A 144179-nucleotide genomic window follows, 5' to 3' on the forward strand; every position below is an offset into this window, starting at 1 on the left:
TAAGTTTTCATGCTTTCAGTTGAGAAACATATTTGTTACAGGTTGTCTAAACGTTTAGTGTTCTTGGAGGTCTTTCAGTCTCTGGAAAGCATAGCTCAAGAGCATATGAGTTTAAATTGTAGGGGGTGAAAAAATCAGGAAAAGCACCTTAGTAAACAGCAGGGTTTTACCCACATACCAAGCATGTTAGAAATACAGAGTTTGTGAGGTTGAAATCCCCCACCAATAAGGTTTATATCCTCTTTTGTTCTTCAGTGAAAGCAGAAGAGCCTTCTTTTCACAGGTGATGTTATGACTTGCCACAGTAGGAAATGAAAAATTAATTACTGATGGCTGAATTGCACATTGGTGCTTCCGTTTCATGCCTGTTCAGGTATTTTGGATGCTGACTCATTGTCAACCTGCCATGGCTCATTGTGTAGACCGCTGAATTGGATGGAGACGTTTATGAGTAACACCTGAAGTCCAAGTGTCAGGAGAAACACCTAACATACAACATCTGACTTTAATAGGCAGAGGTAATAAACTGAACAGAGGAAAACAAAAATCTGTAGGCTACATGCATGTTAAACTGGATGCAGCAACTAACAATATAGTGTCAACAGCTGAAATGCACCGCAATTAAATGCAGTTTGGTATAAGGTCACACAAAGTTAAGACTCTGAAATATTAACTCTGAACGTAAGTGGCATTACATTTTGACACTTGGCAGCAGTTGAACTCGCAAATACATAACATTTCAAATAAAAATGTTTAGCCTACATATGTGTGTGTCTGCACTTCCATTTTGTGACTGAATCGCAGTGTGTCCACAAACGGGACACACAGTTGGAAGTGTTCTGGTGTGGGGTATGGTGTTTCTTGCATCAGTCCCCTGGGGTCCTTCCTTTACCGGGACGGCCGAGCACCATTGTTGTGTGTCCTCTGTTGCCGTGGAGACAAGGTGGTTCCCTCATGGGCTTATGCTCAGGTTCACCTGTTAAGACTCTCACATTACCATGCAGGATTTCTGCCTTTAGAAGACTTATCCAGCGTGGACATGGTTTTGTATCTCCCCGGAGTATAGGGCTTTTTGTGAGACCTCATACATAACAGATCCACAGGGGATCCACAGAGCTCAGTCACAGCACCAGGGAAGCAAAGGGAAAGAGTCTGTAATCAAAATCCAAAAACAGCTGTGCAAACATTTATTCTTTATCACAACTTTGTTTTGTGAGAGATTATATGCTTTCAGGACCCTGCCGGTATACACACTTTCTCTGACACTAAAGCTATTTCTTTTCAAATCTGTAAATAACACTCAAAATCAGCACAAATGCACTCAACATTTTGAATGGTTTTGATCCGATGCAAAGTTATGAGTCTCTTATGACCGGAGCAAAGCCAAAACAATACCATCTGTTCCCATCATGTCCCTCACAGTCTGCCAATTAATTATTCAAATGTCAGCTGAGCTCCTCTTTCCATAAACACATAAATTGCTATGGAATTATCTAGGTTATGAAAACAACATAAAAATGTGACTCACCTGCAGAGTGTCATTGGCTTTCCCACACTCAGATTCTCAGGTTTGCTTTACCTGCAAAGTGGTTGGCATTCAGTCAGATTGGTGGTGTTTATCTTTGGTGACAGAACAGGCAGCATAATGCGAGTGGCTCATGCACATCAGTCCCTCTGAAGCAGAATTATAAAAGTTGCATGGAGCACAACTTAACATTCACCTCAAGCAGTGCTGTCAGACCTATGACAGAATTATGATTATTTTTCACTCATTTTCTCTTACCGTAATTACAGTTTTTATTTTTATTTCACTCGACTGCACAGGCTGCTGGTTACACAAGAGGTGAAAAGTGGTCTGTGTTCCTCAAAAAAAAAAAAACAACAACAAAAAAAACCTAGCCAATGACGTGTTATTCTTATAAAAAAAAAAGGCAAGCATCCCTATTTGTGGTGGTTCATTTGTTGTTGTTGTTGGGGATTTTATTTTTCCATGTTTCAAATGATCTAATGTTTAGATTTTGCATTTGGACTAAAAATAAATAAATAAATGAATAAAATGCTGTGACCTATTATAACAGCTATGTGATCCTGCTTACTCACAGATTCAACAGTCACCTTTGTACAAATTTATATTTTGTCTTGCCAAGTAGGCTATATGACAATGGCTTTTGTATTGATGTCCGTATGAATCATAGTCTGACACACGTCTTTATTTGAACAACTGAGTGTCAATAATAAATTAGTGATAATAACTATATTGGGTAACTGGGTCATGACCATGACAGGCATAAGACCAGTAGATGACAAACTGTCGTGTTGAGCACTGAGCTTTATAGAGACTGTGTCCACTCCTAGTGCATGTCTTGTATAGTTGCTCAGAAAAACATCCATATGTTTGTATTGACTGAGCCTTTGTAATCTGTTCAAAAGTCAGAGTAGGAGGACTGTTTGACAGATCAACACGATGAGTTCACAAAGTATGAGGATGTGGTATTTCTCAGAATCAGATTCATAATCAGAAAAGTTTTTATTGCCAAGAGAAGTAAATTTAGGTCACTTTACAGGAACTTGACTTGGTGTCGGGTGCCAAAAGTTACAAAAAATAGTAAAAAGTAGCGATAAAATAAAAATAAAATAATATAAGATAAAATAGAATTAATTAATTAATAATTCTAGTGCAAACAATTTAAGATTTATATACAATAGAATAAATAAAATAGAATGGAATAAACAGGGCTCCAGACTAACTTTATTTACTATTAACACAGTGGCAAGCAGAAAATGTAGGGTCGCACACTGTAAATTGACTTACAAAGCAAATATTCACATTTCCTTTTCATTCATGATCCTCACACACCCTGGCCTGTCACCTGTAATGACAGACTCCATGTTTCACCAGTGTGAAAAAAAGGGCACATTTACCGTGCAAGTAGATGAAAAATGTACTTGCAATCTCAAATTTTAGGGGGCAAAACCAGTCTGGAGCCCTGATAAAGATAGATACAGAAAAGTTATTGTGCAAAGTTATTGTGCGTTAGTACTGAGTAATTTTTTTAAACTAATAATGTAATACATATATCCATGTATACCCACTCCCTGCATTTAATCGTCTACTACACAGGACAGATTGGTGCACTTCTTTCAAAATCTGATGAAGCTGCTGACCAATCACCGACTGATGCGCAGCTCCTCCCTTCCCACAAACCTTTGCAGGAGCTCAGCGGTGCTAGCTGCTGCTAGGCTAGCTGCTTGGTAATCTGTCAGACCGAAGCTAAAAGCACACACACACACAAACACGCACACACACCGCTGGACACTGCACTCTCCCGGATTACTCTTCCTTTGATGGGTAACGTCCGTGTTTTCATTTTTTTGTTCCTCATCGACACAGACCCACAAGGTCGCGCTTGAACGTTCAGTCGAGGTTTAGACGTTACGTGAAATATTTTAGCCAGGAATATGAGCCACGTATTGTCCTTAATGTTATCAAGCCAATACTTGCTATCGTCAGTCAGTCAGCCAGTCAGTAAACGTTGGACATAGATAGATGAGCCGAGCAGCTCGGGCTTTCCACAGCCACAGCCACAGCCACAGACGTGACTGCCATTCATCCACGTTCACCAGCAAGTAAACCAACCGTCCACTAACTGACATATGGTTCTAGAATGTAGCCATAGAATGTAGCTCACTAACGTTAAACCGGTCGGGTTGTCGTGGTGATCTGGAATCTGTTAGCTATAAGGGCTAGCTGGTTTAGCAGCATAGTTGTCATATACAGTTCCCGTTATTACACCTGAGGCAGTCCCACGCCGTATATTACCCTTGATTGATGAATTGAGGGAATAAGCAGTCAGACGTGTTTACTAGCTGTCGTGTACCTGAGGTTATATGCGGGTATTTAAGTGGTCTCAACTTGGCAGCAGCGCAGTGTTGTTGCCTGGCTAACTGCCCAGCCTCAGCAACTAACTTAAAAGTCATTCAAGTTAAACCTTAACAGAGGTGCCACACACCAGGTAGTAACTCTGAGAGCATTGGCCGTGACTTTGATAGATTGCCTAAGTTATAATCGATATGTAGGAATGTCTCCCTTGATGCTAACATGTCAAAAAAAAAGGAAAAAAAAAAAAAAAGCTATAGGCTGGCTCTTTATTCTGTCACATGAGTGTAGTCGTTGTTGGTTATCTCTGTCAGCCACCCCCAAACTGACAAAGGCTGTCCAGCCGGAAATATTAGTCATCTGACCGAGAGTAAAGTTAGTCGTAGTTCCTGTTGACACTGAAGCTGTGTTTATTTTTTTATTTTTAGTCGGTCAAAGCAAACGTAAGTGCCATTGAGTCAGATTATTATCCCAACTCTCTGTGGTAATGCTCAGGGATAGTCCAGTCCCAGCCTGAGAAGAGAGCGGATTATGATTGTGTTGGATTTGCACACAGAGGGAAACAAGAACACCTTATTAGCTCTGTGAGGAAACACACAGGCTACTCTGCTCAGCTTGGCTCCCCACGCTGTTGATTTGACTTGTCAGATCAAAGAAAAAGTATTTCTCACTCTCCAGCAAAGCCCCTGTCACTTGTGCTTCTTGTCAGTGACAGTCCTGGTCCTGAAATTGCAGGGTGAATATGCATTTTGGGTTTTTTTTTTCTGGATGCTCCATTTAATCTTTTTTATTTTTTATTTTTTGTCCAACAGCTGAAGAAGACCCTCTGATGTGATTTCAACTTTGGCGCTTGTGATCGAGGACAGACGCTCGCCCATGCTGCTTCAGTAGATATGCAGTTACTACACTGCTGAGAGAAGAATGACATTTGTCTCATTTTAATTCCTGGAGCTGCTTCGGGGGCAGAGTTGAGACTTGACTGAAAAGCTACAGCTTCGAGCCAAGTTGGTCTTTTTGTCAGCCTATTTATTTGCACCGCCACAAGCGTGGTGTGCAAACTGTTATGGCACTGGAGGCCAACTGAGCAAAAAAAAAAAGGGGACTCCGGCTGCACTGCAGGATTAGAGTCTGCTGTGGGAGTGGGGACTGGACCAGGAGAGCAGGCCCACAGCGACGCACATCATGCTGCAGGGACACTAGACTCACTGTCTAAAGCCCCTTCTGTGTGGCACTTTTTTTTTTCTTTTCCTGCAATCTCATCGGTTTGGATGGTTGAGCACAAGGGCTACTTTGAAGGAGCCCACCGGTGGCTGTGGTTTGGCCAGAGCTGACAGACTTTGCCAGCTATTGCTGATCACTTCTGTAGCCCCCCCCCCTTCACTGTGGTCTTCAGTATGGTGAGCGGAGGCTGGAGGCATCGCAGGAGTGGAACTGAACCATTGACGCTGGTGTAGTTGGTTACTTTCCCTTTTTTATTTTCGCACTGTGACAGATTGCATTCCGCTTTTCAAGGACTTTTTCCTCTGCGCTGGAAAAAAAACCACCTCAACTCAGTCAAGGTCATTTTTCTAATTCAAACCCCGGAAAGAAGACTGCTCCAGAGGAGGATGAAGCTGAGGAAACAGGTGACAGTGTGTGGAGGGGCCATATTCTGTGTGGCTGTATTCTCACTCTATCTGATGTTGGATAGAGTCCAGCATGACCCTGCAAGGCGACAGAATGGCGGGAACTTTCCCCGGGTGAGAATAATTGCTCTAGTGGAATTGGAAATATGTATATTGCATGAAAACATCTTTCTGCTGTTATGTTTGAACTTCTTTTTGCATATCATGTTGTTGACTGTTCAGATCTTAATAGTCATGTCACAAAATGCACTTATATTGCACTGTAGAAATCTTGCCATTTGTTACCTCAGTTAAATCTTTTATAAGAGATTGTCTGCTTCAAAGTCTTTAAAACTGAAGTTTGTTCTGCGTAACAGGGGAGAGGAATGTGGGTTTGATCCGCAGATGTTTTATGATGCTGCGCAGCTGTGTGATTTATTATTTTTTGTGTGGGATTTTTTAGAGCCAAATCTCAGTTCTACAGAACCGGATAGAGCAGCTGGAGCAGCTCCTGGAGGAAAACCACCAAATCATCAGTCACATAAAGGACTCTGTGATGGAGCTCACAGACACAGGAGCTGTGTCTCCCAGCGGCCACCTGCCATTCAGAAGTGCCAATGGTTCCTGGGTCCTACCGTTCGACGGTCGCCCCACTTTCCTCGCCGTCAAACCCCAGGATTGCCAGTTCTCTGTAGGCAGCCATGGTCAACCGGACGTTCAGGTGTGCTAACAATGTCTCTACAAAAAGGACCAACATGTGTTATGTTGTTGTTGCTTTTACATGGGAGGTGTTAATTCTTATGTTTTGGTTGTTTGTGTTTTCAATGTAGATGCTGGATGTTTACTCTCTTCTGAAATTTGACAACCCTGATGGTGGCGTGTGGAAACAAGGCTTTGACATTACTTATGAACCCGATGAGTGGGACAATGAGCCGCTCCAAGTGTTTGTGGTCCCTCACTCCCACAACGACCCAGGTGAGTTGCAAGGGCATCACGCATCTACAGTACGCACACACACCGCGAAAGTTAAGCTGAATCTTAAACATGTCTCAGTGCTGACTTTAAATTCTTTTGATCAAACGGTTCCTCAGGACTCAGCCTGAAGTGTGTCTGAACCCAAGGGATTAAAAATAGCATCTTATTTGTAAAGAAAGAAACACAGCAGGTACAGTCAGACCTTTCCTGAGCCGGAGGTTGGTAGTGAGGGCATAGAAATCATTCAAAATTAGATTCATTCATTCTCATTTTTATTATTAGCATAATGGTGGCATGATTGACGGCTTAGTCACAAACAATGGAATTAGAAAGATATTGGCATCGGAAAACTGTAGCTATTTATACGTAGGATTGACTCAGATTTTATTTTAGACTGACATTTCCATTAAACTTGTTTACCAACCTGCCACGTGTCTACTCACGTGACAGTTAATGATATGCTGACAGGCTGCAAGTACAGTAAGAATAGACTTAATTTAAAGCTAAATTTGATTGAAGACGTTTCTTTTTTAATGCAGCAATGTCTAAGGTTTATAGACCGTGGTGAGCTTTCGTAGCCAGATGTCATCATAATATCAACTCACACTAAAGAAACATGAAAGCAGGTTTTCTGCCAATGGGCTAATTTTGGCTCAATGCAAAGAAAAGATTTTCAGGATTTTAGTCAAATCCTGGTAAGCAGGTCAAACAAATGAACAATGCAATGTTAAAAAGACATGTTAAATAGACATTTGTAGCTGTAGTTCACTTTACTATCATCTGACAGTATCTATGATACTGCACAGGTCCAGAATGATGTGCAGCTCCTTTCTTTGTAAAAATGTATTATCCTATAATATTTGAAATAAGTATTTCATAAGGTATTTATAGGCTGAGGTACTCGACATTGTTGCAAGCTAAAAATGCATAGAAGGTGCTTTTTAGTCACTTCTTTTGAAACCACTCTGCTAAATAGCTTTCTGAGGGGAACACTTCTACTTGAATAAAATATGAGTTTTATTTTTGATCTGTTGCAGCACTTTTTTCACAGTGCTGACTCTCTTTGCCTGCCCTGTCTTCCTCTCTTTGTGTCGGCCCACCAGATGAAGGGAGGGGAAGGGTTGAGGGGGTGGGGGGGCAGAAGTGTGTTCTGGGTCAGGCCGTTCAGTTTTTTTTACTGGACCGTCTGTTTGCCAAATGTTGCGTGGATATTGTTTTTAGATCCGATCTCGTCTTGTCAGGTTGGATCAAGACTTTCGACAAATACTTCACCGACCAGACGCAGCACATTCTGAACAACATGGTGGCCAAGTTGCCTGAGGATCCTCGCAGAAAGTTCATCTGGTCGGAGATTTCATTCTTCTCCAAGTGGTGGGAGACTGCAGACGTACACAAACAGGAGGCCGTGCGCAAGTGAGTCACACCACACAGATTCCCCCATTTATTGCCCTTGCAATCTGAGAATTAATTGAGATTTCTTCACTGCCTTCTGGCCGTTAAGTACAGTCTTCTCATTGTATCTGCTGGCAAGCCTGTGGATTCTCTAAAAATAGCTGCTCGTTATCTGGTTAATGTGACTCTGCCTCTTTAGGGCAGGATTATCCTTACCTTGCTTTCTTAATCCTCTCTCTTCAACAGACTGATCCTTGGAGGGCAGCTAGAGATTGTGACGGGAGGATGGGTGATGACGGATGAAGCCAATGTTCACTACTTTGCCATGATAGACCAGCTCATCGAAGGCCATCAGTGGCTGGAGAGAAATCTGGGTACACAATCCATTTTAAATTCTTCTTCTTCATTGACATTTAGTGGAGCGATGCTAAAATATTTAAGAAGCTTTTTTCTGTCTGAAATGTTTTGCCTTAGCCCCAACTCTTTTCACATTAAAATCTAAGTTAAAGTGCCCCCACCCCTCCTCTCCCTTTATAGTGCTTCATAGTGAAATCTGAGCTTGTTATCCTGCACGGAGCAGGTGTAGCCTCTCACACAGTGGGAGATAAAATACTTTGTGTGACTTTCACTGCTTCCTGCTGAGGAGGAGGATTTCCTGAAAGATGTGTTGCTTCTTTTTATCTGAATTTAGAAAAGAAAAAAAAAACTGAAGTACTTGCTTCTCTCTCACTGTCATAGGTATAACTCCTCACAGTGGGTGGGCAGTGGACCCTTTTGGTCACAGTGCCACCATGCCCTTTCTGCTAAAGAGGGCTAACCTGACCAGCATGCTCATACAGAGGGTTCACTACTCCATCAAAAAGCACTTTGCCTCCACACGCAGCCTGGAGTTTATGTGGAGGCAGGCCTGGGGTGAGTGGACCAGCGCCATCAATGTCATCTGATTCATGTGCTCATCTTTGTTAAATTCATTGCAGGATGAGTCATATAACTTGTCATGGCCTTTTAGAAAGAGAGGGGAAATTTTGGAAGGACAACCAGTACGTAATGGCTTCAGATGAGATATCTCCATTATTATTTCTCAATGAACAGGATGTCTGCTGAAGATGTAATACCCTTTTGTCCTTAATGGAAAAACCTTCAAATACATCAGTTAGATATTATTGATTAATGTCTTTTTTAGTATGTCATTTACTTTCAGCTGTCCTATCCAGAATTACGTTTGAGAGCCCCCAGATAATACTGTAGGAATCTGAATTGCCACTATGTTTATGAGCACTGATGCATCTACTATTGTAAATGGCTCTCTTACACGTAGCAGAGCCCTCTGCATCACTGCATTTTTATTTGGTGTTTTTGAGGTTACTGTCTCTTTGAAGCCATTTTTTTTCCACTTTACTGCTTTAACAGATGCCGGATCAAGCACAGACATGTTTTGCCACATGATGCCGTTCTACAGCTACGATGTGCCTCACACTTGTGGGCCAGATCCCAAAATCTGCTGCCAGTTTGACTTCAAAAGGTTACCAGGTGGTCGGATAAACTGTCCGTGGAAAGTGCCACCGAAAACGGTGGTGGAAGCCAACGTAGCAGAAAGGTGAGGCATGTGGGGGTTAGTTATGTTAACTGGAAGTTACTACTATAACTGTAACTGTAATAGATTTAAGGATGTCTGTTTGAGCAAGAGCAGTCAATCACCTGCCACAGTGTTCTTTTTGAATTTTATTTTTGGTGTATACTAGAGCTGCAACAATTAGTCAGTTTACCGTGAAGTTGATGTGAGAAATTTAAATGTCACCTACTCTGATGGTTAATTATTTGCTTAAGGCACCAAAAAACATGCCAAGTATTCTCTTGTTCCTGCCTCTTAAAGATAATGAATGGTTCCTTTTTTTGTTATATTTGGTAGAAGGATGGCATTTGAAAATGTCAGGTTGGGCTTAAGGAAACAATAATTGTGTTTTTTCCCCCTTTTTGTCTTTTGGTTTTGTTGTTACAGACCAAAGAATTTGGGAAAATAATCAGCTAGAAAACTGATTATTGAATATAATCCTCAACCCCCCCCCCAGTTTGTTTTTGTTTGTTACATGTTGACATGTTGAAATCTGGCCGCAGCTGCTCACACATGCGTCCACAGCAGATTGGTCCCTGCTGTTGCAACTTTCAGTGTTTTCTGTGCTGCTCTTCTCCAAATAAACTAAACTTGAACTTGCGCCAGCCGGGGAGCGTGGATGAACGGAGGGACACAGACTGCAGATAGTCTTGCAGTCACATTACGCAGCTTTTAAAGGACCTTAAGAACTTTCCAGAGTACATTTTAGTGGCTGATGGAAAAACACCCCAGGGCTAATGGGATCCTCCCTTTTCCAAGGTCATAGTGATTTCCTACAAAACTGGCATTTGCAAAGCAGGACAGTTTGGATGCCAAAAGATATGTCAACTTTTTTTCTTCTTCAATAACTCGCTTCTCTTTGTCAATCAGGGCAAACACGCTCTTGGATCAGTACCGTAAGAAGTCCAAACTCTTCCGCAGCAAGGTGCTTCTTGTCCCTCTGGGAGATGACTTCCGCTATGACAAGGCCCTCGAGTGGGATCAGCAGTACGTCAACTACCAGAAGCTCTTTGATTACATGAATTCTCACCCAGAGATGCATGTACAGGTGAGATAATAATTTGTCGACTGTCATCAATCGTGTTGCCAAATATATATACGTTTTGTTTTCCAGCGTCTCGCTGTGTCGCGTCTCAACTGTATCGCAACCTTTTCTTGTGATAATAAATCATGCAGCGGTGTTTTATCTTGCTGACAGAACAAAGAATCTATCACAATGTTTGGTTCGGAGGATGTGATCTAAGATGAAAGGATCATACATAATAATGAAGGCTTTTTATATCTCCTGTTGTGTTTGAGTAAAGTTTTTTATATATAGTGTATATATATAATTTTTTTCCAACATGTCATCTGTCTCCAGGCTCAGTTTGGGACTTTAACAGATTACTTCAATGCTGTATACAAAGCAAATGGAGTGGTCCCGGGATCCAGACCTGCAGATTTCCCCGTGCTAAGTGGAGATTTCTTTGCCTACGCAGACCGTGAAGACCACTACTGGACCGGATATTTCACCTCTCGGCCCTTTTACAAGAGCCTAGACCGTGTGATCGAGTCGCACCTCAGGTGGGGGCAGATTATTGTGGATTGTTTTTAATAATACTGTTGCTGTTTATGCAAGTGAGTCCCGAAAAGGACGACTTAATCTGCATTGCAAACAAGGTGTAGGTGTCACATCCAAGGTTAAGGCAAATATTTGCACTTGGAGGATCCTGTATGCAAACTAAAGGCACCCAGATGTACTGACTTTGAATTCACTAACCCACACCTCAGCCCATGTTGATATTTTTATCTACCGTAATGCTGTTTGAGGCTTTTTTGAAAAACTCTTCCTGAATCGCAGATGTGGAAAAAAATACAGATAAACAGGCAAATATAACAAAGCACCTGATCAGACTATCTGAACAAGATACTTGTATTTTCTTATACCGTATTCAATGTGTCAAACCTTTCAATTAGGTGTATGAATACACCTTTAGTTCATATTGACACAAAAATAGTGAGTACAAATTTAAATGTACAAAGGAAAAAGAGTCAGCAGTCATCCTAAAACGGTACACTAATGCAACACATTTTTTTTAGCTGACTAAATAAAGCTACCTGATGTTAGGTTAAAGGACTTGTCAGTGATGATTGTCGGTTTCCTTTAGGGGGGCAGAGATCCTCTACAGCCTGGCGGTTGCAAATGCTCGACACGCGGGCATGGAGGGACGCTACCCGGTCTCAGACTACGCCCTGCTGGTGGACGCCAGGCGGTCCGTTGCCCTCTTCCAGCATCACGACGCCATCACCGGAACCGCGAAGGAGAACGTTGTCATCGACTACGGCACCAGGTGAGGATGCGGGGGTTAGAGCGGAATGACGGTATGGATTGGATAGGTTAAACTCTTTCATTTGTATGGCACAGGAAACTCTGCTTCCTCCCTCTGTAATCCCCCTCCCATTCAATACCTTGAAGCAAAAGTATTGAAAAGCCATCTGGTGTGACTGCTGCAGTAAGCCATTGATTCCTCCTCCTCCTCCTCCCTAGATTACTGCGTTCGCTCATCGGTCTGAAGAGAGTAATCATCAATGCTGCTCATTTCCTGGTGATGAAGAACAAAGAGTTTTATCGCTTTTACCAGACGGAGCCCTTCCTGGAGACGGTAAGAGGAAGCATGGAGTGACACTTCTGCCACCGTGTAATAAACTTTTCAAAACCCCTCATATTTGTGCCTTATTGAGTAGACACTTGGTTTCCTATGTTATATTTTTCCTCTGTAGGATGATAGGCGTGCTACTCAAGACTCTCTGCCTCAGCGCACTCTAATAGAGCTGGACCCAGCAGGACCGAGGTATGGCCTTCATCCCCTTGCATCTTTCATCTCCACTGCCTTTTCCCTCTGCCACTCCTCCACCAACCTGTGCTTATGATTGCTTTTTCTTCCTCCCCCCTCCCCGCCTCACCCCCTCCCACCAGGTACATGGTCCTGTTCAACCCCATCGAGCAGGAGCGGCTGTGTGTCGTGACCGTGTTGGTCAACACCGTCAGGGTGCGGGTGCTCACCGAGGACGGACAGACCCTCCCCGTGCAGCTGAGCGCTCAGTGGAGCTCTGCCAGTCAGATGAGTGCAGAGGTATTTGAGGTAAGAAACTAAATTCATTTCGGTGGAACTGCTGCGTTGGACGTAGTGGAATTGACACATCACTTGATTAGCAGCGGTGCTCAGCCACCAGCGCCGCTGTGTTCTCAACAGCATCGTGACAGCGCTCAAATTCAAACACAAAGTCATTATAGTTATGTGCTAATGCTGGAGAGAGAGTGTAGACTTGAAGCCTATAAAGTCTCTTCATGTTGCATTTATGAGGGCTGCTTCACTAGTACTTTGCATAACGGTTGAAGTCTGTGTGTGTGTGTGTGAGAGAGAGGCAGTGAAGGAATTTGTCATGGCCAGTGCACACAGGTCTTTGGGAGCATTACACCATATGTTAAAGTTGTATAATGCCTTTTCTGGCACAGGAGGGAGCTGTGGGAAATCTAATTACGTGATGTCTCTTGAGTCAGCATCGTTTCGGGCTGGAAGCTGCTAAGGGAAAAAAATGTGGCGCTGTGGAGTCACAAGTGAGCTTATCAGGTCTGTTTAGTCTGCTGAACGTAACTTCATAATGTCATAATGTCATAATGTCACAAAAATGAGAGCTGGCAGCTGCGCAAGACTGAATCACTGACCAAACTGTTTGCAGTTGAGGTGCATTGTGGGTATTGTAGGCACCAAATCTTGACAAGGAAGAAGAATGTATGCAATGGAAAAGACAATATCTGTGTTTTCCTTGGTTTTTATTAAACAGTCAGTCCTGAGTCTCACTATGTTACACGAGTGTCATGTTGAACTGGTGGTGCAGTCTTTTTTTATCTCTATATGCCTTGATGTCTTGATGCCTAATGAATTAATCTTTACTATGCAATATTTGTGTGTTGTTCAGAGCATGTAGCCATCATTTTAAATTCCTACTTTCAGCAAATCTTAACCTTCAGGACTCAACATTTTGACTGTTAGGAGGGTGGCTGTAGCTCAGGTGGTGGATTTGAGTGGTGGGAGGTTTGGCCCCCTCTGGCTCCAAATGTCAAAATGTCCTTAAGCCAAACAATAAGAGCCAGATTGTTTACTGTGTGTGTGTGTCTGTCAACTGAGGATAGAACAGGACAGGAAAAAAAGAGTGTGCAGTGTCTTCTCTTCTCTTTGTTTTGATGTCTGCCTGCAAGCCAGCACTTTGTTGTCAAAAATAAAAAAACAGCCACCAAAATAACCCCACGCCCACTGAATCGACTCAAATCATATATTGAATCTACAGAAGTAAAAATATCCAGTTCGCTTCGCTGCAGCTCTGCAGACAAATTTATTTTGCACAAATGAAGTTCTCTCCGCCCTCTGAAAGTCCTGAATTTGAATATTGGAGAAATACAAACAGTCTCATCTCTCTTCATATTTTAATTACAGCGCACCGTCGCTTATGTTTAAATGCTTTTAATTTTTAATGAATGCCTTCTGGTCAACGCTTCTGTTATGATTAAAAACGAAAATGAATTTTAATGAGTTGCAAAATGCCAGAAATATAGTTTATTTTGCATTACTGCTGTCATTTATACTTATCCAACCGTTCCTCCACCCTTGTGTCCAGGCTACCTTCATGGTTCGACTGCCGCCTCTGGGCCTGGCTGTTTTCCATCTGTACGACTCTCCGGACTCGCCCATGACGATCCGCTCCGACACCCTGCTCAGGCTGTCTGGACGGGGAGCCACTGCCCGAGCCGGAGACCCCCTCCCTGTCCGCTCTCAGCAGTCTGACCCGCAGACCTTCTACATCAGCAGCCAGTCTCTCACACTTGGCTTCTCTGGAACAACCGGCCTCCTGGAGGTTTGTGTTTCTGCTATTTTTGAGGTCATCGTTGATCCGAATCGAGTGTTTAACTTTGATTTTTCTGAGGTAAAAACCATGAGCTTGATTTCTCCCCCATAGCACTTTCTGTTGCCTCTTAAACTTCTCATCTAATTTGCTTTCTTTATCCTTCACTCTCTCCTCCTCTGAATGTCTTCGTCATCTGCAGAGTATCAAACGCAAGGATGATCCTCAGGAAGTGAAGGTTCAGATGCAGTTCATGGTTTACGGCACTCGCCCTTCTAAAGACAAAAGTGGGGCTTACCTCTTCCTCCCTGATGGCAAAGCAAAGGTATTCTTTCAGTTGTTTACTTATCTCTCAGAAGGCTTTGATAGAGTCTCCCTCGTGTGTTGTATCACGCTGGGAAGCTCGGGGCAGGAAGGCAGGGTTGCTTCATCTTTTCTTTTTCTTTTTAAAACAATACACAGGTGTGGAGGGGATTAGTTGCCTCTGAGTATATTATTACTTATTCCAATGGTAGATCCTCCCACTTCTCTCCATCCATCTACCGTTTTTAGCACTTTTTCTCCTCACGATCCCGCTCTCTCTCATCCTGCTTTCAGCCCTACAACCAGAAAGAGCCACCTGTGGTGCGCGTTGTGGAGGGCCCTCTGTTCTCCGAGGTGGTGGCTCACTACCAACATTTTCAGCAGACCATTCGGATCCACAACGTGCCAGGTAATAGACACGTGGAACTGCCAAAAAAATTTAATCAAATGGGTTTTTGCTGAGGCTCTTCATGTTTAGTTAAAAGCACCAGATGGTACAATTCAACCAGGCTCAATATGTTTAGCAAAATGACAGTCTATTATTCAATTAGGTTTTTTTTTTTTTGAGCTGATACTGTTGCTGCCTGTTTCTCTCACTCTGAGCTGCATGCTACTATTTTAAGCAGCAGTTGGCCCACATTTACAGTTCATCTCTCAGTTTACTTTCCTCTTGGGCCCATGTTTAGTTGTGAAGAGTTTTGTTTTGTATTTTTAGGGGTGGATGGTTTCTCTATTGACATCACCACCGTGGTGGACATCAGAGATCAGACCAACAAGGAGCTGGCCATGCGCCTGGTCACCGACATCCAGACTGGAGACGTCTTCTACACAGACCTAAATGGTTTCCAGGTCGGTTGCATGTCGAATAACTTTGATATTCTGACAGTATATAAAGAAAATATAAACAGTGTCATCAGTTTGACATGTTGTGTGGTTCTCCGTGTTTAGATGCAGCCTCGACGCCACTACATGAAGCTTCCCTTGCAGGCCAACTTCTATCCCATGCCCAGCCAGGCTTACATCCAGGACAGCCACCACCGCCTCACACTGCACACAGCTCAGTCTCTGGGTGTCAGCAGCCTGGAGAATGGTCTGTACCTTCTCAGTGTTTTACTTGATTTTGTGTGATTTTTTTCTGAATTTAAAAACAAAGGGTTATTTCTGAAATGTATTTTCTTTAGTTTACTGTCTCTACCGTTTTTATGGAACGGTATTGAATGTCTTATCTCTCCCTCAAGAGGTTTCCATGGAGCCAAGTGGTTCATATCCTCATGTTTGTGTGCTGAGCTAATCCTTTTGTCGTGGTTACGTGAACAATGGGGGCGTTTGTAAATGTCGGAGAGCTCAAAGTCTTTGTCGTCATCAATGTCTGATGTCTGAAAGTTCAGCACGGCCGCGTTGCTTCAGAGCTCTTGTCCCTCGCTTTGTCTCCTCCCTCAGGCCAGCTCGAGGTGATTATGGACCGGCGTTTGATGCAAGATGATAATCGCGGACTGGGCCAGGGTTTGAAGGACAACAAAAAGACGGCCAACCGCTTCCGACTGCTGCTGGAGAGGCGATCCACGGGCAACAAGGTCAGTAAGATGACAGCGGAGGCGGGTATTGAAGCTGGGTGAACACCCTTGAAAATCCTGCACATCACACCAGACCACGACGCTGAATTGCTCTTTGAACTGGCTTGTGAAACCTAACTGTGTTTTGTCCTTCATTTTGTGTTCATTAACACCTTTCTTTGTATCTTTTTTTTTTTTCAACGCTCATTACCGACCCATCTGTCTTTCTGTCATCCTCCCCACTCTCTAATTTTATTTCCATTCTCTTCTTTTTCCGTTCCATTGCCTTCAGTACGATGGCTTCTTTGCCAAACTGTCTTCCCTGTTTCGTTCTTTCCTCTCCAAATTCTTGACTGACGGAGTTCAAGAGGTAATGTTGCCTTGGCAACAGTGGGGATGCTTGCTAGCTCGACTCGTAGTCTACACTTGTAGCTCCAGTTCCTATTTTCTTGCCTCCCTCCATCTCATAGTCTTTGTCAAAGCTCTCCGTCTTCACGACAGCACAATTGAACGTAACAAATGATGTCATTCATCAAGTAAATGAATTCGCATTGGCAGAGGAAGGAAGGCATTGGTCGCAGTTTTATCATCCTGCTCTGATAAAACTGCTGATGGTACTTGGGATGAAGTTGTTCTTGCCTGGCGCAAACATCAAACATAATGTTTACAGCACTCTTAGTTTAAAATTTGACATCATATAGATTTTGCTGTAACAGACTCAATATAGATGGATTAGCACAGTGTCTTAGTATTAGAAATAAACCTTCTAGACTGATGAACTAAATCAAAAACCAGAGCAACTGAAGTCAGGTTTTAATCCATCTCTGCCTCCTCCAGATGACGGACAGTGCAACAAACAGCTTCCCGTCAATACTCAGTCACATGACCAACGCCATCCTGAACCACGAGGTCTTGGCGCTGCCCGTCCTGCCCAAAAGACGCGGCATCCCTCCTCTGCAAACCTTCGCCCCCCTCAAGTCCATCCTCCCCTGTGACTTCCACCTGCTGAACCTGCGCAGCATCCAGAGCCAGGTAATGAGACGCACTGATCAGAAACCAGTTTGACTTTCTCTCTTTCATGTGTTGACTTTGAAACTTGTGTGTGTGTGTGTGTGTGTGTGTGTGTGTGTGTGTGAGCAGCAGGACCCCCACTCTCCATCTCCATACACAGCTTTGATTCTTCACCGACTGGCGCTGGACTGTGGCCTGGAGGCTCAGAACCTGGGTTTCAACTGCACCACCACACAAGGACAGGTCAGGGTTAGACACACACACACTCACACACTTGCACAAAAGTCAGACTTAGATACTTGAACCTAAGTACAGTACTTTTCTTAACTACGTCTGTCTATTTTTCTTTTTACCCCCACTCCACTTTATTCAAGAGGGAACAATTGTACATTTTAGTCACCATATCTACCATTAACACAGCTTTTAGTTAGTTTTTATGTTAAGTTTTATGCACTTAACATTTTCAGTTAATTAAATATGGTGCTCTGTAACAGTTTTAACCTCTGGACTTAATATAAAGCAGTGCTGGTACCAGCAGAACTGGTACTGACTCAACCAGCTATAGCATGGAAATACATCTTAAATGTTAACACACCTTTAATAATTAATGATGTTATGGATATTTTTCTATTTTAACGTAAGTAAAACTTTAAATCCAGATGTTTTCTATCTAGTTAAGTACTTTTATTAAATTGTTTTACTATACTTTTACCTCCTAATGTTCTTGTCCCTCCTTTCTCCTTTGCCTCTGTAGCTGAGTGTATCGGGGCTGTTCAAGAACCTGGACCTGCAGCTGCTCCAGCCCATGTCCCTGACGCTGATGCACGCTGGCACGCCTCTGGCCAACGACTCCACCATCGCTCTCGATCCCATGGAGATCTCATCCTTCAAGCTCAAACTTCGCTAAGAGCCGTCCGGACCAAAACGAGGCAATTTAAAAAAAAAAAAACAAGAAAAAAGGAAAAAAAAAAAGAAAAAACCCAGAGAACTCCTTGGACCAAGACCGGGCCCACGCAGGGGTCCACATACTGGACACAGAGGGGACTGGGTCTCTCTGTTACGTCAAGCAGAACCACAGACAATGCAGCTCGGGAGAGGAAGGGTCCACTGTAACAGGACTGACTGCACAGCAGGGGGCAGGCGATAGCTGTTACCGTGGACGACATCTCTGAGAGCAGCGAAACCAGGGTGAACTCGCAGCAGCCGTTCGGAAAACAAACGGAGACTGCCAGAATCGTTCATCAGATACGACCCGAGTATCTGTGCATCTCTTTAATAGAAAACTGAAATCTCATTTAAGTTCTTCTTTGTAAGAACTTGTGTCTTTTTCTATCTTCGCTCCATCCTGGACTGAACTACTGAATGTAAATATCCCAATGACGAGGGGGAAGGGGTTGGGACTCGTGCCACATCAGAGTGCAATTTACAAAGCTTTATTTGGTGTATGGGTTTCCAATTTTCTTTCTTTTTTTTGTACGCAGTGAAGAAGTCGCACATCACAGCTGTTTGTTTTTGTATCTATAAATCTAATGTCGACCGCAGTTGAATATTTTTTTTTTTCGACAGACTCGAATGCAGCAAAGAGAATGTGTGGCCTCTGTCTCCATCTCAGACCCAAGCTGCGGCTCTTTTAAGCTTTTCGTACGTCTGAGTCCAAGAGTCTCGTGTCGGCCGCCACACGATAACAATGTGATCATTAATCATATGGGGATGACTGTTTACCTTCTGTCCGCTGCTCCTGCTTGTAGATAGTCTGAAGACCTTCTGCCCCTCGTTTAATTTCCTCCCCGAGCTTCCTCTCCGCCGATGGGAAACCTGTGGAAGGTCTGTGCTATACAACACCCCTGTCTGTCATTCCTGTGCTATACCTCATATATGCCACGCAGCCGATTTAGCAGTGTGTGTGGGTGTATGTGTGGGTGTGTGTGTCTGAGGATTATGTTAATGTTAATACTTTTAGGTTTTCCTTTTGTATTGGGAGGAGAGGGAATATCGAGGTTATGGTGTTCACTATCAGGGACCATTCATAGTACTGTTAAGTGTCAATGATGAGTTTGGTTGTCTGTGTCGAAGCAATAGGTCACATCTGGAATCAAAAAAGGACGCTTCCTGATGATGCATTTGACTTAAAGGGACAGTTCAATCAACTTTTAAAAATGATTTTTTCCTCCTTACGCAGAGTTTTTTGTTTGTCAGGGCCTCAATTATTTAATGCACTTTTCATTTGACAAAATGTCAGGAAAGTCAGTTTTAAATTGAAAATCATAGTAATGAATCATTTGACTTTGAATGAAATTGTTAATTAAATTCTCTCCCCCTTCTGTATAATGAAGGTTTCTGCAGCTCAGTGCATTGAAAGCTTTCATTTGGGAGAAAAATGTGACAGTCAAGACCTCACACTGGGTTTGGAGAGTATTGTGTCTTCATGCTGGAACAGTGACCAAATGAAGTATTCTCTAAAAACAAAAAAAACACTAGAGAAACCTTTGATTTTGAGTGTTTATGTTGACATGTCTGTTGTGTGATAATGAATCGCACAAATGCTTGGGTGGGTTAAAGAAAATGAAAAAGCTGCACAAATGAATAGTGGTGAAAATACTCTGGGAAGATGTCCAAAAACAAACCAGGAAAAAAAACACTTTTTTAGAGAAATAGATTTTACTTTGCTTTGTCAAGTAGCTGCTTGGTTGTCTTCGAGGGGACACGTTGGCTTCACCATCTCCAACTCCAACTGCTACAACAAAAGATCAGTATGACTAACAAGAAAGGATTAGGACAGTGATGGTCTGCAAGTTTGTGGAAAGAGACGATGCTGTTTCATGTTTTTTTCCTCTGATGTTCAAATTTCGGAGTCGGAAGATGGCCACATTCAACTAGAGTTGAGAAAGAAACTCTTGTATGTGCACACATACACACACACACACACACACACAGAAATCCTTAACACAGAACAAAGTTTAAAGTGTTTTCAACTTTCAGGTCTTCAGTGCTTCTTAACCCGAGGCTGTCTGCAGGCACTGGGCCTTCATTCCTGGTGCATCTCAGCTGTGTGTGTGTGTGTGTGTGTGTGGACGGTGCTGTCATGTGTCCAAAGCCGATCCGGGTCGGACGTTTTTTTTTTTTTTTCCCCCTCACAAACCCACCTGTGTATGGGCCGAGTGTGTCTCACTTTGTACCACGCTGCTATCTCGACCCGTGTCCCCCCACTGTGTCCCGTCTCTTTAACCTGCTCATCTCCTCCATTGTCCACAGGAGGTCTGCTGCTCCAGTGGCTCGCCTCCTCTCTATCTGGCCTGGTGTCTGGTCTGCCATGGTTAAATATATCCTGTCCCTTCATGCTCTCTCTCACTGCAGTGTAGAGTACAGACCACTCCCTCCCTTCCCTACACCCCCCACCCCACACACACACACAGCTGCAGTTAACATTTCTGACAGACCAGACTTCACTGCATCCTGCACTTTCTCCCGCTGTCTCATAACCTCGTCACAACCTTCTCTCCTGCTGTTTCTGTATGCGTCACAGTCTCTGTATAAATATCCTTTTCCCTTCTTTCATTTTTAATTTCTAAATGTGATACCTGTTGTAGCGCTGTTTTTTTTCTTTTCTTTTCTTTTTTTCCCCCCTGTTCGTTCAGAGGTAATATATGAAGGAAGTATCTTCTGTATTTGTTGGGGGGAGGTGGAAGAGAAGAGGTGGTGGGTGAATAAAAGTGATTAAAAATCAAAACACCATCTGAAGTGCTTCACTTGTTCTTCCACGACCTTTTTCAATCTCTGCCGTTTCCCTGCTTATTATCATTAAGGAGCTTGATTAACTCTCCATCAGTAGGGGGCAACATTGAGTCAGTGTGAGAGTGGTACAGTCCAGAATACAGATGCTTCCAGTCTGATAAATGATGAGAGATAGCAGCAGCAGCAGCAGCAGCCTCCTGTACTGTATAATGTGGATGTGTTTTTTTTCTTTTTTTTCAACACGTGAGGAGAGGATGTTTGAAGGAGTCAGTGACAGCACCAGAGAGGGAGTCGGACATGAAAAGACTAAAAAAAAAAAAAAAAGTGGGATCCCTGAGGTCTGAGTCAGAAGGAGGGAAGGATGCTGCTGCCTGTGGAGGCTCCCTGGGGACGCTCAGCCTCTGCATTTCACTTCTTAGTCCTGTTGTGCTGTGTCGCCTTTACTTTTTTTATATTATTATTTATTTATCCTCTAGACTCTAGAGCATCAAATCCGACACAAACAAACTCTGACCTGCTGGAATATGATAATGCACACAATCAGTAATAATGCACACAATCAGTGTCCAGCTGATCTGAATGTGAATCCTACTAATGTGTGTGATTTGTTGGTGGTGTATTAATTAATCTCGTTTAGCAGCAGACAGCACGATACAATACATGACAGCTAATTAATACAAGCTAAAGAGAAGACATGAAAACCAACACACAGAAACACAGAGTGAAGGCGTGACTGTGGAGATAAAAGGGTTTTACACGCTCGCCTATCCTCCTCCTCATCCTCCTCCTCCTCCTTTGGAGCCCATTCATTCAAACATGTACACACACTTTCACGCAGTATTTATAATGCAAAGCATGCTGCACCCGAGTGGCACAACTGTGCGGCGACTCTTGTCCCGGCAGATCTAATTATAGGGGCCACAGAATGAATGTACCTTCACCCGTGATCCGGTCACCGGCTTGTGTAGTAGAGGCGGCTAATGAACAAAAGCTGCTAACAGGAGATAGCAGGACTTCGTTTCGACGTGCATAACAACCGATTCCCTTTTATATTAATTTTAAACTTCAAGGGGGTTTGCTGGCCGTCATACTGGGAGCTGGAGAACAGAGTTTCTCGTTAGGGCTTTTTGGCAGCTGGATCCGGACGACCAGAAAGCTGCTGGCGCCTCCATAACACCACAACAACAATGATGATATACAGCAATGAAGAAGTGATGAACCATCTGCTCTCTTGGGTTGCGTTCAGAGTGTCAGGGTGTGTTGGTGAATTTCAGATGCGAAAATGCGTAAAAGTTTGAAGAAAAAAAAAAAAAAATCTGGCAGGCAGAGGAGAGACACAAGCAGCATGTCTATGCAACAGCATTTTTTTTTTTATTCCATCATGAAACTGATCTCCACAATATTAACATCCATTGTCAGTTAAATAAAAAAAGGATATAAAACAAACATAGAAAATGCAATACAAGATCTCTTTCATTTTTTTTATTTATTATTTTTTTTAAATAATCTCTGTCACCATCCCGGCCTCTAGCTGGAGCTTGATTCAGCTTGTGTGGCGGCAAATCTATAGTGTTATCGATGGGAAACAAAGCATGTGTTTGTCTTGAAATGTATGGCCTCCTCAAAAGAAAAAGAGGGGAAAAAAGCTTTACTCTGATGAGGATGTTCAGGGAGAGAAGCCCCCAAAATCAATATGCTCCAGGGGGAAAATGAAGACAGAATTTCTTAGCAGCAGTAACCACGTAGAAACAGGTTGTTAAGGTCGTTGAAGAAAGGTTTTTGATTTTACCTTGCTTCCAGTGTTGTTTTTTTTTGATAGATCTGATCATGTGTCTGTGCTTCTGTGGCAGTTTCCCACTGGGTCATGATTGAAAACAGAGTATCCTCCGCACTTGTCTGCTTATCAAACAGCCTGCAGGATGTTTTGTTTTGGTGTCCCAGACCCACTGCAAGGGGAAAAAAAAGTTTTCTTTCAGTTAATGAGAATCTCGTCCCAACCTCTGGCACCACATTCGATCGAAATGTGTGAAAAACCAATTTATTAGAACTGCGACAACCAAGTGTTTGCGTTGAGTGCAGATCAGATGCATATCTGATGAAGTGCAGGTTTAAAGAGCACTCCACTTGTTCTACACTTGAAATGTATTGTACTCCATGCAGAGATGAGTCCTGATGGTGATACTGCTGGAGTTTGTTTGTCTCGGGCTCTCAGGAATCAATGTCTTTCAGAAAGACTGCGATGCAAACCTGGAGCGTTGAGTTTGAAAGAAAATAGGATTTTACCAGACAGGAGGGATCTAACGAAAAACTCTATTGAGCTGCCTTATGGGAACTGTGGGAGTCTCTGTTTCTGGGGTTTTAACTCTACTTGAGACTGAGAATATCTCAGGATATTTGACCACTTTGTAATATCAATCCCCTGAAATCCCCTGCTTTGAAGTAATGGAAGTACAACACTGAAATGTTAAACAAATTGGGCAAAATACGGTAAAGTGCATCACTGAATCAAAAATAAAGTGAAATGACTACGGTAAATAACATCTTGAGTTTGTGACAAAAGAGTCAAATGATTAATAAATACACCTGACTTTGAAATATTAATCAACTGACATAAATAAATACATGAAAAACAAATGCTGGACTGTGATGCAGTTGGACGGGTGCTGATGGGACAGTAAGGCCTGCGTTTTGTTTTTCTCTGAGGCTGTGATTCTCCCTCACGTGGTCGGGTCAAAGTGCTGACGACACCCAGAATATCGTGGCGTCGGAAACCACGTCAGCAGATCCAGGCTCAGCTAGATGGAGCTCTGTGTCTTGATAAAAGCTGTCCTCTCGCCGCGACCGTCCGCGTCCTCGCCGTCTGATTCAGACTCGTAGGCGATCATGTCCTCGTCCCCCCACACAGTGGGGATCCCCTTGTAGCATATCCGCGTCTTCCTCCCCCGTCCTTGGCCGAAGCCAAACCCGAAGCCCACCCGCACCCCGCGCGTCTCTGAGTACACAGAGGGCAGTTTGGTCCTCCAGCCCAGAGCCGTCCCCCCCGAGCGCATCTGCAGCAGGAGGAAGACCCCGATGAAGGCGGCCAGGATGAAGGCACAGCTGAGCACGGCCAGGACGACGGGCAGCTGGGTGGACGGAGCCACGCTCAGCCCCGGGGGCTCCTCGCCCTCGCCGCTGGTGTCGTCCACCGCTGCTGTGACGTCTGGCTGGGCTGCGTCGTCCTGGAGTCCCGCGGCCAGAGGGGATTTCCTCTGGACCTGGTTCTGGTGCAGGCAGGAGGTGAGGACCAGGTGGCTGTGCGGCGGGCAGGACAGGCAGTCCGTAGGTCCGGTGCCGGAGCACGTGAGGCAGGCGGCGTTGCAGGGCAGGCAGGCCTGGACGGAGGACAAGTCCACCCAGTTCTCCAGGGAGAGGTTGAGGAGCTGCGGTCCCGAGGTGAAGCCCGGCGGACACAACTTCACACAACCCTGGAGGAAGAGGGAGAAGCCGGGGCTGCATTCTGGACGGAGAGATGAAAACACAACGGGAGGTCAAAGGTCAAACTATCAACAAACACATTCTGAATATCCACACTAATGAATTATATTAGGTTCTTTGGAAAAAAAAACTGCATATAATTAATGGTCACAAAAAATAAATGTCATCATCAATTAATATAATCAAGTAATTATTCAGCTATTGAAGGTCAGGGAATATACTTATTCTCTTTATATTCTGAATATATGAATCTGAGAATGTTTTGTACATAATTTATTCTAAACACATACAAACAAATAAACAACATAGGCAATAATGCACTAGTTGCTGTACATCAGCTGGGTAAAGCCTATAAGCATGTATGGATTTATAGAAACTGTTACACAGACACCAATGGAAATATTCACTTATTTGTAAAAGAGCTTACTTATTCTCTACATTTGTTGAATTGAAATTGAACTCAAAGTATCCACGACAGCCAATTTGTTAAAAGGTCACAACTAGTTAATGGAAGTTGTAGCAGACTGAACCTCGCGTCCTCTCCTCTATAGAACTAGCACCAAATTACAAAGTCCTTCCCAGGAACCTTGGGTGTGAAGGATCTTATTAGAAATGATGGGGCTGGTAAAATTGGGGGTTAGTGGTAATTACTGAAATAATAGGTTTGATTTGTGGAGGAAAGTGTCTGAATGCTTGGGAGCACAGAGAGGCCTTCCAACCTTATCTGCCTTTCAATGAGGGAGTCATCCCCTTCAGCAGCGTAGCACCTTTCACACTCATGCAATTTTTAATCTCCCCTGCTGCTCCTCCATACGTCCCACTCTCTGATTCCAACCAGTGTGACATATGGCAACGCACATATTCACAGCGCGTGTAAACAGATGCACAAGAGGCTTGTAAGTGGGCAATCTGTATTCACAACATTCGCTTTTTCACAAGTCGAAAACAGTCTGACCCAGAGCCTGTTTCGTAACAATGTCTGCGCGCCAGATCCAATACAAATGAGTCCATTCAACTCTAGCGGCTCGGCGTTCAAAGTTTGTGTGTTTATGGCGGAAGCTCCGGTGATCTCACCGATACAGATCTGCTGGGCGTCGAAGGTCTTGCAGCTGTTGTTGGACGGCCGAGGGAAATCAGACGCTGAGGGGTTAACGACGCTGGGTCCGGTGCCCCACAGGGTGAGGGTGAACTGACTCAACACGCCTGAAAGAGACGGAGAGACAGAGAGAGGGAGGGAGAGAGTGAGAAGGGAAGGGAGGTGAGTACTGTAAGGGGGAGTATTAAGATGAGGAAGAGAATATCAATTTAGCACAGCGCAGAGAGGGAACGGTGCGAAATGGCTGAGAAGATGAAATGCGAGTGGCGGGGGTGGGGGGGCTGTTGTCGGGAGTAAAGGAAACAAGAGATATGAGCGGACCAAACACAACACTGGAGGAGGATCAACAGCGGCAGAGGAAGAGATGCGCAGCTATCTCATTTTCCCTGCTGCTCTGAGTAAACAGAGCCAAAGGAAAGCTCTAGGACTTAACGAGTTAACCCTTCATGACAATATGCTGCCGTTTGCCTCTGAAAAAAAAAGAAAATGCAGAGCGACTGGTGGTAAAAAAAAAAAAAAATCTCCAGATACCGGAGTTTTGCTAATCAAAAGGTTGCCGACAACTTTCTTGCAGAAGGATCTCCTCTCTTGCCCAGCAGCTATTAAGTTTTAATCTGGATGGATTTTCGTAGAGCAGCTCCCTCTGGTACCGAAACTGGTACAAACTGCGTCATTAGAGAAGGAATGGGGCTGAGAAAAAGTGAAGAGGCTATTTAGAGAAGCATGAAAATATGCAAGACGGCTTGAGTTGATGAGGGGCAGTGGATGCTGTTGATGTGCCCAGACTCAACAATTAATGATGGTGAGTGGGGTTACCATAGTCACGTCCATTAGCGGCCACGTTTTCTATTTCCAGGGTCCACTCCCCTTGGGGATCCTCGTCCCACGAGTGAGTGGTCATGAAAGCCCAGTCGCTGAATCCCTCTGAGGAGAAGTCGTTAGGCCTGAGAGAACAGAGGAGAAGTGTCTGTGTTAGCGCTTCTGTGCTCCAACACAAAACATTTTTTTTCCCTGAGCGTATTTGTGCAGGTCGATTTGAGGTATATGCATATTGTGTTTGTCTGTGTGCGCGTTTGTGTGTGTGTGTATGTGAAAGAGATACAGAGAGATTTATAACAAGGCTTGGCTGCTGGTGTGTACAGAGGTGGGGTTTTATGGTGCACCTGGGGAAGAGCAGGGTGGAGCGGGTGCCCAGTGGGCTGATGAGATGAACGGCCAATTTTCCTCTCTGGCTGTGGGTGAGAGTGAGGCGAGCCTGAACGTGTTCCACAGAATTGACGTACTCGGGTCGTCCCCAGCAGGCGTCCACGCTCTTGCTGAACACCAGCTTGTTCCCGATGTCTCTGCAGGTTTGACAAGCGGAGGAGGGAGAGAGGCAGGGAGGGAGGGAGAGAGAGAGGGGGTTGGGGGGGGTTGGTGGTTAATGTTGTGTGGCTGCAGAAAAAGGACACAGACAACAGCTTGGTGCTACAAATTCACACAACTGTCCCCGCTCCGAGGAGAATGTGGTGGCATCTATCAGGCTGAGCGGCATGATGGAACACCGAGTGCTCATAATGAGACTAAAACTCACTGCTCTGTTCACACACTCACACACACACACACACACACACAGTCACACTTCTAACCTCGGCTCTGTGAGCATGGTGTGAACACACTGATGCTGTGGTCCCACTGTTGCCCAGTTCTGCGCCAAAGCCACCATGGCGCCCGCATCCAAGAGCCCGTAACCGTATGAGTGACTCACTGTGAAGAAAAATAGATGGAGGGATGAAGAGAACAGCAGGTTTGTGCCTGGTGGTGGCAGTCGGAGGGAGAGAGAGGGAGAGGGAGAGAGAGGGGGAGAAGTCGGCACCAAAAGTCGGCGCCAATCACGATTCACAGATGACCAATTTTTTCCAACTGGCTAAAATTGTGGCACACTGCAACACTCTGTCTGGTTGAGTGGAGGCTGTGCAAGCTAAGTATCCAAGGGTTTGGGAGCAACAACATTGCAGGGAGTCTGGGACTGTGAGTGAGAGCTTATTATTGTGTACTTATGTGCATCAAACCAAACAGGAAAATGAATTTACTCGGAGCAGAATGGATTTTTATTTGCTAAAAATGGAAAAACTGAACCGTTTCTCTACAAATATTATTCATGTGCATATAAACAATCTTTTTTTTTCAGAGCTCCGTCGAGAATGAAGCACAAACATAACACCACATGACACGCTTTCCAAACGGCTAGCCTCTACGAACCTCTGCGTCCCACTCCGTTGGTCTTCCAGTCTCCGGCGCTGAGGTGTCCCGGCTGGGACGTTCTCACCACCAGGTGCTGCATGTCCCTCCAGGTCAGATTCATACTGCACAGACACAGGGAGGAAAAGCAGAGCAAGTGTATTGACTTTCTGTCATGTAATAGCTGAAGATATGACTCTCTGCATTATGCCCCATTATGAGAGACGTCGGGTGTTGCCGACCTGAACTGTAGGACAATACAGCCGGGGGGAAATCCAAGGAGCAGAAGGGTCAGGGGCTCATAGAAACGCCTGGAAAATGATCCAGCTGAGCATGTATATAAAAAAGGGGAGAGCTATATATCGGTGAAATACTACACTGGGTTGCAGAGGAAGCCCAAGGGGGATGTGTCAGTTTACAGTGACAAGGGTACCGGCTCACATTACGGTTTTAACGCCAGTGTAAAAGAGCAGTGCTAAAGGTGCAACCATAACCTATTGTGCTGGGGGAACAGAGTAAAACAGTGGATACAATCCCACTGAGGGCTGTGTCTAGACTCTGTGTAATGATGGTTTCTAATGAGGTCTGGGACCGGGGTGTGGTGGTGGGGGTTTAGGGGGGGGCAGGGTCACCTTCCACACAGCAGAATCCCAATAAAAAAATATTTATTTATTTATTTTATTTTATTACTTTTTAAAATATAGATTTATCTGAAGGCATGGCAGGGAGAGTAAAAGTCTGAACAGCATTTAAGTCACCAGTGTAGTAAATGGTAAATGGTAAATGGACTTGCACTTATATAGCGCTTTTCTAGCTCGCAACAGGCTTTGGAAGATAATCAAATCATGATTCACTCTGCTTTACTGAGTGCAACACCGCTGCCGACAGAAATAGACACAGGATTTCACCGTGGCGCATCACCTCCGCCCGTCTCCACATCAGCATTCACATCTCACATTCTCTTATGGCTTATTAATGGACAAGACCCCCCCCCCCCAACACACATACATACACACACACACAGGCACAATTTACTCACTGTCACCTCAGCGATGAACGAATGGCAGAAAATAATAAAATAATAAAACACCAGAGAGTCAAAACACTCTGCCTATTAAATGATTCCATCTCTGTGGTCTCCAATGTGGTCCCAGTCTGATAAACTAGCTACCCTGTTATTACTACTGTCTGTCAGGGGGGGTGCTGATAGGCGTATGTGTGTGTGTGTGTGTTGCACGGTGGGGGGGGATTTGCTCGCTGACAAACACTGACTGTAGTTTACTGTTGAAAGTGACAGATAGTCTACATGGTGTAAATCTGAGCTCCGTCAGGTGAGTCACTGCCCTCCTCTTGTGATATTAGCCCTGACACCTGTCAGCTCATCACTGATGTGGAAACGAGGGGAGTTATGCAGAGCAGAGGGGCTGCGGGGAGATAAGAGGACCTCAGACACACCGGGTACGACCAGAATGGAGAACACACAATCGAGCTGCTGACAGAAAGTTGGATTGTGACACCTGGAGTCCTGAGCGAACGATAATGAGAGAGATTTTCACGTTTTAAAATCCTCACCAGCAGCCCTGCAGGTATTCAGGCGCAGGCAGGACTGTATGTGGGCTGCAGCTGCTGATTTGTCTTGCTAATTAACTGATTATCAAAAGCTTAATTTGCTGAGGAACGAATTTCCTGGACTGGGATTTATGCCAAAGCCAACTCCCAGACATGCGTGCACCAACATCCACACACAAACACCGGAGTAGTAATCAAGTTTACAACAAGATTACATTGAAAAGAATCTTTAATGTAAAAATAGCTATGGTGTTTGTCTGCGCTTGCTCTCACTCACTTGGCCTCCAGAGCCAAAGCGATGATCCCAGCAGCCAGCGGGGCCGAGGCGGACGTCCCTGTGTGAGAGTCCGTGCATTTCTGCCTCAGGTCTGTGGTCACCTTGGAGACGGGAGAAAGAGAGAGAGAAGTGCGCAGTGATACACAGGGTGAGAGGCGGTTAACATTACATGGTGAATTTTCCCCTGCATCATATGAGTGAGAATCGCAGCGAGAGGTGGTTGCGTGTTAAGACGGAGGATGACCGGGGACGACAGGAGCTCTGCCTGCAGCGGTCAGAGATGGAAAGAAGATGGAGTAGGAGGAGGTGAAGGAGGAGGAGGAGGAGAAGGAGGAGGAGGTCTCAGGTCTGTGGATCACTGCCAATGGGTCACAGCCGGGGCAGTGAATGTCAGCCAAATCGGCCCAGCCAGGTCGGGCGGTGGTGAGACAGAGTATGTTCGCACTCTGGGTATACCTCCGCCCTCCGTCTCTGCCAGTGCCAGCACATTAATGAGGCCTGTCTGGGTCATGGTGAGGACATGTCAGAAATGACAAAGAAGCCACAGGGCAAGGCGAGCTGTGAAGGTTAGGGACAGACTCTTGGTTTGCAACTTTTTGGCCCTGACAGATTGTGGCGCTAATGAGATGTCGAGGTGTCGGAGGAGTAAACAAAGGCGGGGCAGGTGTCCACGCTGGCCGACTGTTACATCTCAGAATTGGAGAAAATAACACTGAAACGCTGTCGTATTTCATTCATCGTTTTCATCGCACTCACTGTGAGTTTTGTTGCGAGTCAACAAAAAGGGGTTGTCAGCTCTTTAAATCTTAAAGTTATTGCGGCTTTTACAAGAAAAGGAATTCAAATATCTGATGCCTAGAGCTTGTCAAGTGTGAGGATATTCTAGGCTTTGTATTGCGAGTTAGAATAACAGATAGCTGGGGCCTGACAATGATTATATTTAGTTTTTACCTTTGCAAACACATTTGCCTAAGCAATTAGTTAAAGTTATTAACCGAGCATTTTCACAATAACAACCAGTCCTGTAATTGTGCAGCTTGATCTTCTAAAAATGCTGGATTTTCAGAGAAAACACAATATACACTAATTGAATTTCTGCTGTGCAGCAATAATAACACTAAATCAAGCAAAAATGCTGTGAGGGGCAATTTGGAAACTTTTGTATATTTTTTTCCTTTTTGCCACACTGCACATTGTGGTGCTTAGTATTTCAAACAGCTACACTGTCTTCCCTGTGGTTAACACCAGACAAGTTCAATTGCAACATTGAGTGCAGACAAGGCCATTAAGCCTGGTTGGAGCCACTTTTGTTTTTCTCTGGCTCTTACTGGCAAAATCTCTCACCTCCAGAGATGAAAACTGACCAAATTTGTCCTGCAAAATGAGCTGGTTGTTAGTTGATGTCAGACTTTGTTTAAAAGATTGGTCCGCCTGTGATTTGAGAGTCTAGACGAAGCAAATGTGGCACATACAAAAAGCTCACAGAGAGAGAAAGAAAGAAAGAAAGAAAGAAAGAAAGAAAGAAAGAAAGAAAGAAAGAAAGAAAGAAAGAAAGAAAGAGAAGCGGCATGAACCTGCAACAAATGACAGCCCTGACTGCTACAGCAACAACACAACACAAAGCCACTGCGGTGTGTCGGTATATTCGAAGATGACTTAAATTTTTACCCATTTGATGAGTTGTGTTTGTTCGCCTGAAGAATGCCTCTGGTGTGTTTTGGAGCGAGCGGCAGATTTGTGGTTGTTTAACGTTATTGTACGTCCCTGAGGCGACTCTTTCTTCGGCTGACAAGCAGCTTGAAGGAAGCGTGTGACATCGCTCAGAATTTGTCATCTTCCCTCACTGTATGTTACACATCACTCACTCTGATTTTGACAGTTTGATGCCCGTTTTTGATTTGAGAGAAACAAGACCAATGCTGACGTGCACTCCAAAATGTGACTGATAAAAAGGCAAAGTATAAAAATGCATGGTGATTTATTTTTTGCAGTGCTGATATTGATGATTTTAAATCTAAACACAAGCCTACACATCCAAGATGTTCAAAGTCTGTGTGCGCGTGTGTACACCTACTATCTGCTTCTCCCCCGGGTTTCCAGAGCTGAAGGTGGAAGCGAGGGTGGAGGAGCAGGGCTCGCTGTACCATGGCACGTTGCCGGACTGCGTGGTGCTGCTGATGGACAGGGTGTAAATGCTGTTGGTGTAGCCGTCGCAGTTACAGCTGTCCTGCTCCCGGCCGCCATTACCTGAAGCCCAGACGAAGATGGAGCCCAGCCCGCTGCGTCCCTGTGGTATAAAACAACAAACAGACACACACACAAAACATATATAGGTTTATTCAATTGGAATTCACACAGCGTACGTTACGAGATAAAGAAAGAGAGAGTAACACTCACAGGAGTTGGGCGAAGTGTGAAAAATTGGCTTTGACAGAGACGTTTTTCTTGCCGCTTAAACGCCTTGTCATTTATGTGCTTTCTTCCAGAAATACTGAACCGCTGAAGGCACAACTCTTATTAATACATCATAATATCAGCTGGCTTATTGCGGCAGAACATCAGATAACAAATAGAAGAAATGTAATTACAAAATCTGCTCCAGCTGAATATAATTTAGGGGCCTGATAAATGACAACATGGTATCTGGCACGAAGGCTGTGCGCTCCTAAAGTATACCAACTGCATCTGACATACATTTAGTCCAGTTAGGTGAGGACTGCCAGCAGGCGGTGGTTTATAACTCTGTGAAAACATTTTTAGCAAAGTTACAACGGGCTTCATTTGTCAGCTTCAGGAACGTTGTGAAGATTAGATTGTTCCCTTTGTTGCAAAACACACACAAACCCGTTTCCATGCATTTGTCTTTGGCTGATTAAATTACTGTAACTCTTTATTCACTGGAGAGCCTGCAGGAATTAATGGGAGCACTTTCAGCTCATACTAAACAGTTTGCAGATTTGTGCTCCTTTTTCTACCCAGGCCTCGCTGCACCAGTTACCCATGACCTCCGGGATCGATACTTAAGTTCTACTGTTTATTTTTAAGGTACGAGTCGGTCTGCCCCCTTCCTACTCTGTTGACTTTCCCTTTCTCACTACGCTGCAGATTGTAGCCTGAGGTCTGCTGGCCAGTTGATGCCGAGAGACAGAGGGCAGCAGGGCATCTACTGTCAGGCCTCCACGGCTCTGAAACAGCCTCTGGGTGGAGAAGGACTTCAGCCTTTCGTTAAAGTATTACAGTCTTATTTTTCCAAATTTGGCCTTTGTTAGTTTTCTGTCTGCCGTCATGTTTTATATTACTTTTCTTCATGCAAATAGTATATTTAGCAACATTTATTTCTTTGTTAGACTTGGAACTCTGACTATTTTATGAAAGTTGACAACTTAATAAAGGTTTTTTTCTGACATTTCATCAGAACCTGCTTTTCAACAATTAGTTTAACAATTAAAGTTGATTTTTTCATTACACCGTGAAAGTCGTGATGGAAATACTGATATGAATAGAACAAAAAGATAAAAACTTATTCTTTTTGTACCTTGTTTAAATCAGTGTGGGTGGATATTCATTCTAGAGAACAAAACAAGGAACCAAAAACTACATACGGTGAGATAAAAGAAAGTGGAGGGACCTCTCTCGCATCCCACATGCAGAGCGAGAACAATGAAACAGCTGATGGTGAGAACAAAATTAAAAAGGTAAGAGAAAGGAGACGTGTAATATTTCACCCACATGCATCATAAAAGAAAAGCTTGCTGTTCTCAGTCAGCGTGATATCAAAAGCGACACGACTGTTTTGCTTCCCCCCCTTTGTTAAAAAAATTGTGATTGTCTGTCCATTCTGCTTTCTCGTTGAATTCGGCCTGACTGAATCAAAAATAAAAGTCCTGTCAGTTCCAGTATTGGTGGTGTTTTGGCAAATACAAAGAGACTGGCATCTTAATTTTCTCATCACTGTTGTTGCTAAAACAGTTTTCTCTGGCATTCTCAGCTCCTGCGTGTACAAAGGGGACCTCAATTTGACCGCAGCCCACACTTTTAAGTGAGCTTGTTTTCTAAAGGATTATTCATTAAGCTTTTCTCCATCTCTCGAAATGACCTCTGGTCAGAAGTTGGAATAAATATGCCTCTACTGGAAACTCGTTGCTTTCTGCATCGCACTGTAGAGCCGTGAAGCTGTGGCTAATACTTCTCAACCTTCCAGCCCAATTTATGACCTGACGCAGCCTTTTCTGCAGGTTACAGAGGACAGACGATAACACTTCAGTGCCACGGGTTATCTGACTGCCAGGACTCACGCTGAATCAGAAAGGGCCCTGTTGTGCTGCTGTCAGGCAATTTTTCCTCACTAACGCAACTGTGATATGTGGAGCATTTCACATTTTGGGATGTGATATATGAATCATTCCTTTCAACCTAAAATTTGCAGTTTCGTTCATTTACACGCCGATTACAGTGGCCTTTGAATCTCGCTATTGTTCTGCATCAGTGACTGCGGCTTCTATTTTCTCCCATCTCACATTTATCATTTAGCTGTTCCGCTGGCGCATTTTGATGTAGCACTGCCTAACCATGAGATATGATGCCTTTAGCCCCAGATAATATGTCATGCTCTTTAATGCTTGACTAGTGAGAGGGCAATTAACAAAGTCACCTTGAATTCACTCTAGAGAAAATGCTCACAAAAGGCTCTTATTTAATGTTGCTGAACAACAAACTTTTGAAGAGTCAGACTTCACTTTGCTACATATGGAGCTGAAAGCAAAAGCACTGTTTTGCTTCCTCTCAGAAAATCAGATGAGAAGGTTGAACTCTCTTTTGTGCCTGTGCAGTAAATATAAAGTTGCCAGCAGCTAGCTTAGTTTTGTGACGTATGGAGAATGGAAACAACTTGCCTGGCTCTGTGCAAGTAAACCCATCTGAAGCTCAACAATGTAATTGTCATATTTTATTTGACAAATGAAAATTTCATGGCCTATCATTTGCCTATTTGACAATTTTCTTTTTCAATTTATTTTCTAATTCTCCTTTCTGGGGAGTCTGGCAAGTTATCTGATGTGTCAAAATCTGTCTTAGCCATCAATTTATGTTTCTCTCCTCTTTAACCTGAGCCTGAACTCATTCTGTTCCCTTCAGTATTGCAGAAATTACTGAAGGTATGAGACCTTCAGTAATTTCTGCAATACTGAACTATGGAGCAAATGTATAGCTTTATATATATATAGCTACACACATATATCCTGTATGTATATACATATAGAGAAAAGTAGAGTTAGTTTTAGCTTTACAGGGACTGGTGGGCGGACTTAGGGCAGCTGTTTCTGCCAGTTCCCACTTTCTATATAAGCCAAGCTAACTGGCTGCTGGCCGTGATTTAATCTTCTCATTTAACTCTCAGCAAGGAAGCAAATAGGTGCATTTCCCAAAGACTCTAAGTATTCCTTTAAAGAGCTGATGTGAATTTGATAGTGGTACTATAAATAACAAACAGAGAAGATATTACAAGATTAAAAGCTCAAACTCATGCTCTGACTGACTCACCTTTGTGATTCCCTGGAGGAAAGCCTCCTTCGCCAGCTTGGCAGGGCCGTCCAGGGACTTGCCATCATCTTCTGGGCCCCAGCTGGCACTGTAAATGTGAATGTGCTGAGGGTTGAGACTGAGGGAATGAGCCTCAACCATGTCCGTCACCTCCCCATCCAACATGCGAACTCCTGAGAGAAGAACACGTTTCACAGAGGAGATTTTGTTTAAAGACAAGAAAATGTGAGCGTAAAAGGTGGTGGAGAACGAGAGTGAGTGTGACAGCTGATAGAGAGGAGGAGGCAAGTGGATGAATTTTAGCTTCAGATGGGTGATAGGGGTCAAACCTGAGATGAGGAGAACATAAAGCTAGTCATATAAATGGAGTGGAAGAAAATTCATAAAGCAATTATCTGCAGCCACGAAAACAATAACAACAACAAAAAACCGAAGCAAAACATAGAAACGGGAGAAACACAAAGAAACTTCACAGGAGAAAACAACAACAAAGATCTCCAGAGAGATACAGTTTTAATGAGTACGTGTGCAAAAGCTTCACCCACAGATGTGACCTCACTACTTTACCTCCATGTAAACAAAAATCTGGTTGTTACACCAAGAAAAACCGTTTCCTGACTGACTGCACCAAAACACACAGAGAGGGGGACAAATCTAACTGACTGTAGTGTAGAAGATACACAAACACTCTTGCATGCACACACACACACTGATATAAATGAGCAGAGAATTTACGGTGCTTTCAACACACAGGCATGTCCACAGGGTAGCACCAAATGTCACCTTTCATCATACCTGAACGCACGCATCCCTTTGAAGTCAGCAGCCTCAGATCACTGCTCTGAACTAAATAATCTAAAATAAGGTCCATTACTGAGAGAGGAACCCCAGACCTCAGAGGCAACGCTGTGACTGGTGACGTCCACATTAAGACTTCAATCATCCATTCTAGTCAACCTGCCTGGCCCCTGCAGGCGCAGACACACGCACGCACGCACACACACCGGCAGGGATGCAGCCAAAGCAATAATTACTCTGAGCACGTGGGGGATTTACCGTAACACAAGTTTGAATACTGAGTAGCCCTGAATAAAAAAAAACAACCTAAACCTAAGTGGAGTAAGCATGCGACATAAAGCACAATGTTTGCTCTAGTGGTCATAATGCGCAGGCTGCATTGCAGCAGTAATGATGATCACTGTTGTAACAATTCTCATCAACTTCCTGCGGCTTGACGATTCTTTATTAAGACGCTGCTGTGCAAGTTTCCCCCTGCTGCTCCGGTAAGTCAGAGGTAGCAACTATAAGTGTGTGTGTGTATGTGTGTGTGTGTGTGTGTGTGTGTGTGTGTGTGTGTGAACAGGTACGGTAGGTGGAAGGGGAACACTAAGTAGGGTCAATTACAGGCTTTGAACACTAATCACAAGTCATTGCTCAGTGATGATACACACATCTAGGAGCGCCTGCAAACATTAGCTGCTTGTGCTCACACGTGCATTACACGCACACACACACACACACACACACACACACACACACACACACACACACACACACACTAACACAGCATGGGTATTTGGGAGCAAATCACAGCTGTTTATAAACAATCCGCTGACCCCATGAACACATTCACAGAGGAGTAATTTATGAGATCAGGGCCGATGCACGGCTCTGTCGGGAGACGAATGGTAATGAAGACAGAGAAGGAGAATTATGAGTAACATCTGTGAATGGGACTGCTCAGCGCTCCTGGGCTCTGCAGAGTCTTGTTGGCTGCCACCGTGTCATTGACAGATTGTTTGGTGACAAAAGTTACTAAAAGCCTCCTTGGAATACTTTATCAAGTGCACAAATTTAATGGCAAGAAAAAAATATTATTTTTCCTCCCACACATATCTTCTTTCTTAACGCATATCTGCACATACTGACAGCTTTATTACTGTTTAAAGAAGAGCCTGCTCTAACAGTCTTATTTTGACCATCTTCTCAAGGCAGATGATTTACACGGTGGTGTGAACAGATGTCCACTGGGTTGTGAAATGAAACTGGGTTTTTCTTTTGGCATCGCTACAATACTAAATTTAGGTTGTTTCCTTATCACTAAGGAGACAACAAAGCAACAACTTTAAAAACAGAACTTCTTCTTTATCTAAGTGGTGGAAGAAAGTGGAGGGGTTGAAGGCAGTGTGCCAAATAACGGTGGGATGAAATGTAACGTGCGTTGGTTAAATTAAGATGAGATTCTGTCAGGAACTTATATTTGAAATCTGCTCGTCTCTGCGACATAATCTCCACAAAGCCTTGAAGATGAGGCATTTAACATGTTTTCAGGCGTTCATATCTTTATGTCATGCAAGAAAAGACACTTTGTTTTTTCAGGCACGCACAGGCTTCGTCTTAACGAAGCCATGTCCCCCTCATTTCTTGTGAAAAGCCTGGCAGAAAATGATGTTTTCCTCTCCTTAGTTACAGATCAAGGACTTCTGAACAACAGAGTCAATGAGTCAGCAGTCAGTAACCCAGAATAAAAAAACTGAAAAACATAATGTGTATCACCGTTAAAATACATCACTGGGTCTTTAATAAAATGTGAAGACACTGCTGAATTTATGATTCTGATTCAAGTCCCATATTAAAGGGATCCTTGCTAAAAGAAATTTACTTCTAGGTTAATTAATTTGAATGTGACTATTACTGCGCATATTATTCCACATTTCCATAATCTTAAACTCATTTACATTAATAATATTTAAAATTAAATACTGTTCTCAATAAATAAATCCCCAAGGGTATGCTTCACTCACCTCCGATTTTCGCATTAAAGGCCACGCCCACTCCACAAACATCATTATTGGCTGCGGCAGCGACTTCTCCTGCACATCGAGTCCCATGTCTTGGAACAAAGAAGAAAAAGAAGAAAAATGAAGAATATGAAATAAAGTGGCGGCATGGTAATGATTCAACTAACTGTTGATTGTATAAAAGGAGTTCTTTTGAACCGTCTCAGGCTTTTAAACAATACTGTGAGCTGAAGTGCCGCTAAAAATACACTGCAGTCAGAAGAGAGGGATAAACTCAATGGCCCATTTTGTAACTGCGGACGACTTATTATATATGTTATAGCTGGAACAATAAGTGCCAGGAAGCTCAATGAATCAGTTTTTAAATATTTTTTCGAATCCAAGGCTGACTTACGAGAACACGGATGAACAGAGCACGGCGACCTTTGTGGTGAACATGATGTACAATAAGATCTATTGACAAGTATCAGCTTCTTTTCCACACAGCACAATAAGAATTCATTGAGGTGTTAAAACGCAGTGAGTTAGAAGGATCACGACATGTCTTCTTTCCTAGTTTAATAATATTTCACGACTGCCAAAGTTTTAACAGTTTGCCTCCCTCAAATGAGATATGTCCATAATTGTGCCGTTGTCTGTGTAGCATCTTTATATTGTGACAGTTGCAAACAGGTGATGTTTCTCACAGTTTTAGCACCAATGAGACTCTAGTGACATTTATATCACTATTTGATGGCAGTCGCTGGGTGGTTTGCATCTGCTGCCACAACTGCCAATCAAATCTGAGAAAAACAAGTCCACACAGTCTTGGTGAAGAAGCACATACTTTGAAGTTTTTATTGTTAAACGCTCATAAACCAGTTTTCAGGGGGAGAAAGGTAAGGTAATCGCCTTTCTGTCGGGTATTGTAGCTATACCAAATCACAGCATGTACACTGTTTGAGATCTACACACAGCAGATGCAAGACACAAAGAACATGGTGAACAGACAGTATCCAACATCCTGTTCTTTGAAAGACCTCTACTTCAGAGAGCTCCTCTTCAGACTCTCTTCTCCTGTTGCACAATCTCAGAGAATATAGACTCCTCCAATCAAAGATGACCTGTCTGAAACTAGCTTTACCTTGACAGTGACTGGCTAGAGGACATCCAAACCAGATATGAGATGTTATCGATGTCCATGAATTATTCACTAAATCCTCATGAATGCCTTCAAACCAGTCTAGGGTTTGAGAGAGCAGACATATTCCCTGTAGGGTTCTTTTTATATATCAAATACACTAAAACTCACAAATGAAAGCTGCTCCGACTCCAAAAAATTAGCTTTATCAGCCACAGATCCGAGACAATGAAAAGTCTAAATTGAAACCTTCAGAGCTTTGAATTCAGGCAAAAAGAGAAACGATTAGTGAAATGGATTTAATTTGTTGGACTGATTTCCGGGGCCGAGGCGGTGTGATCAGATCGGAGAATGGATGGCATGCAATGAGCATTTGGCATTTAACATAGGTCATTAAGATTGTCTCCTGATTACAGTGCAGATATCTGATTAGAGGTTCAGAGTTTCACACCTGTCTCGGAGACGTGCTGCGCGAATGTTATTGGAACAACGCTAATTAAACCCACACTGTTTTTGAAGTGCCTAAAATGTCTTCCTTTTTGATCTCCAAAGTTCCCTGATGATGAGTCAGAGGACAAAGTCATTTCACAGGGTCAGAGCATGGCTACGCCTCCAGCTGGGATCCTGATTAGACTCTGTGTAGCTCTGTGATACATTACCCACCCGCTAATTCTCAGCTTTGTTCCCTCTACAACATTTTACCATATGGCCTCACTGCTTTCTTTGTTTCTTTTTTCTTCCTTTCTTAATTACTTACCTAGTTCAGGATTCAAAATGTCAAAGAGCAAAACACAAAACAAAACTACTGTGTTGAGGTCGTATCCATTTGCAGACAAGTTACCTTGTAGGAAATATGGCCACAACCTGATCTACAGTGTTGAAAAGGTGTAATGTCAGGGAGGGTAGTGAACTCTATGTAAACTTCATTTTTGAGATTTTTCTAAAGTTAACTTGTGAAACTACAAAAGATTTTGGCCACAAAGGGAAAGGGAAATGTATCTTTATTTTACCATAGCTTCTCCTCTGTAATTGAACTCTCTTGATCAGCCCTGTCCCTGTTTTCTTTCATCCTGACCACTGTGAAGACATGCCCACGCCACCCCCCTGTGTTTGCAGAAGCCACGGCCAGGTCTTAATCAGCACTCAGAGAAATGTCATCATGGTTAAACCTCCTGAATCTCAGCCCGAGGAAGAATCAAGCAGTTCTTGCCCAGAAAACTGATGTCGACATCCCACTTTTTCAGGATTAGTGCAAAGTTTTTTGGGTTTTGTCATTACCTGGACAAGTAGGCATTTACTACAAACTGTTAATTACAATTACACGGTACTTTCGGTTTTCCCTAAATACACACTCCAACAACTGCAAAACGCTCTCATGGAGAAGTTGTGACCTGCACATCCACCACGCTATGAAATAATCATGTATAATTATATTACGTTACAACACATGAACCAAATACTCGGATCTACTTGCGTTTTTTAAATCACTCCGCCCAGCAGCCGTGTCTGGAATGTAGTTCCAGCTGCATTCGCCGTGAAAACAACTCTGTCAGGTAATGTTACATTATTATTTCATAACGTGGCGAATGTGCAGGTCACAACTTCTCAACGAGAGTGTTTTGGAGTAGTTGGAGTATGAATTTAGGGAAAACCTAAAGTACCGTGTGCCTCGGTACTTGGCAATGGGCGAATTAGCCAAAATGCCAAAAGATTTCTCCCTAGAGTAGCTTTTCTATAGCTCTCTTCTTCCAGTCATAGTGATAGTTTGAAAAGTTGAGACCAAAACCTCTGACTAACAAAATCAAATCAGTTCATCGTTGTCAAGTTGAACCTTTGTATCAAATTTGATTCCCTCATGTCGTTAACTTGAGTTACTGCATTCATGAGAATAGAATGAAAGGTCTGATGGCGCACGGGAAACTTGACAACATAATGCCTCCAGCCAAGGCTGTCACAGGGGCATAAAAAAGATGGTGTTTGGTAAAAAAAAAAAAAGTTAAGTTGCTTCCCAGCAAATCATTTATTACATGACCCGGGCTGTCAACTACAGCAAGCATTAAAGTGATTTTTAAGGAAGCTATCAACTGCCCTGACAGGGCTTATTTTTCACTGAGAGACATGCCCTTATACAAGGTCCTTGGCACAACATATGGCAGGGTGTAATACATCACAAGTGTAATTAAAATGTTATGATGGCCATCACGAGGTTAAACTACCTATGTTTACTGCTAACTAGCTCATTGTATAAATGGTGGCAGTGGATGGGGACTTGACAGCTCTAACATCTGCACTAAGGAGTTAAATAGGGATTCATTGTGTAGGGAAACCACCACGTAGCAGCGTTTGAAATGGGGCAGTAATTGAGCCGCAGCATTTTTTTTTGTGAACAAATGCAGCTTCTAACAAAGTAACGATCTAGTATGCATTAGAGATTCATTACAGTTCACAGGCACCAATTAGTTCATTTGTCTGATCATTTAAAAAACATCTAGTGTATGAAAAGGCTTCATAGATCACAGCTTGTGTCTGCATGTGAAGCGGCGAGCGGCTCTTTAAGGACCCACCCTCTCATTACATTATAGCTCACCACTACGTGTTTGACATATGTCTGAGTGAGTGCCTCTACAAGCTCGTCCATTCAAATCAATCATGTAGCTATGTGCTGAAACACTGCAGAGTGGGAGCTGAATGGTGCCTGTCAGTCATTTCGAGTCAGAAGAAAATACTGCTATAAGACCGTTAGCCATCCTCTGAGTGACTACACTTTTTTTCCGCACTTCAAAGATGTGAGTGAGAAGATTTCATGTGCGTGTGACTTAGAGAAAGCTGAGCATCAGCGCTAATCAGGAAAGACCTGCCACAGCTTAACTTGCTGTATTTTATATCTAAATGTACCTGATAACCTCAGACACACGTAGATGAAGACCTATAAGACACTAAGTGCTTCCTCTGTGACCTAATGCAGCAGTGGGTCACTGCCGCTGCACACAATTCTCTGCTTTTAATGCGAAAGGATCCGGTACAGGTTCCAAAATATGAGCTTTTCTTTCTTTGGAAACAGTGCTTTAAAATCCTAAATACCACTTTAGGCATGTAGTTGTTTATCTTAGTTAGAAATTTAGCTTCATATTAAAACAATTTACAAGCAACTGTGTGTTTTGCATCAACACATATGAAATACTAATTTCAAATGGTCAGAGAACCTGCTACGATCCACACTGGCCCATACGACACAGCCAGCTCTGTGGTCCATCCAGATAGTTTGGCCCAGAGTAGCTACTACAGACTCACAATATGTAGACAAATTGCAGCCAAATTACACTGCAAATATCAACTTCAATTGTCAACTGTCACAATTATTTTTGTTTAAAAACATAAAAAGCCTTTCACCGCAGTGTCTCTGCTTGTGAAAGAAAAATGCTTTGATATTTTAAGAATGTGTTGATCAGCTCTGTGGTTTCACTGGCCAGTCGCAGTAAATCCTGAATCAAAAAGGTGTGGTATTCTCAAGACACAAATCAATGGATATTTGCACTACAATAGTTTAATGTCGCTTAAAGTATCACAGTGCAAATATCCATTGATTTGTTACATTTACAGTATCATAAAAACAACTTTATGGTGCAAAAACACATTGTATATCCTCCAACCAAGGAGCTGTGGCCACATATGTGATGCCAGGCAGGGGAATCAGTCAGGACAGGCTGAGTGAACACACAGCCAGAGGCCTAGGAAGACATTTATAGAGGAGCTGCTGCACGCATCAAGATGCAGCTGTTTTGAATACTATCTGCAAGTGCACATGCAATGTGTGTGTGTGCGTGTGAATGACTTATTGGCCCGAATAAAATTCAGCTAAAACAGCCAGACAGCTTAATATATCCGGGGAGGTTCAGACACGTCAGAGCAGACACAAGGCTATATGGCAAAGCCACAATTTTATCTGTCAAATGTCCATGAAATTAAATGATTTCTGAGACACTTTTCTAAATGCCTCCATTCTATACCCATTTTAAATAGATTGAAAGAGGTCAGAGACTCGATAACTAGTGAGGGCAGGCGTTAAGTGCGGTTTGAAAAGAATGGAAAACAACTAATAGCGCATCCTCCTCTTGGAGAAAGACAACCAATGTGGAAAAAAATCATTAGTATGTGAGTTGGAGGATGGCAAAAGCTATAGCATGATTTGTCTGAAAGACAAGCTGTGGAGAAAAGACTCAACAAAGCTTCAACAAAGCTGTGATAAAAGGCTTCTGAACTAGAGCCACTCTATTCACTGAAGCCAATGTGACCTGCCTTATCTTATCACAAGAAGCAAAGGGGACAGGCTGAGGTAATGCTCTTATCTCGCCTCCTCCGGACAAGGCACCATATTTGGTCATGGCATTGTCCTGTCATTTACAGGAGAATGTGGGCACGTCACCCAACACAGTCTCTCTGGACATGATGCAATGTAGCCACAAACCATGTCAATACGCTGAACAGTCTCGTCTATTAATTCATGCGGGCACATCCTGCATTTCTGCTTCACTGTAATAATAACCTTATTGAAGGCATCATTTCATTGCAGTAAATAAATGATACCTTGGGTCTGGATGGTTGAGTAGTTATAATAGTTACATTCTGATATTACTCTTCCAAGCTTGTGGTGCAGTGGATCAAAAGCTGGCTATGCACTCGACAGAGGAGGTTAATGGAGTTCCACTGGAGGTACCCAAGGCGTGGGCGTTGGAATCCAGCAATGGATACTAGAAGGGTGTATTTGATCAGGGTGTATTATGCTTTAATTATATTCCCCATAATAACTGTTTTCATTCTGCGAGTCTGTGATATGAGTGACGGTGGGAAGGTTTTGCCATATCTCATTACTGAATATGAGACAATTTCCAAGCAGTAGTGGTATTAATGCTCGCTAGTTCACTGTGCCTCAGACCAGGGCCTGTGGGAGGCAGAAGGTCTTGTGTGAAAATGGCTTCACTAGATACGCATTTCTGAAAAACAGCAGATAGCATCTACAGTATATTGGAGTCTTTTTCTTTTTTCAAGGTTTTCATTTGGCTATTAAGCTCAACAGTCTCTACTGACTTTTGGAAAAATTGGCAGGGGAGTACAAACAACCCATGCTGACCAACCACAGTTTTTGCAGCCTCTACATATTACTTGAACAGCCACAGTATACTGTAGCCCCAGCATGTACTTACATCCTGCAGGAGGCTCGGGCCAGCTATGGCAAAGCCTCTGGTGTAGTTACAAGCACAAGCCCATAATGCAGAACTAGTAATCCATCTTCAAACGGTGCTCCACTGATTTATTATGCTTCTCCATAAAGTTGGGAGAGTCACAAGAGATAGATTCAAAAAAAAGTAATCAATAGTAAAAAATCAAATAGCAATAGAAGTGTCCAGGCTTCAAGACTCCAGCAGCTTCAGAAATATTGGCTCCTCCATTTCTCAGCTCCACACCTCGAGTTTTTATAATGTAGACTCTGTGATAAGTTTCAAACCAAAAACAAGTTGACCCTGGTTAGAGGCACACAAGAGATTACACCACTGTTTTAACAGGCTGAGCAGTACACTCCACGATGAGTAAACAACTTCATGTGTAAAATCGGCTCTTGATATTACCATTAGCCTTCAGCAAATGAGTAAGAAAAGCCCATTATTTCTCCATGCTGTCATGGTATTCTCTTTCATACAGTACTTGAAACAGAAAATGTGTATTGAACTGTGGAGAACTTGTGTTTTCAGGTTGAAGCATACAGTACATGGGTTGAGGGCAACCAGACACACACACACGCAGCATTCAAATATGCATGGCCAAATGTTACCGATGTCTAACCCATGCTTGGTTAAACTGTAGGATCTGACACTTGAAATTGCTTTGTTGGTTTCTATCTGTTTTTAGAGGGACTGAAAAGGGTCCGTTCATTGGAGCTGCCAAAAGGATTAGGCTATTTTCTGCTCAGTGCAGCTCAGCTCAGCTGTGGCCTCAGGCAGGTCTGTTCAAATGGTAACACTGGAGTGTGAAGTGGAGATCTCTTCATTCTGCGGCCCAACACAGCGGTGCTGCCTCCAGCCTTGTAAAGGAGATGATCAGACGTCTTTGTTTCAAAATCCAGATTTTAACATCTAAAATCCCCAAACACTGAATAAATCTGTTCTGCTTACTTAAATGTATTCTTATTTTGCCTCAACAGGAACGACTGCTTAATGTAGGAGACAATACAGGAGGCAGGGAAACAGGGCAAAGTTGTGAGTCCATCATCAGGCAAATAGACACAGTAGCTGTCATGAACATTCACACCTCCAGGCAGTGTGGAGTCTCCAGTCCATCAGACTCACAAGTGCTAATGTAGGAGGAAACTCATGTGGACAAGGAGGGGAAAAAATCTAACTCTACAAAGAAGGGGCCCAGAAATCGATGCCTTCTTTTTACTGTGAAGCAACACAGTAATAGCTGTGCTTCTCTCTAAATAAAATATATTATTACTCTGCTATATAAAGCACTATGGTAGGGAGAGGGAAATAATGTCTTTTTATATGGCTATTGTGCTTAAAGTGACCATTGCCAGTGATGAGGTATCTGAAAAGGACATTAAATGACAACAAGATGCACATTCATTTCACGTCTTGGGAGAAGTCAAAGTAAGCTAGTGTGACAAGAAACAAATGTCTCAACATCACTGAGCATGTCTAAAGTGGACTATCTCTCCACACCGCAGACAAAACTGCTTCAACATCCCATTTATCAGTATCCAGTCAGCTGACTAGGCTGATATTGAGTGATGGGTAATGTCTAGCAGAATGAGGTTTGTCTTAGGACTGCTGCTACAATCACCATGGGCTATACTGCATCAAAATGTTGGGAGAGAGAGAGAGAGAGGCAGCTCCCGATCACAGAGTCCCCTTCTTTGCCAAAAGTAATAGAAAGAAAACAGACAGAAAGCCAGAGGAGCCGGGTTTAAAAGCGAGGTCCTTGCCAACATCACCTCCGAAAAAGTCTGCTGGCTGTCTGGAAAACAAACAAGTAATCCCCGCTGGAATAAACAAGACAAGAGGGAGCAGAATTATATTACTCAGGTTTGACAAAAGATGGCTTTGTAAACAATAATTGATAAACTCGATGTAAACAGTGGAGGACATTTATCTCCAGCATGGGATGGCAAGGCAAAATATAGGGATTTTCTTTTTTTGTGTGTGTGCGCAGTTTTCCTACACTTTTCTTGTGTTCTCATTGTTCTCTTTCCACACACACTGCCAACAGTCAAGTGTCTGAGAAAACTTTTGTAAAACTGTCAAGTGTTGGGCTCAGAATGACAAATGAAGTCTCATAATAGGGCTTACATAAGCTTCGTATTCACTAAAGTTGGTCCAGTCTCTACCTTTTTGCTTAACTATATTTAACTGGGTTTTCTACATTTGCTTCTGGAAAGTATACAGACACTTTCTGCATTTTATCACAGGTTTTATTTATTTACTTCTTAATTGATAAAATAGCACTTTTACTCATCAATCAATACCCAATTATGTACAATGACCAAAACATGATTGTACGATTTTTGTGTACATTTTGAAAATTAATTCTGTACCTTGTAGCTGCCAGCGATCACAGCCTCCAGTTTTCTTTTGGAAGTCTCTACAATCCTTGTACGCCTGCATTTGAACAGTTTATCCCGTCTAGTGTGGGAAGTGTGTGTGAACTGCCATCTTCAGGTCTCTCAACACGTTCTGTAGGGTTTAAATCTCAGCTTGGGCTGGGCCACTCAAGGACAGTCGGAGATTTGTCCCTAAGCCAGAACCGTCTAGGCTGTGTGCTTTAAAATCATTGTCATGTGGAAAGGTGAACTGTCGCCTACAGTCTGACATTGTGTGCATTAGGGAGCAGTTTTTTTTCTCTAAAGACCTCTGTGTTTTGCTGCTTCACCCTTCACACAATTCTGACTGGTCTTGAGGCACCTAGGTGGCTCACCTAGTAGTTTCCTGCTTCTCTCCCACTGCAGTTATAATAAAGGCAAAAATGCCCAGTGTTTGCATTTTTGTCCCCATGGCAGAGAGTTTTTATACTTCCAGAGAGCTTCAAATGCTGTTTGGCAAAATTCACGGTAATTTATTTGTCGTATGTTTTTCACTCAAAGTGGCTTCAATCTAGCTGAACAATCATACAAGGACTGATTGAAGCAGTTCCCTTGATACAATCACTTTTGTAGCAGGTTCTCTCAGCTCTGCAGGAGACTTGTGAACATCTGTTACAGTGAATGGTTCTTGTCAGCTGGTTCTTGGCCATCTGCCTGACCACTGGTGTCCTGGTGGCTCCGTGGCCCTGGGAGACCACTGTGGGACTGAGATCACACAAAGCTGTGGATGTGTTTTTTAGCCTTTGCCCTGATTTATTCCTTGCCACAGTTTGCCAAACGTCATGATTTAGTAGTTATGGTCCTGACATCCAGAGTGAGTAGTAGAAACTTTGGTGTGAGCTTTTCTAAACTATATCCAATCAATTCAGCTTGCCATGGGTTGTCTCAGGTCAAGTTCTGGACACTTTAAGGCAAAGTTTTTTGATGTATAAATTGGCCGTCACTTCTAATAGAAAACTGTTATCATGTATATAAATGTACATATCACTTGACATTGATAATTGTTGATAATCTCTAATGACCTTCTTTTGATAAAGAGCAGGAGTAAAGTGGTGCACCTCTGTGGTTGTGGTGTCTTTTTGGCCTTTTGCACTAATTGGATGTTTTGTCACACATACATACAGTGTTGTCAGTTATTTTAAAGCCCAGGCCTAATTTCTACAAATGGTTTTACTTTGGCATAATGGATGACCAAATGTGAATGGTGGGAGAAAAATAAATTCATCAATTTAAAATTAAACCTACAACACAAAAAAGTTTATAAAATTGAAGGGATTTGAATACTCTCTGAAGTCAGTGTATAACACATGAAATGATACATTGAAAACCTATTTTTGCAATTCAGATGCTTAGCTGCTGCAGTGACTTAAATGCCTTTTTGAACCACTGAAGGGAAAATAACATTTTTTCACGTGAAAAAACATTGACACACTTGACATAAGAGCATCTATAGAGTTGCTTCAAAAATGCCAATTCCACACAATGCTGCACTCTAAAACATGTCAGTGGCAATGTCAATGCGGCACAGGTGTGACCGTATGTGTCAAACTCTCTAACAGAGGCGATACCACAGATAATGCAGGAGAAAGCTGTCTCCTTTGATTTGTGCCTTCCTCCGGTCTGATTTGTCCTGTATCACCCCCTTGACAACTTGGGTTTATTGCCTCCACAAAGACTTAGATATGCATGCGGTGGATGTACAGAAGGGGTGTGGATTTGCAGAGCCCAGGACAGGCGTTTTTCATTTGCATTCACGTACTCGAACTGGGTTCGTTTCAAGCTTCAGAAGCCACTTGTCTGGCAGCGTTTGGGCAAGGACACAGTGCCCGCAGATAGCATTTAACCCTGCTGCCATTTTTCCTTTTACTGATGTTGCTGCAGGAATTCAAATTGGTTGGGAGCTTCTTCTCTGTCATTAGGCACATAAAATACTCTGCAGTGACATGTTTGAAAATGTGTTTGAAAAATGGTTTGTGTTGACAGCGAAGCACAAAAACATTCCAACTCAGAGTCTGTGCCCTGTCACATTTTGATACAGTAGCAATAGGGCTAAACTAAGTAGAGTTAAAGTTGTGAATTAATGTCTAATCATCAAATGTAAAGATTTACATCTCTGTTTCTGTTCATAGAAGAATAACATTTCAGAAACAGATTACTGAGCACTGACAACCTGCTTATACCATATTTGTTAATTAATAAACAATAACAGTGATTATCACTGCAAACATTTCAAAAGGCAAAACATTACATGAGCACAACATTGGATTAGTAGTATGGTCCTTTGACTATTTCACCTCTTTAAAATTATATTTGCAGGACTTACCCCAGTTATCTAATGCAGGGAGTGCCTGCTCAACCTTGACTAATGACTTAAGAAATTTAGAATTTAATGAAATTAATCTTGCAAAAGGTGCATTTTCCATTTCAATGTGTCATCCAGTGTATTTCTGCTGAAAAAGCACTTTCATGGTCAGAGGAACAAATAGCCATGTGTCGCCAAGGACAAAGCAATTTCATGGGGTGGCAGAAGCACGCAGACATTTCTCTTGGTCTTTCTCAATGCCGTCATCCAGATGAGCCACCATACCTCTTCTTTCATCCTCCCATCCTTGGGTTTAAGTCACTTTGGCATTCAGGTGCTGATGGATTGGTTTGGACTGAAGGACACCAGAGGCTGCGAAGCTTGCCAGTCATTTTCTAATAAAGGCTGTCACTACGCAATCTTCCATTCAGGCATATGGATCTCAATTAATGGACCGCTGTGAAAGTTCTCAACAGGAGCTAATAGCTCTCCACCAGGAGGTTGGAGGGACTGGGACAGTGTGTGAGTGTCTGTGCAGTTTAATGGATTGGAGGAAGAGAGGGCAGTGAGCTTAAGAAGCTGGTTTTAACTCTTTACTTTGTCTTCATATATTTCTGAGCTTTATACATGTTACTATATAAACACCCACACCTCAGCTCTTAAACAAATTAAAAACCTACTCAGTAACATGGTGTTTTGATGTGTGATGAATTCGATCTGGCTTGAGTGTAGAAGCTGCTAAAGTGCCAACATAGCGAGATAATGATCCTCTCAACTGCTGTACCTCAGGAAGGTCTCTGGATAATTCAGTGGGAAATTGTGTTTTTGTGATGATTTGACACAAGTTCATCACTCTACAAATTCTGTTGACTAAATTATTGATTCTGACTGCACTGTAATTCAAAATGAACAAAATTGATTCAAGTTTTTGTTTAATGTATTCATTAAAAAGTTCGGTCTGAATTTTTCATATACATTAATATATCTGTGTTGTCATTATCATGATTAATAGCATCATAATACTGCCCTCATTTAGGTTTTGTAGAAATATACACTGCTATACTCTACTGACAGGCTGAGGGCAAGAGGTGAAATCAATCCTGCTATCTTCCCCTCCAAACCCAATACATCCATATCACACTGACATAATGGAGGAAGAGTGGACAAAAGTAGAGAAAAAAAAGACAAACACTGTCATGATGGAGCACAAATGGATTACCCACTTGGCCTGACTTCAACCAGCCTTCAACTTAGCCTGCACCCCCTTCAACGAAATCCGCCAGAACTGCCAACTGAAGAGTAAAGAGCATCTCGATGGAAAAAGCCCTCAGATGAAAATTTAAAAATCAGCCTGGCATGTCATCAGTGCAAATGAACTGGTTTTCATGGCGATGGGATACGCCTGCCTCCGACTCTCCTTTTCTTTTTGTTGTCCTATGAATATATTCATATAATCTCATTGTGAGGGGGTTGTGAGCATTACTCACTGTCGGCTCGTATTACTCTGTGGTGATTTACATAACTCATTGGATATAATTTGTCCACAGGTCACTCTAAACACCACAGCTCCGCGCTCAAGACACAACGGACACACCCTTGCTTTTTCATTCCATGCCCATAAATTGATCCAGGCCAAGATAATTGCTTTGGCAATTCCACTGACATGAGTAGTAGCGTGTGTTTTGAGTGTGAATCTGAGCACTCTTTGTTTTTATAATGTGTGTGTATGTGCGAGCGTGTATCTCGGGTGTAATGGTATGCTGCAGTTGGGGAGCTGAAGTGAACCAGAGGCTGGAGTAATCCCCTCCAGTAGTGCTTTGTTCCATCAGCGGGACAGAGTGGGATCTACTTTACACTGACAGAAAGGTCTGGGGTCGCTCTGCATGGCTGCTCCAGCTTTCGGCAAGGACAAGAAACACGGCATCTGCTGGAAAACCTGCTGACACTAACCCTCTTTCAGGATAAGTAAATACTGTAGATGAAATGATCGCATTTCAGATGAGGACTGGAAAACAAACAACGCTATGTACACGGCAGAAGCGGCTTAGAGAGATAAACATTGTGAAAGTTCAAATAAATACGATTGTGCAGAAAGGATTCTATTTTCATACAATAGTTTCAACTATCTCGCACAAAACTTGTTAAGCTTATTTAGCTTCTTTCTCTGACCAACTGTAAGTGGATGCTGCGCTTTGAAACCAAAATAAATAAGAGAAACAAACAACAAACAACTACAAAAAGACTTAGTGGCAGTCGTCCCAGAAAAGACAGAGATTTCAGACAAATCCTACTGTGCATTTCAGAGGCGGGATGCAGCTTCTCATCTGCTCCAGGGGGATTGGACTAAGGCAGAGGACCATAGTGTTTGGAGAAACAGGGAGAGGGGAGGGGATGAAGATTTAGGATTTGCCCTCGCTAGTGCTTTAGTCTTCCACCATTAAATTTGGGGCGAACATGTTTTAATGCGATCACCAAAGACTCGAAGGGAAGGGCATGAATCACTGACGGCAAGTAAACAAGTATTGTATTAGCAACAAATAAGAGCCAATGTAGCTGAGGGGCTGTACAGGCTGGACCTTGAAATGCAGCTACAGCAGCTTGGCTTGTGTGCTGAAGCAAGAAAGAAAACAAAAACCAAAAAAAAAAAATCTCTCAAGACGGAGCAGAATGACTGCACCGCTGCTTTCAAACTTTATATAATTGGTTTTTTAAATGTAAATTCTGCAGCCAAAAGCACCAGACCATAATCTGTAAAGACTTGGTGTTTTCTCGTCAGTGTCCATGCCCTGTCAACTGACATTTACGGGGAAGCTGTTCCTTGTGGGAAACAACAAAGAGCTGGACCAAGGTAAAAGAGAAAATACTGGTCCAAATTGTTTCTCATTGAATAGATATGCATTCCCACGCTCACGATGGCATGAATCATGTCTGCGCCTGTTTGCCAATTTGCCATAATGTTTGGAAGCTCATTCTGAGGCAGTTTAAATCGATTCCTAATCACAGCGTCGCCAGATTGTTGCTTTTACTGCCAAATTACCTGTTCTCATTTCGCTGCGTGTATCTTGGTTGGGGGTCGGCGTCTCCGTCATTAACGTCATAGCTGGCCTCAGGGTCCTAATAGACACGACAAGAAAAAAGGTTAGGAACCCAATCATTTCTCTTCACACTCTTCATTATCTCTGTGGTCATTTTTATTTGCTAATTTTCCGTAACTGTTAAAATAAAAAAGAAGCTATTTTCCGCTACCATGTGTCTTCGACTTACATAATTGCTGATGAGATCGGGATGGTCTTTCTCGATGCCATCGTCGAGGATAGTCACCACAACACCTTTTCCTGTGTAGCCTTGAGCCCAGGCTGCTTCGGTATTCAGGTCTTGATGTGTAGGGGAGGACTGGAAGAGACATAGGTCTTTTGTTCAGCTGTCAATCTACCGTGACTGACACTTCCCAGACCGACCAGCAGACAAAGGTCAGGGTGGGAACAGTCACTTTAATCACCAGCAAAGTCTTTTTAGCCATGGGAACACTACACATTAAAAATGAAACCAGAAAGGCTCGATTTAAATGCATCGCCTGACATGTCAACCTCTTTATGTTGACCTGTCAGTGTGCAGCACCATACTGTAGATACGCTGTCAGAAAAAAAGACAGACAGGTCAGGAATCTTGGTGGGATCATTTGCCGCTCTTACAGAAGAAATCACAGCATGCAAGCTTTCAGAGGAGGAGGAGGAGGAGGAGGAAAAGGATGATAAGAAGGAGGGAGACAAATAGGGGATATAGAGAGAGTAGTAAAGTGTGATTTGGATGAATAACAAAAAATATTCGGGCCGGGAGAAGTGTGAAGTGATGTGCGTGCCAGAGGTGAAAGAGATGATAAGAGATAAACACAGAGAGATGGAGGAATGGGGAGGCATCATATACAGTCTCCTCTGCCCTCTCTTCTGTTTCCTGCTGATTTCCTCCACAGGGCACAACCCCTGCACATGCAACTCTGTGTGTGGATGTCTGGCTGCTTCGATGATGAGCTCAAACTTTTAGATGCCGGCTTTCTACTCGAACCATTCCAAGGCTTAAGGCAACTCTTTACCACAGACTTATGCAGCTTCTTCTCTCTCCAAATAAACCAATTAAACAAAAGGACTTAATATACCACATACTGGTTGCAATACCAAGACAAAACCTCATCAGTCGGGTGGTGCATACCTTCAACTAACCCATCTTTGTTTGATTTTTTTTAAGCCAGAGCTATGTAAAGAACTTGAAAAGGGAGAAAAAAGGAGTATTAGTCCTCAGACGATTAGAGGTCTAATGCTGAATGGCAGAGGAGGTTTCACAGCCTCTATTCACTGGTGATTTATTTCTGGGATAGGCAATGCTGTCATTAATCCATTGAAGTCACGGAGGTTTTGTGCATATGAGAAAGCAAAAAAAAGCAAAAAAATAAAGAAAGATTAGGGTAAATTGAAGCATCTCTGAGAAAAGCTGCAAATAACAAAAGACGTAAAGCCAGGAAACGTTTGCTATCAACGTTTCACAGGTGATACAGTTCAGCAGTGCATCTGTCCTGACATTTAATTTTATATTCAGCCCAGCATCCTAACAAGCATTGCATTATACATTTGATGCCGGAAACCCTGTGTTGGTGGTAAGGCTGATGTAACTAAAGCCAACAGGATTGTTCCCAAAGACAATTTAGTTTCTATCTGACCTCTCGCGGTGGAAAATTAATATCACTGCGATAATGAAAACATCTTTAAAACCGGGTATCTGCTGTTGATTTTGCAGAGCTGAAAGTACTGAAAGTACTGATTGTGCTGTTTGGCCAAGGAAGCCTTCAAGGTTTAATCAGAAATAATTGCAGAGCAGAAGCTGAAAAAAAAAACGTCTGTGACAGCAGTTTGCAGTTGACAAATATGAATACAGAGAAGGACTTTCTCTCCAGCCTTGAAATTTAAAGTGGCATTTAGTTCTAATATACACATTCGGTGCAACTTAGACACATCATCAGTGATGTAACCTGGGTTCACTGGGTGTTTCGGGTCTCGCAACATCATACACCCTCGCCCAGGCGACCCAGCCGGGGTTGATCAAGCCCCAGCTTGTGTCTAAGTAGCATGTGTAGCCCACGGATCTCCCCGCTTGATCCACAGCCATCTCGACGCCTTTTCTGCCGCGTCCGTGATGTTCTTGATGGCTTTCCTCATTTGCAGTCCCTTCACTCCCAACATCTTGAGTGCCCTGATGAGAGACTGGCCGGCGAATCCTCTGCATCCGACCTCGATGGGGTTGCACCGGGTCCTCCATCCCCTGCTTCGACATTCTCCTGCCAGCTCCTCGTACTTGGCTCTCTTCCTCTCAAAGGCCTCCTCCATCCGGTCTTCCCAGGGAACAGTCAATTCCAGCAGGACCACTTGCCTTGTTGTTACTGACACCAGGACCATGTCTGGCCTAAGTGTGGTCACTGCGATGTTCTCTGGGAATTTCAGCTGTTTCCCTAGGTCGACTTCCAGCTGCCAGTCCCGAGCTGTTGCCAGCAGCCCCCCTGTTTGACTCCGGCACTGCTGTGGCTTCTCCCCAGCCCTAACAAAGGTGATGGACTGCTTTGCTGGTTGTTGGTGTTTGCTGGTGGAGATCCCTGTGCTGATGACCTCTGCGATGACCCGCAGCACTTGGTCATGTCGCCAGCGGTAGCGCCCATCTCCCAGCGCCCTGGGGCAACAGCTCAGGATGTGCTCCAGCGATCCACCTTTCTGGCAGAGAGGACACAGTGGAGTCTCAGCCAAGCCCCAGCGGAAAAGGTTGGATGGGCTCGGGAGGACATCGTACACCGACCGAACAAGGAACTTAATCCGGTGTGGCTCAGCTCTCCATAGCTCTGTCCATGATATCTTCCGTTCAGCTACCCCGTCCCATCGGGTCCACGCCCCCTGCTGCCGCATCCCCACTGTCCTACTGCAGCGGGCTTCCTCCACCCCTGCTCGGACTGCCTCCTGGATCAGCTGGCGTCTTTCCTTTCCCTGGGCCTTGTTATAGCGTGGTCTTGGGTTGCTCCCGAGGCCTGCCCGTCCGGATGCCACTGTTCCCACCAGCTCGCTGTGTCGCAACCGGGACACAGCTTGGTCGACTGCCTCGTGGGCCTTCCATTTCCTGCCTGTTCTTACTTCTATGCCAGCCGAGGAGACTTTGATGTCACTGGAGTCCCTGTACAGCAGCACCTCTCTTGCTCGGGTGACCATAAACTCCTCCGTCAGACTGCTAAATGGCAGTTTTAGCTTGTTGTTCCTCCCGTACAAGGCGATGCTGCTGAGGCTTCGCGGTAGGCCCAGCCACCTTCGCAGGAAACAGCTGACCTTCCTCTCGAAGCGCTCGGTGGTGGACATTGGCACATCATAGACCAGTAGCGGCCAGAGGAGACGTGGCAGGATGCCATGTTGGTAAATCCAAGCTTTAAACTTGCCTGGTAGGCCTGACTTATCCACTGCTGTCAGCCAGGTCCCCAACTCCTCAGATGTTGCTTGGAGCGCTCCGGTGTCCTTCAAGGTGCCGTCGTAGATCTTGCCCAGGCTCTTCACTGGCTTTTCACCCACAGATGGAATCTGGATGCCTCCTAGTGAGAAGCGAAACTGATCTGAAACCTTCCCCTTCTTCACCACCAGGGACCTGGACTTGGCTGGCTTGAAGTCCATCCGGGCCCAGTTGATGAGTCGCTCAAGGCCTTGGAGGATCCATCTACAGCCCGGGACTGATGTTGTCGTCACCGTCAGGTCATCCATAAATGCTCTGATGGGGGGCTGCCGCACACCTGAGTTGGTGAGTGGGCCTCTGCACTCCACCTCTGCTGACTTCACCAACATATTCATGGCCAAGGCAAACAATATCACGGAGATGGTACATCCAGTGATAATGCCCTTCTCTAGCCGATGAAATGTAGATGTTGATGTTCCGGCAGTGACTCTCAAACTGAAACAGCTGTAATAGTTCAGAATAAGGTCCTTGATCTTTCCTGGAACGTGGTGTCGGTCAAGCGAGGTTTCCACCAGCTTGTGTGGAATGGATCCGTAGGCATTGGCTAGATCTAGCCAAAGGACTGCCAGGTCTCCTTTGCCTGCACGTGCCTCCCGGATCAGCTGGGTGACGACTCCCGTATGCTCGATGCATCCTGGAACCTTTGGGACTCCCCCCTTCTGCACAGAGGTGTCAATGTAGTTGTTACTCAGAAGGAACTCCGTCATGCGCCGGGCAACTATACTAAAGAATATCTTGCCCTCAACACTGAGGAGTGAGATGACCCTGAACTGCTCCATGGTACTCGAGTTCTCCTCCTTCGGAATCCAGACTCCTTCTGCATGTCGCCACTGCTGTGCCACCTTCCCCCTCCTCCAGATGACTTTGAGGATCGTCCATAGTCGCTTCAAGAGTTTGGGGCATCTCTTGTAGACAACATATGGCACTCCGCTGGGTTAGAATGAATATCAAAATCTGAATTATATATTCACCTGGGTACATGGCTGAATTTCTTTGTTGGTGATGCTACACAGTTTTCATACAACAACATGCATGCACTACAGGTGGAATCAGGTATATCACTTCAGAACTAATAGACTAATAGGCATTGGGGACATTTAAGACATTTTGAAAGTGAAGAAATTTAAAAGAAAAAAAAAGAAAAAAACAACAACAACAAATGAACAAAAAAACTTGAATATGAGAAACTAATGAGGTGTAGGCTACAAAGACCAGAGACTATCACCCACCAGGTACCACTGCTTGGGAAAATCAGGGTCTGTTGGGTCTTCAAACACATCCCTCTTCTTCCTTTTTCTCACCACTTGCTGTTCTGTCCACAGGACCTGCGGTGCCATTAATACACACACACACACACACACACACACACACACACACACACACACACACACACACACACACACACACACACACACACACACACACACACACACACACACACACACACACACACACACACACACACACACACACACACACACACACACGGAGACAGGGAAAATTCACAGTTAACACAGTTATCTTCGGATGCTATTGTGTGATTACTAATGATAGAATTTCAAAAATTGTTGCAATGTCCCACAGATTGTAGACGTGGAAAAACAAGGCCTCAGCTGTGTTCAAAAAGTAATAACTAGGAAGAGAGGCACAGATGTAAAGCAAATCTAATTTATTTCATTCCTGAGATGCAGAGGAAAAGTGGCTTCTGTACACTGTGCCAGAGTGGGGGCCTTTGAAGTCCTGGAGGCTGCTGTGAGAAGCACGGGCTTGGTAGGGGTGGCTGACAGCAAATGCTAATATCACACTGAGGAAATGTCATTTTTAAACTTTTGTTTCTGAAGTTGCAAGGTTGCAGCTTTATAAAAAAAACAACAACAAAAGAAACAATTCCACACACTTGTGCCAAAAGCCACACAATAGCTAATCATTTAATATCTGTCAACTTGCCAGTTAAAATAACTAGACGACAAAGTGCCTTTCTGCTCACTTCTGTTTCACGCTTGTTTCTACCATATGTAGCCTGACAGGCATTTTGCTCAGTTTGCACGACTGACAGTATAGACTCCCTCAGGACTTGATATTTTTTATTAATGGTTAAATATTTAGAACACACATACATAATGGATGTTAAAAATGTGCCATGTCACACCACTACACCAAAGGTCCAGGTAGCAGTGTCTCTTTCAGGGGCTTACTGTTAAAAGCTTTGCAAAGAATTCATACTGAGACATGGTCTAGTACGCACACAGCTGCAGAGATGCCTACACAGCAAAAATTCAGATAGATCAATCCATGCACAATTTCTTTCGCACGCTCCAAATGATATGGAAATAATTGAGCACACGTGGAGGAATACCACACTCCTTCGTCTCTCTTGATTGAAACGATTAAACATTTTTACAGCAGTGTTTTGCTATTTGTACTTTCCACATAGGCACTGTTTACAATAGACACTCAGAAAGAATGAACCAATGTGCCGGATAAAAAGGTGAGACTCTCCAGATCTTTTCCCACAAATAAGTCTTCCTTTTTCTTACCACTTGCTGTTCTGTCCACAAGTCATGCATACAGTACACTATATACTTTCCCCACATATAAATTTGTCGACAAAATTGAAAAATGGTACATCTCTAGAGGAATATAAATGCTGTAAAGACAATAATATATTATGTAGTGTGTATATATTCCCTCATGGGAAGTTTTTATGTGACAGTGCTCCAAGTTACACATACAAATATGATAAAAAATATAATATATATGATCGTGAGTGTGAAAGATGGTGTGTGCCACGTTATTTGTGTGTAGGTGAGGCCCAGGATGTAGCAACCGTCAATGACAATATCCCAAAGCAGACACCTCGCCATTGACCAACCAATCTGTGGACAGTGTCCAAATATATATTTGGCACATTTCCCTATGTGTATTGATAACTAAGCATTTCATATCCAAGCAGTGAGACAAATGTTATCGGATTTGTCTGGATGGCATTTTTATAACCTTAAAAAGCAACAAATCTTGAGAATTGTGGTGAAAAAAGATGGAGAGGCACTGCATATCATGTTACGATCAGGACAAGCATATCAACAGTGCCTTAATACAATGATGTGTGATGTAAAGAATGAGAAGTAAACCCATGACAAAACAGAAAGGTGGATCTAATGTGAAGCATGTGTGTGTGTTTATTGTTTTAACAAAAACTGCATTTAATTCTAATTAAGAAATTGGAAATTCAGCTATTCTTCTTCCTTAGTCAAATTAAGCCATTCAATGCATTCAAAATTGTGTGAGAGCGAACTTGGAGTGAACCGAATACTGTAGCATTGGGAATTTGCATATTGAAAACACTTATCTTCTGCAGCTGTTTAAGCAATTGCTGCCATGCATTATTATTGTCAGTGACAAATGCATTCTTTGCTGGGGGTTTTTTTTGCTGAAGGTGAAAATGCTTATGCTGGTGCTCCTCTTGTATAAACCTTGTGTATGCCTAAACCTGTGACTTCCCCATACAAGGCCTGGCAGATTCTCGTGGTACATATTGTTATTCAAGTGTTTTAGTTGTTTCCATTAGTTTTTTTCCTGCTTGCTTGTTACTGTGAGGGTTGTTCCTGGCGTCTCTACTCACTTGATTTCATGCTCTTGAAAAGCGTGAGATCTGAATGGAAAACAAATGAGAGTGAAAATGTTCAGTGTAGCAACCGTCTGCAGTGATGGTCCAAGCCCTTTTTGAAAACCTAGCCGCAGAGAATGAAGTCATTAACTTTATACAAGTGACCAGAGACTAATTAACATTATCTCATTTCATTACATTTAAAATTGCACATGACTGACCTCGCTGCACTGCTGCCCACTGCCCGTCACATTATTATCAGAACAAAATGACAACTGATACACGGACAGAAAGATAATCTGTATGCGGCCATTTGCTGTTAGATACTTAGTGTTTCATTTATGTAGCCAATTAATGCAAATGATTAAACATTGGCACATTCAACTCACAGATGACTCATATTATCATCAAGAAAACTGACATTAAATATAATTAATGTAATGTAATGTGATCAAGTGAGTGATGGAGAACTAATTAGAGCACAGAGAAATAAGGACCACCCTCAGGTCTGGGGACAAGGACAAACAGTGAGAGGCATACAAAAGCAGACGAAAGGCAATCATGAGACAACAGGGAGGCCTCCACATGGGCTGGGTCTGTAATTCACTTGAGCAATAAACTATTTGTTCCGTCTCTCCCACAGTGTCCTGAGGGCTTTCCTGTCTGATGACTAAAGAAATTCACACTGGTATTGTCTGTACCACAGAGGGACTGGTAGAAAGACAACATGTGCTTTGATCTACAAATCTGCCCTTCTCAACTTTATGAAGAAAGAGGATGTGTTAAAGGATCAGTCTAGTGATATTCTATTCCCTTTTGTTACTTGTCAACAAATCCCATAAAAAGACCAAGAGTCAACAATGAATTGCTACATTATGATGGTGATCACAGCACTGGATTATTCTGAGTTGATCCCATATGTATTGTTCTGCTATTGTTAATCGGTGGTTCCCCACCTGGGGCTCAAGACCCTCCCAGTGGGGGTCCTACATACATCTGAGGGGGTTGTTATAGAATTAGCAGAATATTCTTGTCATCTTCGATTTTTTTTATCCTTCTGAGGAACTGAATAATTTTATAACTGTTACATTTTATGACCTCTAAATGTCAGCGCAAATAGATGGAAAGACAATCCTGCCCTGATGATAGTCCTCAACAAATACATGATTTAAATCTGTCAGTCCTGTGACTCTGCATCTCTTCTCCAACTTCAGTAGGAAGCCGTGGGCTCGGGGCTGAGAGCCACAGACAAGCTGGGTAAGCGATAAAGTACCGTGAAACTAACTAATGCATTTGTTGGTTTAGGTATTTTCATGTGGTTTGTTGACAACAGCACAGATATAGAGTATTGCATGCACTGTATGGCCTCCTGCAGCCCCAAGAAACACCATGCGCTCTGTGAGAGAAAGAGAGAGAGAGAGAGAGAGAGAGAGAGAGAGAGAGAGAGAGAGAGAGAGAGAGAGAGACAGTCCCTCTGAAAACACAGCATGCAGTAGGCTGCCTTGCACTGCAGTTTGTACAAAACCAGTAGCAGCCACCCCAAAACAAATCGATTCTTTCCCTCGTGGAGAAGGTGTGGGGTGTGGAGAGCAGATGACAAACAGCCCTCGCAAGCATAATGGTAAAAGCTTATGCAGCTGCCAATGTCATCTTGCCACTGTGCGATTATTCAAAGGGGATGGTGATAAGCGACATGTTAGCACGACAGAGCAGTGGAAAAGAGACAATGGACGTAATGTGAGAGACAGCAGCTGGATTACAGAGAGGAAACACTGTAACAAGCTCAAAGCTTAGCAATGACTAATCCAAATCCAGCCATTATGTTTTCATTGCCTTTTAAAGTCGTTTCTCTTTGAAGCAGGTGAAGCAGAATCTTTTTCTTTCCCCTTTTCCAGGGATCACATGGATGGACTCACTAACACATATGAATATACAAATGCACATAAAAAACACACACAAAAACACAAGCCCACTCTCTCATGATGTGGTGTTTTTTTGGCAGTGGCCACTACTTTGCCTCAGGTTTTGGTCGGTTTGCGGTTGTGTGGGTTGGGAGCTAACCTAGGGACAGACTGGATGCCCTGTATAGCTGTGGGTTCAAGTGCTGTGTTAACTCGAACTACTGACCCTCTGACAGAGATGAGCCAGTGAGATGAAATCTGCTCTGTCGAAACTGCTTCCATATTAGATAAGGTTTTATCTCTCTGACTCTGTTACGGCTGCGGCTCTAAACCCAAGATGCTTTCACTCTCATTTGGTGCTGCCAAGCAACGTACAGTTCAAACAGAGCAGAGTAAACTCCAGTTTCCATCTTTCACATTAATCCTGGTCCTTGCCAGCAATTTATTAGGAGCACATCGATTTTCGATTCACCGTCCTGCTGTTTCACCAGCAGTTTTGCATCGTGTCCCTCACAGTCCTAAAATCTAGTATTGCACACTATGAAATTCTCACAGACAACACAGACAAAAAACCTTACCTCTTTAACTGCCCATACTAAATGTCATTTGCTGTTGATTTAGCAGATTTTAGAGTAATTCTCATAACAATCTGTGTGCCACAGTACTCCCCCAGCTTCCAGGCAGACACCTCTGAACCCATATGCTCTCAGAGCCTTGTTAACATCCATTTAGGCTGACCTCTGACACCACCGGCCTCAGTGAATGTCACCATATCTCGCTAATGATGTCTTGGAGCCTCAGCGCTTGTCAGACCACATCAGTCCCCCCCCCTCAGCCACCTCGACTTGTTCTCAGTAAAAGATAAAGAGCAGTCCTCGCTACAGATGCCCCAAGTCTGTTCTCACATCGTAACCGTCCCCTTTTTAGCACCAGTCAGGTACCTCTTAAGATACATTTAAATAGCAGCGATTACCACTGCTGCCTCCAGTGCTTCCAGTGGAAACGTGGCAGGCAGTGTGTCGCTGAGTGGGGTGACAGCAGCACTGAGAGAGAGGGTGGCGGCTACTGCACTTGTAACACACGCAACGGCACAGCTGCTGCCTGAGTTCACATCAGTGGGTAAAAACTTTTGGGGGTGAAGGAAAGGTTAGATTTTAACAACAACAACAACAAAACCACAGAGGGCTAAGCCTGTGTTTGTGAGTGGCATTTGTGTGCTTTCCCTGTTAGTCCAAGTTATACTGTATGTCAATAGATTTGGTTCTGTTCAAGTTTTTTCCCCCACACACAACAGGTGAAGAAACTGTTGTTTTTAGCACTTGAATCATCAAAGCAATATTTTAGAAAAAAAAGGCAACATCTATTTTCAGAAACAATGTGCCACAGTTCTCACTGTCAACAAAACTATTTCTGCATTGTTTTCTCGATAACAAAGAAAACCATTCACAGAGATTCCCTGTTGTTGTTACAAGGACATGTGTGTGTGTGTGTGTGGCATTTTTTGCACACTGAAATTTCCTCCCTCCGCTCAGGTGTGAAATAAAGCAATGCAGTCCATGAACACAGCTTGCAAAAGGTCATGACATTCTCTTAAACATGTAGGACAATAACCTTTATATTTGTAAATCTGATGCACAAAATTGAAGCTACACAAAGTTAATTTACCTACAAAATCTCCTTTGTGCAATGCCGATTAAATATTCAGCTCAAGTGATTAAAGACATTTTTTTTATACAGGCCTGTTCTATTAGCAGATCCCCTGTTGCCTTTACAAGACAGCCATGTAATAATCTACAAATGCCAAGCCTAATGACCTTTTTTGTGTGTACAGTAAGGAAATGATCTGTTTAAAATATGATATCTGGTACCTCCTTGAGAATCATTTCCACACACTAGAGGTGACTCAGGTTGATGTGCTTTGATCTGGAGGCTGCAGAATAGGAATTAAAATTAAAGATGTAGAAAATAATTATAGGACGTAGAAAAGATTCAACAGTAATGTGTGTAATATCAATGTGGAAACTTGAATAAAGAACATTAAATCACCTAACAAACGTGTTCCTACCCTGTGCATAAACTTCACCATGAAAAGATACCCAAGGACGTCCGTAAGTACAGACTTGAGGTTATTCATGAAGGCAGATTTACAAGTAGTGCTTTCTTCTGTTCTCGCTTCTCTGCTTTCCATCATTATTTTCAAAATCACTGCCTTTGAGAAAGAAAAAAACCCCCAGCTTTTTATCAAATCTGAAAGAACTGAATTCTCCTTCGTTTAGAAACAGTGCAAATAGTGCAACGTGAGATTGCTTATCTCTAGATCCCTAGTAAGAGAGAGAAAAAACAAAAAGCTTCCTTCCACAGTTGGAACTGCCAACACTGTGGCAATTCCATGCTGACTTAACTACACCTGGTATAACACAGAAAGTGAAAGATTTGCAGAGTTATAGTATATCAGGTCTGAATTCATGGTTGGGTTAGGTGCAAATCCAGAACCAGATGTCCTGGGAATAACATTCAGAGGTGTAAAATGTTCCTGAATTTTGATGTTAGATTGAACAATTCTAATTTTCCACTCTAGTTAACACTCAGGTGCAAATAATGTGTGACAGGAGGAAAAGAGAGGCCAAAAACAGAGGCACTCCCAGCTGTTGTTTTGTTTGGGAGGATATATTTTGCATATTTACAGCTATGCGGCGCCTCGGATCGGGTCAGAGGGACAGATGGAAGGACTGGTGTGGACTGCAAAAGATTCAGGGTTTGACAAGCTGTCATTGACGGTGACATTCCTTTCTCTTGTGATACACACACGCTTTGTGTGTAATCCAATCTGTCTTTTGGCCTTTTGTTGCTGCAATGAGCACCGTGGGGGCTGACAACAGTCTTACCTGTGGTTCTTTTTGCAGTCTGATGTGCATCCCCCTGTGGCCAGACAAAGCTCTCTTCTCCACGGCATGATGCCTGAAGTGATAATAATCTCCAAAAACCTGCACAGACACACAAAGGGAAAAAAGCAATGAATTCACCTCCAGCAACAGGATGACCAGCCAGCACTCCCTGCTCACCAAGGCATTTATAAGCACATGAGAAAATGTGCAGAGAGTGCTCATGTGGGAAAGAGCTGAAAACACATGTCCATTTGGACATCATTTCCATATTCAAAGCTAAATGAGAGCCTATTACTGTTTTGGCTTGTCACAATGTGAGCATCTCTCCACCAAGATGAAAAACACCATAAGTGGTCTGTAGCACCCATTATATATTCTGTGAATTTTAGCCACAGACGTGCTGTGGAGGCAGCGCGAGAGATGTAATTGTTGAAGAAAATGTGAGAGACACAGACAGCCATCCATTACACAACTGCAGATGGACATTACCTAACCAAAATGATTAGATGCATCTAAAGTTAAAGGTAAATAAACTTCACAGCTACTGCATACTGAAACTTCACCTGCTGTGCTGTCATTGTTCACTCACAAGTCATGCTCAAGAGAGCCCTTTTTAGGACAAGTATCTAGGTGACAGCTGACATGAAACTGGCCTAAAACCTCAGGGAGTGCTTTCTTTTGTGTGGCTTGCTCTAAAGTGACACATGGAGCTGCCTGTGCCTCCCCATGTAATGGTCAAGGACAGCTGACCTGAGAGCAAGACACAGACTAAATAATACAGACATCCAGAGATGAGTGCACCGCACAGGGAAAGACAAAAATAACCAAACAGAAGGTGCAGGAAGAGGAAGACAAGGAGCAGCTCAGCCACTTTTTTTTTTTTTTACATGGGTATTCACAAGAGAGAAGCCTCCATTTGAAGAGGAAGTGCTGCAATCTGTACAGTAGTGCCACTGGGGACTAGCTCACCTTCACAAGCCCAGTGGAGCGGAGGAAGAGAGTGGGGAGAATAGAACCAGGGGGGAGGGAGGGAGAGAGAGAAAGGAGGGCGGTTGACGAAGGTAGGCAAAGGGGGGGGGGTGCAGGGTTTGACAGGCCGCCCGGGTAGGATGGATGTGTTTGAGGGGGGGGAAGAGCAGACGCAGCAGGATAGAGGGCTCTCCTGGGGTTGCAGGCTGATTCTGCGGGCTGGCTGTCTGTGGGCCGACCAGACTGGAGGCTGAGGCTCGGAGGCCTTGTCTGGCAGAGCTGATCTAAAGCTGCCAGTTCAGCACGCCAGCCAATTTAACTTCATTTGTCAAATATTTCTAATTAAGATTTTAAATCACTTGCTATGATAATTTCCAAATAAAGTGAGCGAACATCAATCTCAAACTACTCCCAGAGTTCTGTTGCATGCAATTATGGGAGGAAAAAAGAGGGAAATGACGTCTGCTTTTGTTGCGGAGACAGCTTTTTAAAAAAAAAAAAGACTGTTCTCAAACGATGAAAAGTACGGCCAGTGAAAATGTCAGTGTAAAGAAACTATTCTGCAGGAATGTGATGGGGATAAGGGAACACTGGTACATGTGGCACATGCACCGAAATCCATAAATTCTAGATGAAGATTCACTGTTAGATTAACATCATGAAAAATTCAGCTTGCATTCTTTCCAAAGCCTTCATATATTAAGAGGCAATGAGATGTTATCTGCTAATCTGCATCACTGAGGTATTTGACCAAGACAGTTATTATGATTGCAAGACATATCATTCTTAGCAACTGGAAGATGTCTCCTTTTCAGGCCTGGGTGTCTGAATAAGGAGTAGCTTCTGTCGCTGTGTCTACAGGACCGGAGAGAATGTCGTCTATGAAAGCTTTCGTGTAAATACATGGTGGAGAGAGACGCCCCGTTTTTGATCACTATGTTAAAGATATTCAATTATTACTTGAGCTCATTCAATTTAATATTGTGGGCTTTATTCCTTTTCAGGATTGCATTGTCTCTGTGCTGATGGATTTATCTACAAGGCAGTGGCACTCTATATGCAGGTCGACTCCTCGGTTTCTGTGTTGGGTGGGGGAGCGAATAGGGAGTTAAGTCAGTTAGAAATAGAATATATCATATGCCATCTGTTGTGTGACTGATGTTTATGGCATAAAAGAAAAATTGCAAGTCATAACAAATATCATAACTAATTTAAATGTAGGCTACTGTACATAGACATGGATGGAATAACTAACTCGTCAAGTCAAGCGATTCTAGATAATTATCATTAAACTCACGATATCAAGCATTCATAAATCCAGTGGGGAAAATGAGTATTTGATGATTTTTGCCCTTATTTCACTTGATTAAATGTAAATTAATGTATAACTTTTATATGATGACATTATTTTATATTTTTGTTGCTATTCTGGCTCTCCTTGTTAAAATAAACTTACCACAAAAACTACAGACTGTCCATTTCATCGTCAGGGAGCAAACTTACAAAATTAACAGGGGATCGAATACTTATTTTCCCCACTGTACACCAGAGGCATGGTATTGCAGCAGTAATATAGTTAAAGCCCCAGTACTGTATGTAACTTATTTGGCTTTTTATCACCGAAAATCAAATATTGCTTTCATAAATACGTATTTCACTGAAGTTGAATCACACCCGCATACAAATGAAAGCTTTCTCGTACCTTAGAATGAGTTGTTACAAGTCGTTACAAATACATAAGTGGGCGATACACCAAACCTTGGCTGCCATGTTGCATCGCCATTTTTTATGTTGAGTGGCAGCGTGACCGTAGGTAACCATAGAAACTCACCGGAGCTGTCGGCTCAGGGAGAAAGTTTTCCAGGTAGCGCCTGTTAAAACTGTCACCACTGTGTAGTGTGAGGAAGGACGGAGGCACTGATGTTGCATTCAGGCAGACGGCCATCGGCAAACCAACTGGATGTCATTTTACTCGACGAGAGAAAGACGGTAAAACGTGGTTCAGGTAAACAATACGACATCACCATGACAACATATTGTCACGCCTGTATTGTTTTGCCTCGTGCTGGCGGGCCACTTGTTTATCCTGTTACATGCAGCGTCTGTTGTCTGTCTGACGTCTGCCCAATTTCATGTGAATGCAACATCAAGAATACGTTCCGATATGCAACCGCACCGCTAGATGGGGGTAATACCTATAACTCTAGACAGGAAAGTGATTCAATAGGATACATTCATAACACCGTTGTGCTATAGGTCCTCGGTTGATGCTGACATTATGACATTCTCAGTAAGTTACACAATCAGTGGCTGACCTCACAGACAAAAGGTCTTGAAATTAATGTCAAAGCCATGCATAAGGAAATCGCCTCTGAATGATGCGCCAGGATGAGGTGTGACCAAGGATGTGACCCAAGAAATTAATGAGACCCACTTTCGCATTGATTGCGGCGGGGCAGAAAGCTAATTTGTGCTGCACCAGGGTGGCTTTTCTGTGGGACAAACCTATTTCCTAGAGTGCTGATGTCCTCATTTATACCGAGAGTCTATGGGTCTTAGAAAATTGAGATGGTGATAGAAATGTTGGTGTAGCTGCCCATGAGTGCAGCTGAGTCATGCCTCTCCATAGTCGGAGCCAGAGTGAATCATATGTTGTGTGTGTCTGTCTGCCTGTGTGTGTGTGTATATACCAGCGATAACTGAGAGCACTGTGGGTCATTAGTCACCCTGCCACTGTGCTCTGAGTCTCCATTAGAGGCATGCTGCCCTTTACACTCTTCACTATGCAGCATCAGACGATACTATCTCATGTCTTTACTTTTGCTGTTTCACTCCAGCCTCCATCTTGTTTATGCCTTCATGTGGCCTTGAAGCTTTAACACACCTGAGCATCAATTACAACGACCAAAAGACTAAACTCCTTGCTGAGATATGCAACATGAATAGGCAATTTTCATTATTATTTACCCTGAAGATATATTAAAAGCTCTCAAAGTGCAAGGTGATGTCTCCATATCTCTTCAAGTCAAATGAAAAACAGATTTGGAGATTTTAATAAAATATACCCCTGTGAACAGACTCATTTAAGACATTTAAGACTCTGGAACCTGAGACTTTTTGGCATTGGTGATTAAAAAATGACTTAAAGTAACTGTTGGTGATTAATAGCTACGACGATCGACTGATTAATGAAGTGAATAACTGTTTCAGCTCTATGGGGAAGTGAGGTGATTTATTTGCCTTAAGTCAGACAGTCTTCAAAACTGCACTAGATAATCCCTTTACAATTAAAAAACAAATAATTTAAATGAATCAATAGGAGATAAAGACAAATTTATAATTTATTGTTAGCACTTGCATAGTTCATGCTGTGATCTACTCAAAAGAAAAATATGGAAATGAGCCCAGTCAGTTCTGAGAGATGAGGGAGAAGTTGTGGCAAATTTGTGTTTTAAGACATGCCCAAAGGTTTCCTTCTGGCCAAAGCCAAATTTCCATATTGTGGACTTGAAGAACCAATGCATTTTTCAGATATGTTTTTCTGGGGATCATGTAGAGAAGCAAAGCAAGTATAAAAGGAAAATGTATAAAAGGAAAAGGAGAGAGAGAGCTGTTGGCATCAGCAAGAACATTGCATTCTTCTAAATGTGTTGAATAATATATTATATTATATATATGAATCAAGGACAAGCCAGCAAGCTGATCTGTCAGACCTGATCTGACAGAAGTTAAACAGAATCTCGGTGGAGTTTAGATAATAGGGAGGTTAGGTTTCAGAAATCAGATGCAGGAAGTTGAATGAGAAGTTCAATTACAGTATCAATGATTTTATCTGTGCATTCAGGTTTATTATTATTTCTTAGAAAGACCTGAGCCATCCATAAGTGGACTGCAGATTTCATCTTCAATTTTATTAACTTACTTAAACTTAAAACAAAGCATGCTTTGGTTTAATAGAAAAACTGTATACTCCCTTCCAGGGAGGGAGGTATTTTATTTTAGACTGTGTGTATTGTTCACTGGTATGTAGCAAGTGCTGGGTGCTGCTATGTTCAAATATTTCAATCTGTCACCACCAGTCTAACAACCAGCAGATGTGTGTATTCTGTTTAAATAAATTAATATTAAAGTCTGTGTGATGAATGTGTGTGAAATTGTAATTTAGAGCCTGTGGCCTCTTTCTCTTCAATAGGCAATAAGTTGTTTAGACAGACTGAACATCTGTGTGACACTATTTGAAGTCCAATGGCGCAGATAAAGGATGCCTCTGCTTGCAGCTTCCAACCAGGTGGAGATTACATATTCCATTAAATGGCCGAGGTGCACGACTCCATATACAGGTTTTGGCCTGGTTCTCAAACATGATTTATGACTTGATGTTGATTTTCAACACCAATCAATCATCGCCGTTTGGTCACCAGCCAGTTTTGTGAAACATGGAAAGTACAATAACAACCAGCATAATATGGCATACAACCCAGCTCACACTTTCAATTTGGTTTACAGGTTAATTATTTACAGAGTTGTCCATTAAATTAGCAAAATACATGTAATTTTTTTTATATGAAACCTTTGAGGTTTGGTTTGTCTCACTAAATATTAAAAAAAGACTTATCTGGGCTGGTCATCAGTGCTAGCCTACAGTACATGTCAACATGATCTGAACTTTGGGTAAATTCCCTCTGACACCACCCGCTAATGATTGCAGACACGCAATGAGGGAGAATGTAAGGCATGAAAAGACTGTACAAATGTCTTAATACAGTCACTGTCGGTGAGACAGTCTTCTCCTTTGATAGAGTTTGCAGGAGCAAGGACTCTCAAGACTGAACCCTCTTATTAGACCTGTGCTATTATAATCATTAGCATTTAGCAAGGAAAAATATTCCTCCATGTCTGATCTTGGTTGAATTCCCCTGTGAAGCTGAAAGAAAAAAAAAAAAAAATTCTGAAGCTGCTTTTTAAAATGACATTATTTATGAACTGAGATTTGTCTAAATTGGGGTTATCTGACGTGAATGACAAGCCCTTAAAGCTCCTAATTTGAGCAACTTTGAACTCATAAGAGTGCAGGCTTGTGTGAGACAGACGGATGTGGGAGTCTACAAGTTGGCTGAGTTTGAATGCAACCGACATTAAGATCGCTTATCAAAAGCTTTCTGTCAGTCCGAGAGCTATGTGAAGCATCAAAGGCGCATCAGCCAGTTGCACTCTTGTTTTTTCACCATTTCTTCAGCCCACTCACCACATCAGCGTTTCAGATTTGATTTTTATTCCTCTAATAACCCAGTATATTTTCTCCACCCGCCCTTCACCGCTGAGCGATTAAACTTGAATGACACTGTTTACCACAGCATCTTTCGTAGTAGTTTTGCTACACTCCACCAGGGGATTCAGCCAGGGCGGTTGTTAGGCTTTAGTCACTGAAAGTAATGTCATGGTGTGTCTCCTGCACCCAACACCCTGCTGTATCCTGTCCTGGGTCTCCTTCTGCCGTGACTGCTTTGGTCTGTAGCCACCTCCAGCCACATTTGTTCAGTCAATATTGGCCAGAGGGGATTGGCTGCAGATCAGTGGCGCTGAAAAGAGAAATGTGACAAGCTTTCACTGGACTGTAACCTTGTGTTATTTCGTATGTGTGTGCGTACAAGTGTTTCGGCAATTCTCCAATGTAACCAGCTGATTTGAAATGTGGGAAAAGTTTTCTTTTCGCTCCCATCGAACACAGTGAGAATGAAGAATCAAATTATGCAATGCATTTGTCGGGAAATGCGCCTGAAGTTTGTTTTTCATGCCAGAAACGGTGCGGTAGTCTCAAGTGATAGGTGACAGAAATGGGGTACACAATAAAATCGAATTTTTCTTATCAGCAAACTGAAATTCTGCTGGGAGACTCCACAGAGTTGCAATATTCAGACAAGTGGTAGCGACATGTAGCTCAGACTGAGACTACTGTGTGTGTATTCCAACTGACTAATGCAATGACACTGTGTACGTGTGTGTGTCTATGATTGTGTGCATAGAGGAGACTGAATACAAATATGCAGTATTCAGCAGGGGAATTTATAGGTGCACTACACTAATATTGACCGAGACGGAGCTCAACATTAAGTGTATTCCCTTAAGCTTGTGAAAAGTGCACAGAGGCAAATCCACCTTATTGGAATTGGCGTCAATCAGACCCATCCTTCAAGGAAAAACACTGGCCTCAGTGGTCCGTTAGAGACACGGCAGTAATTGTAACTCCCTCTAAATACTGAGAACATTAATTTACAGCCTGCCGTAGACATATAATCCTACTAACCTTAATGGAACATACCGGTAGTCGAGTGTGTGTGCGTCTCACATACAAATGTGTAAAAAGAGGAACCAAAATGGGCACAATCCTCTTCTGCCCCTTTGTACAGTAGAAAAGCAGCTTCAGTTGCACATCTGAGACAGAAATGTCAGCGGCCCAGCGGAGCTCATTGATTGCCACACAGCTCCGTCAACCCTTTCTCTTCCTTTGCTTTCCCTTTTCTATGTTGCCTTTCCCTTTATTTATGCTTTTTTCATTCACACACACAACACACATCAGTGCAAAGCCACACAGAAATAGGCTCTCTCTTTGTTGCTTACAGTTTATATACACAGCAAATGTGTTGTTTGTTGGTTTGGTGCGATCACTTGCTGTTGGCCTAATAAAACAGTTGCGTTGTTGGTGACCAGTCAGCCACTGGGCTGCCGTCTTTTGGACTAATTACAGCGGGAACTCTGGGGCAGCACTTAGTGGGAGAAGCTCATTATTTTACTCTGAAACAGGGGCTAATTGAGTGTTTTAAAATGAAGGGTAATTATTTGTTTGCATCTTAGCTCTAATTCTGTTTCAGTTTCCTGCCTCACTCGCATTCATGAGCTCAGGGGATGCGCTCTCTTGGGAAAAGCTGAGCCACGAAAAACAGCTTTGGCTAATTATGTGGCTGAATAGCAAAGATTTAACAAAATGCCTATGAAGACCGTTCCTCCGGTTATGGCGAGTAACAAAACAGAGCTGGTATGAAAGGTGTGGGCCACTGAATACATTTTCTTTAATAAAAATAAATGGTAGTTATTCAAGGGGCTGTGGGAAAGGCACAAAGACCTTGAAGGCAAAGCGATCCTAAATCATGGAGTGTCCGGCCACATTTATTCCTATTCTAGGTGAGTAGGACACAGTGGGATATAAAAGAAAGGAGGGAAAATGAAAGTGAGGCAGGAGAATGAAATACATCACAGGGGGGTAGATGAGCGTATAAGGTGGAAAACTTAGTGGGAATTGGCTACAAAGGGAATGTGTCACATAGATCGCCAAGAGACTTGAAATATACAGGCCCTGCTGATGCCTGACCTTTGGCTGATATTACCATTAAAATAAATTTATACTGCTCTGTCGCTGTAAATGAGAGCTGCCTTGTAATCCCAATCAATAACGGTATCTCACTCTGCGATTCTATGCTTGAATAAAACATGGTGAATCCACATGATATTTCATAGGCCTTGATGCAGGTTTAGAGTTGGAGCAGAAAATTAAATGGCTCGAGAGTACGAATCTCATGCATTTGCCGTGCACATGAGAAATGTAGGAAAAGTAGCATTCCTGATGTGGCTTATCTGTGTGGGGTGATTCGTCAGAGAACAGATAAGGGACAGAGCAGGGCTTATCAACAGCCCCATGCATGCACGCACCAACACACACACACACACACACACACACACACACACACACACACACACTGTTCACTCACCAAAACCTTGCTCAAAGTAGCACTGATACATTCAACCAGCATCTCCAACTCACAAAGATGCTGGTTTTCAAAGTAATTCCCACATGTGCTCTGGCACACACAGACACACACCAAAGATTCTGAGCTGTGGCCTTGAGAAAGGGAGACCGAGACAGATAAAAATGTGCGGAAGAGCCTGTGTGTGTGAGTGAGATGTATTAAATATTTCAGATCACTCCTTGCCTTTTTAATTTGAGATTTATCCCACCGGGTGGATTTATAAGTCTCAAATCCCTGTCTTGGTAGGAGAAATGTGCTAAACCAAATTAGTAAACAGCCAACTTTCACTATGCTTCACCGGAGCATTGAATATTCATGGAGTCAAGGGAGGGCTGGATCCATCACTTCGGCGCTGCAGCGGAGCTGGTTTCTCCCCGTATTGGTAATATCAGTAATCACACTGTTAACCTGCTCTGATATTACAGAGCAATGGTCTGACAAGCCCATGGGTGAAGGGAGCCAGGCATCTCTCCATAAAATGGTGCTGTTACCATTCATTGCACACCAAATAGAGACAGAGTGACAGATATAGAGGAGGGAGAGAGAAAAGAAAAAAGAGAGGATGGGAGAAAGACTAACACATTTAGATGCATTGGTAAACAGAATCCTTCCCATAACCTGAGCCACATGGGGCATCTTTCATTTGCCCCTGGGGGAGAAGCGGAAGACTTGACGATGTATGAAAACTACTTCAGTGGAAAGGAAAAGGATTGAGATCAAACTGGGTTAATATTTAAGCCGCTGGGAGAGGGTTAGAGTAAAAAGACATTTTCAACAGATGAACAGGATCAGTGCTCTTTGGATCTAAAGAAGCTACAGAAACAAATGTACCACCACGGTGAGTGCACCCGACAAAGAGCTTAGGCAATGAAGCATAGCATCATGCAAATGAGGAGGGAAAGAAAAAATTGCTGGAAATAGAATTAAGAAAAGGGAATAAAAAAAAACAAAATGATGCAAGTGGAAATCTTTTAAAATATATCAAGTACGTTAAGGTGTTTAGTATTCAAAGATGTTGGTGTGTGTAGAAGTACAACCTGGATGCTATTGGCCTTTAGTTTATGCCCGCAGCATGCCACTGTGTCATAAAAATTTAAAAGTAATTCTGATCTGAGGTAAATTGCGCACACGCGCGCACGCACACACACACACACACACACACACACACACACACACACACACACACACACCACACACACACACCACACACACACACCACACACACACACACACACACACACACACACACACCACTTGACTCTGTCATGCAAAACATAAAACATATAAAACAATCTCCTCCTGCACTTATTTATGTTAATAGTGCCCTTATTTCAACCTGTTGTGTGCAGAGTCACGATAGAGCAGACTTTTCCCAAGGAAGGAAAAGCCTGTTACTTGTTAGTACAGTAACTACAGTCCATGAAAAATCAATGTGAAGAGCACTCAAAGGGTTGTCCTATTGATTTTTCATAGACTCAGATCAGTCAATCTATCAATAGATGCAAGAGGAGGCAGACGCACAAACAGAGGCGCCGTGGAAGTAGCTATAGCTGCGGTGATGGACTACTGAAAAGGAAATGTGCAAAACGTCCTCCGCCTAGAATGTGCCCTTCACTTCAAGGGCTCAGCTCAGGAAAATGGAAGCTGTCAGCACCTTCAGATGTACAGCGAGGAGATGCAACCCTGCTGCATGAAAAAAACAAAACCCTGGAGAGAAAAATCACCCCACAGTCTCACTTAAACATCACAGCACAGTGAAGGAACACCTGCGCTCACCAAACACTCACCAAAAACACGTACCGACACGCTCACACCCCTCTGTATCTCTGTCTCCCACCCTCCTGTGTGTGATGAGGTCAATAACAGAAGACAACCCCGCACGGCCCCGAGCTGTCCCCTCCGGCTCGTTCCTCAGACGGTGGCCTGCTTTTAAAGGCGCTGGGGATTGTGGATGCTGGATTATTCATTTGCAGTGTAACTCAGCCCGCTGCTCTTTTTTACACGTCACCTATGTTGATTTCCCCGGTGCCAGCGGAGCCTCTGTCAGGCTTTGTCACCCTAGTTTTTGGAAACTGAAGTAAATAGGTTCCACTTCTATTTCCATTCCGCTCTCGTCAATTTAATTCCTTTTACTCTGTGTGTCTTTCACTCAGCCCCCTGTGACTTCTCCTCTGGTTCCATCTATTAATACCGACACGTTCAGTGCTTACATTCTATCCCTCTCCATGTTGAGACCCTTATGAAAATCATTCATGTCGTACTATCTGCTCTGTTTAATATAGGCCGGGGAAGAAAAGCTGTCAGAGTCTGTGCTCTATATAGCCCAGGATATTGTGGATGCTTTATTTGTTGCAATTTTTCTTCAGCTTGTCCTGCAGTTCAGCATTTTGCTGACCCACCACACTGCTGTGGGTCAAAAGACGCAGTAGGTGAATTGTAAATGGAGAGTCGGCACCTACAGTATATAGAGCCCTTTTTCTATTCTTACCATTCTTTCTATTCTTCTGCCTGTGCCTTTTCAGTCACTATTTTGTTGATAATGTTTGTAGCTATTGTGTGATGTGACTGAATAAAGACTTTCATCATCATCTTCACCCATTCAAAGTACTATAAAAATGAAGCAACATTCACATATTCACACTATCATATATACACATATAGATACATATCATACCGTATACCTGAGGCGCCGGATTGAGGCTATAGGCTATAGTCCTCACTGCAGCTGGCCCCAGCTTGAATCCCCAGTGGCACTTTGCTGCATGTCATTCCCCCTTTTTCTGCCTTCCCATTTCCTGTCTCTCTCAACTGTCCTATCAATTAAGCCCCCAAAAATACTTAAAAAAAGAAGAAAAAAATAATGTACTGTACATATATACAGTACATACACACACACATACACAATAAACACACAGTTGATACAGTGAGGGAAGTTGTGAGGTTGAGGATCTTGGCCAAGAGCATTTTGAAACAGATTTTGTGGAGGAGCCTGGCACCGACCCAGCGACGTCCTGAGCCACTGCCTCCGGTTAGGTGTGTCACGGCCGGGAAAGCCAGCAGCGCATTACAATTTTGATTTCAAGATTATGCTGTCTGCTGCCTGTCTGCTCAGAGAGGGTCAACAACGGAAGGTGTATGTCACACCTCTGGAGTCATTTTATTAGATGAAGGCTTGCACCCAAACACCCCGACGACACCACCTGACTCACTTTAACTATTCATTCTTCAATCAGTAACTACGAGGAAAATCTACATTTTCCTTTTAATGATGGCACTAGCGCCAGCAAGGCTGAGTGAATCACACTTATTTTTTTGTCATTAATTTTTACAACATTTCTGACTGCAGACGTGGTCATTGTCTACACCATTCAAACGAGGGCCATTATGCACAGGAACCATGAAAGTGCAAAATGTTCAATATGTCTAGCAACCTGAACTTGACATTAAATGAGACATCATCATCTCCTTTGCAGCTTATTTGAGATGCAGAGTATATTTCTACCTGTGACTTCCCGCCTCTCACATTAGAATATTAATCTACTCTGGCAGTAAGTTATGTTGGACGTCAGCAGCTTTAGCATGGGGAGAGAAGAGATGATGATTGGCCATAATAGTTACCAAGCATGGATACACACCCATGGTCACTATCTGATAACGGATTCAGCACTGTTGCCGCCCCAGTTCTGCGTCGTGTCTCTCAAAATCATCATCGCGTCTTTCTCTTTTGAAGGTGAGCACACGTGTTCTCTAGAGATGAGCGGACCAGACAGACAAAGATATGAGGCTGATTTTACCTCTACGACATTATGAGACCCTTTCAAAACAGAGATGAATAGTAACGACTATCATCTTTTTTTAAATACCGGTGTCAGTTACTGATTTTTTGAGTATCTCATCTGATGAGAAGAAACGCATCTCACACAAAACACTTTTGCCCGAGGCACCGTTATTTTTAATGATACCAGGCAAAAGGTATAGCAGTCCTATTAAAGTTAATAATATGAAATGACAGCTTAATTACCTCCTCCTTTCAACCTGTGCAGGTGCTTTCATAGATTAACACATACAAGGACAACTGCATGCACAATACTTGATAACATAATTAATATGCTACATTCATTTCCCTAAAAGCCAAATAAAGTCTGTTGTTTTGCAGTATGAAAATATATTGCATTTCCAATTTTAATTGTAGCTTGTTTATAACGTCTAACTCCTTCTTATAACATTTGAGATTTTTGACGGCTGCAAGTGAATTATGCCTGAAGCATTACGTTAATTCGCCACATTACGCATACCACAACAAAACAGTCTGTTACAATGTAACAAAAACAGCAGGATGCAAGATGCAAGATGAAGTCAGCTCAGCTCAGCAATCACAGCAGCGAGCTCCACACGATTCCAAAATACAAGGTGTACCGTTGAAATGTTTCCATGGTTTGAATCTACAGAACTCCATTAAATGATAGACTCTGATAAAACATAGTGCAGAGCAAGAAGTGCAAAAAAAAAAGTAGAGCCCTCTCAGTGGCCTCATAGATTAAGAACAAGACCCTCAAGACCCTCTGTTCCATTTCCAAAAGGAGGCAGAGACATGACACTGTAGCCATGAAGCCCAGGCTGACTACTACAGCTGCTGTGTGTCTGTCTTTGAACTAGGCCTCGTTCGAATTCATGGAAGATTACACCCACTCCTTGAACCTCAAAAGCAGATGTCCTCAACTTCTGATGCCCTCAAAAGTTGAGGGCAGCAAAACTTAGAGCGCTGAGACTTTGGGTCTCTGTGTATTGAGCAGGGAAGCTTGAGCTTTGTGTAGCGTCATGAGAGCCTGAAATATACCTCTGTATGGGAGTTGGCTTTGTACAGAGCAGTTTAAAGCACTGAACTATGACGAGTCACCACACAAATGCATCAGAGACCAAAAGCAAAAAGCAAATGTAGTATCGAATCACCCATGTAAGCATCTGTACACACTTCAATTTACTGTGGTGTTCTGTATGTGTATATGTTCTATGTTCTAACACATTTTCAACCGCAAAGACACTTTATTTACAGTCACTGTTTTTTATGTCCTTAGTTTCATTAAAGGCTGGTAAAAATGTATGTGTTCATCTTCCACCCACATCAGAACTGGCAGAGCAGAATATGTTAACTGTCTGACTCTGATCACACCTTTTAATAAGTTTGATTTGCTGTATTTCTGTTTACCACCAACAATATATGAAGATCACGTGTGACAGTATTGTTGAAACAGAGGTCAAAGTATTAACCATGTATAAATAGAGCTTTCTCACATAGCATTAAGCCAAGCTAGGTGAACTTCACTATAGAGCTATTGAAGGCAAAACACTGCAAAGGGCATGACATTTACTGCCATTTCTTCTCAACACAACACAGTGTGATCAGCTGAAGCAAAGGTTCAGAGACTTAAAGTCTTTAAGAATTTCATAAAGAAGCACAGCTGTGGTCTTAAAGGAAGAAAGGGAACTAAAACAATTGCAAAATGACTTAGAGAAAAATTCGTTGTGAGAAGGGGAAACAGAGTTCAGCCACGGTATTTTCTTCACCATGATTTAAGAGGTTAAAGATATCATATTACAGCGGGGTGTATAAATCGAATGCAACAGAAACACAAGGACTAAACTACCACTCATATCTGTGTGGGGTGTATGCAACTGTGTGGCAGCGCTGAAAATATGAGGGAACAGAACACTTATTATAAAGGACTCTTGTGCAAGGTCCCATGATAGCCTTCATAACAATGATAAATGGCTGAGGCATTCTGCTAAGCTACATCAAATGACTAGCACCTTTTTTGTTTTTTTTTCTATTACACTTAACACAGGAGCATACTGGGAAGGCTTTCTGCAAAGCAGAGCAGGAGATTAACATCCCGGGAACCATTATATTTTTCTTAACCTCATTTTGTTTTTCAATTTCCTCTCATACATCCATAACAGAGACACAGACGTATTCTGAAGGCTGGATGAAGACAGCCTGGCGTGCTGCGCTGTTTGCTTTTTGTCACAATCCTCCTACTAACCTGGGCAACAAAAACAGGGTTGCTAGCAGAATGCAGACAGGCCATCCCCAACAGCTTTGAAGTACTTGAAATGAATCTTCCTAACTGTATATAATCATCTCTCAACAAAATTCATTTGCTATGTTATGCCAGCTATAATGATTTTTTGGCACTGCCCAAGCTCATGTGGCATTATGCACATATATTCCTACATTACATATGAATGCCCCATCAGTTCTACTGTACATTCACTTGCAGCTTCTATTGCAGGAGTAATGCAGCACATTGAGGGCAGATGCATGATCGGAGGTAGCATTACATGAGCTAACGTGCACAAAAGCAGACATAAATAATGCAGTCATCTTTCCTATCAAGGTATAATGTACACTAGAAATTTATGGCACTCCCACCTCTTAATAAGAAGGCATTTAAGCAGTGGGTGCATTACTCCTCAGCATGATCCAGGAGTACAATAAACTTGCTTGTCCAGACTCTGGGATGAAGGCATTAATCAGAATGTGTGGAAATTGTCCGTCTTATATCAGAGTTAAGGAAGCGGTGAGAAATATACTGAAGGTGTGCTTTAGCTGGCTTGGTGTGCAGAGGAGAAAGCAAGCTCACAAGTAAGTCACAAGGGATGGGCATCATGGACTACGGGCTTCACGAGTACAGACAAGAGGTTGTACATTTGATAAACTAGCCCTACAGAAAAACCTTTATCCACAGTCCCAACTTAAATTACTGCATCCGAGAGACAAACTCTTTATCAAGGGGCTAAGAGTCAGAAGGTTGTAAGCACCGTTTGAACGAAGAGCCGTCGGTATGTTCTGGGTCAAGCGCTCCATTCTTTAATGTCAGTTTTATTTTAAAGCATACAATGTGGAGAACCCCTGCATCGTTTAAATTTCAGAGAGAATTGCTCATGCGGCGCCGCTCTCTTGTCTTCGTCCACAAAAGGATTCTAAAGAGCGTGGAGTGAAAATGGAGTGAAAGTATTCTGCATTCATCCTCTGCTGTGAACAGTATTCTTTCCACATGGCAGACACTCTTTCTACATTATTCAAGCAGAGAATGATCTGGCTGTATCATAACTACTACACACAGCTTGCATCTCTGGGTGAGGAGCTGCAGGAGAGCACCCACGCAACCCGTCCACCCATACGTACATACAAGACTCTCTAATGGTTCTACACAGATCATTGGCCACTAATTACACAAATTTTCAAGTTCTAATTAAAAATCCATACATTTTATAAAGCAATTTTAATCTGTACAGCTGGTGGTAGCACAATTTGTGAATAAATAAAATATGATGTGACAGAGCTGCCACTGTCCACTGTAAACACAGATAAAAAAAAAAAATCCTCCAACTGCCGGTAAAACTCCAGGAAGAAGCAACCGGATCACCAACAGAGCCAGGCCTGCAGCTGCTTTGTTATTTCGCTATCACTCTCTGTCTTGTCTCTCGCTAAATCGAATCAGCCTGCAATTGACCAAGTGTCACGCTTCAGAGGGGGGCCTGATATCTCCAGTCACACAGACCTTTTACTTCTCCATTCTGCCTTCCTCAAAAGGTCATATTTTTACTTTTTACAGCAGTACAAAGCACACATAGTTCTGCACAACTTTTTTTTTGTCCCCCCCCTGCATCGTATCGGCTTGTCAGACTTTTCTTTAGGATAAGGAAGGAAAAACAGTCTCAGGCCTGGCTGTGCGGGGTAATAAATCCTCATAGACATTTTTGGTTTCTGGTTGATCGTAGTTTCACTTGCTTTGTCTTTTACTTATTAATGGAAAATGAATACATTATTTCTCCTTCCCACACAATCCCTGAAACAAAGCACAAAACAGGAGGGAGGTCATTTGTATGCTCCTGGCAGAAAGCAATGTTCAAGGATTATTTTTGCTTCTCTAACATTGAAAAGACCCAGAGAAAAAAGATTAAAAAGTTGGCATGCTGGTTCCTGATTGATGCCCTAGTCTCTTGTGGAGCATCACAGGCATCAAAAATCTAAAATAACACGCATAACGGAAATCCATAATTCAAATGGTCTATGACGACTTAACCTACTTTTCCTTCTTAAGTGACTGTAAAGATAGATGGTTTATTTGGCACTGTGATGCACTGCAGTCGAGCTGGAACTCTAGGGAGCTTGATGTCGCGAAAAGGTTTCCAAGGCGATATGTGTGCAAATTCTTTGTTGGTAAACTGTTAGCCGGCTAGCTTCAATCCACAGCTGTATGGGGCTCACAAAAAATATCCGAAATCAAGGGTGTAATACATGTATTTAACTACAATATTTCATCTCTGCCCGTGGGGTTTTAATCAATTTAAAGAAAACTATCATTGTAATAAACGCAGTGCAGACATTCAACCACGAGTCCTAGACGAACGCCTGCCTGTAGCTCCCTTTTATCGAAATTAACTCTGACTACTGAGCTGCTTTACATTTCATGGGGTCTTAAAATATTCAAGCCAAATTGACTGGTTCCATGTGGGGGAAAAAATAACAAGGAAAATCCGCGGCTTTATGGTGGCGTCACAACAGGATATGAAATTTGAAAAATGAAATATGAAATAAAAGATTGATACTCCATTCCGGGTTATCCAGAGATATGAGACTTTTCATGACAGACGACAGAATCTGGGCACACAGCAGAAAAAACTAATAACTTCTTAATAACTTGTCCTTGTCCTCAGTCACAGTCAAATTACTTGTTGTTTGTACACTTGTAGGCTCCAGATTGAATGCTCTTTTCTGTTATAGGCTTTAGTGGAGAAGAGGTTATAGGAAGGTTTCTCCCAGCAAAATGTAATACTAGCGGAGCACTACTTTGATCTTCCACTCTCACCCGTGGGTAACGATTTCCCCCTCACCTATAACTGTATTGTTTTATTTGTCACTTTTATTTTCATTCATAACCTCAAATCTTTATACCCACGTATATTACATTTCTAATAATATTTTCTCAAAGCAAGAACTGGAGTGATCACACAAAACCAGGAGGGAACAGGAAATATTATTAGATAGTACAATGTTAACAGCTGGGGAAAAAACATGGATGAGTGCATGAGGACAAGTTTAACTGAAAATACGTCATAGTGATTGTGCAGCAACGGACAAGACAGCTCTTTGCCCACTTTGCTTGAATAGTCCCTGTTGTTGGCATGCAGAATGCTTAGAAGTTATTCCCCTGTGTAAAGAGCCCAAGGCTGACTCAAGGTCTGTGCATAGCTTGTTTTTTTTCCCTTACCTGTGGGCAGGATAAGGGATGGGGTCCTAAGCTTTACAGTATAGTGCTGCAAGAAAAGAGAAGCTTTTTATAGATGCAAAAAAAACTTGAATAATAAGTATGCGGATTGCTGGCTTGACAGCGATTTGATTTAATTATGCAACTTGGCATTTCGCCTCCAGAGGGATTATTATTATTTTCCCTTTTTGATGTGATTCACTTTTATTTTGAGAAACACTGCTTGATTTAACAATGAACAATGAACCAAAAGTGTTTCTTTAATACTGATAAAAAGATTTTTTCTTTTACAACAGTTGCCAACATTAAAGAAATTGTTTTTATTTTTTGATTTGCCATAACACTATGAAGCACAGACTTTCCTCTGGGAGGTAATAACACTTGTAGTTGTGCCAGTGGCAGCAGTAGCTGGAGTAGCTGTGACATTAGCGCCAGTCGCCTTAACATTTATATCACTGACTGTGGCAGAAGTCGTGGCTGTAGCGGCAATTGTGCCAGTTTCCACTGTTCAATCCTGGCGAAGCAGTGACTATTTTCATTTCATTTGATTATTGCACTCCAAAGTGTTTGACATTGATTGTTGCTGAAGCTCCAGTAATTTGATCATTTCTTTTAGCAGATCAATGAATTGGATTGGCATCATTTATAATTGATGCACCGGTGCAATGAATGAGTCATTACGCACCTACAGAGCATGTCAGAGGCAGTCTCACTAAGAGGCAGACTCTCTAAGTGTTTCACTGTGATATGGTAAATGTCTGCAGACAGTCTGACGTGATGGCTTCACAAGCCTGTGCCGCCGCAGCCCAAACATATCTGACTGCGTGTCATGCAGCCTACTTTTAAACTGGTGCTGTGCCGTTGTTGACTGATACACAAATCATTCTGTACACATGAGTGCTGCACGCACAGGGTAACACCCTGACAGTTATATATGCTCTGAGTACAAATGTGCAACAGCGACCGATTTGTATGAATAATGTCAAACACAGGTCCCGAACACACACACACACATATATATTACATCTGATCTACACCTTTGATAGTCTGCTCACATAACATATGTGCAGCTCTGCTCAACCACAAACGTCCCTCAGGAGCAGTGATTGAAGAGAACCAAAAAGGACAATTTGGATTAGAAATAAATAACCTGTGTGTCCTAATGTAATCAAAATGCTTTGCATCAGGTGGTACTGTTCTAAAACTTGAAATGAGCATTTTCAATAATGTAATGAGTTTTCAGCACAAATGTTGAAGATCATCCCCTGTCATACATTACTGGCTAAAATCAACAATGCAATTCCAATCCTCCAGAATTACTGATAAATTCAACACCAGTCTGACACAGTCACAAGGATTGTGAGCACTAATAAATTGCTGCTTGTTATCAGGCTCTTTCTGCAGAACTGCATTACATTAGCATTAGCACTGTCTCTCAACTGAATATATCAGTGATGAAATCATAGGCAGGAAGAGATATTCTTCAGTGGTATATCTGAAGCATACAAAGATCAGCAGTAGCCTGCAGGATCCTTGTACATGACTCACACGGATCATGAAAAATATTCTGTTATTCACAGTCGAGGGCTGAATCAATTGTAATGTAAAGAATGACACTTTATTCCCTTCTTCAGAAAACTGATGTCACTCTGTCCGAATATTGCAACAATATGTTTCTTTAAATTACCCTAATGGCTTGTGTTATTTGCTTTAGAGGGCAATTTAAAATCAGACGTTGGTATAAATCCGTCTGTTACTTCAGCACCATGGACAGCGCCAGAGTTTTATCGACACAGCACAGGAGAGGGTGGTGAGTTCAGTTCAACACTTTGTGCTGACACGTCTAAACATCTTAACTAAATACACACATAATCCATTAATTGAACATACATGAAATAACAGTGTAAATATATTCTATAACAAGGTATGACGAACTAGTCTCTCTTAGTTTCTACACATTTGGGCTGCAACAATAGAAAGCACTCACATAGAATCTAATTCATCACATCATGCTGTCCCCTCAACAGTCACTGCTTTAAGTCCCTGGTATGTTGTTTACATTGAATCATGCCATAAAACTCAACACACGTGTTGCAGTGAAGAGCTGTAGCCGAAGACACAACAGAGTGTTGTGGCTGAAACCGGAGCTGAATCTAATTGTTGCTACATTCTTCCCTGTGAGCAAAAGTCAATGCGCCTTACAAAAAGTTCCATCTTCAATTTACTCTGAGCCATCCCAAGTCAATAATGGGTAGATTATAAATGTGAGTAGTCCTTTAAAAAAAAAAAAAAAAGGCCTCTGAAGAAAAGAGACTTGAATGAAGGCAGACAATGCACACGCATGGCTGGTTCCATATCTCAGAGGAACAGAGAGCAGTCTGATAGACTCTAGCCTTTTCAACACAATTGATCTATACTGTCTGGTCTTTGAGTCATCCAGCCACCATTTCCACTAAAACAACAGTGCTCTTTCTCACCCCGCCTCTCTTCCAGTTCAAAAGCTGACACCTCGAACATGTCGCCAATGAGCGGATTGCAGCAGGTACGCTCAGAGTCACGGCTTTATAGGTCAAAGATTCTTCAGTTATAAAACAGTAGTTTTGAGTACCTTTTGAGTAATGATTTCTGCAGATCTCTGGCACAGTACCAACCCATTTCTAGGAGACGTTTTTGGAAACAGCTAAAAGGTCTGTGGCTGCAGGCTCTATGTAATGAAGTGGTGCATTTAAATGAGAGACAGCTCTGGGACGAGGAGGTGCACTTCACTCAGATCAGTAAACACTGAAATAAAGTGGGGAGCTGGAGAATGAAGAAGGGAAGGAGAGGACGACTAAAAGAGAAGAGAGAGAGAGAGAGAGAGAGAGAGAGCACAGGGAGAGAAGACGATGAAGCAGATGAAGAAGTCAGACCGACTGGAGACCGGACCTGCAAACAAGACCGGCACTGCAAATATTGGAAGTTCTAAGAAAGGAAGAGATTAAAGACGATAAGAGGTAAAAATGGCAAATAGAAACCAAAGGGAAATGAGAAGATTGCAAAGCAAAAATCCCCGTGGATTTCAGAGGATATTACTGTAGCGGGAGAGAGATGCAGATATAGAAAGCCCTAAATACCCACAACAAAAGAAAAGAAACAGACTATGTACTTGCAGATTTAACAACTTACAGTACTGAATGATGATTGACTCAAAATTCGAGAGAGAAAGTTCAAAGTAAACACAAGAAGACGAGCATATGAAAAGAAGCTTTGATTTTGTCAAGCATCTCATTTAAATTTCATAATTAAGCACAAATAGCATCTAGAACAATGCATGGTATTCTATTGGCAAGAGCCCCCCCCTTTCTCTTTTCAACACAGGAGTCAATCTGCTGGAAATAATATGCTGGCAATTTTCTCCATGGCAACCTAATGCCAGAACAGCCTGTAGATCAGTGTGCCAGCAGGCAGACAGCCACAATGGCTTTAGAGAATGGCTGTGAGACGGTGAGCAGGAGCAGAAGGTTGCACCAAACCCTAAGATAGCTAACCATCACAAAAACAAAGTGACATGCCAAGAAAATAATGAAAGATTTGTGAATTGTCAGCAGCAGCTATATTAGCATGTACTAAAATGTGAAATGTAAAAGATAAATTATGTCAATTTATGGTGAGTTCCCTCTCCTCTCTGCCTCATTTCTCTTGTCGACCAGACGGTCACTCACCTGAGTCCCATTCAGTTCACTTTCATCTTGGTAAGAACACTTTCACCAAGTGCTTGCTTAATGTGGAAAGTGTTGGCTTTCGTACTACAATAATATTGTAGTACGAAAGCTAAGGTGAAGAGCCTGGACTGTCCTGTAAGTTTTGACACTTTACTGACCTGAATTGAATCTCTGATCACTCTTTCAAATCCACTCATTCAAAGTCTTTGACTTCAGAACAAGCACCCAGCAGCATCAGGCTGTTTTCACCATTTCTCCATTCACCCCACACTTGGATTTCAAGGATTCAGTTGTGTGATAGCATTAATTATGCAAGTGATACTGTTGTATTGGCCAGGTATATGTACTAAACATTTTGGACAAGAAATGACTGATTCACAATGAATAGTATTATTATATCTGTTTTCAACTGTATAACAACAAAATGTAATTTTATAACATGAGCATTTGGTGTAAGCTTCATCAATGCTGCTTTCTGCATGATTTATAGTTACTGTGTTATGTTACATGCAAGAGGAGGATCTCAGTGAGTTGGACTGTGGAAAAACAGAGAGGGAAAGAGGGCAAGAAGAAATGAGATAAACAACAACAACAACAAAAAGATGTTGATTTATAAGTAAAAAGGGGGATGTGGAGCCCTCTTGAAATTTGTGAAGTTTTGGAAACTCATTTCATGCAAGCTTAATGATGTTGAGGAGGAAGTGGTGCTGTGAGAGCAGAATTAAATTGGGGCAATGTTTGTCAATCAATCTATATGAATATTAATATTTTGAATTAATAATGATCAACAAACTAACAGTATAACCCAACAAGCTGAAAATATAAACACACTAAGAAGAAGAGTGATACCACATGTTATACAATTTTGCTTGCACTATATCAGAGATCATATAAAGTGAAGTCTATAGGTATATATCCTGTAATACTGGTTTGCTATGAAACACCAAACTAAGCTCCTATTACTAATAATATTCTTCTTTGTCCAAGGCCTCTTTAACAGTTTTCCACACTTTTGTTATATTTGTCATAAAATCTATTTTGGTGGCAGCAGTGACATAAGTTAAAGGATGCCCACCATTTGTTTGAACTGGCTTGAGCTCCATGCTTACTCAGTCAATTTAAATGTCAATATGAAACCTTGTTTACAGTGAGGACCAGACAGTCTGTGAATAATCACTTCTGCATGATGAAAAAAAGCAGGTCATTTTCTCTCCTCTAAAGTGAGTAATTATTCCAGTGACCAAAATTATCACCTATTAAAAATAGCACAAAAGAAAAAGTCATTCTGAAAATGACTTGAGAGACAACAGTGTCTCGATTCTCGATTCTGCTGAGATAGAATTTTGCTCTTTCTTATAACAATCTCTGGGTACCACTATAATATATTAGCAGCTCCATAGACGCGTTCTACTGAGATTCGTTAATGCCAACGGCAAAACTTCACAGCTTTTATTCACAGAGGCACTCCTTATTTTCCCTTCAAAGTCCTGGGGGAAATAGAAGACAGCAAATACCGCAGGTGCAGGCATTGCCAGACTGTATGCCGCAGAACGGTGTAGTAAGGGCTTTATAAGTGAAAATGTGGGGTTGTGACAATCTCGGAACAGGTATGCGCTGGAGAGAAAACAACTGGCAGACACTGAGACAAAGAAACCGGGAGAGATACTTTTGATGTTCCATTTAATAAACTATTACATTAAAATGAGGACAGAAACATTGGCTAGCCAAACACACACACACACACATCTCAATTGCACTCAAGGCAAATGAAAGCAAGATAAAAGCATTGATGCTGTCTCATATAATCAGCCTATCTGTCAGAGCTCTCTGTGCAAATCACATTCGAATAAAAAATACCGGTAATCAAACTCTCCTCACCCACAGAGAAAACTGCTTTTATATGTTTTTAAGAGCGTCACAAACATTTCTTAAGCAAATACAACATCGCCTCATTCCTGATGTGTGACCACCTCACACAGCCGGTCGACCAGATAGAAAGAAAGAGTGTGTGAGAGTGAGATGAATTTCGTTGTATTTATTTTGTTCCATTTCGTGCCAATTCAGCTCATTTGAATTGAACTGAATTGAGAAAGAGAAGAGGAAAGAGAGCCAGCGACAGAGAGCCGGCCAGTGTGCTGGCGCATCACAATTGGCAGTGGATTGTGCACAGAGTAATGGACAAAGGCCTCAGAGCGCATTACATTCCACCTAGCACAGAGCAGGAATGTGTTTGTGTGTATCCCAGATTGTGGTGGTAAGAAACAGCGCTCTGAAAAACTAAAAAATTGCAACAGGAACATTTGATTTTGAGTTCTATTACAATACAATCACCTGACACAAGGTGGGTGCCGGCAAATATTTTAATGACCTGTCGCCTGTGCAACACAGGAGCCAGTGGAGAGTTCTTTTCCTGTACTACTTTCTAAAGAGGCTAAAGCTTGCAAAGCAGATGAGGCAGAGGGTTTGTACAAATCCTACAAGTTGTTTATTCCAGATTACACTACAGCCGTGCTTGGAGTAAATTACCTGTAAACAGGGAGAGAGAGAGAGAGAGAGAGAGAGAGAGAGAGACCCTGATGGAGAGATGTAGAGAGAGAGGGATAGAAAGACAAAGAGACGAAGTCGGCTTGTAAAGAGAGAGAAAGGCTCTGGCATTAGACGTCTACTCCACAGAGTGGGGCGACTCAGTCTGTCAACGCCCACACAGCATGCCCATCCTCATAAAAACATAAAAACAATGATTGTGACTCGGCTCACCAAGAACACAACATGACATTTAGCTCTAAACCCTGGTCTGCAACACCCACACAGACACAAAGGCATTATTGAAAAAAAACAGTATTGAACACATTACAGAGAAACAGATTTAACGCTCTGTGTCAACTTGTAAAATGCCGATGCACGCTAGGAAGTCTTGATGACATTTACACCTAAACCCCCAGTGTTGAACACAAACGCGTGCGCGCACACACACGCGCACCAGCATGGCTTCTTCCCCTCACACCCACTCAGGGAAAATCTAACTGAGGCATAATGAGTGAATGCGCAAATACGTACAGACGAGCCCCGACAATAAGGCATCTCTGAACACTGCAGCGAACAAATAATCAGTTATGTGATGATCCTGTAATCACATTAGTGATAAAAATCCCATTACCTCCTGATTATACATCAGCCTCCTTGTTCTCTTCAAGTGCCCTGTACAACAACCATTAAGGATGATGGAAAAAATGACTAAGCTGTTTCCCTTCTAAGCCCCCCAGCCCTACGAAGCCTTGCCCTGCTCACACGCCTCACATAACCCGTCACTCTTCAGTTGGAGCATCGGAGACACTGCACACAGCCTGGAGAATAGATCATCCCTCTCCACAGCACCCACTCAGGGACGGCAGACTAAAATAAAACTTATTTGGGTGCCTCTGTGAAACAATGACTGAAGATTTACTCCCACAAAATCTTATTGCACAGACTCGATGATACTGAATTTCATCCTTTCAGTCATCCAAGACTCATGCTTTTCTTTCTGTAATAACCATACTCCATTAGCTACCTCCCTTTAGCATGTATTTGCTTTTCTTACTGTCCCACTGGGATAGTGTCAATTATCTCTCTCCCCTATCTCAGGCTCCTTTATTATACATCCTCACCTTCTCTCCTTCTCTGAATTTGTGGCCATAAATGCCCATGTTTGCCTCTCAGCAAAAACAAGCTCTGAGCTCCTAAAAAAAAATCATAAAGGAGACTTATTGACAGTAGGGATGCACATTTTCATTTTTTTAACCAATAAGGTTAAAACGCTTTTTTTTCTCTTTGCCGCACACACACATACACACGCGCTGCAACAGCTGAGCAGCTCCACATCCACTGTGCTCTGGCTCAGATCGTGCTCAGACGGCAGCTAGATCATCCAATATAGAACTGTTTTCACAGCTAAAAAGTGCCTTTTTTCTTTGTTTTGTTGCAGCACCGTTGTTACAGGTGATGCACATCTATGTCTGTAGGCTACATTTGTTGTCTGACCTTCCTTCACGGGGACTGCACTGCATAACTGGCACATAGTGTAAGTCCTCCTGTGTAACATAGTGTAAGTCCTCCTGTGTAACTTTTTGCTGCGAAATATGACTGAAGGCACGTGCAAGTCTGTACTTGCCCGATAGTATTAATCGGTCAAAGTACAGTACTTGTTATTAGTTAACGGTTAAACATGTGCGCCCCTATTTGACAGCTATACGTTGCGTGTCATGCAACCCAGAACAGAAACATTTGTTGGCCAGGGTTAAGGCGTGTGGGTTATCTTTAGGGCCCGTTGTGTGAAATGGGGCTATGCTGCTCTTTCATGCTCTGGGACCTGAGTGGCTTAATGTCAAATGCACTAAAATAACAAGCTGCCATATGGCATCAGAGATTCGGTAACAGACAGCCATCTCACAGCACACTGCCCTGTGCCTTTTGCCAGCTCTGTTCCTCTGACGCAATACCTAATTAACAGAAGGGAAACATAAAGCGATACATCTCCCTGTGGTTTAATAGGCAGCATAGATGCTGGAAATGCCTTTGTGGTTGGGTGAAGTGAGAGAAGGAGAGATAAACAGGAAAAATAAAGCAATAAAGCTTTTTCTCTTTTGTAAGGTGATCACATGGGGAACAAGGGCAATATGAGAAAAAGAAGAATTGCCTCTTTTGTGGAGAAATACACTTTTTTTTTGTTCTATAGCACTGTGAGCCTATAGTGATTGTCTACAATATGTACGTGTTCTGTGAGCAGAATATTGAATATTTCATTTCGCCCAATTCACTAAGTCTAGTGATTGATTCTCTATCTAGAATTCACAGAAGCAATTAAGAGTAAAATTCTGTTATGGGTCCATTATACCTAATGTAAGATTTCTTTCAGTCCACAGTACAATAGTTTTAGACTCTTGAAACAATTACAGCCGTCCAGATCAATATTAAATGAACCCAGATTCAAACAAAATGTAGAGCCCAGTGAAATGTAAGCTCAGCGTTAAGTCACATGACAGAACGGGCTGGGTGATGAAGAACGTCATCTAATAATGACGACGACGTGCATCTAATCTAGACCAGATTGTAGTATAAACCCATGTGACAACAGCTCACTGTGATAATAAGGGGACGAGCAACATCTGGCTCGCCACTCCAGACAAAGCTTTATCTTTGACAAAATAAAGAAAGCAAAGATAAGCCTGAATTAATTTTGCAAACCTCTCCCTTGGAAAATCCTCTTTATTTAAGGTGGGGAGAAGTGGGGCGGGAATATGCAGAACCTCCTCCGCATATTCCTAAGTAATCCAGAAGGCTGTTCACTGGCGTGTGCAGCACTCAGGCAGCTCCACAAAAGACAAATGCAAATGAAGTTTAAGTCTCAAGTGCAGCAACAGGGGAAGAAGGGACCAAATAGCTACTCACTGTCAACAGCTGAGCACAAATATGGGGAAGCTTATTCTTGGAAGTATTTTGATATTCAAGGGACTCTTAACATAACTCTGAAAAAATAGTAAGTTACTACTGCCTCCCCTCCCCCGACTCCCCTTTTTTCAACTCTCATAACAACTGTTTTTCTTGACCCTGTCAGCAAAATGTGCAACGCAACAGCTCAATTAATTAACATGATTTGGTGATCCCAAAAACAAAAGCAGAAGTGTTTGCAATAAAAATTTAACTACCTACCATAATTAAATATAACAACCTTTCTTTGGACCCTGAAATAGCCCTATTATTCCTGTCTATTTCTAACACAACTCGGCAAACACAACAACCGTCTGCCAGTGTTGTGATGCACGCCCCACTTAAGCTTCAAGAAAATGGAGGAGGTCACACTTTTCCAATGTGTTGAAGGAAAACAATGGCCTGGAGGTTTCATGTCAAGCTCTCTGATGCTTGCCTTTGATGCACAACACTGATGTTCACCTACGAGACGTAGCTGTATACGGATCCAGTCTCGCAAGAAGCGGTATGTGGTTAATGAATATGGAAGAGGCTTCTGCAGACACACACGTACAGTATACTTTGAAAATGAACTTACATTGCCGAGATTGATAAAACCATGTTCTGTGGCGATGCGGTCAGCCTCCTCTGCCCCCCCATTGATCTGGACGGCCCAGGTGTTGGTGTAGACCTCTGCAGCATCAATCCACTTCAGTTCAGCTGTGAGGAGGACAAGGACTGTCCATAAGTGCAGCAGGGCCGCCTTGGCATCCATGAAAAGGAGGAGACTTCACAGGGCGAGTCTATCCGTTCGGCTGTTACTGCTTCCCAGGCAGAGCGGGGCTGCTCCACCTTACAGCAGCAAAGTAGAACAGTGGCCTAGAGATGAGAGGACAGAGCCAGCTATCAACACAAACATGGCCTTCTAAACTGGGTCACTCTTGGGTCTGAATTATACCGCTAATACCATTCGGAAAACAAACCCCAAACTGCGGCAAAAATAAACAACACACCCACAGACCATATCATGCATCACACTTAACTCACTGTCAAACTCCCAACAAAACAAAAATACACACATCTTCATAAATTGCAAAGTATAAATATTAGGTGAAAACAGACAAGGGCTCTGCCGAAAACAGAATTGTTTTGCAATGCTCTGTTGTCTTTTTCAGCCCCGGAAATGGTAATGCATGATAATAATATACAGTAGGCATACAGGGCTGCAATAGCTACAGGATGGGTTTCAAAAAAACCAGTAGACATTCAGGTGTTGCAACGAAAAGACGAGGTGGTTACGGAGAGGGCATTTAAAATCACACTCGGAAACTGCTCTGAATTTTTAGAACACTTTTGCAAATTGTAAATCCCCCCCTTCTTAGGTATGAAAAAGTACTGTTGAACATATTTTAATTGGATGGTAAAATAACAAGCGCGATAAAAAGGAACATTATTTAAAAGGATGTTCAAACAAAAAAGATTTTCAGACTAGGACTTTCTGCAGGCCATTCATTTGTACCTCTTTGAGCTGTGGGGAAGGAGCCTGTAAGTCACTCGTAAAAAGGAAAGCTTTGTGGTTAAGTTAACCGTCTGAGTGAAAAGAAAGATGATAAGGTGTGGATGGAATTTTGCGAAGTATATCAGTTCATCCTCGGAAAGATGAAGAAGAGGGAGGTGATGCTGGTTTAAACGCCTGTCCGTTCTTACTGCTGATCCCACCAACGTGGCCTCATGGTCCCATTCAGAGAGTCAATCCCTGGTACGCCACTAACTGATGCAGAAAGAAATTGGAGCTTCTGCAGTTGCTCAGCCTAAGCCACTGTGAATTGAACATATTAAATCTGTTGTGCTCACTAGTGACTTTTCCCAGGTTTTTCTAGGAAGTTTAAAAATTCTCTAAGAAATCCAATATAAACCCTCTTAGCAGGTAGTGAAAGAGCAGTAGGCTGGAAGAAAACTGCTGAACACATGGACTGGTTTTTATTCCCACTCCAATATTCTAGTCTGTATTTTTTTTTCTTTTGTTAGTTCATCAGTCTCGCTGTCTGTCCAACACTTTAGTTCAGAGAATACATTTTGACAGCTACTGTCCACAGATGGTGACAAAAAAGTGCCTCTGTAAGGTGTTGGGCCTCTACGAGCTGCTACAATCAATGTGCCTTGGCAAAGACTCCAACTCTGATGGATGGAAGTGTAAAAACATCTATACTCTCCCATAGGTGTCCAGTTCAATATAGATTTGGTGATTCTCCAGCATATTTCATCTACTACTACAACCGAGCCAAAATGTGTACCCTATCAAAAAATAATTGCCGGATCAAGTCGAGCCTTCCTCTCGGGTCAAACTGTCAACTTCAGTATCAAAGCCTGGATATTAATGGCCCCCACAGCATGACGCATGATGTTATGGCGACCACCTGCCCTTTCCACCTCCACCATTAGCAGGTCAAAGTTCAGGCCTGACTATATCTGTTCCACTGGGAAAACTGCAATGAAACTGAGCAGACTCACGCTGCCTAAAAGATGTTACATTTGTTTTGAGCACTCAGTGATATTGTCTCTTGCCCCGATCTTGCATCATACTGTCAATTGTGCTCACGTCTTATGATCTTGTAAGCAGATTGTTGTTATCTTTGCTCAGCAGTACACGGGCTCCAAAGGAGATTAACCCTTTAGATTCTGACAATCATGTGGTCTTTCCTTTATAGCCAATCCTCAAGACGAATGAATATTTTATCACCAATCCCTTAAGGCTCTGAGAACAGCAAAATCATCAGTGTGAAGTTCATTCTGTCAAACAGTCTCAAATTGTGAGGTGTAATGAAGATTGCAGGCTTTAGGGGCTGCTATGGGGATTTAGACCTTAAGAGTCTTGTTAACGGAAAAACAATGAGATTTGTGCAGGCTAAGGCAAAACTGCTGTGGAGCAGACTGCTCCACTGACAGTGGCTGAGTGTACAGACTGTTCACAGGCATTACAGGTGAAAGAGAAAAAAAGAATGCTCTTTTACAGCGCATTGCAATTAAGTGGTGATGATTTTGGCAGGTAGGTGGAAGTGTCTAAAAGCAGTCTGGGAGCAATGACGACCCTTAGTTATTGTTGAAAGCCATAAAAAAGGCACAGACAGTCTAGTCATACTAGGAAAGAGTGTGGGGATATGATGACATGTGGCCTTCAGTATATCTTGTGATCTTAGCTTACGAAATTACAAAAGGACTGGGAGCATCTTAGCCTTTGTATACTACTAAGAATTGTCACAGTTGCTTAAGGACTTTGGCCTATTCATTAAAAATCCTTTACAAAGCTCCAGTTTTACTCAGGGCATCAATTTTGATTTTCCACAGTGTGTTTGAGTCCTGTCAAATGATTGGCCCTTTCTTGGGGAAAATTAAATCTGCCAACTCTAACTGAATGACTGTCTGTTGGCAGTGGGCAACCCGAGGTGTAACAAGTTGACTAGTTAGCAGGGGAGCTTGTTTATACCTTTAGTTCTCACTAAAATCCTTTTTGTTTTTTCGGAGAGAAAAATCTGACAACTCATTACCAACTGGGAGGATGCCCCAGCCTTTCATTTGCCCAAACGATTCTGGTGAGTTAGGCGTATCAAGACTATTCAAAGAGGAGAAGCTCAGTGAATATATCTGTGCTTTCACAGATACATTTAGGAGTGGGTGTGATTCGAGCGCAGCAGGAGAGGTGGTGGAAACATGACCAAGGGCTGTCACTCTTCCTGTGGAGCAATTCTTCCGAGCTCATTAGATGCTATGCTGGAGTCAAAAAAAATAAAAAATAAAACGAAGGGAGCAGGGGGTCTGCCGTCACTGACATGGCTGAGAGAACAGATGGAGAGAGTGGTGGGGGTATCCCTCCCTATCCCCCCCCCACATGCAGCATTGCGGAAAAAAAATAAAGTACATAATGACACAACGCCCAAAACACCCTCTTTCAAAACACAACCTGGAGAAGAGTTAACAGACTGCTTACTCTTACATTATACATCAAAGGCCAGAAGCTGAGATGAAACTTCGACCTTCAAACCACAGGATAACTTAAGACTTTAGGATATAAACTACAATGAAAATAGAAAGTCAGTTGCATAACCGATTTGGAGATTAGCAACACGCTTGTGTGAGGGAGCCAGCGGAAATGCAGGGGTGGATAAGTGACCTGTCATATGCTAAAATAACAAGGCTTCTCAAAATGATTTATTCAGGACGTTCTGTTTCAAGATCTCCAATTGTAGTTCAGTATCAGTAGTTTTTTAAACTCAGCTGTGGAACACAACAGCAGCAGCAACAACAGGTTTCCACTATGATAACATTGGGTTAGAACAATCAGGGTGCCCTTGTGGACTGGACTTTACCCCGAACCGCTCCATTGAAGCTGCTCAGTGGCCGACACAACAGCACTGTGCTGTACAAACTAACCATAGAGCGATTCCTGTCCTTTGACGCCCCACTACTCTGAGCAGAGGGGAAGATGGATCAGCAATGCATCATCTCTGCGCCTTCATTATTGCTCCGATATCATCATTAGGCCTTTAGGCAACAATCTCTTCACTGCTAGATATTCTACAGACTTGCAGCTTTTCCAACGTGTCATGAGCCGAACTGAAAGGATTATTATGCAAGCAAGGTCTAGAAAGATCTGGGGGGAATTTTCACACACAAATATTAATGTGGTGGTATTAATACTGCATCAGTATTCTGCCGATATCAATTATATTATGTTATATGTGTTTTGCTGAACGTAAAGGCTGCACAACAGTTACAATATGATACTGTGGTCTACAACACCGATTGAAAGTTACAGGCACACAAGCAGGAGGCATAATATTGGGATTGGATACTGGCTCATTACAGGTGAACATGAATGGCAGTGCTGAATGGTGCTAAAATTGCCTGGCAATAAGAAGAGACTGTTGTTCGCTCATGACGGAAAAAAAATTTTTTGGACACATGTGCAGACACACACGTAATCCTTATGCTCTATCTAGAGCTGGACTTCAATTTCTTCAACTCTACATACTGCCTAACGCTGCAACACATTATGTCAAAATGTCAAATGTTGAAAAAAGAAAAAAGTGAGAAATGTCATGTTAAAAAAAAAATGTTATGTCAAATTGTTAAATTTTGAAAATACTGGAAGAATGTTATGTCAAAAATGTAACATGCAGAAAAAATGAATATGTGAGTATTGGGGGCGGGACTAGATAAGCTTTTGCTTCTCCCGCTTTCCCTTTCGGTCATGTGTATTGTATTAATTGGATTGAGATGATGTGTGATGATGATGACTAATTGACATGCCCGAAATGAACCAAATAAATAAATAAATAAATAAAAATTGCTTACCAACTGCAGCACATTTTTCTGAATTAGTATTATGCAGACTTACTTTAATTTACAGTTGTTCATAGCAGTTTTGACAGTAACTCTTCGTTATCAGCATGTGTAATACTGTATTTCCTGGTCTTGCGACCTCCGATTACAAAGCTCATTGTTCAGCTGTAAAAATATCTGGCCTAAGTAGATACCTATCACAACTCTTTAAATAAGCAGGTTTAAAGGCTCCCTGCCAAAGAGTTCAAGATATCATTATTTCTTTTACCAGTTTCAAATATCCATATCAGTGTTGGCTTCAAAAGTCCCATATCAGTCAGCTGTAGATCAGTGAAATAATTAATAAATGACTCTATCTCCCTGGCCCACATTTCCACTGCTGATATTGATGTCACCACATTATTAATGTGGAAGACACTGAATCAAACACTTTGATATTGATTTTATATATTTTATATAATTGCCTTGTTCTACATTTACCTATTGTAAAACACAGAAACATAAGACAAGACTCTGAGCAAGAGAAATGGGCTTTATGCCAGAAAAGTTGCCAGATTGATCTTCCTACCCATCGGGAAAATGTGTATGATCTGGAAAACACTTATAGATATGCCGCTGCTCCAGAGCAATTGCTTCATAAACAGCAGCTGAATCCTGTGGTTACATGACCACATCCGATAGTGCAAATGATATTGTATCTGACAAACAGCATGTGCATTCGGTTAGTTTCCTATTGCACTTGATGGAAAGAAAGATTTGATACATGTAAGGATAATTTGATGGAATAACAGACCTGCTCCTCATGGGGACGAACAGGCGATTTCCACTAGTAATGACAAACATGAGAGGCTGTGACGGACCATATGCAGAAGTCCAGTTCTATTTTAGGCTGCCCACCAGCCAAATCAACACCCACCAGGTGCTCTGCGTTGCCCTCTCATAGAAAACCATGGCACAGGAGAGGGGCTGCAGCATTTGTGAAGTACCACTGACAGCCAAACGTCCTCTACTGAGAGGGAAAATTGCTGCGAGTTAGAGTGTGACTGGAGAACCAGAAGCATTGCACAAGCTCGTTGTGTTACTCAGTCAGGACGGTGGTTCACGGCTGCTAGTCAGCGGCACAGCGATCATCTGAGACACGCTGTGAAGTTACAGAGAATGCTATGATGACCGAGTACCAATACAGCCTGATCCATCTTAGCTCCCACTACGCAGTTGGAAAAGCTTGATAAAATGTTGTCAAGGGCAGCAGCAATGTGTCCAGAAGAAAGAATCAATTCTGTAAGTAATGTCCCACAGAGAGATCCAACCCAATTTTTAACAGCCATCTGAATCCTGGCATTGTTCCCTACGTCGAACTTCCCCCTCAACCACAACAGTCTCTGCCCTAGTTTATAGATGAGTTATACTGTTGACAAGTTTGTCTTCCCACTTCTTTCTCCTCCACTGCATTCTTGTTTTATGCTTCTTATAAAATGTGTGCTCCTAAGACCTAACAGCTGAAGAATTACCAGCGCTATTAAACCCCAGAGCTGTTGACGAATCAACAGAAGTGGAAGAGCGTTGTTTGGACTGGCCCAGACAATGTGTATGTGAACCACTCTTTCCAACCCTTTAAATAGCCGTTATCTCCTAACTGGCCTGGGGAAGACTCGGGCCAAACAAAGAGAGGCACAAAAGATTAGTTTTATAGGGTAATCTTTGATGGGGTGAAGTAGTGAAATCCAATTGTGCAAGAAGCCATTGGAGCCATACCGTTTGCTTCAGTTGCTGGTGACCTTGACTTCATCCCTTGTTTAACTCTCCTTGGGAAGTACCCCCATATCTAATAACAACAGCAACCAAGCCTCAGACAGGATGATTTCCATGACTTGGAGCTGAGTTTTCTGTGCAGAGCACTGTTTGCTTTTGCTTAAAATAGACATGCACATATCTGATGCCAGTGCGAAAGGGAACAGAGTGTATGGTCTTCTTCAGCTCTGTCTGAACTAACTGAAATCTATTAGAGCTATTCCCCACCTTACACAGATAAAAGTACTTGATGAGGAGTTTAGCCTATTAAGGCTTCGGGGTGAATAAGTAAGAGAGAGAAACTGAAAATGTTAAAGAGTGTATGCGCAAGGGAGACAGAGAGGAGGGAGCAAAGCAAGACATAAATCTGAATTACCAAGCTCTAAGAAAACATGCTGCAGAAAACAACACAGTGGATCCAACAGTTACAACAAACGTGCCGGTATCTTACCAACAAGAAAGTTCAGAGAGAAAGCGCTGTGGATCAAAGCCGGGCAATTATCGGGGGGTAGGTCATGTCTTCTCAAAAAAAGAAAGAAAAAAAGCTCCACCTTTTCTGAATTAAGAAACCCTGTCATCCAGACTGGGGAATGATTCACCTGACAGGGAGGACTGGACTGGACACAGCAGCGCTGACAGTAGACTTAGTGCTAAAATAGCCTTTATGCTTTCCGCCGATACTCCCATTGTTCCCACCCACTCTGACACAGACCCCCCTCCCTGCTTTGGGATACGTCTAACTCGTGGCTTTCACAACAACTAAAACAATGAACCCAGGTGTCAAGTCCGTACCTTCAACCAAGTCAGATACCAGCAGGGACCGAGACGTGATGCCTCCTCATCCTCCTTCTTTTCCTCCTCCTCTTCTTCTTCTTCTTCCTCTCCCACCGGGCGGCGGCTTGACTTTCAACTTTACATCTAACCTGACGGCGAAAAAGATGAATAATAACAACGGTCTCCGCACACACCCATACTCCTCCTCCTCCTCCTCCTTCAAAAAAAAGTGCTGAATTCAACTATCCCGTCTTGCTTCCCACACAACTTGCCTCCACCAGCACCATGGTTACAGTATATTTCCCCAGTTAACTTCAACCGTCGCACCCAGTTATGGTATATCTTGACCGGTTTCTTCAGTGTGTTCTTCAGCTATTTCGCGGTGCCTGTTGGCTGCCCAGAGTGTTGCTTGCATTAATACACACACTCACACACGCAAATTTAAATACACCGATAGAAAAAAAAGGGGGAGAATACGGGAGAGCGTGCCAACACAATGTAACGGTTCTCTATTGGATGGAGATGACAACAAACTGCCACAAACCCTTTTCTCCAGGAAATACGTCACGTTCGGAGCCGACTGGACTAACGAGTGCGTTTGATTTGTATCACCGCAGTCGTCGAAGGGGTCTTGGTGGGGCGGGTCACTGCGTTCAAGAAAGCCCGAAGCAACTCCCTAAGGTCATGTTTATTTCAAAATTGTATACGACGATAACATTTGACTGTCTTGGGCAGGAGAAATCGATAAATCCGTGGAATAGTTCACAGGTAAAAGTACATTATTAATAAAACACGGTGGTATTTGATGCCTCAACTCAATTAACACTTTCCTAATGATTATAAAACATGTTTTTGTAAGAATGATACATGTTTGTACTGTCATAAACTGCTGCCGTGGTTGTTTTATCGTTACGGATGAATTCCGGGACACGCCTGTACAGAAAACACACACTCACCCTCCCTTTGTGTTCTAGCTTCAGTTGGCGGGTTTGTGTCGCTGTGTGTGACCGCCATCTTGAGGAAATCGGTCGAAGTACACACTTGGCTGAAACAGCCAAGTGTATCCGTCTGCGGCCTGCAAGAGGGAGGCGTGTCGAGTAGTAGGCACTGTAGGAGGCGTGTCGCGTAATGACGTCACTACGCGACACGCCCCCCGCCACTACAGGGAACGCCCTACACACGGTTCTTAAAGGGATATGAGCCCACTACAGTTGCATGTTGCATGCAAAAGTTAACGACTTTGCCTACGCGTTCTTTGCCCTATAATGAATGTATTCAAAAGCTTACAAATGTTATTATTACATTTTTAATTGGGTAAAAACAATTAAGGCAGGATTTCATTTATATTAAAATTTAGATGTAAAATTTTCTGACTTTGTCACAAGAGAAAACACAAGATAATTAACAGACAGGAATTCATGAGCTAAATGTCAGTGCTTATGTGGGAGTAAGAGCTAATGTGTTGATATATATATATATGTATATATATATATATAAAAAAGTAGTGGCCTAGCTTATATTTATTTATATAAATAAATAAAAGTAGTAAATAATAATGTCAGTGCTTATGTGGGAGTAAGAGCGTAATGTGTAGATAATAAATAAATATATATATAAATAAAAGTAGTGGCCTACATAACAAAATTAAAATAATGTGATGACAATAACTTTTATTATTCCTTAATGGGGAATTCATTTGTGAATCTCTCCATTCTGTAGGTTACTGAGCAGTGTTGCTCCCTTGCTTTCTCTCTTGATATCAGCAGCATTCTCCTGGAGCTTGAGTTGCTGGCCCTCTCGCCCTCTCTCCTACCTGCAACACCTCTTGGGCTTTGTTTGGTATTCTGATTTCCTTTATTTCACCCTACAACACACACACTACTGTACTCATGCACTCACAGCACTGATCATAGACCATACCTTTGTTTGTCATGGTCGTTTTGTGACAAGTAGCAATTCATCTCAACTATATTTGGTCTGTCAAACGTATTTGTAGTGAAGAAGAGATCTATTTAAAAAAAACCAAACCAAAACATTTCAAGGCTCATTTATTTTTATTTTTATAGCCTGCTCAGAAATGCCTCAGAGGAGAGGGCTTCTTCCAGTTTCTCCTTGTAAATTTGGAGCTTCTTTGCTCCCTCCTTGGACATGTGCCCCACCAGGGCTTCGGCCATCACATTTAACTCACTGTCAAAAAAGAACAATAAAGGTTTTCAGCCTTACTTCCTTAGTCCATCGCTAAACACAGTTATACATTAATCGATGAATTAATTAAATTACACTGACACTTACAGTCTGCATATGTTCGGCCATTCAGACTAGTCAAGTTTTACGGCGGAACTGGTTTACTTCCTGTTTTGTTATCCGTTTTGGCGGTCTCATTTTACATCTCGCGTGGTTCAACGTGACTTTCCCGTGTGGAGGGGGCGTGTCGCGTAGTGACGTCACTACGCGACACGCCTCTACGCGAAACGCCTCCCTCTTGCAGGACGCAGACAGACCCTTCTCGAAACAGCAGACCGCACGGTAGAGGGGGCCATAACACAGAGCTCCCAGTCTGTGGCTCGCATGGTTGTGTCTACCCCGCTACAGCCTGGTACAAGTGAAATCCAGCCTGCTTTCAGCAGCTCCCCCGTTAACACGGACCAAAGTTATCCCGGAATAAGGACAGCACGCATGTGCCGTCAACCCGGATGTAGATATTTTTGTACGCGTCTATTCCCCATTTCGCCAAGTTCTGACAAATTTGCTGCTGAGAATGAATTTTACATTTTAGCACGGAGTGGACAAACCTTACCCGTTCCAAACCAGTCCAAACCGGGTTAACCAGCCGTGACATGTGTCGACCTACGATGCGTGGATGTCACAAGTGAGTGACAGCTCCATAACAATCTCTTTCCCGAAGAGCTGCACTTTTGATTTACGGTGAGCCAACACAAGTGGATAAAATAGCGTGTATGTATTTAGTGTTACCGTTGATTATGGAAATGATGTAGGCTCTACATTTAAAGCCTGTGTTCTTGGAGTTGGGCTGACAGAGCTGCTGTTTACTTATTGTCCCTCTTCATATGTTGCAGAATACGCCTCCTAACTTAAGAGAATGGACTTTCGCGGAAGGAGGCATGAGCGAGGCAGCAACTGGACCGACCCGGAGATTGTGGAGCTGCTCCAGCTGTGGTCCGACGAGTCGGTCCAGATTGAACTGGAGAGCTCACTGCGCAACCAGCGTGTGTTTGACCGCATAGCCTACATCCTGCGTGAAAAGGGCATCTATCGCACAGGTGACCAGTGTAGGGAAAAGATCAAAAAAATGAAACTTGAATACCGACGCATCAAGGACAACCATAAAATGAGGTCTTGGAAGTTTTATGATGAGATGGACAGAGTGCTGGCAAACCGACCGGTCATCAACTACTCCTCCCAGGGCGGCGCTGTCATAGCACAACAAGTGTTTCAGAGCCAGGGTGGACCAGACGCATACCTGCAAGGGGTTCAAGGTGGGGCCTTTGGTCCCGCTTCCTCGGGTGGGTTTCTGTTTGGTCAGCCCCCCAAAACAGTTGACCCACTGGATATAAAATGTGAAGATGTTGAGGAAAGCGTGCTGAACTCGGGTGTTGCCCCCCCTGAGATGTACTATGGATCTGGAGATGATCAGGAAACTGATGGGCATTCTCTACTGGGGCCAGAGGACACACTGGGACGAGGAGAGAGCTCAACAAATCCAAGAATTTCAGGTTGTCAATCCAAATACTTTTATTATTATCATCATCAACATTGTTATGACCAGCTTTATACATTATGTAATAGGTTGTGCAAGGTTCAAAGGTCATTTATTGTCATTCTAAACATGCTTTCACATGAAGAGAATGAAATTTGTACTGTCTGAGCAGTACAATAACAGAATGGTAGCAAACAAAATAAACACAAGGAAAACAAGTGAATATAAAAGACAGCATGTAGTCAACAGCAGCAGTAGGAGACAAATGGTCCAGTTAATGAGGGAGCAAGTTGAAAAGTGACTTGTTTTTTCCCATTTTTCTAGTTCTTAGTGATCTGAACATGGCTGGTTCTGCAGCTCCTGCCCCCCGTCGGTGGCAGCTGTTGTCTGGTGGACCTGGAGCACTGGACACACCTGAGCCACCCAGTAAGGACGGTTCTCACCCTTCAACCTCTGCGAGACAGAGGAAGCGTCGCAGGGGTGGAAAATCATCATGGGGCAATGGGGGTGCTAGAAATGGCAGTCAGGGGAGCCTGGATAAAGCCCTGGCCAGCTTCCTGAGCTGGCAGCAGTCAACAGAGGAGCGCCTCCTCTCCCTGGAGGAGGCCCGGCTGGAGAGGGAGTTTCAGGCCGAGGAGCGCCGGGAGCAGCGCGAGGAGAGGAGGGCGGAACAGGAGCGCCAGCACGAGCTCCGCCTGTTCAGCATGCTCAGAGGGGCATTGGCTGCTGTCGGACAAGCTGCTCCGTCCACCGTGACAACGCCGACTGACCCGTGTGTCTCACCCCAAGCTCATCCGTCAGCGTCACTGATCGCCGCCGCAGCCGCCCCCTCCGTCTTGTCATCATTATCTCAGCCTCCTCCTGAAGCTCCCACGGCCCCGGTTGTTTCCTCTCAAGAAACAACAACGATGTCAACACCGCCCACATCTGACAAGGCCTGCAAAATGTCTGAGCATGTTCTGGCAGCGCTGAAAGGTGCAGAAACACCCGGCCGTAGTGTGTACCTGTCTAATCGTGGTAACAGCATCAGACAACATCAGGGCATTCTACAAGAAGGTTTTGCCCAATACGGAATGAACAAACACCACGACACAGACAACCCTGATGTAAGTCTGCGTTATGTTGTTAAATCCACGTACAGCTGCTCTGCTCTTGTTATCAGACTTCTAAGATCCTCTTCTTTTCTAATTTCCAGGGTATAATTAACATGGGAACCAGTGAAAACAAACTATGCTATGATCTTCTCCACAAACGGGTAAGATGAACAGTGGCTCAGATTCTTCTATACATTATATACCATACATTATTCAAAATTATTTTGTGCACACTCAGAAATGAATTTCATTTGTGTCCCTAATACAGCTGACCAAGCCTGACATGCTCCACATTGACCCATCCTTGTTGCAGTATTCAGACTGGAGGGGACACGCATTGTGAGGGAATAAAATGGATATTTATTCAGATATAAGGAGGCGTTTTAATAACATTTTACCATGACCTTTCAACCTTTCCATTGTCCTTCTCTTTCAGTCTCAGAGAGGCGGTTGCAAAGTTCCTGACGCACTACTGCTGTTCTCCAAACCCACTCAAAGCTGACAATGTGAGTGACAGTTATTGCTTTTAAAACTGGCATGTTGAACACATAATGTGAACAATACCTATGAGACATGTTGCATTATGTTAAAACCTAAAAGGATTTCTTAAAAGCGCATAGAAGTAGAAAATGGACCAACACATAGTTATTTATACATTATATGCAATTCTGAGGTTCTTGCACTTATGTTGACATTTAGTCAGACTATAATATTGAACTCCACAATTTGTCAGAGGACAGTATTGCATTGACATACTGTACAAAAGGCAGAAAATACTGTTAATGTGTAAGGTATTAAACACCTGAAAACTATTACTGCAGCAGCACCTCAGTCACCAGGAGTACGAATGATTTAAAAGTCTAAAATAAACCATTCTTCAAGGTGTCTTGTTGCATTTGTAACTCAGACACGTACAAGTACAGTACTCATGATGATAATTTGCCACTACGCAACAAAAAACTTTTACTTTCAATAAAGTGCTATCCTACTGTATCTAAACTTAATTTCCACCGCAGACAAACATCAAATAATATTTTATGTGCCTCTGCAATTAGTCAATTTGGATTTCTGAGAGGATGGTGCAGTGGTTAGCACTGATGTGCCACAGCAGGAAGGTGCTGAATGCTGGATTATAGCCATTCATTTTCAAAAAAGGAAGGTAGTGGATTCAGTTAATTTATTTAATTAACTTACTAATGATTATAAAGATGCCAAACGCCACAGTTGAACTAACATCATGTTTTGAGGGCAAGCAGCTTAATTTGCAGATGTAATGAATGGTTGCTTTAGTAGCTGTATGAATATGTCGAATATTTATCAGGCCTCCTTCTGCGCCTTAATGAGGTCTTTTGTGTTTGCTCAGGTTGTGGTGATGAATGGTTGTGGTTCCCTCTTTTCGTGTATTGCTGCAGTAATTTGTGACCCTAAAGGTAAGTTTGCAGAACGCGTTGACAAACACATACAAAACATCCATATCTGTTTTCTATGAAGACAAATGTGTGCACAATAGCAACGGGAAATGTGGCCAAGTTTCCGTTTTGCCTTTCTTGTATTAAAAAATGATGCAAAAGTTGTGGCATAATTATTTAAACAAAATACTTCTTTAAAATGATTTAGTCAGCTACATGAATTGCTTGTTCTTTAGTTTCACTACACTGCAAGCACAGCCTAAGCAATGTAGTATTTATTTTGCTCAATAAGTGCCCTATTTAATAATAAAAAATATAAGTCTGAAATACAGCTGATGTTTGTCTATTTTTTTTCTTACCAACATGGTCCAGAAAGAGGCTAAGCCCTGCATTAACGCTAATATGCCTAGTAGAATTAGGGTAGCTAATTGTACAAATTGCAGAATTTGTATCCAAATTAACAATTAAAATGACCACTGATAACCTAAATAGTAGGTTATAGGTTACTTATCATATGTAATAGAAAGGATTTGACATGAATGGAGTTGATGGTTTGTGTTTACATGTTTATGTACCTAGAACCATTCATAAGTATTACAATTAATTTAGAAGTTATGGCTTGTATTTAGCCATTTTCATGTGGTCTTCTTCTGTGGTTCATGTGTTTTTTTCATGTTGTAGATGCCATTCTTATTCCTACTCCTTTCTACGGTGTAATCACTGAGGATCTGCATTTGTATAGTGATGTGAAACTCTTCCATGTTCCTCTGGACTGTGAGGTAGGAAGACACAAGATGATTTACTTGCATTAACTGCATGTTTGAGTGCTTGTTGTATGCACAGGATATACTGTAATACACATTGTATTGGGCCTGCATTCAGCTGAAAGTTCATGTCTTCTCTGGCAGGAGCGTGTATTGTCAGCTATCGTAATTTGGATACTAATATATTTTTCCTTTTTCTTTTGTTATTTTTGTTTTCAACACCTCAAGGCTGATAGCAAAGACAGTCGACCCTTCAACCTCACTGTAGGGAAATTAGAAGAAGGACTGAAAATGGCTAAGCAAGAGGTAACTTGTCCATGCATGTTTTCTTAAGGCCTTGATGAATATTTAAAGAATTGCAGAACTTCGAAGTGCTAGAGCAAAGAGTCTTAATAAAGGTCTCAGATGCTCTATTATTTTCTTAGGGATGTGTTTTGCAGCATTGAAGAATGCAAGTTTCTATTTATTTAGACACCTGCTTCCTCTTGTAGGGGTTGATTATTCGAGCTGTTATACTGATGAACCCTCACAACCCCATGGCTGAGATCTACACCCCAGAGGAGATGATTGCCTTCTTGGAATTTGCCAAAACGTAAGTTTGCCCCACTGTTATCTCCCGCTGTGGCCTAACACCGTAATCCCCAGAGTCTACAATCCTGTGGCTCCTTTAGACACATTGCCAAGCCGCTACACACACTTCCCAGTGTGGACCCTTTCATTTTATGGCTGAGAGCTCCGTCCCATGTGTGCTGAATATCATGCATCCATGATGGAGTTTTATCACCCTCCTTAACCATCAGCATATTGTCAAGTGCAGCCAAGTGCCAAGGAGTCTCATGCATCATCTATTGTTTTCTAAATGATCTTGCCAGAATAACTCCCCCCATCAAACCTTGCAGGCACTGAGCCATTGTAACCATAAACCACCGTGCTTTTACGCTGACACAGGACATTGAAGGACCCATTTTACATTTATCTTGCATTTTCTTTATTGTAAACAATCATCAACAATATCACATCAGTTTTTTCTATTAACACTACCCTGTATATTATTATGTTCATATCTTTCTCTCCATGTTTTTCTTCTTTAGAAATGAGCTCCACGCCATTGTAGATGAAGTGTACATGCTGACGGTCTTTGATAAATCTGTCACCTTTCACAGTGTCCTCAGTGTAGACAGGTACTGTGTGAACCTCACCTCTGCATGATTACTCTATTAGACCCTTAATCTTCCCAATTGTGCCTGAAGACAGCCCCTTAACTGCTAATAATGTGCCCTTATTTCAGTTTGCCCGACCCACAGAGGACACATGTAATGTGGGGGATGAGCAAGGTACGTACCGTGCTGTGCTCGATGAGAGTGTGAGACTGTGAGACTTTTTATATCCCTGCCGTGAGTACAGTAAAATCTCTGCTTTTCTTCTGTGGGTGCATGCTCTCACAGCTCCTCTCCTCTCATTTTCTTCTTCTTGTCCCTTCTAGGACTTTGCAATGTCAGGAATCAGAATAGGCACCCTGTATACTGAGAACAGAGACCTGGTGGAGGCTCTGGCCCAGCTGGGTTCCTTCCACGGTCTCCCTGGAACCACTCAGCACCAGGTTGCACAACTGCTTCAGGACAGAGGTATGGATACAAGCTTCACGTCTGTTTTTGTAAACATACTGTATAAACACAACTGGAAAAAATATTCCTCTATTCAGCTTCCTTTTGGTAAAAACAATAAAAAAAATCACACATTTAAATTCATAAATGCAAATTATGTTAGATGCAGGCTTTTGAACAATTCAAACACTTATTTTCTACCAGCACTTTCCCTGCTTCAGAGAGATATCATCCCCCTTTTCGTGGCATCCTCTGATATGACAGGAGCACAGCTTGAGACTATGCTGCACATCGTACTGCACAAAGACTCGTAACATTTGATTTAGACTCAGCTATTGTCACTTTGTATTTTCATGTTGTAGAGTGGATCAGCAAGGAATTTTTGCCTGAGAACAGGGGCCGACTGAAAGCTGCTCACAGCTTCCTGAAAGGAGAGCTGCGGAGTATGGACATCCCCTTCCTGGACAGGCCTGCTGCACTTTATGTCTGGGCTGACCTCAGGAAGGTAACAACACCAGCGTTAGATAGAAATCTGAGGGCTGTTCAACTTGAAATGCAAATAACTCATTTAATTCTCTTTAACTTAATTGGCCAATTGGTAATTTATTGAGAACATTGTGTGTCTATTCCTGCAGGCTTAATGTGTCTGTCTCTCTGTGTTGGCAGTACCTCAGAGAGTTGTCGTTTGAGGAGGAGTTGTCCCTGTGGAGGACTTTCCTCAGACACAAGGTGGTGTTGAGCTGTGGTCAGGCCTTCTCCTGCTCCACGCCTGGCTGGTTCCGCATCGTCTTCGCAGACCAACTGCACCACCTCCAGCTTGGTGGGTTAACAGTATTACAATACACTTATACAGTGCACTGACCTCAGTGTTTTTGCCCATGCAATAGCTATCACTGTGTTTTAAATTATCAAGTAGCAGGTTGTTTTTCCTAGTTCACAAATGAATGAGAACATTGATTAGAGCATGTCAATTATTTAATTAACAATCAATGGCTTGTGTTTTTTCAGTTTTTCTCCTGCTTTGTGTCTGGAGCTAAGTATTGATTGGATAATAGACACTTAAGTTACTTGTTAATGTTTTGTGTTACTTCAGGCCTGAAGCGAATCAGGGAGGCCTTGAAAGAAATGGAAGAGAAAAGTGCCAGTGCTGATTCACTCTCCATAAAAGAAGCCAGTGAGGAGAGCAAAAAGGCAGTGAAAGAGGACAGTGCCACTCCAGACAATTCTGCCATTGTTAATGCAACATCATCACCCCAGAGCAAGTCATCAGACCAGCTGAAGGAGAAGGATAGCCCTGTTCCTGACACAGGCTCGCTGGCCACTGAGGAGTTTGTGTTGCTGGACTGCCAAGCCTCGAAGCCTGCAGAGGGTCTGGACTCTCTGATTGGTACTCTCAGGCACCAGATCCGCTCCTCTGATTGGCTGGAGAAAAACACTCCGGAGCTGTCTGCAGGAGAGGACCCAGAGATTCTTGATGTATTCAAGGCCCTGCTGCAAAGAGCCAGAAAGTAAGCTTAGGATAAACAGCCACGAATGTAGCTGCCAAATTTCGAGAGGCAGTGCTTATGCATCCTTCTCCCTCCCTGCATTTATTGTGAAAAGCCCGAAACAAACACTTGACTTGAGGTCAGATCTAATGCCTGTTTTTGAGGAGTGAAGAAGAAACATTTGCTGCAAGCCAGCATGGGGAGGAGACAAGAAGCAAAACTCGACACGGGCAAGGCGAGGATGGAGGACCCTTTGATGTGAATCTTGAGGCCTTAGTTTTAAGCTGCTAAGGGAAACAGCCTTGCCCTTTTTGTAGCCCAGAGTCAAAAGATTTATGTTTGTTTACTTAAAGTCAAAGTGAATGCCAAATGTAAATCAACCAAAAGCTGTCATGTTCTATTCTCATAGTTTTGGGATCTCTTGATCCTAATTGAACATTTTTATTATTTTTGATCATATGCACTTTATTTTATCCGAATGTATTGTTCTTCCTGTAAAGTTAATGAGGGTTGAATAAAAGAATGAAGTATTGCATCTTTGTGTTACTATAGTCTTTCATTATGACTAAATATGGCAGTCAGAAATAGTTAGATTATTCTTGTTTCTATTTAAAGATAAATATTATCTTACTCTGTACAAAACAAGTTTTAAAGACTTTTCTATTTGATTTTTTTTAACTTGCTTTTCTGTGGTTGCCATTCCATCATTAAAGGAAAGTAAGGGGGTTGGTAGATATGACGAAGGGGAGAAATGTCGGAGGTTGAAAGTGCCGTCAGCCGCAACACGTTGTAGCCCACTCTGAGAGTGGGATTTCCTTAAATGTTTTGTCACATATGTCACCCCCCACACACACTCTGCATTTGACAAACAAGTACATTGCGGTCTCAACGAACAAGGGATTTTTATGACTTTTAAACTTCCCTAAACACTTATTCTTTATTCCCTCTTGGTTACTGTCAACCATATACTTCTGCTTCCTGCAACACTGTATGATTGTTATTTTGTTTGCTTTCACTTTCTCCAGTGGGCTTAGATCATGGGGGAGAGTTCGAGAATTCTCGGGGAAATTTAAGCGCTGGCTGGGGGAGTTTCCATTACAACAGAGGCGGAGTAACGCTCAAGGGTTTGATCTGCATGTGAGAGCTTGTGGTCTTCAACAGTACGAGTAATAGTGTATCAGTGTTGGTTGAGTTGTGATTGTACAGTAGTAAACACCAGCAGCTCCTGTACTCCAAACTTTGCTCCTCTGTACATGGACTAACTTTACCATTTGTTCCTGGCAGCTTTTTTCCTCCTCAACAACAAAGGTAAGACTGTACTTTTATTATAATTTTCTTTTCTTTTTATCTTTCTACATCTGATTTACACTTACAAAACAACACTTAGGTTTTAGATAGATTTACCTGCTGTTACACAACTTCAGTCCATTTGAGTAACCCATCTTTCCCTCCCTTCTCCTTTGTTTCTCCTGCCTGTGTCACAGTGGTCTAGAAAAATGAAGTTTCTGGAGTTAGGGGACTCCATCAGTCGCTTTAGATTTGCTCAGTCCTGTGTGGGGCTGGCAGGTTGCCTGTGTGTGTGCTACGCAGTCTGGACACCCTTCTGGCTGAAGGAGAGGGGACTCTGGGGAGAGTGGAATAACACTACAAGTGACCAAACGAGTCATAAACACGGTGCCGTCTTCAATGGTGAGTGACAAGCCTCAATCACCTCTAACATTTTGCCGCTGTCAAATCAAATTTGTCATTCATCCAAAGCTGTCACTGTGGGTTTTAGGTTAGAGCTCTGACGGATTTAAAACATGGGCAGCATATATAATGAGGCATAGATATGTCCTTTGGCATTGCTGTGTTTTATGTTTGACTGTCAAGCTCTATAAGGGATCAATATGAGGAAGAGCATCTGAAAAACACTGGGTTGCAGAGGCGCCTCTCAGCATTAGTGGACAAGTTTCTTCTTGCCCCTGTATTAGTGAGGTGCATTCCTTGTAACTCCTGAAGGTCCCACATTTGGCTGCAGGCAGCTGTGCTGAAATCAGCTGAAACCTGGTCTTTGTCGTGTTGTTGTTTCTTGACACTGCTAACCTTAAGAAAATACTGTGTGTTCCATCACTTTGTATACAAACACACTTTGAGAAAGAATATAATTCAGCCTAAAGTCCTGTGCCCTCACAGTGTGTGCTCAAGTATTCAGTAATGTAACCCACTTCCTGTTAGGCTGAAGACAGCTCTTGTCTTTTCAAGTTCTTGCTTGAACTTTTAAAGCAGCATTTGGCAACAAATGCAATGACAGTGATTATGCATTAGCAAAAGTAAGAGATGGGGGCGTGGGGGGACAATACCAAACGTATTGAAAAAATAGTTAGCCTCTTAAAAATGGGAATCAGAATGTATAGACTCTGCTGGAAGAAACAAGGTATCACCGGTGAATGAACTGCCTGAAGTACAACACAGTCATTCATGAATTAAACATCCTGAGTTCACAAGAGCAAGAAACAGTAAAATACAACACTTAGAGCTAATTAATTCCACCGTTAACTGCCTGGTTGTGTGTTGTTTCAGCAACACATTAGCCTCAGTCATTTAGTAGTGTTAGCAGGAAAAGCTAAATGAACAATCACAAAATAGCTGTAAATGTCAATATTTTCTTGGTCAGAGAAAGGTGATAAAAGGGTGGGTGGTAACAATGTCAGTCAGTCTGTGACAGAGCTGTACAAGTACAGGTTGCTATTAGCAACAGAGAAATTAAAAACCCAGTATGCCGGTCATTACTTTTCATTGTCCACATCACTAAGCACATTTTCAGAATGAGTCTGAAATTAGCTACAGTCTTTGTATCAGTGCTGAAAAAGTACATGAACTCATGATTTTACTTGTGTGGTTTCAGTTGTAGGCAGGTAGCTGTTGTGTGGAGGCATCCACAGCAGTGACTCATCACTTCACCAGTCGATATTAGTCAAGGTAACCTTCTGTGTGTATGTTTTGCTGTTTTGTGTCTTCCAGCCCAGGAAGCAGAGAGGGTATTAGGGGTTCTTTCCTCCCTGATGGCTGTGAGCACTGCTGCTCTGTGTCTGGTATTTGCCCTCTGCTGGACATCTCAGACGGTGCGCTCCTACTCCAACACTCGCTCTCTCCTCATGGCCGGACAGGCGCTCTACCCCACCACCCTGCTGCTACTCACCATGGCCTCTACAGGTAACAATGCTTCACCACTCACAATATGTCAAACATTTGTTTCCTGAGCCACATCACATGGTTTTATGTTTTGCTTTATTAATAATTAGACTGCTGATGTCGTGGGAGTTTTTAAATAATATATATGCACTGAGTAAAGGATTAAAAATAGCCCCATTTCCAATTAACTTCCAAATAGCCTTTTGGTTTGTGTAGTTCATGTCAAACCCACACCTACAGAAATTCTTTTATGTACTACTCATTTGCATACCCTCCAAGGCAGCAGATTTTAAACAGACTTTTTACTTTCCATGGAATTGCAGTTCATTATCATATAAACTCTTTTCTGAAGCTGCAGGCATGTAATAATTGACCTTAATAACTTTTATCCCATGCAATAATACTTGATTTGATTTTTCCTCTTCTGTCAGGTTTTTTTTTCCTCCTCAGCTGGTCTTTTTTCACATACCAGCACCGGGAAGAAATACGTCAAGACTTCTCCAGCCTCGGCTCCTCCTATTGGATCGGAGCTTTAGGCTGGGTCCTGCTGCTGGTGGTGGAGATGATAGTCTTTGTCGCCGAACAAGCTGTTGTGCCAGACATCCTACCAGACTTAGAGAAAGCTGTGGAGTCCTGGCGGATTTCCTCTCAACTTAATTCCCCTAAACGATGTTTCAGCGACGGATATTTCTCTGGTACCAGCGAAAGCAACTTGACTCCAAAGAGGTACATGTCATCACCTTGAACGGGGATGGCAGAAATGGGGACCTGACAGAGAAAATGTTTGAATGTTCATGTAAAAGTGTTAAAGTTTCACATTCATGCACACAGACTCAGAGAAAGCTGCAGTTCATCTGTGCTTTTTATAACTGAATACTGATTAACTGTGTTTGCAGTTAAGTGTTGTCTAGAGGAATTAGGATTTGCTGAATCCTGAAGTCAGTGGGACTGAATGCTCCAGCCTCCTGCAGGGTTGACTGGGGTGGTAACTCTGCAGATCGTTTTCAATAAAGCTCTAGACTGGAATGAAATTAAAAACACACTAAGGACCAATAATACTGGCAGAGAAACCTGCCACCAAGTATAAGATGAGAACTATCCTACAGTATGACAAGGTGATGGGGAGGAGTTGGTGCTTGTTAAGATTTGAATCTCGTATGGTTGTCCAGGTTTGCCTCTGGGCTGGGAACACATCCAAGTTTTAACTTTAAACTTCTACCCTTACCTGAAACAATTCAGTGGGTGCTGCAGTGTACTTGATGAATGTTAAAATAGTACCATCTTGTGATGAGCATGTGACACTTTTGAGAGTAAAACTCAAGAATATTATGCAGGTCCTAAAGTCCTACAAAGTGAGGTTTTTTTTTTATTTTTATCTTGTCCTCAAAAGATAGTGATTTATTCCGACAAGAAATAACTTGTAGGGACAAGTTATTATCTTATCTATCTAAAAAAAAACCTTACAAGAGCAGCTCTGTCGAATTTCTTATTTTAAAATGTCATTTCAGGAACATCATTTCAATTGTGAAATACTAACAGCAGATATACACTGATCTTTTCTGTATGCTACTGATTAGGAGCAATAAGTAGCACACATATCTGTGGTTATAAGCTGTTTTAAATTACTCCCATTTCTATCAAAATGTACTCTACTGTATGTATGTTCACTGAACCACTGTGTGACTGTACTGTTCCTGTGTAAAACCCTAAGTAAAAGTTTTACAAGTTCACATCCTTGATGCTGTGTCTCTGTAAAGGCAAAGGGTATAATCCAGGGGTGTCAAACTTATTTAAATTCAGGGGTCACATATAGTCCAATTTGATCTCAAGTGGGCCAAACCAGTAAAATAATAGCATAATAACCTATAAATAACGTAAACTCTCAATTTTAGTACAAAGTAGTACAAGAACTTAATGAACTATCCTTTTACAAAACATTATGAACAATGTGAAATTTCTTGTATTTCTTTCTCTTCTGCCTGCTATGTAATTTTCATGCCGTACGTTTGACACCCCTGGTATAACCTGACAATGGGAAGACCGGGAGCAGGTTTTGAGACTGAACATAAAGGTTCACTGATGGGACAGTTGTCCTACATCAGACTATCAGGAGTTTTATGGTTAGCGAAGCAGGAATTCTTGCCAGCCAGTCCTACATCTGTTTCCTCTGTGAAACACTTACCTCATGCATCTCCAGCGTACAGTTTCCAGCTCTGCAGAGCATTTGGACCACCAGACAACAGACTGCCTCCAAAGTCGTTATTTACTTTTCTCTCTCATGTTCCCAGGAGGAGAGGAAGCACTCTGATGCCGGACTGCTTATGTTTATGTTCTCAACCTGCCAAAGTGGGGGAGAATTAAGTGGCTCTGGCTCTGTTAATTGGGCGTTAATCAGGTGTTGCTCTAATTAAAAGGCAGTTCCGCCCTGTTGGGCCCTGGTAATGAGTTTGTTATTAAATCCACAGAGGATTTTTGTCTCTTTTTCAATTTACCAACAGGGTAGTGCTTAATTGCTGTGTAAATGAGGAGAATGTCCTTGAAGGTCGTCTTGCACCAGCACGCGATCCATGAACAGAATTGTTCTATAGAGCATCCACCAGCTAAACTTGAAATCCATCCAATTCACTGCGTGTTGACCCCTCGTGTCCAGCTGTGCCTCTCAGCAGTTTTAGGATCGTTCAGTCCGCATTCTTCAGAGAAACTTCTTCAAACCTCATTTGCAAAATTATAGAGCAAGTAACTGGCTTTCTTTAGTAAAGAAAAGCACTTTTGACATTTTGATTTTCCTTTTTTTCTTAAGTTGCTGTTATTTCCCCTGCTATGTACTGTCTGGGCCCTTGAAAGCACTAGCAGTCTTTTATGGCTGCCTGCATCTCATAAACAAACACTCCACATTTCACCATCCAACATCACAAACGCTGCTCTTTCACCTTCCTGAGAGAAACAGCCCAAAGGTTGAGAAAGCCTTCAGAGGAAGACATCCTGAATCAATGAGGAGATGGAAAGAAAGAGATAGTGAGATGTTTAGGCACAAAGGAAGAAATGACAGATGAATGGGGGGAGAGATGCTACACAGAGATAGACAGGTGGCCTGATAGACACACAGAGAGATTGTGAATGCTGATTGTTGAAGGGCATTTGCTACAGAGACATCAATCAGAAGATGGTACCAAGATTGAACAGGCCGCAGACGTTTCCTGCCCACGGCCGGCAGCATGTGTAGAACACAACCTGGGATAAACCGCTGCTCTTCATATCAATTAGAGACCAATTATACAGCCATGTCCCACTAATTATGCTGCAGTGTCGCCATGCCACCCCCCAGCGGGCAGTGTGTGTTTCTGTGCACGCCTTTGTGTCTGTGGGAGTGTTCATTGAGATAGATAAATAAGGGTGAAGCATCCTTAATCTGATTTTCAGAGCTGTAAGTTTGTATTCAGGGAGCGAGGGAAGAACCAGGACACAAATAAGAGGAAGCTGTTGTTCCTTGTTTCACCTTTTGGTGGTGCTGGTGTAACATCTATCGCTTCGCCTTCCGCAATGAAATCCGCTGAAATGGGAGAGACACTGCTTTCATCTGGGTAATGAAATCCCACACACACTCACACACACATGCACGCAAGCACATTAAATATGTGCTTGTATTTGTATGTGTTTGTGTTTGTGTGTGTGTGTTTGACTTTTATTTGCCAGGTAGACAAAGTGTGATAAATATTGTCGGGCATATTTCAGACGATTTTGAGCCAGAATGTGCTGGACTTCTTAATAAGTCAAGTTTTATTTGGCTCGATCTGGGAGCATGATGAATTATGAAATAAAGTGAGAACTCCATGCTTTTTGCAGTTTTATTTCTCTGTGGTTTACATAATTCACTCAGAACATTTGTAACTTTCCTGACAGGTTAATGCTGTTGGATTCAAAGTGAAGACACTGAGGAAATACACTGAAAGACAAGACAGCGGGGAAGAAACAGACATACAGATAAGGGGAGGAGAGAACAAAGGGGGAGAGAGGATTTGAGATGTCACAAAATAGTTTCACACTGTCCCTGTGCGGTGTCAGATTTCCTTACTCTCTCTCTCCTTCCCTTACCAACAGCTCTCTGTAGCCCCCAATGTTCTGATGTAGTCAAAATCAGAGTTTGACCACTGCAGCATTGTGCCCTCCACTGCGCTGTCATCAGCATAAGTGGACGCTCTTAGAAAATGGAAAAATCAGGAAATTTGATGTCTGCAGTCCTACAATCTCAGAAAAAGCAGACAGAGGGAGGGAGAAAGAGAGCGGCAGCACAAGGATATGGGGGGGGGGGGGGAGTACACTTTGTGTCCTTCAGTCATTTTTCTTGCAGTGACCCAGTTCATCTCGCCTGTGGAATCTGCAATGAGCCATTGCTCTTTGTGACTGACATCCTACCCAGACCACCCGGCTGATTACATTTGTTCAGCAGAACTGAGTGCAAAGGAGAGAGATAGAAAGGAGAGAGAGAGAGAGAGAGAGAGAGAGAGAGAGAAAGAGAGAAAGAGAAAAGACATGGCTTGCATTAGGGGAAAGGAGTTTCTTGATTATCCTGCACTTACTTGCTTTCATCCACTGGGTTTGAGAGTGCAGGTGTTTTTTGCATAACAGAACTCCTCTCTCTGCTCTCTAGTACTTACATTGTTTTTGTGTCTTTGACATTGGACCGGTGAATTCCAGTTTGTGCAGCCTACCTTGTCCGCCCGCTGGTACCCTTCCTCGTAAGGTGTCGTCTCGGACATCTCAGTCCAGACAATGAAGCTGTAGTCCCATTCTCGTCACCCTATTCATCTCTGGCCAACTGTAGCCGCTCCCTTCTCTTATCTCTGTGTGACCAAGGAAATTAAATTACAAATATAATCACTTGGCGCCAGTTTCTTTAACAGTGCGCCTCTGCTTTGCATATAGAGTGTGCTTGCTTTGGAGACACATTGTGTGAAGTTACTTATTGGCCTATTTATGATAATGGGTTCTGCTCTACTAGTGGAGTCACACATACCTTTTCACAATGACAGTGAATGGCATGCAGAAGTGAAGCGAGAGTAAGCGGAAGGAATAAAAAAAACGAGTATATAAGGCAGACATGAAGACGCGGTTGCAGCCATTGGGGAAAGAATTTTGCATGGGTGAATAATCTAGAGGGCAATAAGGAGATCTGTGAGAATGAGTAGACAAATATGCGCTCACTCAATCAGGCTGGGTCCAGGGTGACTCCTTCTATACTACCTAGTGCAGTGCGTTTACTTTTTCATTTTTTATTCTAAGTGTCTAAAAGTGGAGTGGGGAAATAGTTTCCATGGCATGCACATTACTTTTAGCCATATTAAGATATGACTCTTGGGAAGGCAATGTCAGTATTAGTAAGTAGATGAATTTAATGGTCCATACAAGCTTAATAACTTCTACTGCCTAATGACTTTTTATCTGGTGCCATCGTCAGGTCAAAAACTAATCACTGTTCTTTCAGCCTTATAGGGGCAGGCTACTTTTTGCTAATTAGCAAAGTATCAGCATATGAACATGCTGAGCTAAGATGGTGAACATGAAAAAACAACAACAAAAAACAGTCAAACATGTTAGCGTTGTCACTATGGACATGCTAAGTCTTATCTCTAAATATATGATGTATTTAATTCTCACACGTGTCATTTCCATTATTGTACACCTGTCAGCGATGATGATAATTTGTCAGTGTCCAAAATCTCAATTTATTGTTCACCATAACGTGTGAAGCGGTTTGAGGCACAGCATCATTCACTCACCCACTGACACCAACTGCTATATTGCAGACGGCTTTCCTCTCCAGCTCCAATCTATTCCACACGTGAGACCGTCTGACTAAATAAACAGGCACCAACTCTCTCCCCCTCACTCTCCCTCTATGTGTGTCTCTGTCTGTGCTGTCAGTCTTTCACAGAAATAAGAGGGATGAAAACCTGTGTATATTAGCATGATGTGTGTCCCATGGGAGCCGAGAGGAAAAGCTGGAGCTCGAAGAGTGAGGAGAGTATGAATAGAAGAGTAGCATTTCTTATCATTGTTATTACGAGAAGGCCAATGCAGACCTCCCTCGCCTCTTTCCCATATTCCCTGTTCAGTGAAGAATTTATTTGCTTATGCAGAGGCTGTTATATTTGCTTGTTGGGGAAGGCCAGACGATTAAAAACTGTATCAATGCCTCCAGATCTTCTCGGTCCCAAAAGCAGTAGCTGAGCAGGTGGATGGTGTATTTATTTGTGATCTTTATGTATTCACAGCCAGTTACTTTCCCTCCCAACTACAGGGACCAGATGTTTGCCGGTCCCTTCCCGAGGCATCTCTGTATACTGCTGCAGTGAACGAATGCCATACACCCCCGAGTTGGGCTCAGCTTTTCCATTCTTTCTCAGTGTACTCCAATCCACATGATTCTCTGGAAAGAAATGGGACTTCCCAGACTATTGTTATCAAACAGCTTTTGTATATGCCCTTTCCTGTGCTCATAAAGCCCACAGCTATCATCATACTCACCACCAGCAGGTTGCTGTGAGAGACCGGGGTGGTAAAATAATGGCTCCCCGCTGGATCGTGTGAATCATTGCAATGACTAGTTGATAAATGCTCTACCATCCAGGCTCTGGCTACAATAATCATTTCTCTCTCCAACTGGACTGGCTGCCAAATGACAACAACCTCCCTCCCAAGACCCCCACCTATCCACAGCATCCTTCACGGCCCCTCCCTTCACCTCCTATAATTACTGTACTCTGTAAGTCGGGTTGAAGACCAGTCACTCTAAATCAGCCCTGAATCGGCGTGTGTTACCGTGTCCATTGTTCTCTTGTCTGAGCTCTGGCAGAGCTAGTGTAGTAAAGGGCACGGCTGTCCTGGCATTTCCCATAATGGACTTTTTAGTTAAAAGACAGGGAAATAATAAGCTGATCTACGTGTGGGAAAAGAGCTCTTTGTGTTTGGTGGGAAGTTAAGACCAGAGATAGTTGGGGGTTAGAGTTGACAGACAACAGCGCTGCTCTTTTCACACTCCTTGACATATAATAGGACCAATTTTTCTCTCTACATCTCTCTCTAGTGGCCATGATTTGCTCATTACATTGATGGAGGGGGACTGGAGAGAGGAAGGCTGAGAAGGAGAATGACCAATCAAGAGACAAATAACCTGGAATTTAGCGCCAAGAATTTACTGTCACTTTCGTTTCATTTCAGAACTGTACGGGTGTAACCCACTCGTTAAGGTGTTTAACAATTTGCCATGAAATCCTCCCTTCAAGGATGCTGAACGTTTGGAATCTTGAGGAGATGTTTGCAAGCCACCATCCCTCAGCTGACAGTCCTTCTGTGTAAACCAGCACCAGACAGTTTGAGGAAAGAGGAATAATACGTGGTTAAACACAAGGCAAATCCAGTGAGTGGATGTTTACGTGACTGAGGTCCCCTGGTATGAAGGAGACTGCTCCTCAATCAGGGAAATCTACATTTAATTAACACAGAATTAAAGAGCATTGTTATTTTGATTAAAGACACTGGTCTTGATTCCCCACTCTACTCTAGCGCTCCTGAATCCGGCTTAGGGTTTAATTTCATTTGGTTTACTGTGAGTGGTGGATCAACACCCATCTGGATTGTCTGCTCAGACGCAGGTCTCACTTTTCATAAGGCTGTGCTGCTCACGCCTACACGATCGCACCAAGTACTTATAGTGCAATCTTTGCATGTTATTGACCTCTATGTAGCCTATCTTGCTATGGCAATAGGATTTGTTTCTTCTCCAGAAAGAGGTTCTTAAAATGGACACTCACAGTTGCTGTAGCTTATGTTGTTCTCCATATTGTCTAACTCACCAGAACAGAAGAGATGAATGGAACCTGTCCAAAACCAAAATAACTCTGCAGCGCCTCAGGGAAAGTTATAATGCAAGAGTTGGAACGAATTAATGCGGTCCCAAGACTAGACTATCCAATGAAATGAATATTTGGATAGCTGGACATGGAAGATATTGTGGTGTCAGGCTGTCAGCAGCTTGTGGGGAATGTTATTTGTAGAAGCTGTGATGTTGTTGTGGTGTGTCTCTGCTCTCTGTTAAAGCTCCATCAGTCAGGATGAGCAGGCAACAAATGCAGCCGAGTCATACGGGGTCATGGGAGGCCTCAAGACAGCATCACTCAACTCAGCTGTCCCCTGGCTGTCACTGTGTGGTTATAAGCATGCAAACCTGTGGTACAGAGGGAGGGAAAGACAGTAATTAATCACCTCATTGGAATAATCACATAATTGATTATTAACAAAAGCCGAGGTGAGGGTGAGAGGAGTGGGGGGGCGAGACGAGAGAAACAAGACTTTGAGAGGGAGAGACAGGGGGAGATGAATGAGGGGGGATTTGAGTGGTGGGGTAAGGGGTTCTTTCTGGCAGGTAGCTTTGACGAATAGCTCTGCATTCAAGTCTACCTCTTTGAGTATTGATCTACCAAATCATGTCTCCGGATGAGGGATGGAAGAGGTGGACAGCAGTGGGAGGCAACTCACTGTGAATTGTCTGGGCGAGGCAGAGGAAGTTGTTAAGCATGCTATGAAAAGGCAATTAAAATTTGCATACCAAATACTCAATATATTGCATAACACTCAGTGGCAATATGAGAGTGAAATACACTCTTTACCCTGAATACAATCATAAAGACGCCTACATTCTTTATGACATTTAGAAATATCATAATTTTGGTCAGAGCATTCAAATGTCGGCGATGGTGACATTTTATTCCTTTGTGAAGAAGATAGTGATGCTGCTGTTGAATTAATTCATTGTCCATTTCTGTTATTGACACTTTCCCTTAAGCTGCTATGTGACTTGAGCTGTCAGAGGGTCCTTTTTTTGGACCCTTAGCTTACATAGTTCTGCCTGGAAGGCTTGATCTCTTCCCCCCTTTCCTTGTCACAGCCTGCAATCAGCCTTAAGCCCTTTTGTGTTCTCCACTCTGAGCTAAGCCTGTTATCCTGTGCAACTCCTTTACTCAAGATCACTACTGTATCCCCCCTTCTCTGTCTATCTGCTTCTTGCACCTCTCGCACCCTCTCTCTTGTTGCCTTGCTCTGTAAGTCTGTCTCTTTGTTTTACACACACCTGGACCCACAAAGTGAAATGATTCTTCAGTTTCTCAAGGATGGATCAGCAAGACAAATCTACAGTATATTTATTTGATATTGCTCCTGTGTATCACCAGCAGGCCCCTCCCAGCCTCCTTTTCAACACGCCCCCCGACCCCCTTGCCCCCAAAAACAACAACAAGAAACAAAATAAAACAAAAAACAAAAAACACATGTACCAGGCAGCTCTGCTATATTCCCACTCATCCTTCTCTCTGCCTGCACACACCTGCTACATGCTCACATACACACAAACACACATGCACACTTGTGTATTGCTCACTGCTGTTGTTTAAATTTGTCATATAAGGAAAAACACAACCCCCCCTACACACACACACACACACACACACACACACACACACACACACAGAACTCCTGTAAGTTGTCAGTTTGCCGGTGCATTGCAAACTCCTGTATGTCCCCCTAAACTGCAGCCTCTCTAGTCCCTCAGGGTCTGCTCCTCACATTCATAACACTCCGCTCCATGCCAGGTGGCTGTCTCCACAAGTCCTCTTCCCCATAAATCAGACTGTCTTTGAGTTGATCAATAACAAGTCAATTAGAAGGCGCAGAGAGATGAGGGTCTCAGGGGGTCACTGCTTGTTTGTCAGGTAGACATCTGCAGCTCCGTTTCTGCTATGGTGCTAGGTGTGCCGTTTACCTTGGAAACATGTGGCTACCTGGCTGTCATAAATCTAAATATCAACTATAAATAGGCTGGGAACATCTTGCTACAATCCATCATTTGCTTGTTCTTGGATACGTAATACATCAAGCACTGTGTACTTCAAATCTCCCAGCTGTGTCTGATGGATTTGAATAGCTTGTAAGCAACACTTTTTTTTTTTGCTTTTACTTTTCTGTGTATTTTTGCTCTGCAGCATTTTCTTGTAAGTACGCTTGTCACTAAGAAGGAAAAAAAATACTGCCATTGCTTTTTAAGGTCACACTTGACCATATGCACCAAATTGAAGCTGCAAAAGCCTGCCAGTATTCATCCTGCTCCCCTGTTAAGATGACAAGAGTGGGAGAGACCCAACTGTTGTTTGGTGCCCACTGACTGTGTATCTAATGAGTTGGCTGGCAATTCCAGCGCAACAGCAACAGGCTCCTGTGGCGAATACACCAGATTAATCCCCTGGATGATTACAAACAAGAATGATCTTGGGCAAATACTCCACGTACCTACTGAGACATTATATCAGATGAAACTGTCTAATTAAAACTCATTCTGAATGTTGACAGAGAGACAGCATTGGGAGAAATTAATTAGAACATGTCCTGTTACTGCTGACAAGATAGAAAGACCAGATTCAAAACAACATGACAGCAATACAACACATAATGTAAGCTACATTCAATGCGGTTATAAAAAAAAAATGACACATTGAATGTGTATTTTCTGGTTTGTTTCGCCCTACTATTCAGGCTGTGGTTATGTGGCCTCTGTACGTGAGCTCATGTCATTTGGAAACTCACTTGTCGGAATAGTAAGTGTCTGATAAACGTTCACACTCCAACAGCTAACACACACTGCTAATTGGTATTCAACCTGATACAACTCGCTTGTGTTGCCGCCTTTGTCATTTTTGATTCATAGCAGTCAACACCTGAATTGCTGCAGCATCCTTCACACACACTGAAAGATGATGAGAAGTGGCATGAGGAGAAGTCTCAATAATACAGAGAGAGATTAGAATGACAATAATAACAATACTGGCCATTATCAAAACTGCAATTACAGTTGTTCCCTATTTTTCCTCTTTCATTCTCACACTTCAAATATCCCCCAGTTGCCTTCTCTGACATTCATGCACAGACGCTTTGACGTCATGTCTGTTTACAGTAAGACATCACCACAATGTCATAGATCTCGCTATTGTAAGAGAAGAAAATGACTAATATACACATACAGTAAAGTAACAGGCGATTTGTTTTACACCACCCTTTAAATGCGCCCTCATTAGAGAACACCTCAACACGTTTGACAGTCAAACATAGAAGCAGATAAATAAAGTATCATCACCTTTAACAAGCTGCTAATGTGCTGACATAGTCTGTCAGTTTATTTCTGTGAGTTCCTGTCATCATCCATGTGTTTATCAAATTCATTTCTCTGTGCCTAAATAAAGTATTTTTAATACAATACAGTATTTCACACGCTTTTCGTTTGCCTGTGGGACAAGATGGAGCGGTTATTTTGTGCCTTGTTGTGTGAGCTCTGCACTAGTAGCCCTTTCATGAGTCTAAAGCATCTGTCTCTCTGTCAGAGTGAGGCCACCTGGATGAGGTGAAGCTGCAGATGGATAACAGACAGGGGAGATAAAGGTGACATAGAAGTGCTTCCAGCTGGGGATCAGTGTGGTGTGGTAGAAAGTTGTTTGTTTTAGGGCATGGCTGTTGGATTCTGTACATGTGCATGTTTGCAACCGTGTTTTTGGGTTGACCTTGTTTTTTTTCTTCTTCTAAATCAGCTGCCTCCATCAGGTGGCTGGGTCTGACTGTTGGGATCCCATTAAAGGAGGGGGTATAAATACAAGTCACAAGGACACAGACAGGAGCAATCCCATTGTATGGATGCTGCAAACTGTAAGACACTCAAATACAGTCGATGTCGTGTGCAGGGCTCAGCTCCAGGGCTTCCCTTGTGCGCCCATGCGGAGAGGACCCCCAGGAGAGCTGACGCCAGCTGAGACTGAAAAACAAGGTAAGAGCCCAGCTGACACACATGCACATAGGCTCAGCTGTTTGTCTCAAAGGAGAGTTCAGCATGTGAAGTGCACAGAGAGCAAGGAAATGAAGGAGACTTCCAGATTCAAGCCTCCCAGGGAGAGAGCATAGTGAGAACACTGAAAGATGGATAGATGGAAGATGCTACAGTGTGTGCACTACAGGTGTGCGATGGTAAGACTCAACTATGAAATTGTTTCTAAGACTGTTTGACTGCTTTATTGTCTGAACTGGTAATGGAAGCTAGACAGTATGGGTGTGTGTGTGTGGGATGAAATAAGGTCTGTCAGTGCTGCAGTATCATTGATCCTACCTGTGCTGTATCATAAGAGCACTTTCCTGTTGAAATACAGCTCTGAAATTGAACCACGTTGTGTTTGGAATAATTCTTTATGATCTCAATTCAATATGATGCCTCTTGTTTTGTTTTCTCTCCTGTTGGGTCAATATCTTTGTATTTATGAAATAAGTTTCCAGTGTCTCTGATTTTCTCTCTCTCCGCATTTAAAATGCCAGTTGGAGACTCCTGGGGTTTCAATATTCTCTCAAGCCAAGAAAACGACTAATATAAATGATTGACAGCCTTGCTACGGATAAGGTTGCCCATTTAGCAAACTCGCTGTGTCAAAGGAAAAAAAGTCACAATGGCTCCCTGAGCGAGGGGGTTGAAGATGAGAGAAACGAAGATTTTGGTGCTGTATCGATCCCCCAATGCTTGTCTCATGCATTTTACACAAGATCTAAATGCCACTTATGGTATAATACGGCACTGTAGGTCAGGGCTCACTACTTTCTCTTCAGTGGGATTTCAGGCTGTAAATTCAATAGGAATCAAGTAAAGCTGTTAGACTGTGTCATAGGCTCAACGCTGAGAAGACACTGGGGATATCTAAGGATCTAACCCTTCAAAATCTCTTCTCTTTATCCATTAATGTGCTTCTCTTGAGCAGCAGAAAATTATTTTCATAGTTTTGTAATGTATCAAGCTAAAGCTCCCTCTCCTCTCCAGGGTCTAAGATCGAACGCACATCATGGAGGAGGAGAGAGTGGAGACGAATGGCCCCAGATCCGCTGTGCCGGCCGAGCTCCATCATCCCCACTCGAAGTACTCTCAGTGGAAGTTTAAGCTATTCAGGGTGAGGTCCATGGAGAAGGCTCCTCTCCCCAGTGAGACACCGGCTGAGAAAGGAGTCTTGTTAGGGATCTCACCTCCTGCAGCTCCTGAAATAGAATTAGATAATAGTGTGAGTCCAGGGAGTGTCATGAAATTGTGCCTTGGGGGAAAAAGCAAGGAGAATGTGGAAGGCCCGGGCCGGAGGGTAGATAAGAAGTTAGAGGAAATGGACACCCACATGAACCACCTCAGGTAATCAGATGTCACTATATTGTAATTTTCACTATATTTCCTATATTTTTTTTTTCTTGAAGACTTTGACAACACTTTTTTTTAATTAAGGTGTCTCTGCCGTCTCTGTGGATGGGTTCTGAGGAAAGTCAAAGGACCCGTGCATGAAGTTCACGGGGATCTGGATGAGGCGAGTAAAGCTGCGCTGCCTAAAATGGGCTGCAAGTTTACAGCCTGGCCAGAGGTCATCCTCAAAGTCTTCAAAGTGGACGTGACAGAGGACACAGAAGCTGTCCATCCTCTCTCTTTCTGCCATCGCTGCTGGATGGCTGCCATACGAGGAGGCGGTGTTTGCAGCTTCTCCAGAATAAGAGTCCCAGAGTGGAAACCCCACTCTTCCCCCTGCAACCTTTGCTCTCCGAAGAAGTGCTCATTCGAGCGTACCGGGAGGAAGAGGAGGAAGAGCATTCCCAGAGCCCAGAGCCTGGCAAAAAGGACGAGGTGGGAACACACTGACAGCATTGTTGTAGGCGAGAGGAAAGTCCTGAGATCATTTGGAGACCGCCATCACGGTCCAGTGCTCAGGGGCTGGAGGAAAACCAGTCTCCAGAGAGAACAGTGGGTAAGGAACATCACCCGCTGCCATAAAGACCACCTGAGTACTAAGCTGATCTCTGATAAGCTCCCCGTGGACTTCCTCTTTTCTTTTACCTGCCTGGTGTGTGACCACCTGCTCTTTGATCCAGTTCAGTCCCCCTGTGGGCACCTCTTCTGCCGCAGCTGCATTATAAAGTACAACCATGTTCTGGGACCTCACTGCCCGGCCTGCAACTTGTCCTGTGGCCCTGATGATCTCACCGTGCCTGCCAAAGCCTTTTTATCAGCTCTGCATTCCCTACCTCTGCTTTGCCCCAGAGGCAGCTGTGGCGAGCAGGTGAGGTTGGACTCATTTAAAGCTCACTGTCGGGACCACGAGCACAATGTAAAAAAGCAGTCATCAGAGCTTGATAACTACCTGCTAGCCAATAAAGGGGGGAGACCCCGTCAGCACCTGCTGTCACTAACCCGTCGTGCCCAGAAGCACCGGTTGAGGGATCTGAAGAGCCAGGTGAGAGTGTTTGCAGACAAAGAGGAAGGTGGTGACCTGAAGTCTGTGTGTCTGACACTGTTCCTGCTCGCACTGAGATCCGGGAATGAACACCGGCAAGCAGATGAGCTCGAGGCCATGATGCAAGGTAATAGGCTATTATAAACCTTTGGTTCAATCAGCATGACTCCAAAGAAAGAGGGACACAAACAAATGAAAATTATGATAGTGTTTATTCATTAATATTTCCTCCTAGCTCTGAGGAATACAGTCATCACATAAATAACAATGAGATGGAAAGTTCACTATTGAAATACGAAAGGAGAAAGTTTTTTTCATTGATTTTGATTGAAAAGCATTTCCTTATTGTCCATCTGTGTCTATTGAACCACTGCTGGTACACGCCCAACCCCTCCCCATTTCTCTCCCACTCTCGTTCTCTGTCTTGCTTGTCTGTCAGTCTTTCATTCTCACACTCTCTTTAATGCACAATAACAACTCTTGTGAAGGGGCTGTTAGAATCAAAACAACATCAGCAGCTCTTGTATCTGCAAATTACACAGACAGCACCATCGTCCTCTCTGGGGAATAGAAGCCAGCTGGTGTCTGTTTTCATCTGCAGCCAATTCATCACTTTTGCCAGCTCCACTGATTCAGCCCTCTGTCCCCTTATAACATTTGGAAATTAGGAAATATTGGATTTTGTAATCACGGGCTTGTGGGCTTTTGACAATGATACATTCACATCTGGGTGTTAAATTCTTGATTCTCTCTGTGTCATGGTATAAATGACTCCAAATACAGGATATCAAATGAGGAAATCTGAGACACTGTTGGTCTTTTTAAATGGGCTTCCACAGTTTGGTGTAAAATAATCCTCCTCATGTCTCAGTGCTATCCTCTCACTTTTCTTTTGTATATCTGTTTTTATTTATTTATTTTTTGCCTTATTCTGTCTTTTTCTAAAAGTCTGTCTCCCTTCATTTTTCCTCTCTCTCTGCAGGCAGAGGCTTTGGGTTGCATCCCGCAGTGTGCTTGGCCATTCGGGTGAACACTTTCCTGAGCTGCAGCCAGTATCACAAGATGTACCGGACTGTCAAAGCCACCAGTGGCCGCCAGATATTCCAGCCCCTGCACTCCCTCCGAGCGGCAGAGAAAGAGCTTCTCCCCGGTTTTCACCAGTTTGAATGGCAGCCAGCTCTCAAGAATGTGTCACCATCTTGCAATGTTGGCATTATTAATGGTCTCTCTGGATGGGCTTCCTCAGTGGATGACTCCCCGGCTGACACCATCACTCGTCGCTTTCGCTATGATGTGGCACTGGTGTCAGCATTAAAGGATCTGGAGGAGGACATCATGGAGGGACTGAGAGAGAAAGGAATGGAAGACAGTGCTTGCACCTCAGGCTTTACTGTCATGATCAAGGAATGCTGTGATGGCATGGGCGATGTCAGCGAGAAGCACGGCGGAGGACCAGCTGTTCCTGAGAAAGCCGTGCGTTTCTCCTTCACTGTTATGTCTGTCTCCGTCCTGACAGACGAGGGGGAGGAGGTTACTATCTTCACCGAAACAAGGCCAAACTCAGAACTGTCCTGTAAGCCCCTGTGCTTGATGTTTGTGGATGAGTCAGACCACGAGACACTCACAGCTCTCCTGGGGCCTGTGGTTGCAGAGCGCAAAGCGATGAAAGAGAGCAGGCTCATCCTATCCATAGGTGGCCTCTCTCGCTCCTTCCGCTTCCACTTCAGAGGTACCGGATACGATGAGAAGATGGTGCGAGAAATGGAAGGTCTGGAGTCCTCGGGGTCCACGTACGTCTGCACCCTGTGTGACTCCAGTCGGGCCGAGGCCTCTAAAAACATGGTGCTGCACTCCGTCACCCGCAGTCACGTGGAGAACCTAGAACGGTATGAAATATGGAGAACAAACCCCTTCTCAGAGTCAGCGGACGAACTGCGAGACAGAGTCAAAGGGGTCTCGGCAAAGCCCTTCATGGAGACTCACCCCATGCTTGATGCATTACACTGTGACATCGGCAATGCCACTGAGTTCTACAAAATCTTCCAGGACGAGATCGGGGAGGTGTATGAGAAGGTCAACCCCAGCCGGGAGGAGAGGCGCAGCTGGAGGGCAGCCCTGGATAAACAGCTGAGGAAGAAGATGAAGCTTAAACCGATAATGAGGATGAATGGTAACTACGCCCGCAGGCTAATGACCCTAGAGGCTGTGGAGGTTGTGTGTGAACTGGTGCCCTCAGAGGAGAGGAGAGAGGCCCTGAGGGAGCTCATGAGGCTCTATCTCCAGATGAGGCCTGTGTGGCGCGCCACCTGCCCAGCCAAGGAATGCCCCGACCAGCTGTGCCGCTACAGCTTTAACTCCCAGCACTTTGCCGACCTCCTGTCCTCTACCTTCAAATACAGGTACAACGGAAAGATAACCAATTACCTACACAAGACTCTGGCCCATGTGCCTGAAATCATAGAGAGAGATGGATCCATAGGCGCCTGGGCCAGTGAGGGGAACGAGTCAGCAAACAAACTGTTCAGGCGTTTCCGGAAGATGAATGCACGTCAGTCGAAGGCCTTTGAGCTTGAGGACGTGCTGAAACACCACTGGCTCTACACCTCCAAGTACCTGCAGAAGTTTATGGAGGCTCACAAGGACTCTGCCAAAGCTCTGCAAGCTACAATTGACCCGATAGAGACCCCGGATGATGAGGACTTGTCTCTGGAAGTGAATGATTTTTGATTTTCCTTTTGATGTGAACTTGAAGTTTTTAACATTTAGTTGTGATAAATGTATCTTTGCAAATTTGACTTTTTCATTACACTGTCTTGCACGTGAATTAAGTAATTTACTGAACATAATTGGAAAACTATGTGATTCTCCCACCATGTTTTTTAATGTGTCTTGTTTTCATCTGAACTGCCTTGTTGCTGAAGGTTGTATACTACATAAACTGTAAATCTGTGTTGCCTTGCTTTGTTAGCAAAGATTGGACAGCAGTGGGATATAGAACCAACACACAGCTTTCTTTTTGCTCGCTCTGAGCAGAAAAGTTCTTTCCTTTATCTTCGCCGTCGGTGAAATATGGTTCAGTTTATTGTATCGCAAGGATATGACACATTTATGAATTTATATAGAGAGGATATTTATGGAACAGATGAAAGCGCTGTAAGTCATGGGGGAAAATTGTGTTAAAAAGACCACATTTGTGGCCACTGTATTAATATATCATTTGAGCTGGAGCAAAATGCAATCACTGGGACCCAAATGTTCTTTGTTTCATGAGTGCCCTCTGAAAAAGATTACTTTAGTGCTTTATCGTGGGATCCCTGAGGGGCAGAATAGATGCCAGGTCACTTTGAACCAATTTTTATCTCTTTTAGTTTTTGCACAGTGGAGGATAGATGATAGTTATTTGAATTCTTCACATAAAATAAAGCATATACTGACCTTTTTGTTGATATCATAAAAATACAGTATGGTCCATTACGGAGCCTAATACCCCATGGACTCTCTAGCAGGCAGGGATTTTTCTTTAAGTACTGTATATAACCTGGGTCTTTTTCTCTGGATATTTCTTCATTGCCACAGCTGACAGGGGAGAGAGATGGGCTGTAGCTTGAGAGACCTGATTTAAACTGATTTGTTGGCAACTTTATTTGTTTGATTGATTGATTATATTGTCTTTTTCTGCCCTCACCATTTTGAATTGTGACAGGCAATTTTGTTTTCCTATTTGATTGAATGTTTGATTTGATTTCACTGTCATAGGTTTAACCATATGACAGCTCTGCGATATTCACATTTCATCGGATAGTTGTCACATTTGTACAATAACATCGTGTTTTGAGTGCATTTCGTCGCAACTTGCTTCATATTTGTTTTTTTCGCTGTAATGAATTGCATTTCCAAAGTAATGGATGATGGATGATTCATAATATTCTACGTGTTCACGTTTTACCATATATAACCAACACCACACTAAATATCAGATACTGTTTACTGGGGTTGCAGAAGATGCTCAGTGATGATACACTTTGTATACTGGTACAGTGGTATACTGAAGCTCAACTACTATGTGTTTGTTTTTTCATGTTAATTGTCACGTATTTCTGCTGTATTTTCACTGAAACACAATGTTTTTTTTTACTACTTTATTTTACTCCTTTTCCAAATAATAAATACATACAGAATCCGGCTTAATCCTCTGGTGTGTTTTTATTAAACAATTTATTCAATTTAACAATAAAAAAAAGTAGTAGTAGATTTGTTCACTGCACTTCTTGAATAAAAATTAGCAATGAACTGTAAAACAGCTAGTGAACTCAATCTGCAAACATCACACAACCCAGAAATATTCTGTCTCTGTGTGTGTGTGTGTGTGTGTGTGTGTGTCTCTCTCTCTCTCTCTGTGTGTGTGTGTGTGTGTCTGTCTGTCTGTCTGTCTCTCTCTCTCTCTCTCTCTCTCTCTCTCTCACACACACACACACACACACACACACACACACACACACACACACACACACACACACACACACACACACACACAGACTGTGAAAGCAAGTTAAAAAGACAGCATTCTTCACTTCAACTTGGATATTAATTAATTATTTTCATTATAATGCCCAAAGGTCTATGTTGTTTATCAATTATAATTCATTTAATTGTAAAAACAATTTAGATGCATTTATCTCTGGAAACCAGTTTTAGGAAGTGTTAATTCAACCACTCATATTTTCAGTTTGTTGAATGTTTACAAACATTGACAGTGCTCAGCTTGACTTTCCTGGAAAATGAGTTACATTATCTACTGCACCAGTGTCAATACCATTATGATATTATCGCACAATAGCACAGCATGTGCATTGGTGAGTTTGAAAGGAAGATGAATTTTCATTTAACAAGTGGGCATAATTTCTGTTACAATTGTTCTAAAGTTGTTTTTGGTTTTATTCTGAGTCTGGTTGGACTGGCAATTATGCCATCATTCAGCTGACATGTATCATAATGTACTGCCATTTTATTAGATTTAACAACATTATTATGACTGCCGTGGTAAGTGTGAGTCACAGTGCTCCACTGTATTCGCCAATGGGCACTTTGGCCATTGACTTATAAAACAGTTGCTGATACAAACCAGATACAAACCAGAAACCCTGTCAAACTGCTTTTGTGTAATATGAAAACACATAAGAAATGAAATGGCATGAAGAGAGAAGATTTGAGGCTTTTTATTGTCATCACAAATGTTATTTAGTTGGTACATTTTCCATTCATTTATTGTCAATGTGATTGTAAAAAGAAACATAAAAAAGGGTTGGGAAGTAAAACCTGTGGTAGTTAATGCAGTACTATACAAACAATAGATTGCTATACAGCTGATACAAATACACAACTTCAAATATTGGGAATAGACTAAGACATAAGACTAAGACATTTTTATCAAAACATTATATGATGCCAGTGAAAATAGACAGCTGTCAGGTATGAAACATCACTTTGCAATTTCCAAATTGTATCTTTTCAAGTCAGTGTATTCATCAATCATTTATTTGCTTATATACAATAAAGTAGAAAACACAGTATTCTTAACTAACAGTGACTATGCATTGAGAATTAAAATCACTCAAAAAGTCTTCTGAAAAAGCTCTTTTTGGCAGGGGACATCTTGATTGTTGGAGGAGTTCTTCTTTCCTTAACCTTCATGGGGGTGCGCTTCAGTGGCATGACCTGTCGAGGTGGAGTCATCTCCTGGTAGGGCAGGCCTCCATGGTCCAGGCAGAAGTACTTTTTGCTGCCCTGAGAGAGTTTGACTAGCAGGGTTTCAGACAGCTCCATGCACTGGGCGTGGACCCAGTGGCCTCCCTCCCCTCTGGAGCAGAAGATCATGGCTGGCCGGTGGAGCTCAGTGGTGTAGTACGGCTCCCATGTGTTGGGATTTATTTGACAGCCCAGGCAACATTTGATCCAGTAGCCTGTTTTTGATTCATCCTCCTCATCCTCTTCATTGTAAGTGTCTCCTTCTCCCTCGCTGCTGTCCTCCAGCTCATGAGGCTCACGGCCAAAGTAGAGCTCCTCAGAGTCTTCGAGAGGAGTAGAGTTGTCATAATCTGTCGATTCCTGGCTGCAGCCCATTGTTCCTTCTTCCTCTTTGCCCCCGTCCTCTGTCTGGAAGCTCACCAGATAGAAATAATTCGTATCTGGTTGAGATGGCCTTCCCTCTGTGGGTACAGCAAATAGGATGTTTCCATCCTTGATGCTGCCCCCAAACCAAGTGCGACTATGGAGGATGTCCGGAGTCCAACTGGGTTGTTCTGAAGTCTCAAATTGGATTCCTTTCTCATCTAAAATCACAGTGCTGCACTCCATCCTCTTCAAAGAGTCAGCTTTGTATCCGCCTAAGATAATGTATCTGTGACTGGGACCCAAACGGGTGAGTATGGCGCTAGAGATGGATATGCCAGTGTCCAGGGTCTCACAGGAAAGCAAAGGGCTGCCCTGCAGAAGCTCGACACGCAGGCGAAAGAGTCGTGGGGGGCGGGAGTCTGAGGCAAGTGAGTGACCTCCAATGAAGTAGACACAATCTTGTCTAGCGAGGGCCAGATGGAAAGACTGTCCATCGCTGAGCTCAGGTAGAGTGTGGGCAGAGGAGCAACCAAACTCCAGGTCAAACAGGAACACCTGAGGAGGACAGTCGACGACGCTGTTCCAGCTCTCCGTGGTCCGCTCTCCCACAGGCATGTAGGACCTACCCCCAAATAACACGCAAGCTGTCTTTCCTCGGCTTTGAACCATGCTCAGTGTGTGGCCGTATCGAGCCCCTGGCACTTCTCCCACCAGCTCCTTCTCTTTGCAGCACAGGGTCAGCTTTCGATTGCAGCCACGGCTGTCCATGGTCAGCAAGTACAAGCTTGATGAGATCTCGTTATTTGGGGTACGGCCACCGTGGATGAGGTAACTCTCTGGAAGCCCGTCATAGGGGTCAAGGCGGCAAACAGCAGGACAACGTAATGGAGGAAGGTAGCTGGAATCGTTGGAGAAGCTGATGGCCCTCAGCTTCATCTCACCCTGTTTAAACCGAACTCCAAATACTCCTGTTGGGCAGGAGCGCTTTGGCCAGCCTTTCTGGCCAAACAAGAGAACTTCCCCATCCAGCTGCAGCAGAGAGCAGCCGGGCTGCAGGAGGCCTGCACAGTTCACTGGAGTTACTGGTTGCAGGGTCATTTTCTGGCTGCAGGTGCCTGCAACAAAACACAAACACAAAAACACAATGTGTCAGTCAGCTGTTGCATGTTTTCACTTTGGCGATTTAAATTCTTAAAACTTCCTGTTTACCACAACATATTGAGGACGATAATCCATGTGATCATAATAAGTGTTATAGACCCTGAAATAATAAATAGGGTCAGACACTAATTCAGCCTCTACCCAATCTACAATTTTTCTATTAATGAATAGGCTTACATAGCTCTACAACAATTTATACAGTATAGATACATAAATAATAACCTGAAAAATAATAAATGATGGTATTAAAGACGACAAAACTATTACGTTTAACACTACTAGTATAGATGGAGTCGAATAGTTGATTTAGCTCACATATTGGACACATATGCAGCAAGCGCAAATTTTCAAAGTTTCAAAAAAAAAAAAAAAATCAAATACAGTAAGAAATGATCACAGAATAAAATGAAATGAAACATGTAGGATGTAAACTGGATAAATGGGTGAATCATATAGGGATGGAGAACACAAGAAACATATCTTTTAAGGGAAGCTACATTATTGACAATCCAACTGGTCACTATAAATATTTATGCAATTGCTGCTCCAATGTTCCTCAAAAAGGTCGAAAAGAAGCAATTCTGTCAGTATAACACTCCATGGGTCTTTTTTTTATTATTAATTTCAACCATATATAAAGCCCAATATTGAAAACCTTTTATCTTTCAGAATCTTAAACAGCAGCATGAGACAGATAAAAACTCTTGATATTCCTGGAAGATGAGCAACATTATCCCCTGTACCGGAGTCAATACCATTATGATATTATTGAACAATGGCACAGCATGTGTTGCACAGTAGGTATTGGTACCTTTCAAAAAAAAAAATGAATCAAAACAAAATTACTGATTGACTTTTCATTTGATGAATGACAGTTTCTCACAGACTTCACTTATAGTTGAAGAGCTTATTCTGAGTCTGTCTTCATCATTCAACTGACATGTATCACCTTATTAGCTTTAGCAACATTGTTATAACCTTTGTGATAAAAAAGACACTAACTGTTTTCCAGTCAACAGGATGGTTACACAGACTTTACAAGTGAACTTAGAGACACAAGAGCACATTATTGATTTAAAGAGCCTTCCCTTATATTAGAACCATAAGCTTTAGTTTGCTTACCTTATGGCCGGGGCAAGGTGCAGTGTTTGAGCTGACTTAACAGTGATTCTTAAGATCGCTAAGATGAATCTAAAGGGCTCTTTATGTAATCGAACTTTGACAAAAGTAGACGGTGACAGTTTGTGAAGCTTCGTTGACTAACAAACACTTCCAGATCTTGAGGTTAACAGTCTGTGACTGCTGCTCCCTGGCAGGTGTGCAGCTTGAGTGCGTACAGAGTCACACTGTATCCTGCACACGATGTCATTGAAGTTAACATTAAACAGGCTATTAACACAGCCTTGACTGTTGAACCTGCATAATATTGTGAGAAATTACAACCTGGAAACATATGGTTCATTTTTTCCTCTCTCTCTGCCCGTGATGAACAAGTTTAAACATCAGATCCAGGAGATTATTATTATTATTTTTTTTACATTAAATGAATAAATTGTCATACACTCAAAACAAAATGAATAATGAATGTTATTATAATAAATAAATGATTAAAACTTATTTGTTCATTGCATTCCAGCAGTCATGGTGGTTAACACAATCTATGATGTTGAAGAAATTCATCCACTCTCCACTAGCAGGAAAACACACATTTGCTATTCATTCTTTTTATTGCTAAAACAAGACACACCTCTGATGATGATACAGTGACACAGGAGGCTATGGTGTGTGTCACTCCAATTCAGAATGACAAGTGTCCATGCCCGTTTCTGAAAACAAAACAAAACAAAAACCCCTGAATAAAGTCATTCAGCAGCTTTAAGTGGCAAAACTATGTGATGAATATGAACTGGAGCAGATGCAAACAGCCATTTAATCGCAGTCAAACTCAAGATTTATTGATATGCATCCGACATTAATTAAGATATTGGACATCAGAAATTCCTTAAAATCTCATAATGAATGATCTGCGGTTACTAAAATGATTTCCTTCTCACACAAAACCATTTTCTACTGGCTGAAACTCTGAGATAATTAACTTCATGTAGATGAATGAAATGATTTTCCCAGTTTATTCTCCACGACTAAGGCTTCTAATTCACACAATCTTTCTAAAGCTGATTACAGAGCCTAGTCAAACTTTTTTTGTGTGTTAATTATGGGGTAACATATACTGATCCATTAGTATTAAGAAAAATAGGTCAAGGGCAACCACTTCTAATGTGCAAACAGAAATATTTATTAACGTGCTGCTCCATTAGAAAGAGCATGCCCTTTTAAATGTGTTACTCTAAGGATGCATGTGTTATGTTGCACAGCCTAGAATCACATTTTCAACTTTGCTGCTTTAATTTAAAGCATCCTTTGGGTTTCCGATGTGGCCATCCTTCCTCTTCTGTTGTTGTGATATGCCTTCACATGAAGCCTTTTCCTTCTCAGTTTTCCCCTTATAGGGGGGCCAATGTGTCCAGTATTAATCCCCGTCATTTTTTCTTGTTAATTTTTTTTGGAGACACTTGGTCTTCATTTAATCATATTGGAAAGTCTGAATTCATAATGTGCATTTTGAAAGAAAATTGTGAAATTGCAAATATCAAGGCCTAAAATTATGAATTTGAAATTGAAATTTTGTTCATTTACCAGAAAGTTTGCTTGTAAAACGTCTTGCAAAAGGGTGTAAAGACATCTGTAAAATACTAAATTACATAATCACAACTAAACAGAGGACTTGAATTTTATTTCATAAAACTACTGATTGTAACCATTGTAGCCAAAGTCAATGGTGCAAATTAGGTTCAAAATATTACATTTGAGAAAAAAGCATAGAAGAAATAGTCAGAAAAAAGGTAGAGAGGTAATTTTTCTCAAAGTTCAATCATACCAGAACGGAAATACATTGGCTATTATGGTTTTCCTTTTTTTTTTTCATCTCATCCTTTAAACACTGCCAGACTACTCTTATAGTTTGCTGAAAAAGCCCTATATGCATTTAGATAAATGTGACTAGTTGCAGCCTGCATGCGCACACACACAGATCCAGAGACACGCTGACGCTGGATACACTAATACCTCACAAACCGTAAGCATGCAGGACAACACTATCTGTTTCAGTGCTCTCTCTGACACTTCCTCACTGCCGAATGACATGCTGTGCCTGGAGTATGAGTCATTAATTCCCACAGTATGCTCAACCTAATGCATTATCATACTATGATGCCGTTTCCTGAGAGAAAGGGAAAAGAAAGGAGAAACAAAACATAATTCTTCAATGGGGATGAATACATTGCAGCAGCAGGTTCAGGCTGACACTGCTGCGCATATGCCTCTGTTTTTAAAGATTTGACCTACTGTAGGTAAAAGCATATCTCCTATATGAGTGACACACGCACATGCCGAAACACCTAGAGAAAAACTGAGCTGGAAGCAGATGTCTACCCGCTCATTAGCATAATGTTTTTGTGCACTGAGCGGCTGAGAGAAAACTTGAGGAGTGTGCAAAACAAAGGCAGAAACCACAAGTGCCTGGAAGACCGTTACAGCTTGAAAACACAAAACAGCAGAGCACCTGTGTGTCTAAACTGATGCTTACAGGGCTGAGAGGAGAGAAAAAGAATTTAGTCCCGTTACTGGAGACAATGTAGTACAGTAATACAGAAAATTCAGATGTCAGTGGGATATGCAGAATGGAGTTTTTCTCTCCTCTCTTTATTTTTTGAGATGTGTTCCATCAGTATGAATTCAGCCTTAGAAAAATAAACCTTTCCCAGTCCCCTCAAGGCATCTGCACGAAGCACAGTTGAAGAGCAGCGCGACTGCTATGCTATGTAGCCACAGCTGGGATGGTGCAGAGAGTGAGTAGGAGGCACAGCAGTGTGTGGCAGACCCCAGGCCATGCAAGGATTTGTACATAATTGATAGAACAAAGTAATTAGAATCTGTGGTAGCACCTGTTTCTGTCCCTCGTAATGCATCACTACCTGACTGTTGCTGCCCTGAAGCGCGCTTTTGACGGATGACATGGTGACAGCTCTGATGTTCTGACGATCACTGTGCAGCGGTGTTTATTACTATTTAATGTAACGGTAATTGCTCCCCTTGTGGTGATTGGTACAGCGTGCCGGTGGGGTACTTCCACCTTACTCTGTTTAACGCTGTTGTGCTACGGTGGTTATCATCTTGTCATAGCTGACCCGTTGTACCACAGGTCAGTTTTCACATTCAGGATCATTGTTTTAATACTTTTACAGTCATTTTAATTGCTTTATGAGTGACCTAAAGGTTAGAGGAGGAGGTTTGTGACTGGAAGGTTGCTGATTCCATCCTTACACTGGCAGGATTAAATCTGAGTGGGAAAAGTGAAAGAGCAGCACTTATCCAGCCCAAAGTGGGGCCCTTGAGATGGAGCCCAACTGCTCTGGTGGAGCTTCTAAGTGCCAACAGGTCAGGCTGTGGTTGTGGGCAGATCCTGGTGTGAATGTCAGGGCATTTCTGTAAAAGAGAAGTTGCCCCTTGGATGAACTTCTCTGTGTTCTGAATTATGAATGAATGGATCTACTATCTGCAACTTGCAGCTGGCTTGTAGAAACTCAATTTACTCTACTCTACTAGTCATTTGGTCAGTGGACTCAGTCTCAGAACCCCTTTTGGCCGTAACAGCCGATATCGGGGGACAATAAGCATTCACACTTCACACTTTCAGCACATTAGAGTCACCTTTTAACCTGATGTGCATGTCCTTGTGGTGTGGGAGGAAGTCAGAGCACCCACAGGGAACTTATGCAAATGTGAGACGAACATGCAAACTTCACACAGACAGGCCTCTGTGGCCCAGTGATTGAACCCAGAATTGTCATCATGAGGCGAGAGTGCCTTCAGATACATGACAAAAAAAGTTAAATTGTCTCTCTGCGTGCCTTGAACTTGCACTGCACTCTTCTATACACAAGCGACCGTTATCTTATTACTTCTGTCTGACATCTGGCTCTACTACCAGTTTCCACAACCCAGGTAGGATATCTAAGAAATATATTTAGCAAAACAAAAATACTAGAATATAAAGGAATGTTAGGAGAATAGGGTTGTCGAATCCACAGTGTCCCTTCCATGCTTTGCGCCAAATCCCTCTTCTTTCATCTTGTTGCTATTGTTCTTGGATTTCCTGTTCCACTAAATATGTTTCTCCTTTCTCTGTGTAGGTGAGCTGCGAGGTTTGTTTCCCTTGGTGGGTGGCAGGTTGCCAGGAGCGCAGCCTGTCTTGGATACTCTGGCATCAGACCAGATGCTTTTGGAAAACCCTGGAGTCTCTCAGCAGCTCCTCTGAGCTCTTCTAGGTCTTCTTCATTTAACTGTCCTCAGGGCAGTGTCACAGTTCATGGGCCGTGACTGTTATATGTTGAACAGACAACCTAATGCAATGTTTTAAGCTGATAAGCTTAGATTTTCTCTCACCCTGTCTCTCTCTTCTGCCAAGAGGGGGATTGCTGTCAGTTGACGTACAAACGCAGCCCCTGCAATTTAACTCATTCCCAGGGGAGATGAAGGGTCATGACACAGAGGAGGAACTGAGCGCAGAGCAAGTGAAATGTGACAACTGTGGGACAGTTGTGTGGCTGGGTCTTACCTGTGCATTAGGTTGAGCTCAGTCGCTTGTTGAACCTCCTCTGCTCACTGAAAAACATGCAACATGTGCAAATACTCCACGTGCGCATGTTTGTCTTGTATCATATCTGTACAGTATATTGCTTATAAACTGTATATTGTCTGTAAATGACATTTGTCAGTGTACAGTATTGTATAGCTTGCAAGTTACAAATGGCAAAAAGTGAGTTCCTTGTGTGTTCACATACTTGATCAATAGATCTGACTCTGATTGATACCCTTTCCCTATTTACAACTGGTATTATAATTGATTGGACAGAAATGGGATATTGCCCAACCACATCAAAGTACAGGTGTAAGTGCACTGAAGATGCACCGAGGATGGTTTTTGATTCGATCGGCCCATCCGACCCTGGAGGGGGTTAGGGACACATTGATCACAAATGCAAATAAAATTGCATCGTTAATCCACATACACAAACCACATGGATGTGTTCAAGGAGATTAACATAAAAAACACTTGATTAAAATATCCTGCCCCCCATTTAAAATGTGGATTCATTAAAAGTTGCTTATTTCTTTAAATGACATTGAAATTATTGTATTAATATTTTATTTTTGTTTTGTTTTGTTTTGTTTTCTAGCAGCCAGCTCTGGTTATGTTTTACATGGTTGGAGCACCTGTTCTGTATAGGGTGCTCTGACACCATTCACAAGATGAACGTGACTTTGAATGGAGACGAATGAGCCCATTGTGATATACTCTAATTGTATCGGCTATCGGGCTATGCAATAGTAAAACAAGCTATGAAACTGTCTTGTAATGTAACAACTGTGCAACAGTAAACAATGATGATAGCTGGAAGTTCACCATTGCTAATTTTTGATGTAAAAGCTTTATTCGTGTGTGACTGAGGGAAGGATAATGACACAAATGCTAAATAATGAAGTCCCTGTTTATTGTGTGTCTGAGCTAGAGCAGGAAGATGGTAAGCAATTTCCTGTGGGGTTTTCAGAATAAGAGTGCAAAAGATATTTTTAACATGTGTTTTCCTGTTATTTTTCAAGATAAGAGCTCAAATAAAAGACATGATTTAATAATTAAAGTGTATATATATGTATATATATATATATATATATATATATATTTTACGAGCACTGATTTAGACAGTCCTTAATAAATACTGCTGATTTTAAAACGACAGTAGCCTACGTCAAATTAAAAAAAGTTAAAATTGTGAGACAGTTAATTTGAGAATAAATAGAAATAAAAGGAGTTCACTGAAGACAAATACTTTTGATTAAAAGGTGTTACTTTTATGATTAAATGATTGTAAGCTAATTTCAGGGTTTTGATTTGTTTAGTTTGTCAGATGTGTTTTGAAATATGCCAGTTATTAGCAAAGGAAGGTGTCAGACAGCATGAGTAGGCTACTGCAGAGCAACACAGATGTAAAGAAAATATATGTGTTTTATTACTGTTCCTACAGGAATAAGCCTTGATGTGCTACACAAAGGATCAGCCACAGCGTCATTCTTGAAAGTGTATAGAATTGTTAAAGTAGCAGGTAGTTACCATAGCAGCCAGCTGCATAAACTGCATTGGTCTTTTGCGTTACAGTTGTCATAGATGGCTTGTTCCCCCATATCGAAAAGCATCAAAGACAAAACAATGCAACATCGCAGATGGCTTCTATTTTTTTTGCTGCTGTTGTTTGCTGAGCCCATGCAAGTAAGCCTATGCAACATGTGTAATGAACAGGTCCAGTCCAAAAAGTCCAAAAACCACAGGCAAAAGTAGCCTACCAAACAGGGCAAGGCAGGGGGTAAGAAATACAGACAAGAGGTCAAACACGGGTCTACACACTTGAAAAACGCGAGAGAGCTTTGAACCGAGGAGCCTTGTCAATCTGGCAAGGTAAGTATGGAAGTACTGAGTGGATGATTAGTGATGGCAACCAGGTGTGGCTGAGAACTGGCGGGAAACTTGACAGGAAGTGGAAGTGAAACAAGGATGGAACAGAGGTTAACAAAATAAAACAGGAACCAGCTGCCACAGTTTTGAATCTGACCTTTAGCCCTTTCCTGCATGTCATCCTCCTCTCATGTGTCTCTTCACTGGCCTATCCAAACAAAGGCAAAATGCCCCCAAAATAACTTCAAAAAAATTCAGGTGGTGTAAGTCTTGGAATAAGAAAAAAAAACCACACCAGTTTACATCCATGCTGAAGACCTTTGCTGAAAACCCCCTCATCTCCTTCACCTGTCTCAGTGCTTTCCTCCTTTTATTTCTGTCTGTCTCCTCCAGTTTGTCTCTGCAGTCTTCCCTATTGCACTGAGTCTCGATTTTCTTTAAGTAAATGGCTGGACTGTTTCAGCACAGGGGAGTTTACCTCAGATGTGTACACTGAAGCATGAACAGGACCTCAGGCGATGCCAGCTATTGATTTTACCATGATTCTGATTAGAGGGCTCCCTGTTGCAGTCGATACCATACATCAGTAAACTACACAGTGAAACTGATGGTCTCAGATAGGATCCCATATTTGGTTTCCAATTAATCACGCTGTTGATTATTTTTAAGATTAAAAGACAGTTGAGTGAGCACAAGATCCCTCAACATTAAAAAAAAAAAAAAGCCTGAGAGGCTCTTGACTGTCCAAACATATCGGACACTGGATGTAACAGCTACAGTCAATAGCACCACTTGATCATCATGATTAAATTTTATGGGCTGCTAGACACTGTACATCGTACAACGAGAGCATGATGAAAGATATTCCTCTCATACAGCTCTCTTTCACTGAGTGACATATTATCTTCTTGTAATGAATGATGGCACTGCTAGTCTGACAGGTAGCAGCTGTGGGAATGAATGTTACAGTGCCAGAGGTAAGGCCGGTGGCCCTGGTTTTGCAACAGGTAGCCTACTATTTAAAGGTCATAACAGCTGATATTAATGAAGCACATTACTTTCTTAAATTCTTAAGTAAATAAAAAAAGGTGCTTTTGGATTTAGTGGTAGAATAAAAACCGCTAAGTCTGGCCTCAAAGTAACTCAAAGTATAAGAGTGCATTTTTTTCAACCTGCCCAAATCAATATTACTACTTTGATAATGATCACATCGATCATTTTAGCATCTTCAGTTTTGCAGCCTGCAACTTTAATGTTTTGGTTCAACATCACTGCTCTCATCATTGTTATTTCAGGTTTGTGTTAGCATTGTAAAAGCTCTGAAAAAAACAACTAATTTTCCCTCATTCACCGAAGACTTGACACACAACAATACAGTTTGAGATTAGCAAATAAACATAGAGGAGCATTAAAGAGCTTCATATTCTCCTAAATAGTTGATAAAGACTGAAACTGATCAAGAGACAAGAGGTATAAGATTTTGAGATCACGCCACTTCTCATTTAGTGCTACACTATCACAAAATCAGCACTGCAAGTATGTTGATGTACTGATGTTAGCATTTAGTTGAAACAGCTAAATCGCAGCTGGTCTCGAACAGAGTCCAAAAGAGCTGCTAGCATATAGTCTTAGCCTGTTTATAGCATTATTCGTAAAAATGTATCACAGGCAGGCATCAGAAGTCATTGGGATCATTCTGTAGCCTCTGTAACACTCTACCAAAGAGAAATTTCCTGTCTCTACTCTTGTCTAACTTTTTTCAGCGGCTTGTCATAATTCAGACCGGCATATCAAAGCTGTCCTTTGAGAAGAGCATAGTAATGGCATTCTTGTTATTTGAAAATATGTTGTTTAATTGTGCATATGGATCGTCATTAATATCAGTTTATCCTAATTTTTTCTTATTATGTTGAAATTAGACAGGTAGAATTTTGCCATGCTGTATTGCCTTTGAAACGGCCACATTGCTATTTCACGGAGAATGGTTCCTCTAATCGAGGCTCTGACAGCAAATTACATTCTCTGAGTTTTTAACAATTTATACAGATAACAATGGAAAACTCAATAAAAGTCAAGTATTTCTTAATCCATGAGAGTACACGCAACAGTTCCTCAATAAGTCTTTGAAAGCGTTTAGGCGTTGTTTAATTTAGTATTATATAGATAACATTAAATGCATATTATGTGTGTGATTAGGGAAGTAATTTCCTTTTAAATAGTCTGTATAGCCATTTTTATGGAAAATCAACATGCAGATTGCGTAGCTGACCTGCTATTAGTGTTGGACGTGTTAGTGAAGTGGCCACCAGGGGGCTCCCAAGAGCACTTCAAATGTCCCACAAGAGTGCTTGAAACGGGCAGGTGGCCACGTACGTTTACCACTCAAGTGGACCTGACAAATTTTAGAGAGGTCCTGCCTCCCCCTCATGTCTAAGTAGGAGTCAATGTTAACAACAAGGAGAACATGAAGTGGAGTTATTCATCCGGTCACAAAAAGATGAAGCAGAAACACTGCAAATTTTGGGAAAAAGGAGAACTTGTGACCTTTCTAAGTTTGATGTCAAAAAGTTTGATGTCCATCTCTTGTTCTGTCTCCTTCTTGCTTAACAGCCACTTTGAGCAATGTGCTGTGACTATTAAATGCCAGCGGGAAACTGTGTTTATTAACTGCAGCTTGGGAAAGATGTGCACATTTGTCCATGTGCTGGCACCAAATGAAACTCAGAAGTACAATAATGTGGGTGTGATGCCAATCCCAAAAGG

At 42.6% G+C, this 144179-nt stretch overlaps 6 protein-coding genes across 11 annotated transcripts; 4 read left to right on the forward strand and 2 right to left on the reverse strand.

Moving 5' to 3' along the window:
- The first annotated feature begins 4689 nt into the window (after nt 1-4689).
- On the forward strand, nt 4690-19818 carry man2a2 (mannosidase, alpha, class 2A, member 2). 3 transcript variants are annotated; one of them, XM_085779603.1, is made up of 23 exons: nt 4690-5616; nt 5945-6202; nt 6312-6456; nt 7698-7869; nt 8095-8222; nt 8587-8760; nt 9259-9445; nt 10331-10508; nt 10821-11023; nt 11608-11790; nt 11988-12102; nt 12221-12291; nt 12417-12582; nt 14117-14353; nt 14544-14666; nt 14939-15053; nt 15360-15493; nt 15593-15734; nt 16085-16218; nt 16490-16567; nt 17035-17229; nt 17338-17451; nt 17963-19489. In XM_085779603.1, the coding sequence occupies exons 1-23, from the start codon at nt 5485-5487 to the stop codon at nt 18113-18115; spliced, it is 3537 nt and encodes a 1178-aa protein (XP_085635729.1). In that variant the 5' UTR covers nt 4690-5484; the 3' UTR covers nt 18116-19489. The 3 variants fall into 3 exon arrangements, with proteins under 3 accessions (XP_085635729.1, XP_085635732.1, XP_085635731.1); XM_085779606.1 differs by lacking the exon at nt 16490-16567 and having other exon boundaries at nt 17963-19818; XM_085779605.1 differs by lacking the exon at nt 16490-16567 and having other exon boundaries at nt 17335-17451.
- A 2474-nt stretch (nt 19819-22292) lies between these two features.
- On the reverse strand, nt 22293-99526 carry furinb (furin (paired basic amino acid cleaving enzyme) b). Of its 2 annotated transcripts, none has more exons than XM_085779607.1 (16): nt 99007-99526; nt 91682-91962; nt 63895-63993; nt 56731-56826; nt 52238-52366; nt 52011-52087; nt 37922-38010; nt 35118-35290; nt 31654-31866; nt 29580-29680; nt 27755-27858; nt 27142-27259; nt 26677-26856; nt 26330-26457; nt 25492-25620; nt 22293-24439 (listed from the first exon to the last, which is right to left on the reverse strand). In XM_085779607.1, exons 2-16 carry the CDS (start codon nt 91856-91858, stop codon nt 23736-23738), a joined length of 2517 nt encoding a protein of 838 aa, XP_085635733.1. In that variant the 5' UTR covers nt 91859-91962; nt 99007-99526; the 3' UTR covers nt 22293-23735. The 2 variants fall into 2 exon arrangements, with proteins under 2 accessions (XP_085635733.1, XP_085635734.1); XM_085779608.1 differs by lacking the exon at nt 99007-99526 and adding an exon at nt 98666-98905.
- Nucleotides 99527-101506: 1980 nt separating this feature from the next.
- accs (1-aminocyclopropane-1-carboxylate synthase homolog (Arabidopsis)(non-functional)) lies at nt 101507-109596 on the forward strand. 2 transcript variants are annotated; one of them, XM_085779610.1, is made up of 16 exons: nt 101507-101913; nt 102066-102722; nt 103031-103812; nt 103902-103961; nt 104069-104139; nt 104237-104306; nt 105164-105230; nt 105891-105988; nt 106202-106279; nt 106465-106565; nt 107065-107154; nt 107262-107307; nt 107457-107598; nt 107940-108082; nt 108244-108397; nt 108671-109596. In XM_085779610.1, exons 2-16 carry the CDS (start codon nt 102089-102091, stop codon nt 109087-109089), a joined length of 2955 nt encoding a protein of 984 aa, XP_085635736.1. In that variant the 5' UTR covers nt 101507-101913; nt 102066-102088; the 3' UTR covers nt 109090-109596. The 2 variants fall into 2 exon arrangements, with proteins under 2 accessions (XP_085635736.1, XP_085635737.1); XM_085779611.1 differs by having other exon boundaries at nt 101680-101857.
- Nucleotides 109597-110192: 596 nt separating this feature from the next.
- Nucleotides 110193-113631, forward strand: LOC146986044 (uncharacterized). Of its 2 annotated transcripts, XM_085779613.1 has the most exons (4): nt 110193-110372; nt 110549-110753; nt 112068-112259; nt 112670-113631. In XM_085779613.1, the coding sequence occupies exons 2-4, from the start codon at nt 110561-110563 to the stop codon at nt 112981-112983; spliced, it is 699 nt and encodes a 232-aa protein (XP_085635739.1). In that variant the 5' UTR covers nt 110193-110372; nt 110549-110560; the 3' UTR covers nt 112984-113631. The 2 variants fall into 2 exon arrangements, with proteins under 2 accessions (XP_085635739.1, XP_085635738.1); XM_085779612.1 differs by lacking the exon at nt 110193-110372 and having other exon boundaries at nt 110512-110753.
- An 11499-nt stretch (nt 113632-125130) lies between these two features.
- rag1 (recombination activating 1) lies at nt 125131-130754 on the forward strand. The gene is made up of 3 exons (XM_085779615.1): nt 125131-125487; nt 125578-126701; nt 127557-130754. The coding sequence occupies exons 1-3, from the start codon at nt 125153-125155 to the stop codon at nt 129299-129301; spliced, it is 3204 nt and encodes a 1067-aa protein (XP_085635741.1). The 5' UTR covers nt 125131-125152; the 3' UTR covers nt 129302-130754.
- Nucleotides 130755-131801: 1047 nt separating this feature from the next.
- On the reverse strand, nt 131802-133783 carry rag2 (recombination activating gene 2). Its single transcript, XM_085780602.1, has one exon. The coding sequence runs from the start codon at nt 133781-133783 to the stop codon at nt 132182-132184; it is 1602 nt and encodes a 533-aa protein (XP_085636728.1). The 3' UTR covers nt 131802-132181.
- Between the last annotated feature and the right edge of the window lie 10396 nt (nt 133784-144179).

The sequence above is a fragment of the Trachurus japonicus genome, chromosome 6 (genome assembly GCF_045865225.1).
Source record: "Trachurus japonicus isolate A0001 chromosome 6, Traja_1.0".
In the NCBI taxonomy this organism is placed as follows: Eukaryota; Metazoa; Chordata; class Actinopteri; order Carangiformes; family Carangidae; genus Trachurus; species Trachurus japonicus.

Bases quoted from the DNA above. Each gene is read 5' to 3' on its own strand.
- furinb (XM_085779607.1), bottom strand. From the start codon at position 91,858: ATGGATGCCAAGGCGGCCCTGCTGCACTTATGGACAGTCCTTGTCCTC. The intron at 52,367-56,730 runs GTGGGTGATAGT...TGTCTCTTCCAG, and splicing joins TTCCCAAGCAGTGGTACCTG to TCCTCCCCTACACATCAAGA. The intron at 24,440-25,491 runs GTGAGATCACCG...CTCTCCGTCCAG, and splicing joins CGCCCAGCAGATCTGTATCG to AATGCAGCCCCGGCTTCTCC.
- rag1 (XM_085779615.1), top strand. From the start codon at position 125,153: ATGGAGGAGGAGAGAGTGGAGACGAATGGCCCCAGATCCGCTGTGCCG. The intron at 125,488-125,577 runs GTAATCAGATGT...TTTTTAATTAAG, and splicing joins ACCCACATGAACCACCTCAG to GTGTCTCTGCCGTCTCTGTG. The intron at 126,702-127,556 runs GTAATAGGCTAT...CTCTCTCTGCAG, and splicing joins GCTCGAGGCCATGATGCAAG to GCAGAGGCTTTGGGTTGCAT.
- man2a2 (XM_085779603.1), top strand. From the start codon at position 5,485: ATGAAGCTGAGGAAACAGGTGACAGTGTGTGGAGGGGCCATATTCTGT. The intron at 15,494-15,592 runs GTCGGTTGCATG...CTCCGTGTTTAG, and splicing joins CAGACCTAAATGGTTTCCAG to ATGCAGCCTCGACGCCACTA. The intron at 17,230-17,337 runs GTAATGAGACGC...GTGTGTGAGCAG, and splicing joins TGCGCAGCATCCAGAGCCAG to CAGGACCCCCACTCTCCATC.
- rag2 (XM_085780602.1), bottom strand. From the start codon at position 133,783: ATGACCCTGCAACCAGTAACTCCAGTGAACTGTGCAGGCCTCCTGCAG.
- accs (XM_085779610.1), top strand. From the start codon at position 102,089: ATGGACTTTCGCGGAAGGAGGCATGAGCGAGGCAGCAACTGGACCGAC. The intron at 105,231-105,890 runs GTAAGTTTGCAG...TTCATGTTGTAG, and splicing joins AGTAATTTGTGACCCTAAAG to ATGCCATTCTTATTCCTACT. The intron at 108,398-108,670 runs GTGGGTTAACAG...GTGTTACTTCAG, and splicing joins ACTGCACCACCTCCAGCTTG to GCCTGAAGCGAATCAGGGAG.
- LOC146986044 (XM_085779613.1), top strand. From the start codon at position 110,561: ATGAAGTTTCTGGAGTTAGGGGACTCCATCAGTCGCTTTAGATTTGCT. The intron at 110,754-112,067 runs GTGAGTGACAAG...TGTGTCTTCCAG, and splicing joins ACACGGTGCCGTCTTCAATG to CCCAGGAAGCAGAGAGGGTA. The intron at 112,260-112,669 runs GTAACAATGCTT...CTCTTCTGTCAG, and splicing joins ACTCACCATGGCCTCTACAG to GTTTTTTTTTCCTCCTCAGC.